Genomic DNA, 144179 nt, shown 5'->3' with positions numbered 1-144179 from the left:
TGTAATTATCCCAAATTTAAGTATGTAAGTGTAATTTTCTCGTTGCTATATCATACGACTCAGCCCAATATGTTTCTCCAAAAGTTGGGCCCATTTAAAATTTAAAAAGCCCAAAAACGAACTAAACCTAAAACCTTTGGCCCGGGAATTAGGCTTAGTAAAACCATTTCTGAGAAACGAAGCTTGAGGAAAAGCCCATATGTTACTATCGTCCTTGCGCAACTCCAGACGAGCTCTCACTCTCTTCTCTTTCGCATTGCGCCGTTACTCCTTCTCTTCCTCCTCTCTCCGTCTATTCGCCTCCTCCGCCGTTGCTCCTCCGTTACCGTCAACAACAACGGCCATGGCGGTGGCGAAGTTCAAGGACGAAGCGTATCTGGAGTCTGTTATTCCTAAGCGTATCAAGCTCTTTGAGTCCATCAAAGCTCAGCAACGTGCTAATCTTGAATCTCTTCCTTCCGATCCCATAAAGTGATCCCTAATTCATCTTCGGTGGAAGTTTTTACGTCTTTGTGGTTGTGATTGTGTGTATTTCTTACTGATTGACTTGTTTGTTTTGTGGTTTTAGGATTACATTGCCGGATGGGACAGTGAAGGATGGGAAGATGTGGGTGACTTCGCCATTTGATGTTGCCAAGGAGATTTCGAAGAGTTTGGCCAATAATGCTTTGATTTCTCAGGTCAATGGAGTTTTGTGGGACATGACCAGGCCTTTAGAAGGTGATTGTGAGCTCAAGCTTTTCACTTTCGATACCGATGAAGGTCGCGATACTTTCTGGCATTCTAGTGCTCACATTCTCGGCCAGGTTTGAATTTTGCGTCGTTTTGAGGTCAATTTTATTGTATGGTTTCGGGTTTTTATTGCCTAACTAACTATTTATTGATGTAGGCTCTTGAGACTGAGTACGGATGCAAGCTCTGCATTGGACCTTGCACCACCAGGGGCGAGGTATGTTCTTAGATTATGTCAGTTTTTGGGATTTATGTGTTGAAACATGTTGGTGTATGTATTCTTCTGCAATTTCATATGAAGTGCTTATTTGTTTGTTTTTCTTTCCCTCCAAAATTTTCGAAATGAAATTACAGGGTTTCTATTATGATGCATTTTATGGTGACTTGGGTTTGAATGAAGACCACTTCAAACAAATTGAATTCAGAGCAAGCAAGGCTGTTGGGGTATGCTCCTCATTTATGTTGCAAAAGATAAATTATTTGTTGTATTTAGTCATTTTTTTTTCTTTCAATTTTGCTGTATTTAGTTGAAACTAGCTTAGGTGCTAAGTGCGGTTGTAAACATTAGTTTTACCTAATCCTATTTCATAGTATTTGATTGCTTTTCTCAAGATGAAAGTTGATAGCTAATCTTTTGATACATGTAACAAAATATATTAAGTAGATGATACTAGTAAAGAGTGACGTTTTAATTTTTGTTTTCAATGGAAATTCTTGGTTTATTTTACACGTACAGAAATGATTTTTTTGTTACAGGAAAAGCAGCCTTTTGAGCGTATTGAAGTATCAAAGGATCAGGCGCTTGAAATGTTTTCTGACAATAATTTCAAGGTAACACTGTCAATCCATTTTTTTTTTTTCGGTGAATATCCATCAAGTGATTGTTAGCTGTATCTCTTATATGCATTTTAAAGCATTTCTTGTATTAATATTTTCAGATTGAGATCATCAATGATTTGCCGGCAGACAAAACTATCACAGTATATAGATGTGGTCCCTTAGTTGATTTGTGTCGTGGCCCTCATATACCTAACACATCCTTTGTGAAGGCATTGGCTTGTTTGAAGGTGATGCATCGTTTTGCGCTGTTAAGCAGGAGCTATATATTTTTACTTCTTTTGTTTCTTTGTTTCTTACATATATTGATGTGTGACATTTGAATGTGTTCATTTGTGAATTCACAACTACAGGCTTCTTCAGCCTACTGGAGGGGGAATAAAGATCGAGAAAGCTTGCAACGAGTTTATGGAATCTCATATCCTGATCAGAAACGTTTGAAGGTGATATATTAGGAGTCTATCAGTCCTTGTGAGTTTTTTTTCTTATCACAATATTCTTCTAACGATAATTTTTCCTACAGGAGTATATCCAACACTTGGAAGAAGCAAAAAAGTATGATCACAGACTGTTGGGTACAAAACAGGAACTTTTCTTCTGCCACCCACTTAGGTACATCTTATGAGTTAATAGCATTGTTTTATCTTATTAGATTATCCTTCATCTGTAGTAATATTTTATTTTATTTTTCAAATTTTTAGCCCAGGAAGTTGGTTCTTTCTTCCACTTGGAACTCGGGTCTACACTAAATTAATGGACTTTATACGAAATCAATACAGAGAGAGGGGATACTCTGAGGTTCACAAGTCACGATCAATGTTTGAGTTATAATGTCATGAGACTGATTTTATAAGTTGGCATGCTTAATTTGCTCGTCACTTGCAGGTTTTGTCGCCAAACATGTATAATATGCAACTATGGGAAACATCTGGCCATGCTGCAAATTACAAGGAGAACATGTTTGTATTTGAGGTGAAGTATTGTATATTGCATAACGCGAACATTTTATAATTCATATTCTGCTTTATGCACTAGTTTGTTGGCTTAAGTTATTTTTGTCTTGGAAGTTGCTCACCCTTTATATTCTGTTACCACTCTTCAAAGTTGTTGGTTTGAATTCATGATGTTACTTTATGTGAAACATTACTGATTGTTGTTATGTGTCATGTTCATATATTAATGCAAAATAATTAACACTCATTTGGGTTTCTTGTAGGCACAGCATGTATACTTAGAAAAAATATTTGACATCTGTCACATATGTCTTGAAATAGCGCACGGTAATATTTTTTTATGCACTTTGTCATATCTAACAAAATGATGTTATCTTCATGTTACAGATTGAAAAACAAGAATTTGGATTGAAACCTATGAATTGCCCTGGACATTGTTTAATGTTTCAACACAGAGTTCGTTCTTACAGAGGTAAATTGATAGTAGTTTATTGAGATAGCTTCTCAAACTAAATTTAGATATAAAATTTTAATAATATATATGTGTCTGATGAGTGTTTTGGCTCTGTAGAACTTCCGCTCCGATTGGCTGATTTTGGGGTATTGCATAGAAATGAGGCCAGCGGTGCTCTTACTGGTTTAACTCGTGTTCGGAGATTTCAACAGGTACTTATCCAGATTGAAGACCACTATTAGGAAGCATTATTCTACACATTTGCCTCTAATCTTGTTTTTCTTCCCTATGATGATATATGTATGAGTTTATATGTGCTTGTCAGATCCCATTAACACACTTCACTTAAAGACATCATATTATGTGTTTTCTGGCATGAATTGTGTTCTCTGTGTTCAAAAATATATGTATATATTTTATATTTATATGTTTTTTTATTTTCTTGTGATAAGTTCAAGTCTAAATGTTCTGCAGGATGATGCTCATATCTTTTGCAGAGAGTCCCAGGTGAGTTGAATTGAAATAGCGTATCAAGAATCATTTATAAGCTTTGTGGTGCTCATTTTTATTTTACTTGTTTGTTTCTCTTTTCAGATAAAGGAAGAAGTGAGGGGTGTTTTAGAATTTATCAAGTATTGTTACAATATTTTTGGCTTCACTTTCGATTTGAAGCTATCAACGGTATGTTATCTTATCCTTGAGTGAACTATGTGGACTTATTCATATATCCATTTTTACAGCAAATACTGGTTAGGAATGTGGTTTGCTCCCACAACAAGGTTTTAGGTTCGAGTCCCTCTTGGGTACCCACATAGCAATCGTTATAGTTTCTTAATCTCCAAAGATAAACCACTAATACCTTCCTCGTTGGCACGCAATGGGAAAACGCTCTAGCAAACATTGTAGGGTTATGCGGTAATCTTAAATTCATAAGAAAAAAAAAGAAAAAAAAATATAGTTTGTCATTTCCACTACCCTGCATCTTCCTCTTCTCTTTTTTTCACTATTAACTTTTTCCACCTTGGCCCGGGATTTGGTTGTCTTGGCTGGAATAAAATCAAAGTGCTAGAATCATTCTATATTCAATGTTCTTATATATGTTTTGATTTTAAAAAACCAGTATACACAATATCTGTATTGTTTTCTGCTATAGAGGCCAGAGAAATACCTGGGAGAATTGGCTACATGGGAGAAAGCCGAGGCTGCTCTTACAGAAGCACTTAATGAGTTTGGCAAGCCTTGGCAGGTTGTTCCTCTTTCTCTCTCTCTCTCTCTCTCTCTCTCTCTCTTTGGAGCTCAATGCATATTATTTTTAATGCTTTGCACAGATAGATGAAGGTGATGGAGCATTTTATGGACCAAAGATAGATATCAGTGTATCTGATGCCTTGAACAGGAAATTCCAATGTGCAACATTACAGGTTTGTGATTTTAAGTTTTTATTATTTTTATATAATACTCCCTGTTTTGACAAGTAATGTGGATGGAATCATAATTGATAATTTGTGTGGTTGCAGCTTGATTTCCAGCTACCTGCTCGTTTTGAGCTCTATTACTCTGCAGAGGATGAAGCAAAAAGGGAAGTACCAGTTATGATACACAGAGCCATTTTAGGTTCTGTTGAGCGGATGTTTGCTATACTGCTGGAGCACTACAAAGGAAAATGGCCATTTTGGCTTAGCCCACGTCAGGCAATTGTTTGTCCTGTGTCAGAAAAATCTCAGCCATATGCATTAAAGGTATTTTGGTTGTATGGCTTGTGGCCTCCATTGGCTGGATCCTCTGGTAGAAGAAATAAATTTTGACTTTCAAATTTTGAGTTTCTTAAGATGAAAACTTTTTGCTGTTAACACTGAACACCTACGTGGAAACAGAATTATTTAACTGACTAAGTTCATGATCTGAGCTGGGCCGAGTAGGTTGCTTGATTTAGCCTTGAGTATGAAGTTTCTTGTTAGTCAATTGTGAACCTAGCTAGGTGTCTTGATTTGGGTTGCTAACCTCTAACTGTGTTCTGTTGGACCTAAGTTATCTGTGAGTTAGAATCAATTCCTAGTTTAACGGTTGTCTAACTTTGAAGCTTTAGCTCTGAAAATTTCTTGCAATATGATCTTAAGCTTGAATAATTTGTTTCGTTGTACTTTCACAATAAATGTAATGTTGATTTTGTTCTTTTGCATAATTCTAGGTAAGAGATCAGATTCACGATGCTGGTTATTATGTCGATGTTGATACAACTGACAGAAAGATCCAGAAAAAGGTATAGATTTAAAACCCCATACCAATTTTCAACCAATTTTTCATTCTGCATTTATTATTTTTCTGTGATATGAACTGTAAGGAAAATATATTAATTACTTGGCTGTTACTTTAATGCCAAATTGTTGATTTACACTATTTTTGCTCATGGGAGTGGTGTGATGTGTCCTTGAGTGAACGTTATCAATTAAAATATTTTGAAACTAGCAATATTTACAACTGTCAAATGTAGGGATTGTGTTTACTACAATATTGTCCTTGCATTGTACATTGTTGCATAAATCAGGCCTTACCACCTATAAATGATTTGAGTTGAAGCTGAATGGTTGATGAGGAAGTGCTATATATTTGTATTGTTCTTTCATGAGTGTCTTTGAAAAATGAAAATGTGACACAATGTCCAGGAGTGGTGTCATTTGCTGCTTTCTCTGATTGGTTTAGTTTATTTACTGATGACATTGATTATCGCAGGTACGAGAAGCCCAATTGGCGCAGTACAACTATATATTGGTTGTCGGTGAGGAGGAAGCCAACACTGGACAGGTTTTCTTCTTCTCAAATTATCTGTTTATGTACCTTTTATTGCTGTTCTCATTAATTATTTAAATTATTTGTGGTACTTGCTTATACTTTTAACACAAACTGAGTTGAATTCTAGCTTTTTGTCCGTTTCGCTTTCTTCAAGCCCTTTATCGTAAAATCCACACATCCAGCATTGACACATGAGAGTATTGCTAACATTTGTTTAAGTTGTTTTGGTGCATATCTAGATAGAATTTGAACCAAGTTTCGGACCAAGTTTCTTGAAGGTTTTTCCATTTTTGTGTTTAAGAGGCTTGTAGTTCTAGATTAAAATTCTAATTCTAATTATGATTGTTAATTCTTCTTTCTCCTCATTTCCCTATCATCTTCTTCTGATATTTAGTCACTCAATCGGATCGATATTGTTTCAGGTGAGTGTACGAGTGAGGGATAAATCAGATCACTCTGTAAAAAGCATTGAAGGCTTACTCAAACACTTCAAGGAAGAAACTGATCTTTTCCACTAAGATTTTTATTCAAAAGAGGTATATGAATGAATTCAAATACACATCCAAAAGGTGAAACTAACGAGGTTGTTTCTCTTCAAATTTCTCTTCTTTCAGAACAGTGATTGTAAACTTTTTCTTATGTCTGTACTGTGTAATTGCTATTTAATTTCAAATATTTATTTCTGAGGTTGTCTAAATACTACTCTTCCCAATTAAAAATAGAGAGCAAGTTATCTTCTTTTTCTTCCATATAGCTTTCCCATTATAAAACCTCTCATTTATTTTTTCCATACCAATTTTATTTTTGTGATTGATAACTTTGTTTGTATTAGGTATGTACTAAGAAAACATCAAGCAAATCAAGGTTAATAAATTCAAATTTTCTCTTCTGGTAGAATATCGACTACTATAACAAACCAAATAATAATAATGGTCAAATATTTAATCAACTTTAGAATTTAAAATTATTTGCACAATGATATTTAAGTACTTTCTTTTGACGAAATCAATAAGTTTTTACAAATATCGAAAAACTTGTATTTTGAGATAATGCAGGTTCTTATCCCCAAGTGTATTTTCATAAGATTTTGAGAATTGTTTGACTATATTCTTACTAGTATAACTAACTACTTAACACACAAGTCCCGAAAAAGAGTAAAAGTAAAGTAATATATTTTCTTGAAATCAGTCTATGCCTGTGGACTAACTAAGTGTACTACACAGTATAAAGATCAATGTATATATACAATATATGTATCTATATCTAAGAATGTGGTAGCCAGGAGTGTTACCTAGTTTTCTTGGGTTTACCTAAAATTAACTTAAAAAAGACTTTTGTGTGATAAAGTAGCTGTTTGCTTGAAAATGAGGCCTATCAAATCTATCTCTATACATCATCTTTTGTTTATTGATAAATTATCTCTCTACTGCTATTTTATTTTATTAAAAGACTAAAAACAGATGTCTATATATACATTCACATTATTTTATATATAATCTATGATTTTTTGTCGAAAAAATTAATATAATTAAGCCAACAACAATTCTGTCCTTCTGCTATTCATGAGTTCGTTCGATCATTAGTTAGTTCATACTCCCAATTATTGCTCTTGGCTAGAAAATAATTCTTTTTCTTTAATTTCTTTCCACTATATTTCGATAGTATAAAATCAAGTGATTAATAGATAATTAAGGAATTAAACTAACGAAAAAGTTCACTAGAATTATTATAAACATTAATAGTGCAAGTGTGTATATATATATATATATATATGTCAAGTTCCATTGGATCTTTTCAACCCTGCATGCATGTATATATGTATATTTACATACATACAAAGATATAGTATGTAGTATATATGTGTCAGTTTTTATAGCAACTGAGCCTGAGATCCATTTATAAATAGTCAGGATAGCATAACAATAATAACAAGTACTAAGGAATAATAATAATAATAAGAAGAAGAAGACCCTTCTAACACAATATATATAATTGTATATATATAAATCTAAATTATATAATATAAAGAGATCTAGAGAAAAAAAACTAATTAATCTATATATATATAGTATTAGATAAGGAAATTAAGCTAATTAATTAATTTCCCAACAACGTTAGAAATAATCATCAAACTGCTAATAATAATTAATATAATTATTTAATTATTAATCACTACTTCTGACTATATAAATTGTTGTGATGATGGAAATGATATTGTTGTTGATCTTGGTCATTATTATTATTATTATTATTATTATCATCATCATGATCAACTTCATTCTTAGCAACAAACTCCAAATTAGTACTCCTTTGAAGAAGATCATTAGAGAAGCACCCGGCCGTGTGCGCCGCCATATGAGGTGGTGCCGGGGGCGGCACCACCGAGGGGAGCTTGGAGAGAAGTGCCTCAAGGCTGCTCATGGATGGAGTTATCATATTGTTGTTGTTCTTCATCAAAGGTAGTTGATTATAATAGGAGTGATGATGATGATGATCATAGTAGGATTGATGATGAGTACTTTGGGGTAGTAAATTATAATTATTATTATTATTATTAGGCCATGCATTGTTATTGTTATTATCAGGGGTAATTCCGTAATTATGATTATATGGTGAGGATGATGATGATGATGGTGATGATGGATGAGGAAGAAGTACTCCTGGAATGCTTTCAATGTAACTCAACTTCTTTCTTAGAAGAACTACATAGCTTAAGTCTTCAATAACCTATCAAAATTATAATTATATAATTAATTAATTTAAAAGAATTTTATAAAAGAATCAACAATTTTAAATTTTTTTTTACAGACAGTTGTTTACATGTTGCGAAAATATAATAAATAATGTTATATATTTTTCTCTAAAAATTCATAAATTTTGTAAAAATATTAAAAAAAAAAAAAGTATGATTTTAGGTAATTTGTGTAAAATTTCTTTTTATAAAAGTTAATAATAATAAGAGAAATGTTAAAAGGTACCAGTGGGGCCTAGCATCTTTTTATGTGTTAATATTACTAATATTGGTTCAACTAAGTATTAAATTTAATATAGTTTAATGTAATAACTTTTTAGACACTATCTCTAGTCAATCATAATACGACACATCTAGAAAGTGTTCGATAACACTGGTGTCGAATAACAATGCTTTATTAATAATTGTGTGGACAAAATAGTATATGGAAAAGCTATAAATGGCATACCTTATGGATAGATCCCAACTGAACAACTCCTTCTCTCACTGCTATCAGGGCAATGGTCTGAATATATTAAAAAATGATAAATTAATTAATATAATTGAATAATAATTAGTAATTATTTGTAGTGTAATTAAACTAATAGTAATTAATATAATTAATATTATACCTTTATGCCGGACTGAAACTGGGCTTCCCATGTTCTAGGGTACTGTATTAAAAATTTATGAAAATAATTAAAAAAAAGTATATATATTATATAATCTATAATAATGAATGAAATAATAATAATTAACATTAATTAATTATTACCGAGTCGGCGGAATTATGCCATGCTGATAAGAAGTTGATCTCTTGATCATTAGGCTCTTTATATATCCATTTATGACTATGATCAGCAGCCACTTTTCCTATCAAACTAATTAATAAAACCCCAATAAATTACTAATAATAATAATAATAACAACAATTTTTGTTTTTCTAGGGTTAATTAAAAAATAAAATTAATATTATAATTTTCGTTGGGTAACTAGTGAATTTCAACTTTTAACGAAAACCTAATTTTTTGGAGAATTTCTCGAAATATTATTATAATGAAAATTAGATAAAATTAATAATTACATACCCTTCACCATAGTTGTAGATCTCATGAGACATCTTGAAGAAAAGGTCTGGTTGAAGACCTTGGAATTGTTGAAAGTAGTGATGTTCTTGATTATTATTATTATTATTATTATTATGGTCATCACATGATGATGATGATGGTGATGATGATGAGTAGTTTCCGTACATCGATGTAGAGATTGAATTATTGTTATTATTATTATTATTATTATTATTAACTGACCCAACTGACTTTCCTCCTGTCTCTAAACCTGTTCTTGTTGTTGTTGTTGTTGTTGATGCACCAAAATTACAAAAACCATCTTCCCACACTAATATCCTGCACCCACATACATATATATATATATAAGACTATATATATTCATATAAATAATAAAAACTAATTATGTATATATATAATTTATTATATATATATATACCAGTTTCTTCTGTTTCCTCTTGACCTGTCATAAGCACCATGACCTTCCCATCTGTTTTTTTTTTTGGTAATTAATAATAATAAGATCACATATCATTAGTAAATAATAAATGATATCATAATAATTAATAATTAAGTTAGGTATATATATGTATAGACTTACTTGGGAGGTGGGTAATTTCTTGGAAGGATCCTCCAAAAGACAGCATAAACCCATTGAGAGTTTTCATGAATGCATAAGCTTCTTAAAGTGTGTTGTAGAAGATGAGTCACTGCTAATTGGCTAAGTTGTTCTCCTTGATCCATACTATAAATTATTAATAATAATAATAATAATAATTAATATGATTATTAGTTAATTAATATTTGATGAGTTTAGAGAAAGAGAAAAGGAAAAAAATAACATATATCCTTCTTATTATCACATGATATCTTCACATCATTCTTATATATATATATAGATAGATATACAAACCTTATTATACATATGGGCTTATTAAGCTAGGTAGGTTGAAACTAGCTAGGCCTACCAACATGGAAAACACTACATTTTCAATTAATTTAATATATTTTTTTTTTCTCTCTCTCAAATTAATATTGTGCAATAGTTAATTAAAAAAAAATTGTGCAATAGTGATGAGATAAATAGCTAAATAATAATAATAATAATTATTCTTTTTAGTTATTTTTTTTCATGACCAGCATGATTTTTTTTCCTCATTTCTTTATTTTAGGCCCCACACACACACTCTAGCTATTTAGGGTTTGTTTGCCTAGATTTTTTACTTCTCTTTTTTAACTTATCGGAAAGTTTTTAGAGATTATTTCACAAATACACAAAAACAACAAAAATATAATTTTACAGAATTTTAAATATTTTTATGATTTTTTAAATTTTATTTACAGAAAATACAATCTTTTTATTATACTTTTATTAATTTGTTGTTAATTTTTTATTATTTGTATGTTATTTTTTGTTATAATTGTTTTAATGTTATTTAGATGTTATTTTTATGTAACTTTTGTGTAATTTTCTTATTGTTTTCGTGTTATTTCTATAGAAAACCGTAAAAATGTAAAAAAAAAATAATCTTTAAACGTAAAAATATAACTTTTTAACAAAAAAACCGGTATCTTATGTAATTATCACAATAGTTTTTATCTATGAAGCTAATGAAGCTTACTTTTTGTAAAAGAATATTTTAGCTAGAGCTAAACTTAGAAATCCAAACAAGAGAATTGCTTAAGGGCATGTTTAGGAGATGTCGTATTGGTATTGATATAATTTAATATTGAGTCTCACTTATTTCACAGTAATATTGAATAATAGAAAACTGCTAATTATTTATAGGACGTGATCACCTCATGGTGTTTCTCCATGACTGTATTTTTTTTTTTCTTTTTTTCTTTTTAATTACCAACCACAATTTTTTTTTTCTATTTAAACATTTACATGTTACATTGTATAACTTGAGATTTGAACTCAAAAACTCCAACACGGCCACTTGAGTTATACCCTCAAGTAATTTTTTTTACCAATCACAATAGGATTTATTATTATTAATATAATTATCAAAACTTAATTATATATTATCATATATATATATAGAGGATGTATAGTACAAATATATCATTATTATTCATTAGTTACTATGGAGTGTTTTGTGTTCGTTTATTTGATGACCCGTATCTTTCTTTCTGACCCAATTATGTTTAGTACCTTTCCGGTATTATCGATCAGCTGAAAAAAACTACCACCACAGATCATCAGTAATAATACAAATATAATTCATAATTCATAATAATATTAATTATTATTATTATTATTATTACGATCTTTCTCAGTCTCTCTCCCATTTTAGTCCCAAAAACCAAGTTCAATTTTCTTGCTCTTTTCATTGTTTAAACAGTTTCAAACAAAGTGACATGCAGTGATATATAGTACACTATACCACTATTGCCATTATTATATTACATTTAATTTATTTGACCAAAAAATTGTAGTTACTATCATTTTTTCGTAAGGTAACCATCCATCAAATTAAGTTCGTTTTGTTTCTTTTATATATAATGATATATATATATATATATTATATATTAAACTAAATTAAACTTTCAAAATGGCTATATATATATGAAAGTAATTTTGAATCATTTAATTTATTATAACATACTAATAGTAATACTATATATATACATTAATCATCATTTTAATATGACAATGCCATTAATTACATATACCATAGATGCTGAAATTAGAAAGCTAGGCAAACATGAAGTACAATAATATTAATATTATCAATATATAGATCATATAGCTATATATTGGCTAATGCATGCTTATTAATTATGGATGAGTTAATAAATGAGTAATTATGTACATTAAATATAACCTACAGTAATGTAGTGTGGCATGTAGTGCTTTTCAAAACAATAAATTAATTTCAGTTTAAATAAATATTATTAGTTAAAGAAAATGTTATATATATGGCCTTCAAGCATTTATATATATATATAATATATAATATATATATATAAGCAAATATGTAAATGTATATTTAGAGAAAATAAAATTAGATTGGAATGAAAAAATAGATAAAAAAAATTGATGGAAAAAATGTTTTTTTTTTTATCTTGCAAAATAGTTTTTATTGATCCATTTCAAAATGAAATGCTTATAATATAGAAAATGATATTTCAATACTTTAAAATGGATGAAATTAATTCATTAATTTCCTACATTGCATTACCTTAAAAGATTTAGTTAGTTGTAGGGCATAGTATTGTGATGATCAATTATATATATAATATATTATATATATGGGATTATTTCAGAGATACCAACAAGATTTACGTTTTTACGGAATTTTAAGTTAATTATATTTTTACAGATTTTTTTTACAAATCTTTGTTTACATGTTGTTCTAAAAAATAGTTATTTAAATGCTGTGAAAAAATAATATAATATTATTGCGACAATATAAAAATAACGTTAAAACAATACAAAACCGTAAAAGAATAAATAAAAAAACTTTGTAAAAAAAGATTCATGTATGGTATAAATTTCCTTATATATATATTAAGAGAAGAAAATCAAAGAAATGATGATATACATATAAGAGTATAGTGTAGTTATGATGGTTTTATAGAGAAATCTGTAAATTTCTTCCCTGTAAAACAACATGATGATGATGACCAAAGGAGCTTTCAGTGCTTTCATTTCCCCACCCCTCCTGACAATTAACCATGAATTTTTTTTTATATTGACAGAGCATTATACTACTGTCTCTTTGACCATCTCTTTACAAACAAAATATATAAATATATATATATATATAAATATATGTCTCCCTCATTTAGTACTACTAGCTATGCCACACAGTAATAAATAAATTATTTTCATCATATTGTAAAAATTAATAACTATTACAATTTAAATAAGCCAAACACAACAGTTACTATCTTATTCATTTCTTGAAAGTGACACACTTTGTTATCTCTCCATAATTTCCTCTTTCTTATTTGGCTTCTTCTTATCAGAACAACACTACCCACATTGTGTCTTTATCCCAAGATAGAGATAGATAGGAAATAAAAAAAGATAAAATTAAAATTAATTAAATTTCTTGGAATATATTTATATATAAAAATAATATAATTTGTAAGTAAAATATATTAGAATGAGAAACTGCAGGGGCCTGTGGAAGATGAATTGGTGATGTAAGCCAAAAAAGGATTGTAATTTGTATGTTAGTGAAACATATTGAATGAGCTTTTGTATTTTACTAATCATCATAGTGGTGAGAGACACCATAATATTTTAATATATATATTTATATATTTGGTTTTAATTAATAATTTGATTCTTTCCTTTTCATAAATAATATATTGACTCTATATTATACTTGATTATATTTATGTTGAATTTCTTTTTCATATTTTTTGTGGTGGAAAAAAAAATTGAGAAGTTAGTATGGGAAGAAAAGAATGGCACAATGACAATATATATGTATTTATATGTATTTATATGTATATATATTTATATATATAATATATATATATAGTCTTGGTCAAGATAATTGATCATATTGAAACAATGCCCCATCCCTTTCTTTCATTAAGGAAGTGGAATCTCTGCTCTTCCCATATCCTTCTTCTCCTTGTCCCTTTTGATAATCTAAAAAAAAATCTCACAGAAAAAAGTAATAATAAAACAATTAATTAATTGAAGAATTTAACATTAAAAAAAATCAATAATTAATATGTGACTTTTGTTTAATAATATTTATATTAATAGATAATGGGACAATGAGACATAGTATCTAGTAATGCATAGCCTAAAAAGCAGGCAAAATCTTCATATATATATTTAAATATTCTATATTAATATATTTTATATATAATGTGTGGTGATAATCGATATAGAAAATTAAATATATGAAATTAATGCAGGGTATGGAAGCATAGAATGGAAGAAGAGTCTTTGTTTGATGATTTGATATATTATTTTGGAATGTTTGATTTTTACATTATACTATATTTTATATATCTATATATCAATATTATAAGTTTATATTAAAAATAAGATAAGGACGTAATAAGGGGTAGCTAGATTATTGGCTCTTTTGTCCTGATTTATTTTGAAAAATAAACTCATGAAAAAACACCATCTACTATACTATATAGTATATATATTATATATATATAATTGTTTTTTTGTAAGAAAGAGAGTTATGTTATGTTAGGTTAATTAATTATTGTGATGTCAAAGGATCTAAATTTCAGTGTTTTTTCTCGGAGTGATAAAATAATGTCTTATCCTCACATTACTTAAACAAATTAATGTTTTGTTTTCTCTCATTTATAATAATAATATTATATATACTCTGTATATATACATTTACACACGTAGATATATATGTATACATGTTCATTCATTCATTCATATATATAAATATATATATATATCCACATTTCCCAACGCCCTGTCTGAATAGTTGTTTTCTGTTGGGGTTGAGGATGAAGCAGAGGATTTGTTTTTTTTGTTTTTAATTAAGAGCACTCCAAATTGAATTCGTTATCTGCAAAATATACATATTGTAATGCATGCATTTGTATAAATATAGATATATAATATGTATATATGCTTATGCATGAACATTCATATGAAAGTATATATAGCATGCATGCGTAAAATCACGGATGCCCTTCATCGATCGATATGTATTTATTTATATATATATATATATATATATATAACTTAGCTAGTATATAGTTAAGTAAAATTGTCTTAAGTATAACTATATATATAACTTACAAAAAAAATAACAAGTGTTTGAATATGCATTTATGAATATGATGAGTCGGTTTTATTATCACAACACATCACTTAGCTAAAACTAGCTATATGTTTATAATAATTCTATATAAAATTCTATACCTTTGTGGACTATAATAAGTTTTAACCATAAATATTACTTACTATAAGTCTTGCCTTTTCCATAAATATATATACAATATATGTACGTATTTATAGTGTAAAATAAATATAATAGTAGAAAAATAGAAAGAAAAATGATAAGAAAATTTGGAGGAGGGAGAAAGAAATATAGGTCAAATGAAGGCACTAATTAAGGCCAGGGAGGCCTAAAAATGGGAAATTATGAAAAAGTGGGAAAGGAATTGCATATTTGCATATATAGCTTTAACAAATTAAGCAAAATTAAATTCTAACTTTCTCTTTATTACAAAGAAAAATTCCCCATATTGGTATCACGTGAAGCCATTGTCACAATTTAGGCCTTGAAAAAGTAATTCTTTGTGTTATCTTTACATATGAAACCCTTAATAATAAAGGAAAAAAGAAAAAGTTATTACAGATAAGTTGATAAATACCTCTTTTTTTATTCTTTAATTGAAAATACATTTATATTAAATTTCATTAAAATGTATCCGTGAGTTGTCTAATATACCATTACATTCCACTTAAGTCTAGCACATAATTTACATTAATTTAAGGGATATAATAAGGACATTATCTATAAAAGTGGATATATCTTAAAAAATATAAAAATAAATGTAAAGATTAAAATAAATAAAGTAAATTAAGTATACAATATTACTTCCTATACAAGCTTAGTGATGATATATGTCCACTCTGAAATTTTAATATTTGCATTTTTATTTATAATCTAGTCATCTTTTAACTTCTGTTTTTTACAATTATAAGTTTTGTAAATATTTTTATATTTAATTATACTCTATACTCTAATTAATTTCTTTTTCGTGCTGAACAAAATTTATGAGTATGCCCCTGTTATAATATATAGAGTAAAACTTCTATTTAATAATACATTGACATCACCAAACAAATTATATTCTAATTAAAAGGTTATTAAATAGAGTTGCACAAAAAAAAAAAAAATTAAAACACCAAAAAATATCAATGTAACAACGATAACAATAAACAATACTTTATGCTATATCATAATAAAATATTTTCGAGTAAATATAATATTTATACATTTATTACAATATTTGAAATAAATTATTAGTTTTACGTAATTAAATTTATAAACTATATATATTTTATTAAGATATAATTATTCTTACATTTGAAAAATGTATAACTAATTATAATTTATAAGTTATTTTTATTTATAATTGGTCCAAATTATGGCTTTATTTTTTTAGATCTTTTTCATTTTTATACTTTAAAATAATTTTTTTTGTATTTCTACGAAATTTTACATAAAAATTCCTATTGTAACTAACGAAGCAGCCTAAATCAGAACAAAAAATCGTATAGCAACCCACATAAAAACTATTAGAGAAACCACTTTAGAAACCTAAACCGTAAATTTAAAAAAAAAAAAATTTAAAAATAGTATATGGGGTAATTTTCCTATTTTTTTTTATAATAAATTAAAAGTTATTTTCAAATAGACTATTCTTAAATGAAAATTCTACTATATATTATATTAATATTTTCTTTATAAAATTTGTGTACATATATACACTTTCTCTAGCAGTACTGCACCCTGCTGTAAAAAAAACCTAGCTATATAGTTATAGTCTTTTATGCATTACTCAGCTTTTTATATTTGATCAATGTAGCAAAGATGCTTTTGTATATAATATATATATATATAAATATATATATATATATTTATATGCAACCATAGATATCTGGTAGCAGATGTTTTCACAATACGCACTAACATTTAGGTGCGGTTTAGTAGTATTTTTGTTTTCTAATTTTTTAATCACAAAATAAAAGTAAAATTTTTGTTTTTAAAAATTTTACTTTTGAAAAATAAAAATGTCTTCTGTAAGTACTTTTGTTTTCTAATTTTAAAAACAGAAAATAAAAGTGTGTTCTGTAAAGTTTATTTTTATTTTTATTTTTTAATTTTATTTAAGTCGGATAGATCTGGGGTCGGATTTGGGTTCGGGTCAGAGGGCATGTTCAGTGCCAAGATCGTGGGGGGAAATTTGGGTCTGGGTCTGGTCGGTATCTAAAATATTTTTTTTTAAAAAAAATGCGTTTATAAATAAAACTGAAGTTAGACCTCATGGTCATTACAAATGATATTAACAGGTATAGTAGATATCTCTACCATGCCCGTAACATTGTCGGTATCTAAAATATTGATTAAGAAAAAAAAATGTTTAAAAAATATTGAAAGTGATTTTTTTTTGTTTTTAAAATTTTGATTCTCAATTAAAAAATTGAAAAAAATGAAAACAGTTTTATAGAACATATTTTTAAAAAATATTTTCACTTTCTAATTTTAAAAATAAAAAACTGATTAAAAAAGTATTACCAAACGCTACTTTAATTAATTAATTTAACCATAACAAAACGTGATTGATACCCTTCCTTTATTAATTTATTAAGATAAATAAAGAAAAAAAATTCAGCCATACCTCCCTTATTTATTAATTAATTTACTTAAAAGTAATGATATATATTAGGAATAATAAGATAGCTATATAAGATATGATGTTATTGCTACAAAGTGCAAAAAAACCATTGGAATCAAATCTATGTACATGTTTGTGAAGAATCTAAAAATGTTTTTAATTAATTAATTAATTAATTAATATTGGGTTTGGAAAAGAGAGAAAAAAGTTTGTTTTGTGGTTAATTATTCTTACTACACAAGTCAGAAAAAGATACCTCTTTTTGGCAATGTGTTGGTCAAATAGACAGTGATTTATCAGAGTCTTAAGCTTCTTAGTCAATATCTATTGCCCACTAATATATATATATATATATATATATATATAAATTTATATATATATATATACCCACCAAAACCTTACAGCCTTTTACTGTTTAAATGTGATCATAATTAACTTTGTTATTCAAAAATATTAATAATGATAACAGTGTATATATAATTATGTAGGAAAATTGTGTGGCAGGGAACCATTTTTTTTCTATATTGGTAGGGATATGTTTTATCTTTAAATTTGAAGAAATTATAACTGCATTTTTTCTTATGCATAATTGTGTATAATATTGTAATTATAATATGCATTCTGTTATTTTTTTTAATTCTTTTAATACCCCAATAAAATTTAAAATTTATATATTTAGTTACATGCATACATGATTATTTTAAATTTTATTTTTATTTTTAATATTATAAATAATGTAGAATTTTTTAAAAATTGACGGATATAATATTACTATATTATGAGTCAAGGAGATTAAAGATTAATACTAATATTGTATTATCAATATTGTGGACATTGTCCCACGTGAAATAAATGGTAGAGAAGTGAGCTATATATAAGAACATGAACTACTCCACTCATTGCCAATTGATTTTGAGATGGAATCCCATGATTCTCAACATGTTATCAGAGCCATACACACCTATACAGACATGGACCAATTAGAAGATGAGGGCAAATTGATAAAATAACTTTTAGAATCGAGGGCTACATGTCAAAGTGTGATTTTAAAGATAAAACTGTTAATTTACACCGTCGAATAATTTTCTTAGAGGTTAAATGATATTAGTTTTAATTATTGCCCTAGAACAGTTAATGAGAGGTGGCTCATGCACTTGTTAAATATGCGAGTAAATGTAACTTTTAGTTAGGGGTGGCAAAACGGGTTTCGACACGGCACACGAACACGACACGAATTTTACGGGTTAGGGTCGGGAAAATTAGATGCGGGTCGACACGATTTGATACGAAATAAAAATCGGTCAAACACGACACGACACGCTTAACACGAATGTGACACGATTTTTTTAAATATAATAAAATAAAAAATTAATGATAATAATATAATTATATAAAAATATATATTTAGTGATTCAATGTTAAGTTAAAAAATTTTAAATTTAATTTTCTTTAACATGAAATTAAAAATATTTTAATTTTTTTAATTTTTATTATATATATAACAAACTATATATACATAAATCTATATAAGTTTTTTAATGGAGCTTAAATTTATTAATTTTCTCTACAATTTTAGTCTTAATAATAGCAAAACGGGTCACAGTAGGTCGATACGAACACGATACGATTTTTTATGGGTCGGGTTAGGGTTGAGATAATTAGACACGAGTCAAAAAACGGGTCGACATACTTGACACGAAATATAAAACGGGTCACATAAAATATAACACGAACACGACACGATAACACGTTTTGCCACCCCTATTTTTAGTACTGTTTGATAGCCGAAATATTATCCCATTTTTATACATAATCTTATTTTAACATATATTTCTACAATATAAAACTTAAATAGAGACAATTATACAAATAACTTTATGTGATTTATAAATAAAGATTTAGATTATATTTGTGGAAATGTTACTGTCTTTCACTTTCTATCATCATCTCTATTTCTCTCAACAACTTATAATAAAGTGAATTTGGACAACCAAAGCACAACTAATTGAGCTGGTCCACTTATGTGCTGTAATCATATCCTTAAAAACCAAACACTATATACTTCAATTGCTTCATCTTCCAATTATTGGTTCCAACCAACATATCCCAATATTATATATTTGTATATTAATGACTAGCTAGTTTTAATTAATTAATTAATATTTTATAACACTAGTTTAATTGGACATACATTACAAAACTTTTTTTTTGTTAAGTTCACAAAATGAGACTATATAGTACATGCCTTTATTTTTAAGAGAGCTAACTTTGGTCCCATATATATGTGACAAAAGCTAGTGTGTGTGTATATAATTATAATATATTTATATAGAGAGATTATCCATACTTGATGATGGGAAACAAGGCAGCAGAATCTAGAAAGTTCCATGATATATGTTAGTGTGTTGGATTAAGTGTTTGGAGAATAGAATTAATTAAGGGTAATGATTAGGTGTTTATTAGATCTTTTTAGGTGAAAGGGAGATGTATATATACAAATATATATATATATATATATATATTATATGAGTTGTAGCTGTTGAGTGGAGAGAAGACTTTTTTTTCATGATGTTATTGCAAAGTGAAGTATTGAGAAAGAGACTTACAATCATAGTGAGATGAAATGGGCATCTCCTCTAAAGCTTTGTGGTTGAAATTGAAGACTATATTACTAGGGATATTTGTGGTACAATGAGAAAAAGACTTTGTTTTCATCAAATCACACAAAAAGTCTCTCTATGCAGTCTAGGCATAAACAGGCTAAGTTCGTGTTTAAGGCTTACATTTTTTAAGGACTCAAAATAAAAAATAAAAAATATTATTACTTTTATTTAAGTAAAATTAAATGTATTGTAAATAATAAATATTCACAGTTTAATTGGTTGACTTGAAGTGTGTATGTATTGTACATTACACAATAGTGTGAGTTTGTGTCCCTCTTTTTAAATATATTTCTAAAAATAACTTTAAATCCATATATTTTTAAGATCAACCCTGCTTTTTATATATATAGTATTTACATTTTCATATACAATGTGTTTCATTATTATTCTTTCTAAACTCCAAAGTATTGTCCTCCTACCAACTATGTCATCATTCCAATAATAGAGAGCAATATAGAGCTATAGTACTTATTCCATATACTCCTATGTATTTGATTATTGTTATTATTATAAATTGGTATTGGGTTTTGAAAAAATAAAATCTTTACAGTTGGAATTGGCACCTATAGCATGGCCAAAGTACAAGTAAGATATGTGCTAACTTATTATTTATTTATTTATTTATTATTCTTAATTAATTAATTTCTCTCCACTTGCAAAAAAGAAAGATAAACAGGTTTATTATTATCTTAGTCAGAAAAAGGCCCATATAAAAAAAATGTACATTTATTTCATGTTGTTAAATTGTTCTTGCATTATTATACACATTTTTTTTATCATCATTTTTCCTTTTGGGATTGATTAGATTCTTGGCTATAATAAGAGATTGGAGTGGTGTATTATTTGGGTCCCACCCAAAAATTGGGTGTAATTTTTTTTGATGATTTATGTTGACTATTTTTCTATAAGATAAATAAACATGGTACTTTCTTCCGGTAGTCCTATCTATCTTCAGCTTGTGGTACGGCCTGCAGATGCTGATCCTATCAGGCCCTTAAACTAGTGGGCCATGGCCCAAATTATAATGGCCCACACATTCTAGAATGTGTCCATCTTATGGGGCCATCCAATGTGCATTAGGTAATAATTCTCTTCTTAATTACCAAACCATTTTTTATTATATACACAAAATTTTGTCTTTGGATCCCACTTTCTATATGTTTTGGGCCTTAAACAATGTAATATTTATCTTTAAGTAATTTTAGGCAAGTTTTATTAAATTACTATGTACTACTACTTCACCAAACTTCTGATAACATCTGAACTCTGAGCATAGTATAGCAGAAATTAATATAGGTATCATTAATAATATTTGTCCCTATTTGTATGAACAAGAATATAATTATGATATACACATGAGGAGGAGCATCACTATTTAAATTACTTATGATTTAATCCTGTGAGATTAAGTGAACATTTATGTTTATTCTTCTATAATCAAAATACTTTTTTTTTAAGAAATACTCAGAAATAATATTGACTCGTGGAATATGTAAATTAAACTACAAAACCGCATAAAAAAGTGTGTTTTACATATATTTATTAATTATAAGTATTAATTCTTGATTTACAAAACTTCATTTATTGTTGACGAAAATCTATGTTAAGAGTTGCTATATGTTATGAAACTTATAGTCTCCATTATTAGTCTAACACTGAGAGTATGAGGAGGGCTTTAAGACGACTTTATTTTCGTTCCCCTAAGAAAGGTATTGAACCATATATTGTTAAGGTTGACTTCCTCTTTAGGATAGGATAAATATTTTAGTGTTATACCACCCTAAGGTGACATTACTAAGTTAAGTCATGAAAATTAAAATAATGAGTTGCACTCAGAAAATAATGTCCCTATCTTTGACGCTAGGGGACATTATTAATCGTAATGACTCTTATACACTCATGGACTGACAACTGACCTTACAGACGAATACGAGTGTTTCCAGCATGCTTTGTCCTCACTCGCACGCTTCCTGGAAAAACTTGCCAGGAGGTCACCCATCCTGAAATTACTTCAGGTCAAGCACGCTTAACCATAGAGTTCTTTCGTGATGGGCGCTACTAAAAAACAAGATGCACTTTGTTGATACAGATAGTACCAATCAATCTATTTAAGCCCTCTTCAACTGTGTAGTTCCATACCTACACAGTCTCAGAATCATCCCATTTGACCTTTCCCAGGCGGTGTTGTAATATCCAGATTAAGAATAGTATTTAAAATTTATTGAAATGATAATCGTATAAAAATAATTGTCTTATTTGTTTTTTTTAAATAGTGTAAGCAAAGATAATTATTAAGTGTAGTGGCTATTTTTCTGAAAATAAGTATAAAGTTGCATTAGTTTCAAAAATAAAAGACTTTGGTATTCTTATGAGTTAAGAAAATTATTTAGTTAAGACCTGAAATATAACTTAAGGTCCATTAGCGGTGGAGTAAGTCGGAACTAGCCCGTTAGGCTGGAATTGAACCATTTAAATTGACTTGAGTTATATTTAAGAGTCAGTTTAATTAGGCTTAAATTGGTGATGTTGTTCTTAAGTATGTGTACGTTATGGTACATAGGCAAGGTTCTTGGAGCTTATAATGATCATGTGAGTGGAATAAAAAGACTAAGTTTGATTCTAAAGTGGTTGGAGAAAAATTAGGATGTCAACTTAAATATATATGTCAATACGAATTATATTCGGAAGTGTATCTCAAGTGTTGGGCGTATTATAAGATTTATGATTATAATTAGAATATATATTACCTTAATAATAAAGATAATACATAATTGTTAGTTAGAAGTGATTATAAGAGGGAATTAGATATATATATATACATAATTAGTTTCATAAGATTTTATTTATAATTTTTGTGGAGGAACACATGTAGATTAGTGCTAAGTCCTTATTGCTTTAGGTTTAGGTGTATTGACTAGTCAACATGTCAGTGATTTTAGTGGAGTTAGTTTAAGTATTTTCAAATTCAAATAAAAGATATGAAAAGATATTTATATATATATGTTGTGGGATAAGTATTCTCTTCTTATTTTAAGAATTGGTGTGGAGCGCCGAACGAGAGAGTACATACTATGACTTTATATAGTATGAGTAAAAGTGTGAGGTTTAGTTATTAAAATTATCTAATTGTGGAGTGTGTGTTCGGTGACTTACAGAAGGTAAGAGTGTGTGAGTAAAAGGTCTCTGCGACCATATAGAGACAAGCGTTGGACTATATCTTAGTGGAGGTTTATAGTGGTGATCGACTACCATATATTTAAGAGAGCTAAGTGTTGTTTCGGTTTAAGCATTCTAAAGGATTATAGTTGAAGTCATTCTAACTTTCAGATTCCAAGGTAAGGAAATTAGGTAGTTTTTCATATTGAACTGCATAATTTAAATTATTTGTGTATTAAAATATTATTTGTGATGTATTATTATGAGTGTGTATATGGTACTGAGAATGTGTGGTATGTTAGACATTTATATGTATAAACTGAAATATATATGTTTAAGTATAAAGTGCGGAATTAATCAAACATATATGCACTATAATTTAAGGATCGAAATACCTCCAGCCATTGATTCTTGAGCTTCAAACCCACATAAGCTTTGATCTGCAAAGGAAATTGACTACCATGGGTAATCGGGCTTCCTCGCTCTCTCAACTCTCTTTAGATGGAATTTGCTGTTATGAACAGAATGAGTGAGGAGCTCGGGGACCGAGACCCTATATTTATAGGTGAGATACTCCATCAGTATCTGCGCCACATTAATTGTCAGAATATTTTGACAATTAATTCAGGAAATCAAATACAGGTAATGAATATAAAAATCTGACCATATATAGAATATTACATAATTGATTTTGTCCAGATTTAATGAATATAAAATATTCATTTAACAGAAAATCAATTATTTATTTATTTCCTTAAATAGAAAATCATTTCCTTAATTAGAAAATAATTTCCATAAATAAAATATTCTAATATTCTCCCACTTGGTCAGCATTTAAACTAAAATATTCAAACCCAACGTTCCTCATTATATAATAAACATACGAATCATAGCGACATGTCCTCATTATGAATCGAGTATTATCTTCCATGTATTACAATACATTTACTATATAACAATGTACTTTATGTGGCAATGTACTTAAGTGAATAAACCCTAACCCTTATGTTTATTCAGGTCCTCTTACGATAATTTTCTCAGATGAAATTAAGGTGCACATAAATATTAGAAAATATCGAAATTAGAGTTTCATTAAATAATTTTTGGTTGTACAAATAAAAAAACTGCATATGGGTTAACTGAATCCCATATTTACTTTATGATCCTTGAATTTGTGTTGCGGCATGCCTTTAGTCAAGGATCTATGCGATCACCCAATTCAGTTTGCGTGATTAATGACCACTTATCACGCCTTTTTATGGCTAAATACTTAATGTCGATATGCTAGCTTCGACCAGTACTCTTAGAGTTATTAGCCATAAATATTGTAGCTGAATTTATCGCAAAATTTTCTTAATGGCCTAATGAAACTGTAATTCTGAACTCTAGGCCTACTATGAAACTCTATAATACATCATACGAGATGTATCCTCAAAACAATAAATGAATCTGACTTCTATAGTGAAATAACAATCAAGATTCTCTACAATATAACTTACTGGTAATCTTAAGGACGTAATAAAATATTGATTTACGTTAATAAATACAACCAGTGAAGTATGTTAGAATCTAATTGGTTAACTATATTTCCATATGGTCAATTCATCTTAAAATATGTATGAATATAATTTTTAGTATCTTAAAGATACCTCATCACTTTGTATGAAAAATAAAGTGGTCTTAACTTTAGTTATTCTGATACTACTTAACGATCCTGAAACAAATGTAATGCAAAGTCTTATTCAGACTCTTAGGCATACATTAGGCTTCTAAAATAGAAGCAAATGAATGTTCTTAATTTATTCTCACTCCAGATCATTTTTCAGATGCTGGTTCGAGTTGAATTTATCACACTTAAAGATAAAAGTTATATCAGATGAATAATACATAATTTTATTTAATCAGAGATGCTGTGGCTACTCTCTAATTAATTAAAAATATATATATTATTTATATTCCTTATCTCAAAATAATAATTTGAGATATGAATTGTTTCAACTTATATAGAAAACTTTTATCATCATTTGCAAGTAACATATTGTCTACGTATAAAACAAATATTACTCCCACTAACCTTCTGGTATATAATTATTTCCATAATTCTCTTTTCAAACCTAAAGGAAAAGATGATATAATACCAATTTGTGAGATGTTTGTTTTAATCTATAGGTAGACATCTTAAGCTTGCATATGTTCACCACTATTAGAGAAAAATCTTTATGGCAGCTGTATACCTTCTTCTCTAGTTCACTGTTTGGAATTGATTAATGAATTGAAACAAGCAACAAATGTCAAGGTCTATAATAGAATCTTTTATAAAAACAAGTGAGAATGTAAATCTCATTTGTTATTGATTCTTAGTTCAAAATGAATTTCTTAGCAATGAATTTCTTTTATATCTTTATGTTTCTCAATGTTGCCTAATGAATATTATTGGTGAAAAAACCTATGCTTAATTAATGTTCTCCACCCCATTAGACAACTTTACTAAAGATAAACTTTATTGCTATTTAAGATATTCATTTCTTCATTCATGGCATATTGTACTACAACTTCAATTCTTTATCATTCTATAATTTAATTTGTGTCTCAAATTAATATTGTAGTTGAACTCTTATTGTACAAAATGTAATCACTAGAAAACATTGATCTTATTGTTCTAATAAGTCATCTTAAGGATGGACCAACAAACTCTTAAAAGAGCAAATGGTTCAATAACATGTTATTTTAGAAATTGTAAGCAATTACTAAATAACATAACTTATTAGAATTTTACCAATGACTTGTATATTATTAATGATTAGTTATGAATTCTCAATAACCATTAATCTTAAGGGATGTTGTGAATCATAATTAATCTAACACTTGAGGTGGAAGTTTGAGAAAATATGAATGATCTTTCTCGGAAACTAGGTTCCTAGATTGATCACTCCCACTGATCAAGTCAATTCTTAATTCCACAATTCTAGTGTTGTGAGATAGATAATAAAATATGTAACCCTTAAACCTTATAGCTTTTCAAATGAAATATGCTCATTTATGGTTTAGGGCCCAGATCTTTTCTTTGACAATTGTACTCTAACTATATATGGGTATTTATAAAATGTGTACATGTCATCAAGTCGGTTTTCAACCTTATCACAACTCAAAATATGTTTGAGAAACAACTTTGGTTAGAACACGATTCGATATGTACACCCCATTGTTGAGTATCAATAGACAAAGATTTAGGAAAGATTGGAGTTTGCTATGTAGGCTCCACCCCATGTCCAAAAAATGCTTAGTTTCTTAAATCTGTTACACACTATAATTTGGGTGTACCAAGCATATGTATCGGGCAATGAACCCATGCTTTTAAAGAAACTTTACAAATACACTGGGAGTTTATCCATACTCACGAATTTTGATGTAGTATTCTCCATTTTATATTTGATCTCACTATCTTAATATGCAAAATGCACCATTTCTCTACTTAAGATTTAAATGTCTTTGAAACATATAAATCCATACTTTTGTAGAAAAATTATTTATGTGAGTAATCGTTAAAAAAGAGATGCAAAATTTGAGTCCATGTCTTCAAAATTAATTGACTTGTATGATTTCTAATATGATAGAATTCTAGTATGCACCGATTTTGACTTGTTGGAATACATATTCTTGATGAAATTCACACAAGTTCTAAATAAAGTTAGTAAAATCAAGTGTAATGAAGATCCCCACCATTTACTAACATTTATTCTATTTATGGAGATATGTTCCATAATTTTTGGTGCTATAATGTAGAAGAATTCTTATTAATAACACATTTCTTATTGTCAGATTGAACTTGCATATCTTTATGAGTGACATCATTTGTAGTAAAGACCTCTAAATGTGTCTAAATCAAGTTTCAATAGAATCTTGGAACATAAAGATCTTTGCCAATTTTAAAACAAAGTCACTACTATATTGCTTGTTCCTTAAACTTCTAAATGTGAGAAGTTATCTTGTCTGTGGATAAGATTTGCTCACAGTTACTGACTTTCTTAGGTTTATTTGTAAACCTTGCAAGAAATTATGAATGTGGAATAACAATCTAAAATAATCCACTATGTGTTAATAATCACATTAACTATATTAGAATGAATTCATACACAATAAATTAAAATTTATTGGTGATAATAAAGTGTGATTTATTTTTCTTAATTATACAGTAAAAACTGTATATGCTAGATGAAATTATCAGAATAAATTTTGAAAATTTCTACTGTTATGGAAGAAATTTTCTACTAGTATGGAAGAAATTTATGAATAGTGATGTAATAAAATTACATATATAGTTTTGAGGTTTAAATGAATCATGTTTTTACCAATGAATAAACATGCTTAAATATGAAATCTTATTAAACAAAAATTGCCTGTGGGCTAAATTTTTAATTTAATAAGATTAGATTTAGATGTAGATTATGATAGATTTACACAATTTATGAAAAACTTAAAGTTTAATATTTCTATCTTAATGAAAGGTATGAAACACTTAATTATTTATAAATGTTTCAAAATTTTATACTTTATGATAAAATTATTAAATTAAATCTACATAATTTCCTGTGGGATAAATTAAGAGAATTTAATTTAATATATTAATTATGTAAATATAATAAAATCCCTGTAGGGTAAGATTATTATGTTCACATAATTCATGTCCATTATGTGATCTTAATCCACTTAATGTATATAATTTTATATAATTAAGGATGCTGTGGCTACTCCCTAATTATTTAAAATTATGTGGTTCACTTGACACCAAAGTATAAACTGAAAATTAAAATTTTATTAAATCCAAAATTGCCTGTGGGCTAAATTTTAAATTTAATAAAAATTATATGAACTTTATGATAGATTTAATTAAACAATTAGTTTAGGAAAATGAAGTTTATTATCTATCTTTATTAAATTTGTGATAACACTATTAAATTAAATCCCCATAACTCCCTGTGGGGTAAATTAAGAGAACTTAATTTAACATATTATCCTAATTAATTATACAAATATAATAAAATCCCTGTGGGGTAAAATTATTATACCTATATAATTAATTACAAGTTATGTCCATTAAGGTGAATTTTAATTAATATATAATTTTATACAAATAAGGATGCTGTGGCTACTCCCTAATTATATAAAATTATATTTTCACTTTGACATTAGGTATTGGGCTCTACCTAAAAGTAATTTCGTTATTAACATAATAGACAATCACTGAGATTAGTGCTCCTAGTGTGGTCGTCCGAAGATCATTAAAAACCGTTCTAGATATGAGCATTTGTCCCAAATTCATGTTTTCTTATGTCAAACCACAAAATTACTTACATTTTATTCATTTTAGGAAGTTTTATGAATATTTTATGAATAATTTTATGAAGTTTTATGAAACTTAATGTGCTATATAAAATATTCAACCTATCTTAATGTTTGAATGTATCTAAATATATCTAGCACTATAAAAGGAATTTATGTATAGCATTTAAATCATACAAATCTAAATTAATTGCATTAAACATAAATTTGCCAAATAAATACAAATTAATACAATTATTGTATGATAATAAATTAAATGCTTAATTCCATAATATATAATTAATTATGCATTTATGACCATATAATATCTTAAATATTTATACTAATAATTAATTTGTATAAATAAGGTAATTATACAAATTAGTACAATTAATTATATGGAATGAATTAAATGCAAAATTAAAGACTATACTTAATGGCAGATTTTTCAAATTTTATTAATTTAAACAATAAATTACATAAATTTGGTAATAAATAATTAAATGCACAATTATACAAATTGCACAATTATTACATGCCTAAATATATCATGTAATTAATTACCATATTAAAACAAATTTCCATTTTCAGTTTATACTAAATAACATATTAATTCTAAATATATGTATTAAATTAAAAATGGAAATTAATGAATGTAATTTATTGACTAAATTAACAATAGGAGAATAATTTATATTTCCAAATAAATAAAAAAATATATAAAAAAAATCGAAATTTTTTTTTTCCCTTTTTTTTTTTTTTGAAAAATACACTGCCATAAGCGACATGATAAAATTTCCTTAAACTTCCAAAAATCATGAAATCAATTCCAAATGAATCTAAATGCAAAAATTAAGACATTCATATAGATTTTATGCATCGAAAATACATAAAACAAAGACTTTAAAAATCACCAAAATTTTCTGAAAAATAATTTTGAGATTTCTTTGTTTTTTCAAAGTGGATTTTCATGCTTAGAACAATCTATATTAATATATGAATGTATTAATACATATACAATATATATATAAATATATATACATATATACAGAAAAATAAAAATACTGTATGTATATATATAAACATGAAATGTATATATGTATATATTTGTATATAGCATTTAGATATATAAATAATATATATATATATATACAACATATATACGTAATGAAATGAAGAAAAAATATATATATATATATATATGTATATGAATATATATATGAACTGAATGAATAAACAAGTATATATGTATGAAAATATATATGTATATATAATTGGGATTGAATGAATATGAATATATAAATATATACACAAACGAAAATAAATATATATATCAACACTGAATTAAATATATATATATAAACACTGTATATACGAGTATATATATATATATATGAAACTCAAATACAATCAAGACAGAGATAAAACCGCTCTGATACCAACTGTTAGACATTTATATGTATAAACTGAAATATATATGTTTAAGTATAAAGTGCGGAATTAATCAAACATATATGCACTATAATTTAAGGATCGAAATACCTCCAGCCATTGATTCTTGAGCTTCAAACCCACATAAGCTTTGATCTGCAAAGGAAATTGACTACCATGGGTAATCGGGCTTCCTCGCTCTCTCAACTCTCTTTAGATGGAATTTGCTGTTATGAACAGAATGAGTGAGGAGCTCGGGGACCGAGACCCTATATTTATAGGTGAGATACTCCATCAGTATCTGCGCCACATTAATTGTCAGAATATTTTGACAATTAATTCAGGAAATCAAATACAGGTAATGAATATAGAAATCTGACCATATATAGAATATTACATAATTGATTTTGTCCAGATTTAATGAATATAAAATATTCATTTAACAGAAAATCAATTATTTATTTATTTCCTTAAATAGAAAATCATTTCCTTAATTAGAAAATAATTTCCATAAATAAAATATTCTAATATGGTATGGACACAATATGAGTTTGTGAATCAATGTACATTATGGTGTGTATTGTTGTATATTATGGTTGTCATGATTTGTATGTATGGTATGTTGTGTGCTAACGTCTCAAGTACAAATGAGGGGCCATGGTGGGGTATGATACGGGGTAAGGCCGTTGAATGTAGAGATACCCTACCCTGCATTTGTCTGATTCGTGTATGACATTGTTATAGTGAGGTGTGATACAACGATGTTGTTGTTGAATGTAGAGATACCTTTCTCTATAACAATGGTAGGGCTAAGTGTGCCCAGGTTATCGTAGGGCCAAGTTAGGCCCAGGTTATGTGTGTAATGGCTATGGCATGCCTATGTTATGGTACTGACATATTTTATAGTATTGATATGATTATGTGCTATGAGTATTATTGGAGTTATGAGTTCAATTTATGTATGTTATGAATGGTTAGCGTGGACATATATGATAAAGGTCTCATGTGTGCAATCACCTAGTAAGGTTATAAACTAAGGTATATGATATTGTTAAAACTTAATTATTATATTAATGATATATGTTATTGCGTGGTATTGTATGGTATTGGATGATAAGCATTTCCTTACTGGGCTTTTTAGCTCACCCCCTTTATTTTCCCCTACAGGCAATAGACAGGAAACATTGAATGTAAGTTTGATGAGCTCGGGCCGCTCACGGTATGTATACTGCGATGGGCTATGGACGAGCAGACGGTCTAGAACGCCGGTGGAGCCTTGGTTTTGTTTTTTTTTTATAGTAAAGTATTCAGAGCTCAGCGGGATGTTGTGAATTTATTTTAAAAGTGCATTCAACTACTTATTTTATTTTAATATGAATGATCATTCATCTTTTACATATTTATAGTAAAACCCGCTGTGTATTTCTAAACAGTTTTGAGTCTTTTCAATTTATGCATCAAAGTTAGTATTTTGTAAAATAAGGCAAAATATTGGGGCGTTACAGGTGTGGGATTGCACAACTTACCAAGTGTTTCCCCTTACGGATCACAGGACTGCTGACTGTCACAATTATTTTTTAGATTTTGGTAAATGGATAATCTATATAATCACACAAAACTCAAATAAATAAATCACACAGCCGAAAAAACAATTCATTACACCTAAACGAAAAATATACATTTATTGTGTATCAAATTTTTTTATGGCTAATTGTGTATCAAATTAATTTAGTACAACATTATATCTTTTATTAAATTTGACATAATTTTCATATGCCAAATTCAATAATTTTTTTAGCACACCATTAGAAAATTATTTTTATATAGAAGTACTAACATATGGTAATGCATCACAAATTTGACACTTTATTAGAAGCTTTTTTTTTTGAAAAGGAAAAAATATTTTAGTCAAGCTATCACCAAAACAAGATACAAGGCAAGGCCTCACAAATTAAAAATTGTGTATCATGAGAATTATATCTTTCTCTCTAGATGTGAACTTCGAAAAACAACTCATTCTACTTTTAGACTAAGCTTTAACGGCTACTCGAAGGTGACATGTGCTCGAATTTCTTCATGGCATCCACTATTGTGAGAAGGAGGAGAAACTACATTTAATGCATCAAGAATCCGGATGATAGTAATTGGATTTGGGATCAATCGGAAATCACTAAATGCTTCCTAAATCATTATAAAGACCTGTTCTCAAAGCAACAGATTTTGCATCCGTCTCGGCTGAATGAAGTGTTTCCCACCCAGGAGTTATCCGAATTTAAGGTCTCAAATCTTATAACCCCCACCTTGGATGAAATTACTGCAGCCATCAATGAGATGGGCAAAGATAAGGTCCGGGGCCCCGAAGGTCTTCCCCTGAGCTTTTATTCTCACCATTGGGAAATTATAAAAGTTGATGTATTGAGATGGTTGGTCATTTCTTCACCCACCTAGAGCTGCCTCACTTTATCAATGATACTTCTTTGGTCCTCATCCCAAAGAACGATGCTTCGATGTTTACCAAGGACTACCGCCCCATCGCACTTTGCAATGTATTCTACAAAATTATTTTTAAGATCATTGCCACAAGACTACGAGGGATAATCCAAAAAATTATCTCCCTGAACCAAGCGGCTTTTGTCAAAGACAGAAGTATTGTGGAGAATTTGATGATTGCTAGAGAAATAGTCCATTCCATGAAAAAAAGAAGAGGAAGCAGGGGATTCATGATGATCAAACTCGACTTGGAGAAAGCCTACGAAAAAATGGATTGGGACTTTATTCTTGCGGTGCTCACTCACATGGGGTTCACTAATCCGTTCCTAGGATGGATACGAGTCTGCATCTCAGTGCAAGAAATTAAGGTCCTGCTTAACGGTTCCATTGTGGGTAAAGTCAAGCCTGAACGGGGACTTCGACAAGGAGATCCGATATCCCCTTCTTTGTTCATTCTTGCTGTGGAGACGCTATCCCGTCTACTTATCGACAAGGAAAGGAAAGGTTTGATTAAAGGCTTCAAGATTGGGAGACATGGACCAGTTGTCCATCACCTTATGTTTGGCAATGATATAATGCTCTTTGGGCAAGCTTCTTTTAAAGAAGCTAAGGCTTTCCAAGACTGCATTGCCACCTATTGCGAATGGTCTGGTTAGTCAATCAACTCACAAAAATCATCGGTTTTCTTTTCATGTGGAGTGCCACGGGGGAGGATTCAAGCAATCACCCAACTCCTGGGAATGAAGAAAATGAATGCTAATGCCTCCTATTTGGGTCTGCCTCTATTCAAAACCCCAAGAAGAATGGGTGATTTCAATCACCTGGTGGACCGTGTGTTGACGCGTATTAAAGGTTGGAAGGCCAAGCTTCTATCTAGTGTGGGAAGGGCTTGCCTTATCAAGTCAGTGGGATCAACACTGTCCAATTACATTGCCTCTTTTGATGTCATTCCCACCTCTACGACGAACAAGATCGATAAAGCTTTTAGAGTCATTTGGTGGGGAGATACGGAAGAGAAAAGAGTGCTTCATTGTGTTGCGTGGGAGAAATTGTGCAAACCCAAGACCCATGGGGGCTTGGGTTTCAGAACGACTGAGGCAACTAATCAAGCTTTCCTTATGAAATGGGCCTGGAAATTTATGACTGGTGAAGCTAGTTTATGGAAGCATGTAATGGAGGCAAAATACCTCAAGAACCACAATTTCCTCGACCTGGAATCCCAGAAAATTGGACTCCATACTTTGGAAGGCGATTCTTAAGGCAAGGGCTCATTTACATAGTTTGGTTTGGATGCTTTTGGCACATTAAGACTTGTTCCTTCAATTTCACTAATTGGGATGAATGGATAATTTGGTTCAAACACAATGACCATAGGCTGAAAGAGGTGAGTTTCCATGCTTTTCTTGAGGAAGTTGCCATAATTTTTGAGAAGATATGGAGGGAGAGAAACAAGATTGTTCACAATGGTCATGGTACCCCAACAAAGATTCTCACTTAGTTGATCAACAACTGTCTTAAGGAAGCTCTCAACGCACAACTTTTAGACTCTTCCCCAATGCCACAATGGCTCCGTCCTCCAGCTGGCTGGACCATCTGCAATACTGATGTGGCAATTGGCCATCATCACTCGGCTAATGCAGCAATTTTCAGAAACGATAAAGGGGAAATCACTAGCATTCACACGACTCAAATTCACTATTGTGAGCCTTTGGCGGGGGAACTTGCTTCCTTGTCCTAGGGAGCCAAAAATGCTATTCGACTTGGCCATATAAACGTAATCCTTCAGTACGACTCAGTTGGAGCGACTGCTGCAATTCTGAAGGAAAACCAAGAAATCAAGGACTTGAACCACAACATTCAGGATATTGTCATCAAGTTCTACGGTTTAGTTGCTAAATTTGACCTCTGGGAGGTTAGCTGGATCCCCAGGATGCACAATGGTGTGGCTCAAAGGACACTTAAATCTCGACTGTTTGGGAGTTTTGATGCGTCTAATTTTTTCAGTTTCCCACCTGGTGTGAGGGTGGATGGCTGGCTTCTATGTTCTGTTTTTCTTGTTTGTTATTGTCTTTTCTTAGTTTTTTGTTAGTTTGTTGCGTACTGATTGTTGTTTGTAGCTTGGATTCTGGTTTAGTTTGTTGTTTGTTCTTGTTGTTGCTGTGTGACTGCTTTGAAGGCCTTTAATAAAAAAAAAGAACTAAGCTTTAACAATAAACTAATAATTCCTGCCAAATCACAAATTCCTTCAAAAATATATTTGTTTCTATTACACCACACAAAATAAGTAACAACAGCTACAACTGCTGAAATTAAGGCTTCAATAAACCCAAAATTGGTTTCTTCTCGTCTATTTAATCAGGTTTTAAGATTTAGAGGCCAATCCAAGAAACCCAACCATTTTGTATCCTCGATAATTACTTGTTTTTGTGAAAATGTAGCCGAAAAATAAGTGAGTGTCAGATTCATTATCCATACAACAAATCGAACAAAGAAGAGAGTCCACATGAAAGATTCTAGCCAATAAATCTCGGGTATGTTCCCATTTAGAGCTTGTCAGTAGATTATATTCGAGATACTCTTAGTATGTGTAACATTATATAGAAATGAGATTTGAAATATGGTTACCAACATGTTTAATTGTCTGTTAAACGTGTTGATTTTAGATTTGTGTCACATCTCAAGTTGATCAAATGTGTTATGGTGTCATGTTGGGTATCCTATTAAGAAATTAGGTTGTGTTTGAAGTATAGACACCTTCAATAATCATGTCAAATTCGTATTTACTATATGTTGATACAAACATAACATTGATAACATAAATTGTTGGTCTTAAAAAATATATATTGATAATATGTATTTTAAAGAAGATGACATTTTACATCAACTACCGTGAATGGTCTTAGTGGAACACTAATACTAGGTACCTTAACAATATTTAGTGATATTCTATAATAATAAGTAGTACCTTAACAATAATTTTATTTTAAAAGATCTATACGTTTATAAATAGAAAGTAAATTAGACCTCACCTCACGGTTCATATAATTATATTTTTTTTGACATTAAGATAACTTAAAAATATTAGTTATATATATTATGAGCAAAAACTCATCTAACCACATTATAAGCAACATAGTTACATAAATGAAAAATATTTAAAAAGTGACAATACGAAATAGACTTTGACACATAGCTACAATTTGAATTATCAAAAAAAAAAAAAAAACATAGCTACAATTTGAAACATAAGTAGATTTTTTTATTATAATTATTAAAATATATAAGACTTAATCATTAATTACACTAATAATATTATAACATATTGTGTATTATCTTACCACACTTCTAAATTACATAAAGCATTACTATTAGATATCAATAGTACTTAGTGCTACCTTGTCATTATAAATAGTTAATAATATTTCATAATAATTATTCAATTAAATTACATTAGACCAACTTAATACCACCACTAATGATTTTTAATATTTCTCAATTATACAGAAATGCTAAACTGTGCCTAACATCATTTTATGTATTAATATCGCCATTAGTCTAACTAAGTAGCATGTCTCATATAATTTAATATAATAATTTTTAGAGAGTATCACTAACCAATTGCAAAACGACATGTCTAGAGATGCTAGGCACTACTGGTACCTAATAACAATGCTCATATTATTAGGAAGAGAAATGCTAAAGAGCACCACTAGTGCCTAGTACCTTCCTATGTGTCAATATCGCTATTGGTTCAACTAACTATCATGTCTCATATAGTTTAATATAATAATTTTTAAAAAGTATTGCTAATCAGTCGCAAAACGAAATATCTAAAAGTGCTAACTACCGCTAAGACTCAAACCCAACAGCAATGCTCAATTGCTCATATTATTAGGAATTGGAATCCAGTAGTGCAGTGTGAAAGCACTATGAAAAAGTGAGAGAGTGATGAATAGAAGTTAAACAGTTTACTTTTGATTTGCTTTTAAGTAATTAGAAAGAATAAAAGAGAAAAAGAGAGAGAGGAGGGGACCCCTACCACATAGTACAGTGCTTGCTTTTTCCATCATAATCAGTAGTAATATATTGTAATAGTAACAAGAGTAGTGAGTTGTGAATTGGGGAGTGGAAGCAGCCAATTAATTGGTTAGAATGAGTGAGTAGTCTGTGTTAAATAGTCCTTAGCTAGGCTACTCCCTCTAATCTGAATCTGCTGCCACTACCCAAACAAAGCCCAACCCACCACAGTGGCTGCTACACACCTCAAAAGTGGGGTGTTGTAGCTACCACAACACAACTTATCATTATTATTGAGTTTTACAAATTTTAATTTAATAAATAATTTTTTTTTGATAATTTTTCTGTTTTATCTTTTAAAATATTTTATTAAATTTTTTTATTTTTTTTTTATTTTACAATATACTTTTATATTAAACTATACATTAATTTTTTTAAAATGTATCATCAAAATCTTAATTTTTTAAAATTTTATTATATTTCATTCATTTTAAATATATAATATTAATATATACATAGGGATATGATTTTGTCCCGTTATTGTACTTTCACGGATTGTAATCCGTGATGTACGGCAGCCGTCAGATGAGAGAGTTATTTCATCTGACGGCTGAGATTGATTTAAGGGTAATTAGAGTTAAAAAGTAGAAACGTACCCTAACACTCATTCAATGTACCCTGAGACCCATCTAATGTACCACGGAATACATTCCATGAAAGTACATCACGGGACAAAATCATATCCCTATATACATATATTCTTATACAAAAATAATTATTAAAACAAAAAATAATTAATAAAATATATTTAGAACAATGAATAATATTCTATAAATGTAGAGCATAGATAGTGTATTTTAAATAAACTTTAAAATGAAGGAGTTTAGAGCATCTGATGTAGCGTGTTTTTAGTACGGTTTTTTAAATTTTTTTAAAGCTTCTTTATTTTAGAAAAGCTGTTGTGAGTGCTCTAAGTACTTAAAATTTTATGTTTGTAAGCGATCTTAATATTTTTTTTAGCAGCATAAGTACTAAATATTAGTCAACATATAATTTTTCATTTAGTTTCGTTAGTACAGACTCTATAAGTGTTTTAAATTTAAATTTATCAATAAGATTAATTCGTTCATACCTAATGATTCAAAATTTAGGCTTTACATATATCATGTTTAAGATACTTATAACAAAATCTGTAGTAACGAAATTGGATGAAAGTTCATTTTTAAGTCACTAAAAAAATCACTGGGCCAATTATTACAAACTCGAAACTTTGGGTATTTATACTACAATTACTCTTTAAAGAAACACTAAAGGATAACTTAAGGTATCAAATACCACAAAAAATAATATATCACTATTAAAGCATTTCAATATCAAATTCAACATATTTTTACTTAATAAATAATATAAGAAACCGTTAACCAATTATAGAGTACTACATCACTATCGATACGATATTAGACACTTAAGATATTAAATAACAATACTCTAATAATTTTTATCGCTTCACAAAGCATTACCTTAATAGTGAGTACCACTAGTAGCTAATAACAGTACTTGTACATCAACTTGTACCTCTCCAAAGGACATATCACTCACTCACTACAAAGTCCACAACTATCATAATCCATCTCATAATTCCCACATCCTTGGCCATGTGACTTTGCACGTTTCTTCATTTCCCACCTCCCTCTCCTTTGGTTTATCTCTTCTTTTCTATTCTCTTCTCTCCATCATCCACCTTAGACACACCTTATTATATATAATAACTTTATCTATACTCTTTTACAAAATCTTTTCTTGGTACAATGCAATTGCAATAATGTTGGATTTGGATGTATATGGGGGCATATTTCTCAATAATGCTTCCTAAGAGGGTGTGTTTGGTTCATCCTTATAAAATTTGGACAAATTGTTGGATTAATTGATTTAACGATTGTTAATTAACAAAAATTAAAGTATATCAAACTAGGTTTAGTGTTTATTAAACCTTAATCAAATTATGCAAAAATTAATATATTAAATTATGCAATACATAATGAAATACATTCTTCATCAGTAAGAAATCTTCTTAATGTTAGTTGAGTACTATTATGTTTTCCAATATATATTGACTCGTAATAATACTTACAACTAAGAATAGACAATATCCAATTTAATCTAATTAAATCAAATCGATTAAATCCAATCTAATTACAACTTGATTAGATTGGATGTTAAAAGTTAGATTGTAATTAAACTGAATCTGTTATTAGATATCAATCTCAAAATTCAACTAAAAACATTCAATCCAAGTTATATATTAAAAAATTATTTATATTTAATAAAAATATTAAAAAAATATATAAAAAAATATATATTTTTAGTGGCTATTTAGTTTTTTGGTGTTGAATTTGTAACTTGGTTGTTTTGTGTATTTATTTTTATGTTGTTTTGTTCTATTTTAGTGTTGTTATTTTAGTTATTTCAAAATTTTAGTTGTATTAAATTTGTAAGGATGATATCTTTACGGGGCATTCAACTTAATAAATGGTGATATTTACTTTTTAGGTATTTCTCTTCATTTATTTAAGTTAGTATTAAAAATTAAGTGTGTTAGATATCTGTTGAGAATCATAGGGTTCCATCTCAAAACTAATTAGTAATGAGTGGAGTAGTCCATGTTTTATATATGGCTCAATATTTTTACATTTGATCAATGTGGGACAATATTGCCATTTGCTCACTTATTTTTGTTTGCAGTTGGGAGTACCATTTTGTTCGCTTGTGACTGGCTAACTCTTTGATAGGTGTGGATCAAAAATCCGCTAGGGATATGACCCTGATGCCATGTTGTGAATCATGGGGTTCCATCTCAAAACCAATTGGTAATGAGTGGAGTAGCTCATGTTCTTACATATGGCTTAATATTTTTACATTTGATCCATGTAGGACAATATTGTATAATAATATCCAATTAAAAACCGATCTAATCCAATTAATAATTAGATTTGATTTAATTTTAAGGTTTAATTGAATTGGATCGAATGATAATTTTTCAAATTCAATTACTAATTAGATTGGATCAGCTTAAAAAAAATATTGAATTAGATCTGTTGCCCCTGATTTTGTCCAAAATACGTGGACCAACCGGATTGAGACACGTAAGCCGAAGATGCAAGACTTTGGGATAATTCAACTAAGTCTTCTTAATCAAAGGGATCAGCATTTAACATGCCTCCCGGAGAAGGCATGTAAGTTCCATGTACTCCCGGAGAGCAAGACTACCATGAGGCATCTCCGGGAGGTATCAAATCATATCTGAATAGTCACCTCGCATTTAATGCCGCATGGGAGAAGGCGTATTGAAACTGCCATAAGTATTAAAGTCTGACGGCGTAACCCCCCTTCTGCAGCTACTACGCTATGATTAATGAGCCTAGTGACGACTACTTTATGAGAAATCACATCAGTCAAGAAAGGATAAAGGATTATGTCCATTAAACTCCTAAAAAGCCTAGGGATTAGATCATGCATTTCCTATGATGTGTCCATTGGGAATGTGTGCCTTTACTGAATATTACAGAAAGACATGTACCTCAAGTCTAGGGATCACCCCACAAAAAACACTATAAATACCCCCCAAACTCATTAAGGCAGGGGTCGAGAATTCTGGGTTCCATAAGAACTAGAGAGGGAAACTCACCAAGAACATTCTCTGTAATAAATACTCTCATAAATACACAGACTCGTGGACTAAGGCTCATTAATGCCCCAACCACGTAAAAATCTCTTGCATTGACTTCTTACAGCTTTCTTAAATATTATTATTATATTGGTTGCCGAAAACCTCGGTCAACAAGATCGAATGTCCAGACCCACCTACAACTTATCCTAATTTAACAGATTGCTACAACTAAAGAGGGTTTTGATTAATCTTTATTTTTATTTTTAATAAAAGAGATGTATAAAATTCATTGCCTATATTATGTTATATAAGATTAGTGGGTAGTTCTTGTCTTCATGAGTCATGACAGCTTTGTTGGGTTGGTGGTATATGCACCCACACATACATATATAGCACTTTCAATAGTTTTTGCATTTTATTATAAGCAAAATAAAATGAGAACTATCTAAATAATTAAGCGATAAGGGTACATAGACTAAGATCAATAGAACATGTGTGTGGAAAATTTAAATATGAACAATCTGTTTTACACTTTATATGTTTGAAATTTATTTGCATCCATTTTTGTATGAGACTTTTAGTAAAGGGGTTTTTATTAAGACATCTATAGGTAAGTGACAAGCTATTTCTTGTTCATTTTGACTATATGTATCTACTACTATGATGACTATTATTATAAGCCTATAATTATTGTTGACAAAATGAAATGTATGGTATTTACTGCACCAAAATCAATTCCATTTTCCATTGTTAGGTGCAACAAAATCTGTCACAGGGTAAATGTTATTCCATATTTGCTATGAGGAAAAAAAGATAAAAATAAATCATGGGAAAGAATAATGACACTAACATGTTAAAAAATTAAATAAATTCAAGATACAGCAAATTTGTATTTAATAATAATTAGATAATAATTAAGTGAGTATATTGACCCATAACAATTACCTTAATTAAATAATACAATACCATCAACTAATCTTCCTCTCTAAATCTCTAACTTAGGAGCATTTTTATTAATCTAATTATTAAAAATATACAATTATGATGAAATAATATATATTTATAAAGTTAGGGAGTAGACTTAGCAACATACATGCTCATTAAAAACTTTAGTTAATTAGATTTTACACACATATAGATGTTAAGCTCATTAACTGTTGATCACGAACAATATGGGTAAACACAGCAAAAAACTATCGAATCAACCCATATTTTATTAAAACCAATAAAAATTAATATAAGTTCAAATAAAAAATCTAACATAACACTGTTTCGCTAAACTTTTAATTCTGATTTTAGCTTCTTCCTGAGAAAACTACTAAATATGACTTTAGTTAAAAGAGTATTTTAGTGTTGGAAGCTGAAATTTATTAGTTACCCCAAAAATATTTTCGGAACTCAGAATCCTAAAAGCCTTTTTTTTTAATTTTTTTATTTAAGTGTTTATATATTACAATGCATAACTTGAGACTCGAACTCAAAACTTCCAACATACACCCACCGTGTCCTATGACCACATGAGCTAGCCTCAAGTAGTTCTAAACATAGCTTTTACTTGCTATAATAGGGAAATTTGAAATTCCATGCTTAAAATACCCTATAATTTTCCCTAAATGTATAGTCATTAAAATTGGTCATATATGACCACTTTACTAATTTTCCTAAACTACCCCTCACATTTCAAACCATCCCTCTCTCTTCCTCTCTCTCAGCCGAACCAAGAAATCCCAAATGCATTTCTCTCAGCCGACGCCACCCATTCTCAACCCAGCTCAACCGACGGCCGTCCACGGTGTACCCAGCTCTAGCGTCGACGCTCAACCCCGAACCACCCAAACGCTGCACCCCCTCTCAGCCCCACTCTCTCTTCCTCTCTCTGAAATCGAAAACGAAAAAAAAAATAGAAAAAACCCCCCAGGTCCGATGGTCGGACCATTGGGTCCGACCATCGAACCCCCGGCTCTCTCTTCGTCTCTCTCAAACCGAAAGAAAAAAAAAACCCACCAGGTCCGATGGTCGAACCATGGGTCCTATTGGTCGGACCCCATCGGACCCAATGGTCCGACCATCGGCCCCGGTGGGTTTTTTTTTTGTTTTCGATTTCAAAGAGAGGAAGAGAGAGTCGGGCTGAGAGGGGGTGCAGCGTTTGGGTGGTTCGGGGTTGAGCGTCGACGCCGGAGCTGGGTACACCGTGGACGACCGTCGGTTGAGCTGGGTTGAGAATGGGTGGCGTCGGCTGAGAGAAATGGGTTTGGGATTTCTTGGTTCGGCTGAGAGAGAGGAAGAGAGAGTGATGGTTTGAAATGTGAGGGGTAGTTTAGGAAAATTAGTAAAGTGGTCATATATGACCAATTTTAATGACTATACATTTAGGGGGAAAACTATAAGGTATTTTAAACATGGAATTTCAAATTTCCCCTATAATATTGTAAAAAATAAATAAATAAAATGTAAAGAAGCTAATAGGAAGAAAAAGGTGAAAAGTTTGTAACCCAAAATTACCAAAATAATATTTGAAAGCTAGCTGGCATATTTGATTTTAGACCTCTCATTGAATCTTTTCCATTCTCATGGCAGACAATGGCACTGTCAAAAGAACTACACATCTCAATATAGCAATTTCAATTCATTCCAACCATAGTTTCTTTGACAGGTATACATAAGCTACAGAACAAAAAAAATCATCCTTATAATTCATTGAAATATATAATACTAATAGGGAAATTTGAATTTATATGCTTAAATAATTAAAAAATTTTATTATTATACCAAAAATTTACACTATAAAAAAACTATACTTTTTTTTTTCAAAACCCCAAAAATACCCCCCTCACAAACATCATCTCTCTCTCTCTATCTCTCTCAGCCAACTCTCTCTCTCTCTCTCAACTCACAGTCGACGCCACCCGAACCCAAACCCCATCCCCATCGGACCCAAACGCCACCCACTCTCGGACCCAAACGCCACCCACGAAACCCACTCTTTCTTCCTCTCTCTCTCGGTATCGCGAAAAAAAAAAAAAAAAAAATTCGAAACTTTTTTTTTTCTTGCGATTTGAGAGAGGGAAGAAGACAAGGTCCGATGGTCGGACCTTGGGGGTCCGATGGTCGGACCCATCGGACCCCCAAGGTCCGACCATCGGACCTTTGATTTTTTTTTTTTTTTTTTTTTTTTCTGCGATTTTGGAGAGAGAGGAAGAAAGGGTCCGATGGTCGGGTCCGATGGGTCCGATGGTCGGGTCCGATGGGTCCGATGGTCGGGTCCGATGGGTCCGATGGTCGGGTCCGATGGGTCCGATGGGTCCGATGGTCGGGTCCGATGGGTCCGATGTCGGCTTTAATTTTTTTTTTTTTTTTTTTTTTTTTTTCCCGCGATTTGAGAGAGAGGAAGAGAGAGGTCCGATGGTCGGACCTTGGGGTCCGATGGGTCCGATTGGTCGGACCATCGGACCCCATGGTCCGACCATCGGACCTGGGGTGTGGGATTATTGGGACCGGCTAGATAGAGAGAGAAAGAGAGATAGTTTTAGTTTGGGGGTATTTTTGGGGTTTTGAAAAAAAAGGTATAGTTTTTTTAGGGTTTTAATTATTGGTTTATAAATCAAATTTTTTGATTTTCTAAGCATAGAAAATCAAATTTCCCTACTAATAAGTATTTCATGGACTTCAGTGCATGCAGTTTTTCTTTTCTTTTTTTCTAATTTTTCACTTATTGGGGTCAAAAAAATGATCATGTGTGGCTCTCCACTAAAGTAATATAATTATATAATATATATTGTAGCCCTAGTCCAATAATTTCATTTTACACACTTTGAGATGATCACTGCATCATCATCATCATAATATTATTATATAACCAAAATCATTGGACCCTCCACCAATTCTCTCATTGGTTTCTTTCAATAAATTTATATAGATTGTTGTTTGGAAAAGCAGCAAAATGATTGTAAGAGGTTCAACCAAAGCTGATTGGAAAAAAGCCTAACTTTGACCCTACCAGATCTAAGGATCATGCATTACAAGATAACTATGAATATATGTAATAATATTAATCATTTTTATTCATGTTATACATATATATACCCCTTTTCACCTTCAATTATATAGACCAATATTTTACAACTTTGTTCTATGGAAACCATGTCTTTAGCCTTCTTCTCGTTTAGTTATTACTTAAATTTTTCACAAGTATATATCTTCTCTTTAATTTTGTTACTTTATCTAAGGTCTTAGAGACCAACACGAGTGTTTTCAGCATATTTTGTCCTCACTCGCATGTTTTTTGAGAAAAATTCCAGGAGATCACCCATCTTATAAAATTAATCTAGGTCAAGCACGCTTAACTGTAGAGTTCTTTTGTGATTGACTACCAAAAAACAAGATGCACCTTGTTGATATAAGTAGTACCAATCAATCCATTTAAATCATTTTCAACTGTGTAGTCGCATACCTACACAGTCTTAAAATCATCACACTTGACCTTCCCCAGGCAATGTGAAATTACACAGCTTATACGATATTTTCTCTTACGGATCATAGAATTACTGACTATCACACTTTATAGTGGACCAATACTGTATTCATTGGATTATATAGGGTAATACTAGATACATACTCAAATTACACACACTAATTATACACAATGATGTGTATTAAATATTAGTCATTTTTATATTTTTAAGTAAGAACCACATCACTTTTAATTATATGGTTAAGATTAAATACACATTATTGTGTGTAATTAGTGTGTGCAATAAGTGTATTTCTAGCATTACTCTATTTTGTAAATACATAAAAAGATAAAACATTTACAAATTTTAAGGATTTACAATTTTTTTTTTTTGGAAATTATCCCATATACTATGTTTTTAACTTTTTTTTTTTTTTCAAATTTACGGTTTAGATTTCTAAAGTGGTTGCAGCGTTAGTTGCAATAGGAGTTTCTGTATGATTTTTTGTTGTAATTGAGATTGCAGCGCTAGTTACAATAGGGGTTTCTATGTAAAATGAAGATGAAGTCTCCAACATCTGAAAATGAAATGACATTATTTTCTTTATATTAAGATGATAAAAGCTTCAGCAAAAAGCAAATCAGAGTCAGTATCTGTATCTGTATCAGTACTATATTAATAAATGTTTTTTTTTTTTTTTTTTTTTAATTGAATTCAGAGCTATATACATTTATAGCTAATCTTATAGATATGCTGTAGTTGAAATGATGCAAGCTATGGGCCTAAGCCTAATTAAGGCCTATGGCTAGTTTTTGGGTCCGGCCCATGTGGTCCTGAAAGTCAATTCTAGGACCACCTTTAAATTTATTATGTTGGTCCAGATCCTAAGCCTTATTAAAAGCCCAGTACAGGTACCTTGTGTCAGTGGATCTGATCAATGGGCTCTTGCTTGTGTAGTTTTTCTTAGGAATTATTTCACAAATATACAAAAACAACAAAAAATAAATTACAAAAATACAATTGTACGGTTTAAATATTTTACGGGTTTTAAGATTTTATTTACAGAAAATACAGACTTTTGATGTATTTTAATGTTGTACTCTTGTTAACTTTTTATTAATTTTTTGTTATTTGTATGCTATTTATTTAAGATGTTATTTTCTTGATACTTTTAGTAATTTTCTTATTTTTTTCGTGTAATTTTTGTAGAACACTGTAAAAATATTATAAAAAATTTTGAATGTAAAAATATAAAATTTTTACGAATAATGCTTTATATAATTATTCATTTTTTTTTGATATCATGGGTTTTATTATGTAATTTGCATGGCCCAAATTTAATTCTTAGATAGGCTTGTTTCTTGAATTTCAATTCACAAATACTTAAATTGTGGACCTATTATATTATATAGAAAGCCCATGAATTAAGAGTAAATGTCTCTTTTTCTATTGCTCAATTGGATTTCATTTGATTTTTGCTCATTTTCTTTTATAAACTTACTAATTAGAGTTTAAGCAATTTCTTTTTTTTCTTTCGTTTATTATTTGGGGTGCATATTTATTTAAGCAATTGACTTATGATATGATTTTACAATCTTTATGCTTCCATCTAAAATTAATTGTGTTTGTGTTGAAATGACATTAATTTGTTATTATGAATAGGGAAAATAATAAGACTTGTATAGATTTTGTGTTTGTGTGTTTGAATAGGGAAAATAATAACACAATATTTTAAAAAAAAATTCTATGTATTTTTGTAAAAATTAACCCAAATTCTAGTATTTTTATAAGTTTCCCTTGTTTAAATAACTTTTATCGTCGCGAGTAAAATTGGAAAAATATCCAACTATCAAAGGCCAACCATGACAAACCTATACCAATTGTGAATGGGGATTTTACAAAATTATAACTTTTATACTATTAGTTTATAAAAATATGAGTTTTTCTCCTTTTTCAATAGTTTTTCTATTTAGAAGTTAATTTTTATGGGTTTTTCATTTCTTAAAAGATAATGTTCTTTTCAGCATCCAGTGGCAACATAAGTGGGGTCTAACAACATAACTTCTGGCATGGCCGCAGAAAAAATAGCTTGTGGACAGACCCCATGGTTTGCTTGTCCGTGCTCGCAGATACAGGGGTAGGAGTAGAATCAGTCGGGGAAACATTATCCTTTTAAATAACAATGCTAGAGGAAGTAGTGTTCTCTTTGCCACTTCCATTCTTCTTCTTGGGAACCTTGGGTTGCTTCTCAAAAGTATCTGCCTCGGAGGCACTTCGCTTTTTGCCTCGCTTAACTGAGACACCAAGGCCGCATAGGAGATTTTTCAAGTCATCCATGTCTACAAAGATAAAACAAAAAGAGGTTAAAATTTGTAAAGTAAGGATAAGCATAAAGTGGCGAGATCAGAACTCCCACCTAAGTAATTACCATAAGTGCTAGGCGAGGAGGAGTTGCTATTATAAGTACTAAACTCTGTAGAACTAGTGATCATAAAGAGATCAAGGGAATTAAATGGAGACATATCCCAATCCCAACTAGCAGCCCTATGAGTATTTGTACCATATTGGGGAACAATTTCATAATAAGAACTATTGTTAGTCAGCTTCATGGAACTTAGGGTACCAACTATCAAACTTATGGGCTATTAGGTCAACACAATTTCAGATAAAAAAGTTGTATTGACTATCTTCAAATTTCAATAAAGTTGTTGGCTTGGCCCTAAAGACGGTAGGAGACCATCTGTAAATGTAAGAAGTTTTACCTCGGAGAGCCCCCTCTTCAGTCTCAATGGTTTCCCGAGTGGTTACATTATTTAAGTTGTGAGTGCAGGCGACGTAGTCGCGGTCCTCTTCTTCCTCAGGCACTAGTATCTGCTGCCAAGTAGGATACTTATTGTCTTAACACCATAAGACCTTAGAAATGGACCAACGTAAGGGGCAATTGATCTAACTTTTGATTCAATCAATTCTGCATAGAAAGTAATGTCAAGTGTTGTAGCCAAAATGGTATACATATTACATTTATCAACTCGCAAGTGCACAAATCTTTATTGTAGTATAGGTTATAAAGAATGAGATTGAACTCATAGAAATTGCGTGAGATCGAAGAAAATACTTATTTAATGACAGTAATAAATATTTTCAGTGATATTTGGGTCGATTGGGCATTTACTTCTCGGGTTGTTTCAGCTTCAAAAAAACTATTTTTCATGTTTTGGGCCATCTTTTTACCATATATATTTTTTTTCTTTCTTTTACAAATGCTATTTTTCTCAATAAAACACAAACAAAATTAAATCTAAACAAAATATTTCCAACATAAACTATATCACGTTAATTTTAATAAAAATATTCATTTAAAATCTAATTAATTCGTAATTCTTTTAATAAAAATAAAGCATTTTCTTAACTTTTTATTTTTTTTTCTCCATATGCCATAAATACTAATTATTATTTATAAACAAAGATAAAATTAATTTTAAATAAAATATTTTCAATATAATAATATATTACATTAATTTCTTGAAAATATTATTTAAAATTTATTTCTTTTTATTTTTATACTATTAAATATGTAATATTTTGGCATTTAACATCAAGATATGGAGACATCTTGGACTTTCGAGCTTTAGGATCCATAATGTCAAATTCAAGATCATATGGTGGAAAAAAAAACAGTGGCTTAGGGTAAAAATAATGGTCTTGCTAAGGAAATTTGTACTAAATTGGGCAATTCAAGCCATGCCACTTCTCGCAGATTACGACCTCTACCCTCAATAATTTCATCTATATATCACATATAGCAAGTTGATGTTTCTTCTTGACTAGCCTTAAGGGAGTATTTCCTAAATTTTTTTGTCATTTATCTCAAGTATAGATTGAGGTTTAAAAATAATAACTTGGAATTGGGGATTATCGAATTTTACAAGGTCTGGGTATTCGTAATCTTGATCAAAATGAGACATTATCTTGATTAAAAGAAAAAAAATACCTCAAAACTCTGGAAATATAGAACATAAAAACTCAGGACTTGTGAATTATGTAACCCTAAAGTTATAGCCTTAAGTTGTTGAAAATCCATATAAAGACAATCCCATACAAGAAATTAACGAAAGATATATGAAAAACAATAAAAAAAAGAATGAATAATAAAAAGAACAATGGTGGAAATACACTTACTGGTTTGCTGGAAGAAAAAAAGTCTCGAAGAATTCCCCACTGAGAACTTCTAATGCCGAGGAATTGGTTCGTGACGATGCTGTGGCTGAAAGAAAAAACTGGCAAAAACTCGAAGGAAGTATGTGAGAGATAAAGAGGGAATAAAATTTCAGAGAAAATAAGGATTGGAATTTGAATTCTATGTAATGTAAAACGGTAATGGCAAAACATGGGGAAAATGCTAACCTTATATCCAACAATGGAAACCATTCGATCGTAGTGATGACTGAACGGATGATAACTATTAGGAAAAAAAGGGTCAGATCAATAAATGTTGAAATGCATAATATTTTTTCTCGAAGTACTGAACCACCAAAATGAAGCATGCATTTTCTTTTAAAAGAAAAAATACGATCATACCCTTTATTAATTAAAAAGTCCTATTTAAATCTTAAAAACTGCTTTTTTTTAAAACTTTTGAGGGGTTAATTGCTATACTCATATTTCGAGCAAATAATATAGTTGAGACACATGTAAAGAAGTTAGAAAATAAATCAACTCGTGTAATAAAGCAATAAATATCTATATGTTCAATAAACTCGCCTCGGACAATATGATTGGAAGGAGTATTTGAATTCATCCTTTTTTAAAGATAAGGACGAGCCATGAGTAATAACTACCGTTTCGTAAGACCAACGAGATGAATAATCAACGTAGAAGGTCTATCTCGGGATATACGGAGTACACAATAGAATAATAGTACGTTGAAAATGGTAGATGATGAGTTTTTTAAGAGCTTGCAACTCATTGACCCACATACTCGTGAATGTGTTGAAAGACTTAGGAAAATACACCTATAATAATTCACCTAGCTCGGAGTTGTCGAACCATGATATCGTTTCGCGTTCACCTCTCTCAACATTTACATAAGGACGCGAGAAACATGTCCCAAATTATACTTAGACGCATAAGTTATCTTCAGAATAAAGCATCCTAAGAGGATCATTTGTATATTGCGAGATGGAGAAGTGTAGTCAACATAACCATTTATAGATAAAGACAAGAGGAGTTACAATAGTTATTTATAATTATCTCTTGTGATGTAAATATGAAACGTGAGAATTGTCCACGTTTCATGAACGGTTACAAAAATAAGATTCCAACGGAATAACTATCATTCTAATACTTCTCTAAGTCGAGACATAATTTAAGAAACAAGGGACGACCAATTTTTTTTAAAAAAATAATATAATTCACAAATAATATCTTGTATTCTCTATTCACTATACACTTTCTAAAATTTCAAAAATAAAAGACTCGTAGAGTGTGAAAAATTAACTTCAAAATCACGTTAAAAAATCTTCTTACTATTTATATTTATTATTATTATTATTTATAAATATCCTAAAGTTTATTTATTACATAAAAATTTATTTATTGGTTAATAAAAATTTATATTAATTAAGTAAATATTAAAACCAAGTAATAGTGAGTGAGTCTCCGAGATGGGATCTCGGTTCCTTTTTTAACAAGAATTTAGTAGGGTCTGTTGACTATTCTTTGTTGGTCTTTTTTTAAGATAAAAACTTGTCCCACTCCTAAAATTTAATAAACTTCATTGATATTTTTAATTAAAAATACAAAATTAATGTAGTAAATGATCATTGGATTCAAAATTATGTAGTAATTTTTATGTTTTGTCAAAGTCAACTATTGTAAAAGATTTTTATTTTCTTTTTGAAGAAAAAAAGAATTATTTATTTTAAAAGTGATGACATAACTATGACAGTATATAATTTATATTTTTGTCATTTATAATAACTAATAATTAATTAAAAAATTAAAAAAAGCACCAATAATTCGCGGACATATATGATATATATACAAATGTATATATTAAATATGGTGCTTATTACCAAAATAGAGAAGAGTCCAATTTTTATCATTTTGACATAAAAAATAAAATAATTTTTTTATGATCGTTTACGTTATAATTATTTATAATATTTTATAAAATTTTGAGAAAATAAGATTAATTTACAATATAGAAAATGTTGTTCAAACAATTTATTTTACATGTGACACATGCAGCAAATTAACTATTTAAATATTATTTTCGGAGTTTTAATTTTTGCTGAATTTTTCAAAAATTCTCAATTTTTTTTTTATAAATAATTATAACATACACAATCATAAAAAAAATAGATTAAAAAATTTTCATGCCAAATTAGATAAAAATGCATTGTTGCACCCTTTTAGTAGATCCATAATATAATTTTCCTATAAAACATACATTGGTAGTTTTTTTTTTAATGTTCTTAAATTGTTTTGTCAAATAAATGATAGTAGTTATTAGCTTTAGAAGTGACTCATATCTTCTTTCTTTGTATAATTTTCTTTAAAACACTTAATACATTGACTTAGTATTTTCTTAAACTTGGTCAAGAGAGAGAGAGAGAGAGGTCATTTGTAGCATCATGACCACCATATATAACTTTAATCTATTAAGAATATATAATTTTTTTTTTCTTTTGAAAATAGTAAGAAGATATTTATTATAAATTATTTCTTTTATTTTTCTTTGTAATATAGATAGAGATTAGAGAGAGAGAGGGAGATGGAGAATAATAATTGGGTGGTGTTTGTGGGAATGGTTATGGCAATTGTAGCACAAGCAAGCAATATGGTGATAACAAAAATGGCCATGTCTAATGGAACTAACAAGTACATCATGCCTCTTTACTCTAATGCCATCTCTTCTTTTATTCTTCTTCCTTTTGCCTACTACTTCCTATTTTATTACCCAAGGTAACTAAATCATCAATTATTATCACTCTTTCTTCTCTCCTCTCCATCATAATTATTAATTAATTAATACTAATTAAGATTAATTTTAATTCACCAGATCTTCAGACCTCCCTCCCTTGACCTCTTCCATAGTCTGCAGATTCTTCTTTCTTGCCTTATTTGGGTGAGTATAGGAGTATACATTATTCCAATTAAAACAAAATTATATAAATATATATAAAGTTACCAATAAATATATATTATTAATTATGTAAATTCATATTCAGGTGTTCAGGACAGATATTTGGTTATGTGGGTATTGACTATAGCTCTCCCACACTTGGTACAGCCATGCTTAATCTCATCCCAGCTTTCACTTTCATTCTTGCCATCATATTCAGGTTCTCATCTCCTTTCATTTTCCTCTTCTTACAATTATCACTAATTAATAATAATAATAATAATAATAATAATAATAATAATAATAATAATAATAATAATAATAATAATAATAATAAAACAATAACAAAACATTTGTCCTTACATATATATATATATATAAATAATTTTATCATTTCTCCTCCTTCTTAATTATAAGTATACAGATTAATTTTTGTCTTAGATTATAATGAACACAGATGATATACAATTATGGAATGAGAAATGTTAAAATGTATGTCTAATACTAATAGTTGTTTACGTGTTAATATTATTATTTGTATAATTAAATATTGAGATTTATATAATTTAATATAATAATTTATAAAATATTAAAGTATTTTTAACTAATTAGAAAATGACAGTACCTTTAAAATTGCAATAGTAATGCTATTATGAAATGGTACTAGATTTTCTTGAAAGGGCTTTATTGTGTATACGATAAAATCTTCTTGGCATTGATATGTGTGGGTTCCCATGTCGACCTATATTGAACACAATTTTCGATCTCTATCATTAACGATATATGCATGCTTGCTTTTCATAAAATATCTACATTGTCTTTTCTTTTTCTCTTGAAAAGTAATTACCAACAAGATTTTCTTTTGCAAAATAATGAGGTTGATTCAACTTAATTATTATCATTATTTGCAAAGTAAGGTATACATGTATATATATAATATTAAGGAAGATGTTTCAATGGTTATATATTTATTGTAACTATCGTGGTTATATTTTTTTAAGCTATTGGATTAATATTCAATGGTTGTGATTAATTGAAAATTAAATAAAAATAAATAATAAATAACTTGTAACGTGAAAGTAACCTAATAATTTATTTCCTTATAAAACTTTAATTAAGATTAATTATATTTTAAAATTAAATAAATTATAATTATTAATAATTTTTTTGTAATTTATTACTATATAAGGATCTTTTAGCAATTTATTTTTTTGTACTTAAATTATTTAAAATTTTATAGCAAAACTTTTTATAATTTAGAATTATACACATATAATTTCATAATTTAAATTTTATTATACTTGCAATCTTAATTTTAAATTATTACACTTAATTATTTATTTATTTTTTAAATATTTAAAAAGTAAAAAGTGAAATAAATTGAAGAATTTTTTAGAAAAAAAAATGGCTACACTTGTTATCGATTGAGTATGAGGCCTCATACTTAGTTCATCTAATTGTAACAAAATAATTAAATACCATTTAAAAATAATTAATTATTTAAAATTTATTATAAGAAAAAAATTTTAATTTGTGTAAAAATAAGTTTAATTTTTGTAAAAAAATAAATTTTATTATAAATATTTTAACTAAATGGCTTAATTGTTAAAATAATTAAAGTAAGGATTTAAATATAAATAAAAAAAATTATTTATAAATATTAATTGCTAAAAGAGGTCTTGTTAAATATTTAATTAATTATTTTAAGAAAAAATAGTTAATTATAATTAATTAATTCTAAAAAAGGAATGTTTACCTACTAGTAACCTACTATTACAGGTCAAAGAAAAATGTAACCATGATGGTTACAATAAAAATGTAACCATTGAATAGTCACCCATAATATTAATATATTAATAGGGATATGATTTTGTCCCGTTATTGTACTTTCACGGGTTGTAATCCGTAATGTACGACAGCCGTCAGACAAGAGAGTTATTTGATTTGACGGCTGAGATTGATCTAGGGGTAATTAGGGTTAAATAGTAGAAACGTAGCCTGGCACTCATTTAATGTACCCTGAGACCAGGGTCGGCCCTGACTTTTAGTGGGCCATAGAAAAAAAAATTATTTTGGGCCCTTATTTAGAAAAAAATATGGTATTTTTCAAAATCAGTAAAAAAAATGGTATAATTTTAAAAGGTAAATATTTTTTTTTGGGCCCCTGGGGTAGGTTATTTTTGGGCCCCTGGGGTAGGTGGGCCCTAGGCACAGGCCTAGCCCGCCTATGCCCAGGGCCGGGCCTGCCCGAGACCCATCTAATGTACCACGGAATACATTCTGTAAAAATACATCACGAGACAAAATCATATCCCTATATTAATATTAGGTCTCTTATTTTTAGACCCAATTCTTTGACTTAAGACTATAGTTTTGTGCACTTATAAACATGGTTTTCTCTAAGATAATGGATTTTAGAAAAGAAATATAATTAGTTAGAAGAAAATATCTTGGTATGCACATGTCACTTTTTTTCTTTCTTGTCTATATCATCACTTTTATTTTAAATATTACAAAAGTAATACTATTTTTTTATTTATATTAATTCACACATATTCTTTGATAGGACATATTTTATATAAGTTATATTAATTAAAAATATATATCATGTTAATAATGAGAATAAAAAAATTAATATAAACTTAAGTGCATGTATGTATCATTTTATAAAAGCAAACAACTAAGATTGAAGATATATATATATATATATATTTATCACTTTTTTTAATTATTTTTTTTTGTAAAAATATTCATTATATATAGTTGTAATATTAAGTTTGTAAATTTTAAAAAATTATGAATAATTTATAATATTGACAACATAATTTTTAATATTGTACTTAATCATATGTTTAAAAAAATTTAGACTTGTTTTTGGTATTATATATTATTTAAATTTTTTTAAAAATTTATAAAAATAATATTGTAATTATAACAACTATTGTTATGAAAAAAGAATATTTTCATTTATATTTTTGAATACAAAAATTAATTAAAAAGTAATATGAAGTTGTAATTATCACTCTAATTTCTTAATATAGATATAACTTTGTAATAATGTTTTCTATTTTACCAAATAGATCATATTTTATATAAATATGAAATTTAAAATGGGTGATTATTCTAGGATGGAGAGTGTAAATTGGAGAAGCTCAAGTAGCCAAGCTAAATGCTTAGGGACAATAGTGTCCATATCAGGAGCATTTGTTGTGACACTCTACAAAGGCCCACCAATTATACAAGAATTTTCTCTAATACCCAATTTACCCCCACAACTTCTATCCTCATCACAATCAGAATGGGCCCTTGGAGGTCTTTTCCTTGCAACAGACTGTTTTGTCTCTTCTTTGTGGTACATTTTGCAGGTTGGTTTTATTTAAAATTAAAATCAATACACCACAATTATGTATGTGCTTAGTTTACAAATAAATTTAATAAAAATGAATAGAATTTTTATCTTGCTTTAAAAAAAAAAAAAAAATTATCTAAAAATTTGAATAAAATAAAATAAAATCAGATTATAATTGGCACTCTTCTTATTAAAAATGCTAAAAAGGAATAGGATTTATATTTTCCTATACTTGCATGGTTTTGCTCTATAAATAATTTTTCTGTGAAAAATTCATCCGAGTCTAAGTGAAATATAATTATATAGATAGTACTATAACAATAAAATCTATATTTATAATTTTGAATTTAATCTTTGAATATTTAAAGTTAGTTATAACTAGCTTATAAGTTAATTAAATATACACTTTACTGTAATTATAAGCATAGTTAATTATCACATCAATAAATTATCTCAAAAAATGAACCAAATGCAACTCAAAGAAAAAATTTGTAATTATTTCTAAAATTTAAGAAAAAAATTTCACTGAAGGGTTATGGTTTAGAAAGTAAAAATCTTATTTATTGATTAATTAATCTTAAAATTTCACTCTCTTCTTTGATACAATCATACAAATGTGTTTGTATTATTTGCAGGCATCAACTCAGAAAAGGTACCCAGCTGTGGTATTAGCAGTCTTATATCAAACCTCATTTTCAGCTCTAATGGATGCACTCTTTTCTCTCATTGTAGTCAAAGACACAAGTGCTTGGAAGCTAAAATTTGACATGGGTTTGGTTGCAATTTTGTACACAGTAAGTAAGCACGTGAAATTACTGATCATGTATATTATATATATATAATTAATGATAAGTTTATGATATATGGTGATGATATTATTGTTGCAGGCAATTGTGTCAACTGTGATACGTTATACACTAATTACATGGTGTGTGTCAAAAGCTGGGCCTCTATATTGCTCTATGTTCAAGCCTTTAGGGATTGTATTCACTGTTCTCATGGGTGCTATCTTCTTAGGAGAGTCCCTTTATCTTGGATGGTAAGTAACTACTTATATATATGATTAATTATTAGGTCATTTTATAGTGGGATAGGGATGGTAATGGTTAGGGTATAGTTAGTGTATGTTTATTCCCTCATTGAAAAAAGTTCTACCCATATCCACCTTATTAAGTTATTATTTTTTGCGGGTAGAGTCCAGGTATTACCCTGATGGATATAGGGTACCCACGGGTAGTCCTATCCTAATTAATTTTAAGAAGAATAAAAAAAAAATAGTAAAATTATGTTAAAAAATTACTTAATATATATATGTAATTATCTAACTAGTAAGTATTGACTTTACAATTTGTAAAATTAATTAAAAGGTGTAATTGCTAACAATTGAAGCAAATAAAGTATTGGAGATAATAAATAATTATAGAATATTTAAGAATTTTATATTTTTATTAATATAAAAGTATTTTTTTTTTTTTTGTATTTTTAAATATGAACTAAATAAATAATATTCAGATATACATATAACACCCTAAAAAAATATGCACATAACATAATTACATAAATATATATCTTTTCATACTCTTACCTTATCTTAAATCATAATTCAACGGATAATATCCTACTCATAGGTATCCACAAGTAAACTTATTTGTTTTCCTATAGCGAGAACACTATTTTTTTTTTATTGGTAAAAACATTTCCGTTTCTATTTTTTTTAAGAAAAACAGAATAACACTTCATTAATTAATCAAATCATTCATCAACACAAAAATGAACTTTGAGGGAGCATTGTTCACTCACAAAATACGATCAGAAAAAAAATCAGTAGATCTCGCTAAATAGTAAGCCACATTATTTGCAAACCCTTTAATAAACAAGCACTTGCACTCGGGTATAATTCTACCAAAATAAGAGAGCAAGGTAGATGAGCTTTGAATGACTTGGACAACAATAAGACAATCGATACCCACGAGTAAACTTATTTGTCTTCATAATTCAGGACATCAACCGTAGTGTCTTAACCAATTCAACAAGTTGTACCTTTTTTAATCAAAGATTGAGCCTCTAGCACATTTTTCCAAATAAAACTTAGATTGCTTCCCAATTAAAAAAACTCAATACTAACTGACTATGTCAAAAGATAAGATTATTTTTTATTGATCTCAATATTTCAATTTTGAATAATTCAAAAAATTTCAAATAATTTATTTTATTGAAAATATAGTTAAATTTATTATTATTATTATTATTATTATACCAATGAAGCTATCTTTTTTAAATCATGCTTCAATACTATAAATTATTCATTTTCTTAAAAAAAAAAAATTGGTAAAGTATCTATTCTAATTACAATGTATATATCGTCATATAAAAACATGGATTTATACCTTTTTCCACTAATAAATTATTATAATTTTTTCCTGTAATTAAGCTATACTTTTGGAATTGAATGGCACTAGTTACTATTACTAAAGCTAATGTGATGTGATAGTGTTGTTTTTGCAGTTTTATAGGAGCAATTATAATTGTGAGTGGATTTTATGGGGTGATGTGGGGAAAGGCCAAAGAAGAAAAGATGGAAAGAGAGAGTTGTGGTGAGGTAGATGAAGCAATGGCACATGGTTCTCAATCATTATTTGATCACAAGGCCCCTCTTCTCTCAAACAAATAATTACCATTATAGTACAATATCATCACATATGATCATTTCATATGAGACATAAGTGTACATGTATATATATGTTTCGACACATTAATGAAGTGTTTCTTATTACTTGTATATAGTTCATTGCTAAATTAGTGAATTACCATGTGGAAGTGGTACAGTATGCAAATCCATTGAATACTTTTTTTTTGGGTGAACTTGACCATTTGTTTTAGATATAATAAACAGGTTAACTGCCTAGATACCTGCACGAGTCTTAACTTCAAGAGCTGAAGTAACAGCAAACACCTCTGTTTTGATGTAGTTAGCCAACCCTGATCATAGAAAATAACAACGACCCCAACACCTAAACCAGAAACAAAAGATGCGTACAAAACTGGTCTGGTTTTATGCTCAGGAGAGGGGAGTTGGCCGCAACCAGCCCCGTTCAGCACAGGGGCATCTCGAAAAGAAGCCATCCGGCTAATTGACACCACTTCAAGAACCCTTTGAGAAATTTCTTTTAACAACCAAAAGAAATATGCAACACAATATTCTTATGGAATTTCTTGTTCATAGCCCACCAAATAAACTCACAAAAAATGGCAACGAAAGAGAGAAACTCTCTCTTTTCCTCACCATCCATTGAGGTAAGAAAATCAGTAGAGAAGAACCAATCAACCAAGTCACACTCGGAACTAATCGGAATTAAACAAGTCTGAATGCTCCAATTGCTTACAACATAAGGCTTTTGTTGTGGTGCACTTCCAGAACAAATGAAGGGGAGCATCCAAGAAATTATCACACAAACAACACTTGTAATTCATTCCAGAGAACAGACCAATTTTGTCGCCAATGGGGAAGCATTCAACTGCCATTTTCCAAAGAAATAACCTCAATCTTTCGAGTAATGGGGCAAGCCAAATGTTCCTCCACAAAGTAGTAGTGGATGTGAGATGTGATGTTAGACTTTTATTTGGGCTTACATTAAATTTTATTGGTTTTATTAAAACTTGGGTTGATTGGATAGTTCTTTGCTGTGTTAGCCCATGTTGTTGGTGATCAATTGTTAATGGGCTTAGCATCTGTGTGTAAAGTTTAGGTGAAGCAGAAGTGTGGGCTAGAACCCAACTAGGGTTTTGTAGCTAAGTCCCCTCCCTAACTCTATAAATACATATTGTCTTATCACAATTGTATACCTTTTGATAATCAGATAAATAAACTGCTTCTGATTTAGAGATCTAGGGAGGAAGACTTAGTTGATAGTATTGCACTATCAAATTGGAGTAACTGCTGTGGATCAAACAGAGATAATTGCTATGGATCAATCAGGTACGCATACCTAATTATTATATATTACTATTGTGTTCTATGTTATATACAAATAGATCTTGGGTATATTATTAATTAATCTAACATGTGGTATCAGATTGCCTATTGTATATGATTTAGAACCTATAATTAGTATAATTAATTTGTATATGTTAATTATCCATAATTACATATTAATTTCGTTCTTACTTTATGTTGAATTTTTTTGTTTTTAAATTTTAAAACTTTAGGGGTTTTGTTTATCATTAAATTCTTGTTCTATTGATATATTATATGCATAAAATCATGGAGTATATTAGGAGAATTTTAAGATTAAACTTTTAGGGTTTATATATATATTTTTTTTATGAAATTAATTTTGTGTTTTTCAATTCTATTAATTATAATCTAAAATTGATTGTGCATATCTCATCAATAATTAATTTAAGATGTTTCTACATCATTTAATTTCAATTCGGGTGAGACAAAAATCAAAATCGGGCTCTCTTGGTTGTTCTTAGTTTTCGGATTGAAAACAATCCAATGGACATCTTTTTCGTCATTTATACCCGAAATTAATATCATAGATCTCTTAGAAATTGTAAACCGATCAAAACCCCTCTTTTTTCAGTCCGTTTCGTCGCTTTTTTGGCCGGAATTCGTCCAGACCCGACTGCGCACGAACCGGGTCGCGCAACCCGCCTGGAGATCCGGCTGGAGCTTGAAGATGACTCCCAGCCGCAATGCCCACTCGCACAGCCCGCGCGTGGGGGCGTGTGCGACACTCTCGGGTGTCGTTTTTCGACGTTTTTTTTTCCAGCGTCCTTAAAATTTAATTTCTGATTTTTCTATGATTTTTAATTAGTTTTTTGACTCCGTTTAATAATTATTATTATTTTAATGATAATTATGTAGTTAAAAAATTATTAAAAATATTTTTTGATGATTTTTTGAAATCTGTCAATCATAGAAATTTTTTGGGTTTCTTCTCGTTCCATATGACATAGTCACTCTCTTATTTAATTTATTTTGACTATGTAGTCTCCACCAATTTTCTTATATTCAAATCTTTTGATTATTTGTTGTTCTAAAGTTATAAAACTTGGTTGTTTGATACAAAAATAATGTGTTATGGTGGACACTTTATTTTTTGATTATCAATATAATAAAAGCAATTATATATATCTTTTGGAAATTTGGTTGAAAATTATTAATTTTCAATGATTGTTTTATCACCAAATTTCACATGTTGAAGAAAATATTATATTTTTGGTTGACTATATGTGTAATTACTTGCCCAAAGGTAGTATTTACATATATTAGTTCACATTCCATGAAGTGAGTTAATATTAAATGTATATATTTTAATTATTTGCCCAAAGGTAATAATTTAAATATATAAATTTATTATTATTTTTTGCTTGAATTAATACATATTTTTAAGAAATTTATTTGCCCAAAGGTAATAAAATTCTTAAATGATATGTATTTTTTCTTTGTTGTTAACTTCATGAAGGTAGATCATGTGTGTGTTATATTCTCACCCCAAAGGGGAGTTTATAATGACCAGTTGACTCTACAATATTTTCTAATGCATTGCTCATATTGCTTATTCAAGTTTTAATTTCTTGGATTTTTTGGTCTCCTTTCTGCGAACAACAATAACGTTTTTATCTGAATTCTGAATGCTTCCAACTTTAAGATATGGAAACGAGATGTGAAAATTACTTTAGGCATAATAGATTTGGACTTATGCCTTCGAGAAGAAAAATCTGCTGATCTTATACTAATATCAGAATTGTTCCCCAAACATTCTTCATGCACAATGGAAAAATTCAAATCATCTTAGTCTCATTGCTATGAAACGTTTAATTCCTGAACATCTTTTGGTGGTTTGCCAAACACCACAAATGCTAATGAGTTTTTCAATGCTGTAGAAAAAATCATGTGTGTGTTATATTCTCACCCCAAAGGGGAGTTTATAATGACCAGTTGACTCTACAATATTTTCTAATGCATTGCTCATATTGCTTATTCAAGTTTTAATTTCTTGGATTTTTTGGTCTCCTTTCTGCGAACAACAATAACGTTTTTATCTGAATTCTGAATGCTTCCAACTTTAAGATATGGAAACGAGATGTGAAAATTACTTTAGGCATAATAGATTTGGACTTATGCCTTCGAGAAGAAAAATCTGCTGATCTTATACTAATATCAGAATTGTTCCCCAAACATTCTTCATGCACAATGGAAAAATTCAAATCATCTTAGTCTCATTGCTATGAAACGTTTAATTCCTGAACATCTTTTGGTGGTTTGCCAAACACCACAAATGCTAATGAGTTTTTCAATGCTGTAGAAAAATCATGTGTGTGTTATATTCTCACCCCAAAGGGGAGTTTATAATGACTAGTTGACTCTACAATATTTTCTAATGCATTGCTCATATTGCTTATTCAAGTTTTAATTTCTTGGATTTTTTGGTCTCCTTTCTGCGAACAACAATAACGTTTTTATCTGAATTCTGAATGCTTCCAACTTTAAGATATGGAAACGAGATGTGAAAATTACTTTAGGCATAATAGATTTGGACTTATGCCTTCGAGAAGAAAAATCTGCTGATCTTATACTAATATCAGAATTGTTCCCCAAACATTCTTCATGCACAATGGAAAAATTCAAATCATCTTAGTCTCATTGCTATGAAACGTTTAATTCCTGAACATCTTTTGGTGGTTTGCCAAACACCACAAATGCTAATGAGTTTTTCAATGCTGTAGAAAAACTATATGACATTGGTGAAAACGCTGAAGCTGGACATCTTATGGATAAAATGACAACCATTCAGTTTGATAAATCAAAGGAGTGCTAGATTTTATTTTGAAAATTATTATTCTTCAGTCCGAGTTGAAAGATCATAATATTTCTCATCCCGACTTTTACACTATTCTTCAAGTTCTTCATGAACTTCCTACCTTTTTTAGATTTATCAAGACAGCCTAAACACTTATAATAAAACATGGAGTTTTAGTGATCTAATTTCTCAGTGTGTAGCTGAAACAAGCAAGCTAACAAAATGAAAAGAATGAGTCTTCTCACTTTGTTTCTCAACTCAAGCCCAACAAAGGATAAGGAAAATATGAAGAGAAACAACCACAACCAGAGGCTAAGGGATTTCAAGAAGATAAGTGAGAAGGAGTCAAAGCTTAAAGTGGCACTTATGTTAGCGATGATGTTATCTATGTTGGCATATTTATTCTTGAATTACAGTTTAGTGTTCAGATTGTTTTGAACAGTACTTTCTTGATTCTTACTTTTAAAGTAATTCAGTTTCGCTTCCGCGTTTAGTTAAACAATAATTTTCTTTTCGTTTTACCAATTATAGTGTTAACATTATGTTTGACTCCGAATAATTGGAAACTGTTTTTACTCTGATATTCTTTTCCAATTATCATTGACTTCCTTAGCTTCCTTTTTCAATGCTGTGAATATTGTGGGTAAGAAATCTTATATTAAGATAACATCCTTATTATTATGGCACGATATATCGGGTCATATTTCTAAACAAAAATGATCGATTCCTTCTAGCTAACATTCTTCCTCCTGTTGATGTTTCTGGTTGGGATACTTGTGTTGATTGTACTCGTGGAAAATTGACTAAAACAAGAAAGAAGACTGCAAACCGCAGTCAATCTTTATTGGAAATTATCCACACTGACATCAGTGGTCCTTATTCCACCACGTTGTGCAGAAACAAGTATTTTATCACTTTTATCAATGATTTTTCTCGTTATGGATTCACCTATTTAATTAAAGAAAAATCTGACGCCCTTGATAAATTCAAAATTTTTCGAAATGAGGTTGAGAAACAATTAGGAAGAGTCATCAAAGTTGTTCATTCTGATCGTGGAGGAGAATATTATGGTCGTTATACAGAATCTGGACAACACATGGGGCCTTTTGCAGAGTACTTACAAGAAAATGGTATAGTTGTTCAATACACTATGCCTGATTCACCTGAGCGAAATGGCGTTGCTAAAAGGAAAAATCGCACTCTCATGGATATGGTGAGAAGCATGATGAGTAGAACAAATCTTCCAGAGTTTTTATGGGGTGAAGCACTTATGACTGCAACTTATATTTTAAATCATGTTCCCAGTAAATCTGTTCCCAAGATCCCTTTTGAGTTGTGGACTGGGCGGAAGCCGAGTCTGAATCATCTTCGTGTATGGGATTGTCCAGCTGAAGTACAAATTTATGATCCTAATTTGAAAAAGTTAGATCCGAGAACAAATCGCTGTTATTTCATTGGTTATCCAATGCGCTCAAAAGGTGTTAGGCTATTTTTAGCCTATGTTTTGGATCCAATTTATGTGCATTCTTAGCTGTGTTGGGACGGAATTACGCTTGTTTTCTATGTTTTCAGGTTCTTTGGAGTAAAAGAGGTCTCGGGTGCAGAAATCACTGAAAGACGTGCTGAGCCGAAGAAAAACTTCATTTTTTGAGTTTTTGCATATCTGGCCGCGGCGATGAAGAGTCTCGCCGCGGCGAGATACGAGAAACAGAAAGTGCCTAATTTTGGCACATTCTCGCCGCGGCGAGAGGAAGTGTGGCCGCGGCGAGATCCCGTACGGACCGGGGGTAATTTCGTCCATCGAACCCTAAATTTCAAGTATAAATAGAAAACTGCGATTGGAAGTCGGAGAGAGCGATTTGGAACCACTAAAACACAACCGAGAGCGGCAGGAAGAGCGTAGAGATTCAAGTGAAGATCCAGAATTCACCCTTAAACAGTTCTTTTCTTTATTCCTCTTTAATTTATTAATGTTGAATATTGCTATAGGAATGGTTATGGATTTGTTTCTGAACTAAATTTCCCATTTAGGGAGGATGATGATTGTTGTTTAATGTTTTCCTAGTTAATGTTTAATTACCATTCCTCAATTCTTGTGTGTGTGAAATTATCTTAATTTGTGTTTAATTTCATGTTTAAGATTGATCACCTTGTGCATGCTCTATGATCTCAATTCAAAATCTGAAAAGTGAGAATTGAGAATGCTAAAATTAAGATAATCGATGTTCTATGTGAAACGAAAGTATTTACATGACTTATGTGACGAGTAGATTATTGCTTAATGCTGATTTCATGTTAGTTTAATTAAGGAATTAATTAGATAACATGTGATTTAGAATCTAGAAGATCTGAAAGGAGCTAGGTTATTTTATAATCTGTCATTCACCCCAAGAATAGGATAGTAATTAATCATTAACAATTTGGGTAAACAACAACAGGATTCTCCTCCCTATTGTCTCATCTTGCTCAACTTTAAACTGTGTTATTAAGTTTTCTGAATTTCTTTCAAATTTTACTGTTTTTAAACCATAATTACTTTTGATTTACCGAATAGAATCATAAGTATAATTTAGTGGTACTTAATCCAATTCCCTGTGGGATCGACCTCACCTGTGTGAGATTTTACTACTTGATTGCGTATACTTGCGTAGCGTTTAAAAATATAGCAACAAGTTTTTGGCGCCGTTGCCGGGGAATTGTTTAAAGATTAATATTACATAAAATTATACTAACTTCTACTTTGGTATATTTTCTCTTGCTGATTTTTCTAACCTTTTTCTTGCAATATTTTCTTTATTTATCTCAGAATCCTAAGTGCATGCGCCGTCAAGGACAATCACTCATATTACCGCTGATCCCGAAATTGAGAAAACTTGCAGAAGAATCGAAAGAACAAGAGGCAAGAAAGAAGTTTCCAAAGAATCGCTGAAACACCAGAAATCATGGCTGCCAATGTGAACAATAATGTTGGGAACAATGGGCGTAATAATGGTAATAATGGAGGCGCTGTGGAAGATCAAGCTAATGGCCGAAGCTTGAGAGATTACATTCTCCCTACTCTGACGGGAGTGCAGTCATGTATTAGGCCACCGGCAGTGGATGCAAACAACTTCGAGATCAAACCTGCCATCCTTCAAATGGTGCAGTCTTCAGTTCAGTTTGGTGGTCTCCCTTCTGAAGATCCTAATTTGCATCTCTCTAACTTCATGGAACTTTGTGAAACTTTTAAAGTTAATGGAGTTAGCGACGATGCCATTAGATTGAGGTTGTTTCCATTCTCTCTCAGAGAACGAGCCAAGAGTTGGTTGAATTCTTTGCCACCGAATTCTATTGCTACATGGAATGATCTGGCAACAAAATTCTTGTCAAAGTTCTTTCCTCCAGCCGAAGTTCCGTAAAGCTGAGAGGAGAAATTAATAATTTCTGCCAACAAGATAATGAATCTCTCCATGAGGCTTGGGAGAGGTTTAAAGATCTGATCAGGAGGTGTCCCCATCATGGTATAGAGAAGTGGATGCTGGTTCACAACTTCTACAACGGGTTGGTTGGTAATACTAGAACTCTAATAGATGCAGCAGCTGGTGGAGCTTTTATGAGAAAGAGTGCTAATGAGGCATATGATCTATTGGAGGAGATGGCTCTAAACAACCAGCAGTGGCCAACTGAAAGGAGTCAATCCAAGAAAGTAGCTGGTGTGTTAGAAGTCGATGCCATCACAAAGTTAACAGCTCGGGTTGAGGCATTGACTAAAATCATTGCAGGGCAAGCTAAGCAAGCCCAAATTGTTTGTGAGTTATGTGGAGGAAGTCATCACTTTTCGGAGTGCCAAGCAGATGTGGATGATTTGCCAATGGATGAAGCTAAGGCCATTGGGAATTTTTCACAGAACAACAACAACAACAATTATGGGTTCAACCAGAATAACAACCGAAGAAATAGTGGGTTCTATCAACAAAGAAATCAGAACCAACAGTTTAATCAGCAACAATCCTCTGGTGGAAGTTCTAGTTTGCAGACAGATTTACTGCTCCAATTCATGACTGAAACTAGATCTTCAATTAAAGACCTGCAAACTCAGATGGGCCAGCTAGCAACTCAGGTAGCAACCCGCCCTCAAGGAAATTTGCCTAGCACCACTGAAGTTAATCCTAAAGAAAACTGCAAGGCAATTACCCTGAGGAGCGGTAAGAAGTATAATGGGCCTGAGTTACCACAACCAGTTGAGGTAGATGTAGAAATAAATGCTCAACCAGTGCCAACACCAACACCGACAGCAGAAAAGGCTACTGATAGCCCTGCACCACCACAACAGTCTCCACCAATCAGTATTGATCATCATGTGAAGATACCTTATCCTCAGAGACTCCGAAAGACCAATCTAGACAAGCAGTTCACCAAGTTTCTAGAAGTCTTCAAAAGACTTCACATTAACATTCCTTTTGCTGAAGCTCTAGAGCAGATGCCAAGTTATGTGAAGTTTATGAAGGAAATTTTGTCAAAGAAGAGGAAGATGGAAGACTATGAGACAGTGGCTCTTACTGAAGAGTGCAGTGCGGTCCTACAAAAGAAACTACCACCCAAGCTAAAAGATCCGGGTAGTTTCAACATCCCATGCTCAATAGGGGGTTCTATACAAACAAAAGCTTTATGTGATCTGGGAGCCAGTATCAACTTAATGCCCCTATCAATGTTCAAAAGATTAAAATTAGGGGAAGCCAAACCCACAACAGTTACTTTACAAATGGCAGATCGGTCTTTGACTCATCCTCGGGGTATAATTGAAGATGTCTTGGTAAAGGTTGGTAAGTTCATCTTCCCTGCTGATTTTTTAATACTGGACATGGAAGAAGATGAGAATATTCCTATCATCTTGGGAAGACCATTCCTAGCAACGGGAAGAGCATTAATTGATGTACAGAAGGGGGAGTTAAAGTTGCGTGTTCAAAAAGAAGAAGAGACTTTCAAAGTATTTGCTGCAACTGAAATTCCTACTTGTTGTCGACTGGAAGTTGTAAAGGATGGTCGAGAAGTCACTACCAACAAGACGAAAGGGAAGTCTAAAGAACGATTTCGAACTGTTCGACGACGTATGAAAAGACTGTTGTGTGGGAAATATGAAGGTGACTCTCAATCTAAGGAAAGCTTTAAAATTTGCAACATTGGAGGTCAGTTTTCTTCGTTTGGCACAAAGGCCCTCATGGATGCGAGAGGTGGATTCTACCCGCCACCACCTCCACCGCCGCCAAACCCCCTCTGATGGGGCTCAGGTAAGTTTCTCTCACCCTGGTTTATTTTCATACATTGGGGACAATGTGCATTTCAGTTTGGGGGGGGAGACTTAAATTTTTCAGTTTCAGTTTATTTGTTTTATTTTATTTGAGTTTGTTTTAGTTTTTCTTTTAGTCTTGTGTGATAGCTAAATTGAAAGATGGATTGAATTGTTGTTATTCACTTGTGCAATGGATTAAAACATAACTGTGTGCTTGACTTGCAACTGTTTGAATTAAATTGGATGTGTGCTAGGAAGTGATTCATGTAGGTTTAAAACATTTGCTATTCTCACATATCACTTGTGTTCTATTTGGATTGTGGAATGATTGATTGAACATGGAATAGAATTTGTTTGACATACTCTCTTGAAGCGAAATCCTTGATGATTTTTGTTTGGAAAATGATTTAGGCAAATTTTCTTTGGATCGATTGAGCCTTTCAAGCCTACCTGAAGAAAAAAATTTTCCTTAGTATACCCAAAGTTGAGCCTTAGCCTGTTTTAAAATTTTTCACCACTTCACGGAGTTGAATTCGTTATTCTAAACTCTTTTCACCCTGAACATATTTTGTTATGCCATGAGCCTTGAAGCAAGTTTGGGGGGAATAAGTGCTGTAAGTGAAAAAAAATTTAAAGTGTAGGAATGAGAGATTGAAAAAAAAAAGAATAAGAATATTGTGTGTTGTGCCTATGAAAAAAAAAAAATGTGTCTCCTTGAAAAAAAAAAAAAGTTAAGAAAATTATGAGGTGCACACACAAGAAAAAAAATTGCAATCTCTTATTTCTGTTTTTGGGATATATGGAAAGAAAGCAAAATAAATGTCTAGGCTTGCTTGGTTAATAGTGCTTATGGTATAGTATAGCCTAAATGACTTCTCATCTACCCATGTACCTAAGCCATGTGATTTTAACCGAAAAAGACCTATTGATTCCAGGTAGAAATTTGTCAACATTAGTGGAGAGAGGTATGTCATTCAAACTTATTGATCATGTGTTAGTGGGATGTTGGAAAGTTAGAACAGTTGTGATATTGATGGGAATTGCGATGCTTTATGTTTGTATGAATTACTTACTTGTAAACTGCACATTCAACTTAGTTCTTAGAGTTGGCAAGTTGAAATTCTGGTTATTGAGGGATTGAAGTTGTGCAGGTGGTGGTAACAATTTAATTGTTGGAAAGTTCAGCTATCATTTATAGTTTTTTTAGTTTAGTCTTAGTTTACTCGGGGACGAGTAAAGAGTCAGTTTGGGGGAGTTTGTTAGGCTATTTTTAGCCTATGTTTTGGATCCAATTTATGTGCATTCTTAGCTGTGTTGGGACGGAATTACGCTTGTTTTCTATGTTTTCAGGTTCTTTGGAGTAAAAGAGGTCTCGGGTGCAGAAATCACTGAAAGACGTGCTGAGCCGAAGAAAAACTTCATTTTTTGAGTTTTTGCATATCTGGCCGCGGCGATGAAGAGTCTCGCCGCGGCGAGATACGAGAAACAGAAACTGCCTAATTTTGGCACATTCTCGCCGCGGCGAGAGGAAGTGTGGCCGCGGCGAGATCCCGTACGGACCGGGGGTAATTTCGTCCATCGAACCCTAAATTTCAAGTATAAATAGAAAACTGCGATTGGAAGTCAGGGAGAGCGATTTGGAACCCTAAAACACAGCTGAGAGCGGCAGGAAGAGCGTAGAGATTCAAGTGAAGATCCAGAATTCACCCTTAAACAGTTCTTTTCTTTATTCCTCTTTAATTTATTAATGTTGAATATTGCTATAGGAATGGTTATGGATTTGTTTCTGAACTAAATTTCCCATTTAGGGAGGATGATGATTGTTGTTTAATGTTTTCCTAGTTAATGTTTAATTACCATTCCTCAATTCTTGTGTGTGTGAAATTATCTTAATTTGTGTTTAATTTCATGTTTAAGATTGATCACCTTGTGCATGCTCTATGATCTCAATTCAAAATCTGAAAAGTGAGAATTGAGAATGCTAAAATTAAGATAATCGATGTTCTATGTGAAACGAAAGTATTTACATGACTTATGTGACGAGTAGATTATTGCTTAATGCTGATTTCATGTTAGTTTAATTAAGGAATTAATTAGATAACATGTGATTTAGAATCTAGAAGATCTGAAAGGAGCTAGGTTATTTTATAATCTGTCATTCACCCCAAGAATAGGATAGTAATTAATCATTAACAATTTGGGTAAACAACAACAGGATTCTCCTCCCTATTGTCTCATCTTGCTCAACTTTAAACTGTGTTATTAAGTTTTCTGAATTTCTTTCAAATTTTACTGTTTTTAAACCATAATTACTTTTGATTTACCGAATAGAATCATAAGTATAATTTAGTGGTACTTAATCCAATTCCCTGTGGGATCGACCTCACCTGTGTGAGATTTTACTACTTGATTGCGTATCCTAATTTGAAAAAGTTAGATCCGAGAACAAATCGCTGTTATTTCATTGGTTATCCAATGCGCTCAAAAGGCTATCGCTTTTACTGTCCTACTCGTGGTACGCGAATTGTTGAATCTCAAACAGGCATCTCGCCAGTGGTACTTGAAGTTTGACAAGGTTGTGACATCGTTTGGTTTCGTAGAGAACAAGTTTGATCAGTGTATTTATATGAAAATCAGTGGGAGTCGTTATATTTTTCTTGTTCTTTATGTAGGTGACATTTTACTTGCCAGCAGTGATTTGTCACTACTAAATGAGACCAAAAATTTTCTGTCTTCCAATTTTGATATGAAAGATCTTGGAGAGGCATCCTATGTTTTGGGGATTGAGATCCATCGTGACAGGAATCGAAAAGTTCTTGGCTTATCTCAAGAAGCTTACATTAATCGTGTGCTCAAAAGGTTCAACATGGATTTGTGTAAAGCTGGTTCTGTTCCTATTCTGAAAGGGGACAAGTTCACTAAGCAGCAATGTCCTAAGAACAACTTGGAAAGAGGAGCAATGAAGAACATCCCTTATGCAAGTGTAGTAGGGAGTTTGATGTATGCTCAGGTTTGCACTCGACCTGACATAGCTCTCGTGGTAAATGTTCTTGGGAGATATTTATCTGATCCTGGCCATGATCATTGGGTTGCAGCCAAGAAAGTTTTGAGATATTTGCAAAGAACGAAGAGTTTTATGCTTGTGTATAAGCATGTTGACGATCTTCGAGTTGTTGGTTATTCAGATTCAGATTTTGGTGGTTGTGTAGATGATTTAAAGTCAATTTCTGGCTATATTTTTACTTTGGCAAGTGCTGCTATTTCTTGGAAGAGTGTTAAAAAGACTTTAATCGTATCATCTACTATGTATGTTAAATTTGTTGCATGTTATGGGACATCTTTGCAAGCTTTATGGTTAAAGAATTTGATTTTAGAGATACGACTAGTTGATCCTATTTCCTCTCCTATACTAATCTATTCTGATAATAGTATTGTTGTTTTCTTTTCAAAGAATAATGAGATTAGTAGTGCTTCTAAATATAAGGAAATAAAGTATCTCACTATTAAAGACTTGGTTAAGAAATGAGACATTGTGATAGAATATTGAAAGACCAAGTTGATGTTTGCAGATCCTCTAACCAAAGGATTAAGTGCCATATTGTTTGATAAACATGTTTTTGATATAGGCATTTTATAATCTTTTGCTCATTTGGATTAGTGGGAGTTTCTTGCTTTATCTTTTGAGATTACATTTATATGTAATTTACTTGTTGATGTTATGAACTACTTTGTGGGCCAATACTTTTTGATTATTGGATGTTTATGCTTTCAGTTAGGCTTTGTTATATTCTCGAGAATAATTGAATTGAAAACATGTAGTTCATATCTTGTTGTGATCATTGTCTTTTAAATTTATTTGCTTAATGACAATGATATGTTGTTGGCCTAATTCTTTAAGCATATTTAGTGACACTTACTTATTTTAAGTGGTGTATGTTTAATTTCACTGGCTTATTTATTAAGCATCACGGTATCAGTGAAATTGAGGACTGATAAGGATATTATGTTATTTTAAATTGATCACATGTTGAACATAATTCCTTACCACACTACTAGACTTATTGACCATGTCGATTTAATACTTTGGTATTTGTGATTATGAATGTCTTTTGTTGAGTTAAAAACAATATGATTGTCATAGTTCATTATCAAAGGTTAAATTGGACCTGTATGTTGAGATGCTATCAGAGAACTATCATTTTTAAAGTGGCCACAAATGTTTTCTTGTTGTTCAACCCATGAGTCGTTTTCAAACAAAATTATTTTGATATATAATATATATGTATTAAAATTAATGTAGCCCAAGTGGGAGAATGTTAGACTTTTATTTGGGCTTACATTAAATTTTATTGGTTTTATTAAAACTTGGGTTGATTGGATAGTTCTTTGCTGTGTTAGCCCATGTTGTTGGTGATCAATTGTTAATGGGCTTAGCATCTGTGTGTAAAGTCTAGGTGAAGCAGAAGTGTGGGCTTTTCTAGTTGACTGGAGCCTTTGATGAGCAGGCCCAGCCCAACTAGGGCTAACTCTATAAATACATATTGTCTCATCACAATTGTATACCTTTTGATAATCAGATAAATAAACTGCTTCTGATTTAGAGATCTAGGGAGGAAGACTTAGTTGATAGTATTGCACTATCAAATTGGAGTAACTGCTGTGGATCAAACAGAGATAATTGTTATGGATCAATCAGGTACGCATACCTAATTATTATATTACTATTGTGTTCTATGTTATATACAAATAGATCTTGGGTATATTATTAATTTATCTAACATGTGAATCTATGTTTATTTAAAGCCCAATAAGCATATTTAGTGTTGAAATATCCATTCATAGATCCTTTCCAAAACATATCCGTATATCGGGGAGGAATATTTTTACTCTCCACATCCTCAGGTCGAAACCAAGAGGAGAGTTTCTCCTGATCCCATAAACACTTATCGTTCAAGAGAAAAGAAACTTTGAGAGAAGGCTCAACATACTCCCATACTTCTAGTCGTAGTACGTTCTCATGCTTTTGGTCGTAGTACACTCCCATGCTTCTGGTTGAAATACACACTCTCATGCTTCTGATCGTAGTATATAATCTCATGCATCTAGTCATAGTACATACTCCTATGTATCTAGTTATAGTACATACTCTCAATGCATTAAGTTGTAGTAACTACTCTGCCATGCATCAATCATGAAAAACACAAACGAGCAACTCGTAATACACATGACTCAAAACATGCCCAACTCGTATGTTATAAAACAAATGCTTGGAAAGGTGCTAAAAAGAATGGGAAGGTAACATATAATAAGTCAGCTTTATGTAGACCATGAAAAACTGACTTAGGGGAAATTTTTTTCATTTTTGTACCATTTAATGAAAAAGTCGAATTGAATATCACGTGACATAAATACTAAATTCTCGCAACAAATGCATTGTGAGACAGGTTGAAAAAAACTCAAGACTCAACTTGTGAGGTGATCTCATCTAAATAAGGATCACAATCTTGATGAAGTGAGATTTCAACATTTTCGAAATATTATTTCGATAAATATTCAACATCTCGCAGCAAGTACCTTGTAGCTGCTCTTAATATTAGGACTTTGTAACTGTTCGTAAGATACGGATGATAGTCCTTTCAAAAGAAATAAATAAAATACAGTTTTTCTAACTTGAAATAAATAAAGCACTTAATGCAGTAGACCAAAATTACTGGTCAAAAGACCTTAAAGAATTATTTAACTAAATATAATTTCAAGGATAGATAAATAATTTACTCAATAACACTGACCATCCCAAATGGGAAATACCATACAAGAACATATAAAATCCCAATTATACCAGAATGGACCCCAAAACTTCGCCTGAGCCGAAACCGCTACTGCTTGACGAAATCCACCTGTACCGTATCCAACAATAATGCTACACAATAACAGTCCTAGTATATAAATAAAATCACAGTTATCATGATTATATCCTCAGCAGACCAAAACAACTAAAATACCCTTATTGACATAAGTGGGATTTAAACACAATTAAGCGCATATATTCACAAGAGTATTGGATTACAATAATCCCATTCATGCATGCATGTCAAGTAAGGTACTTACCTTATTAGTAGATGCGGGGATGCAAAAAATCTGCATCAGTGTTATTGCAAAGAAACTAGCTTTGGGTTGTCATGGCAATGCCATATTTTGGATTGTCCCAGCAAGACAAGGTGAAGCCATACCAGTCCTTTAAACCTGAAAATGGACTCCCAAAATTAGCACAAATACCAGCACATCAATGCCACTGGTCTCGTTCTCGGCATGAAGTTATCAAATCATTTTAATGTAATTATGAAAATTATTAACAATCGCTTTACTTGGAGAATGAAACTCTCATCTTAAAGGGGAGGAGCGCCCTCAAGTAGTAGGCCTTTTCATTGTTGATAAACCATGTCCAACTAGACCAACTCCCGGAAAGCCTTTATCTAACGATCCTCTTCATCATCATGAGCCCCGGCTATCCCAATGCATGAATACAAAGAATCCTCATCTACTTTCAGCTGATCATATGACAGGTATACATCTTCAATTTCAGCAGCTTCATATAACAATGTTAGATCTTTGATGCACGATATGTCCTGCACCAAAATTCAGATACACACAATGACATCACATATAACTATCGTAACACTTATTTCCAAGGGAGGTTAGTTAGGTTGATCTTGAGAGAGTTTCCATAATATTGTACCTTCCCTGGAACGGAAGAGGCTTGTAGGTGTGCTAAGAGTCCAAGCCAATACACATTCGACTTGATTTCAGCCTCATGCCTCATAAGAAGGGTTCTTTTCGCCTGTAGTTTGCAAAACAATGATCAAAATAACCTTAGTTCATGTGCTATCCATTTATAAAAATTGATATATAAAAAGGAAGGGAAAAAAAATGAAGAAACTAACTCTGTCCAACTCCCTTTGAGTAATCCTGTTGCTGTGCAAACCTCTGAGAACATTCTTACATGCATCAACAGCTTTGTGAACCTGAAGGATGTTACAGTCAAACTGAGTGAAGTGGTTCAAAGAGGCCCAAAATACAAATTACACAAGAGCAAATTCAGTCCTCACCTTTCCTGGCGTAGATGTTACGGAAATAATATACCATCCAAGATTTAGCCTATCGAATAACTTCAAGTCAAATGCTACATCATATGTCAATCCGAGAGAATCACGTACAGTTGTGAACAGCCTGAGCAAAATCACCAAAGAATATTATAGAGCTTACAAAGTTACAAATGGCAAAATGTATCTGATACATGCATTTGATACATGAAGTTGAGCCTTTTTCAGGTGCTTATTAAGTTTGATGTGCAGGAAAAACTACCTCGAGTTAATAATCTCAGCCAGAAGCCCCATAGTGATACCAAAGAAAAGTGGATGCCCACGAAGTTTTCTTCGCAAATTCTTTTCGAAACCCTCAGCCTCAGTAAGCGATTCTTCAGTGTTTGGTTGCACACCTGCATACACCCTATCCACATAAATATCTGTACATCACCCAAAGGATAGTTTTACATAAGATGCTGCAACAACTCACCATCACCAGCTGAAATGCTACTATCAACTGTTAAACCCCAACGATTTGGTGCAGGGCCTGCAATATAGGCACATGCTCTCTCATCGGTGTCCTTCAAGAATATCTGAAGAAATAAACATAGACAACTATGAATAATATGTAAACGGAAAGCAGGCTTTTAAACTTAAGTAGTTTATTAGTTTCTCGTCCCACCTGCTGAGACTGCAAATCAGATGGAGAAGGACGAAAAACAACCGGGGCATACTCATCATGGTTACTTCTGGGATTTCCAGTAGCTCTAACTGTACCGAGGTAATCAAGAATACAAGATTCTAAATCCTCCTCTGAAAAGTCACCGACTATACTTACCTTGAGAAAACAATTATTCATTAATTAATCAACCAGAAATGTTATATTTATACACAATTTCATAAAAAGAATACAAAGTAAGAATCACACACCTCCATGTTATTTCCTAAAAATTGGTTCATGACTGCATCCTTTACAGATTGCAAGGTCAAATTTTGTAATGATTTTGGAGTAGGCTCAACAAATCGTTCATCTCCATCCAACATTGCTATCATGAGTTTGTGGGCAGTTGACCTCTCCAAGCTTTTGGGAATAGACCGATAATATGACAAATATAATTGTCTTGCTCTGTCAAATGCATCATCCAGCCAGACACTATGCTGCATCAGCAAACCATAGAAATATATGTTAAAAATTAGCAACCAAGTAAACATTTCAAAGCATATAAAAGAAAACAAGTAGACACAGATCAATTGGGTTTACCTCTAATACCATATGGAGCAATTGGAAAGCTGCACGCATCCCATTATCTCTTAAAGTAAAACGAAATTCCATAGCAATAAACTCCTCAGTACATTCCAAGGAGCAATTGATTAGGTGATTTACACAGAATAGTTCAACCTGGAGAAGAGAATGTGTACATGCTATCAGAGGAAACATATCATGCAGTTAACTTTCAAAATTTTCATAATATCGGAACCCTGCGAGTACATAGTATAATTGGTTAGACTATTAGCTTTGCCAATGAATACAGGGTTACAAACCTGCTCCCTTGAAAAATTTCCAACACGACCTCCTTCACTGAGAGTTCGAACACCCACAACAACTGCTCCTCTTGATTCAGAACTTTCAACTGCTCGTCCACCCCCAACTATAAGCCGCATTACACCTCCACAGGCTTCACTTTTTGAAATCTGCATGTGAAGGAAATAACAATTTGGAGATGATGACATCATTTCTTTGAATAAGTTCATAATAAGTTAATTAAGGATATGAAATTAACTCCATGAGTTAATTAAGGATACTCGTAAATGTATTCATAATAAGTTCTTGCAATTGAATAAATCATGTCACCTTGTAGTTCACGGGAATCCCATTTGAGACACGACATTGAGTAATTCCTGTTTCCTTGTTGTGAATTTTTGAGACATTAGTTTCAGGACTTAAGGAAATAAAGGATGGGCTGCGCTCCAGCCATAATTCTTGTAGTTGTGATGAAGATAGTAGCTCCTTTGGCACCTCAAGCTACAAAAAACAAATCAAATTTATATCAAACCAAAAATCTGCCACTGAAAATTGTTGAAAAGCAATGCAATCAAACGGTTAAAGTTAATAGCATGGAATGAAACAACACCTCAGGTTCAGCCTCAAGAGGCTCCTTCAATCCTGCTTTTATAGCAGCTGTAATCTCATTAGGGGATATTGTGAATTCGGTTTCACCCTTTCCTTCAATATGCACTTTTCTTGGAACACATGCAACTATTGCAGCAGGAAGAGGTGCAGTAGGTTTTCCATAATCAGAAACGAATTCAAACACCTTAGCCCCAATAGAATTTACCTACAGAAGAAAACAATTTCAGTTCACACAACTGCTTAATATTTTGCTCACAGGCACAACACACCCAAAGATAAATAAAACTTCACCATAAAGCTATATAACCACATTACCATCAAGCTGAACACAGTACAGATTCCAATGACAGAACTAGCATTTTATAAAAATGTTATTACCTCCTCAAGTTTAATTGTTCCAGCAACAGTTGCCAAACTCTCATGTCCCTGCCTCTGGTCCATCACTGTATGGCCCAATGCATCACTCTCCATAATAAAATCCAAATTATCTACAGATGACACATTATCAATCATAGCTGCCAGATGTTCACTATCTTTCAAAAGTGCATCCATATGGAAGGTCAGTTCACCCTTGGTAACCCCAAACTCTTTAAGCCGACGAACCTGAAACAACTCAAACACAATTAGCACATTGTCGTCAATTAAACAAAAAGCTTCTTTGCTCATCAAGCAGGGAGTGGAAATGCATCAATCTGAGAACAGGAAGACCAAACTCGTGTGAATATTAGAAAATTACAAACCTCTTGAACAGCAACTTTTATTGCACTTTGCCAATGCTTCGGTTCAGCAGTTACAGTAAGGGTAGTAACAGTGCATCCTTCTCTTCCAGAGTCACTATGGTCCAATCCAATTGAGATAAATGGTGGATTTGAACTCTAAAAATTATAATGGGTTAGCAGCTAACTTAAGTTTGCTTAGTTTATTCAACAGCCAAAAAGAAAAAGACTTAAGCATATGCAAAACAGTTGAATTAAAACTTCTGAAAGCCTAAATACTGATGACTCAAGAATCAAATGACTCCATATTAAAGATTAACACATGTTCATAAAAGGGGAAGCCAATACTATGGAATATTATGTACTACAGTACTAGTGATAATAAACCAGTCAAGCAAGAATTTTGAATAGTATACTGTAGAAAATTTAATATGACATTATAAACACACCTTGTATCTTGTATTAATCCGAAAATGCAAAGCAGATAGATATATTCTCTTCATCAGAACATTCCGTAAGTCACCATATGTTTGAACCTTATTCACTGGAATCTGCAAGATTTTTCACAACATATAATTAAAAGAAAGGAGAAAGGCAATTTAAATTGTGTCCATAAACAAACATTCTAGTTGCATAGAGTCACAATGTTTTCAAGAAAATGGTATCATTCATGTAAGCATCTCAAAACATAAGTAACTTTTTCAGGAGTAGAAAACCAGTATTAACTTAGAACTCTATTCGAGTAAGCTGTTCTGCTTAAACCCCTGCCGTAGACTCAGGAAGAGATGGATAGCCTCAAAATCTTAGAAGTCAGTACCTTGCAAAACATATTGAAGGAAAAATTTTGAATCAGCTCATGCTGAAAAATTTGTGGAAGCTTCTCATCTGAGCTGCTTCCGGGGAGTGACCAATTATGCTTCACAGGAGGACGAACTGCATGCCTTTCTTTTTTGAAGATTTTAGATTGTTCTACAGAATTAAATGATCTTCCATTAGATAAACTTCCACCCAGCCCAACCAAGAGCTTAGGAGCAAGGAAATTAGCCATTGCACCATAAGCACTGGGACTTGATGGAAAGACAGCTTCAGATTCTGCGCCAGTTTGTCCAAAGACTGTCTGCAAATAAGCAATAAATCTATTAAACTGGAAATACATAAAAAGAATTCATAAATATATATATACTCGGGTGTGTGTAACCTACTTCTATCTGGAAAACTGTTTTTGAGATGTCATCAATATCCCCAACAATGTACAAGGTTGCATTTCCTGGGAAGTACCAACGCTCATGGAATTTTCTTATTTTGTCAACATCCCACTTCTTAATCTGGTCTTCTAATCCAATTGGAAACCTTTTGCTCAACTTGTTTTCAGAATGAAGATGTTGTAGCAACTGCACTTGAAAGGAAGAGAAGAAAAAAAAACACATTGATTGAGACAGTAATGAGCAATATGATATAAGCCAAAAACAAAGATATATATCCTCAGTTCATACCTGGCAGTCAAGACGATAATCAATTGTATTCATCATTTGTAATTCTGAAAGTATCGCACGCCTTTCTTTTTCAACTCGAGAAGAAAGGAACTTTGGATGGAAAGCTATCTATTATGACACAAAATAAATAATAATGTCACCTTAGAAGTACAAGCTTTCTTTCAAATTAAACTTGTATCAAACACATACATGAAAGAGAAGTTTAAAGAAAAAGTGTGAATGAAAGACAGAGAACAAGCCAATGCAATTAATGTAGCAAATCCAGAGAGGTCATACCTCTTTTAACGCATCCAATACATATGGAAGTAGATCTCCATCATAGTCCTGAAAGCACCAACTAAATGTTCAACTATAAATTCTTATGTAAAATAACTCCCAGTAGAAACAGTGAATACAAATAGACTAATTCAAAAAAGATTACCAAGAAAAGATTAAGACACAGTACTAGAGCGAAAGAGAGAGAGAGTAATGAACCTTAGAACTAGTTGGTGAATGAATATGAAACACTGTATGATGAAAATCGGTGTAAGCATTAGATTGTGCTCCTGTCCCAAGAAGTTTCTCACGTTTCTGACTTCCAAGGAAAGCTACATGTTCGATCATATGTGCAATTCCTTGCTCATCATCTTCCTCATCTATTGATCCTACATGAACTTCCATGTGGGCTTCAAACCTAGAATCCCAACAATTTTGAAGTTGGAAAATGCATATAAAATGATTTTTAATTCGTATTCAACAACATAATAACAAATACATAAAGCATTTGTAATGGAGATTATGTAAAAGAATATTTTTGCATAATATACTAAGAATATGAATTGGGACTAGACATTTTTGGAATCTTCTAACATTATTCTCAACCTTTTTCACATATTAATTTGTCCGAAGAGAAGAGTTTGATTGGAAGGTTTGGTTAACAATGTGAAATACTAAAATTTGTAAAATAATTTCACTTATTTCTAAGTGACCATGATGGTCCCACAGTATAATTCTATGGTCGTCTTCCAATCATAATAATATAAGTTTACTAATAAATTTTTTTGTAAAATTATTTTGCTAATAGAAAAGTTTCATAAGGCTGTTTTTACAAAACTCGAAGGTTTGGCACTTCAATGTCTGCTCTTCGTTTCAAGTGTTGGGTTGTTCGTCCATTAAAGTGGTACGTGAGATGTAAAGTTAAAATGAGAAATGAATTGAACAGTACCTGTTAGGAGGAACTTTATTGGGTAATATAAGATAAATCAGGCCATTGTTCAATTCCCCTCGATAGAGTTTTGGGTGAGAGGGAAGTTGACAAGGTAAGAACTCATCCAAGTCTCTGTCATTTACTTCTGGCAAGGCAGTCCTGGCTGCGTGTGGCTCATGCGAACCAACAGTTGCACATAAAACCTTTACAAAGGAAAGAAGACACATTACATTAACCCATATTTACAAAGTAAGAAGACTACTACTACTTGCCAGCTGGGTATCGCATTGTTTGGTATTGAATAAGCAAAAAGAAGATGGTATTGAATAGCCTCGACGTCGTCTCAGAGGATTAGCTTTGGGAAACAAGGCCGGATCGCCATAGATAGCTCGAATTCGATGCCTGTGGGATTGTGAAAAAGGAAAACAAAATGATCAATCAGTTATGAGAAACCCTAATGTAACGATAACAACATCAATGATAATATAGATATACCTTGAGATGGAGGAAGAGAGTAAGAAGGATAAAGGTGAATGAAGATTCAATGGCGGAAGAAGACGGGGACGGAGGCATTTGAGCTTGAGGCGATCATCGATGCTTAATCTGTGGGAAATGTACGGAGTGATTACAGTGGCGGCCATGGATCAACCAACGTATATGGCGTACCGTACACGACAAGCAAAAGAAAGCACAACTTTTTCTTTTTTCTTCACGATACAAAAATAACTTTTTTGTTTTAAAATTTTTTAAACAACAAAAATAAAAACACAATTTTTGTTTCTTATTTATTTACACGACGTTTGGTAACATTTTTATTTTTAAATTTTTTAATCACAAAAATAAAAATAAAACTTTTGTTTTTAAAACAAAAATGTATTCTATAACCACTTTTGTTTTTCAATTTTAAAAATAAAAAACAAAAGTGTGTTCTATAAATTTTATTTTTATTTTTATTTGTTAATTTTATTTAAGTCGGGTTTAGGGCCGAGTCCGAGGTCGGAATTGGGGGCGGGTCCAAGTGTGGGGTCGGGTCCTGGTTCGATCTCCAAGGTCTAAGTTGGGGTTAGATCAGTCTAAAATAATGAAAAATTGTTTAAATTTTTTTTAAAGTAATTGTTTTTGTTTTTAAAATTTAGATTTTTAATTAAGAAATTGAAAAATAAAAATAATTTTATAGAATATGATTTTAAAAAATATTTTAAAGACCCACATTAGCATATTCAAATATCTTAATATAACTAATATATAAAATTAATCTAATTGAAACAAAAATTAGTGATAAAGACAAATTGAATTTGTATAAGATTGAAGAATTGCCAGTACATTACACTATTGCGTTGATAAGAGTTATTTTTACCCACGTAAAAGTGCGTTAGGAAAAAATATCAAGGAATAGGCATTTGCACGAATTGCTATGACAGCGCAAATGTGAGGTTGGTAAAAATAGGTTTTGCTAGTGCAAATGTACGCTGCTAAAAAATTAAGCTTTTTACAAGTGTAGTTTACGAGATGTGTTGGTAAAAATAATTTTTACTAGTTGAATAATAAAATGCGCGGAGAAAAGTAACATTTTTTTAGAGATAATAACGATAAGAAAAACATCTTTCTCTAAGTGACTGAACAAGTCTTACTACAGTTGTTTTAACATGCAAGTCTTTCTTCTGCTTATCATCATCTTAATTACTTGTGATACCTTCATGTTCATGGTCAATGTTCATTTTTCTCACCCAAAAAAAAAACAAAAAGAGAAAGACCAGAAATATAAATGTAATATTTTTTTATATATATATATTTATTAAGTTTCTTAATGTTAAAAAAAATAGTCTCTTTAGCTATTAAATTTGTCACTTTGTAATGTTTTTTATGTTATGTTTATCTGTTTAATTATTTTAGCGATAAATTATATATTTATCTGTCTTATTTGTTTTTAAAAAATAGTAAAATTAATATTTTAATATATGTTATCGAAAGAAAATAAATAAAGTTGAAAGTGTAAATATTAGAGCTACGTAAGAACTTACAAGCAAAACTGCGAATATTTACCTAAATTAGCGATTACTCAAAATAAAAATAGCAATTAACAAGAATGTAAATATCGAGTATGTAAATGACACAAAAAAATTATAGTAGTTCCAGCCAACTTAATTTACTTAGTTCACTTTTGAAAGCTAGATTGTGATTAATATCTTATTCGTATCTATTAATCACTCACTTGTATAGAAAGTAAATGATCATTCAATTACATAACAGGTCAGATAAGACCGTTACAATATTAATTACATTTAATTGGAATGAAACATGCTTGTAAAATAAATAAAAGAACAATTTTGACCATTTTCTTATTTAATATTCGAACAGGCGCGACTATACCTTGATCGCACATCGACCGTTTGTATTCTTGGCAACATGTGAACTGATCACGAGTTCACTCAAGTTGCCCTGTATATTGGGTCTTGGACAATATGTGTTAATGCATCAACCTCTCGGGGTTTTTATGCTTGAGATTATACCAATCGTGTATTGAGCATTCATGTATAATTGATAATATAAGACTTGTGGGTCCATCATTGTCGCGTAAAATATATGGACTAATCGTTGTAAAGATGCGATCTTTACATAAGGTGCGGGGGAGAGACACCGGTTCATCGTATATAATCGATATATATTGCGGCTGTGCTAACTACTCTCTATGCCACACTTTTATCCATTTTACTATGGGACACATTGTGCAACTAGACCCTGTCTCGGTCGCACATTCTTGCATATTTTTATCATGCAAAGAAAAATTCTATTAGAGTTTATACTCTTGAGATGTCATTTTTTTCTTATTGGGAATTAAGTCTACATGTTAGATAAATATGAGACTGTAGAAAAATTCATCGTGATATTCATAAAATTAATTAAAAACAAAATTAAGTTTAATATATTAATTAATAAAAAGAAGAAACAAAACTACTTTTTTATTAACAGTTAGGGATATCACGTTTGCCTTCTACGCTAAGGATTTTTTTAGCATTTATCGAAATTATATTTTAACAATCTTACCTATTTTTCTTTAAAAAAAACATTATTATATAATTTATGAAGTGGAAAATAAAGATTTATAATAACTAAGACTACCAACAGAAATTAAGAAGTTTGAAGTGATTCTCTTCTGTCAAAAGTGTTATTGGTGGGCTATTAGGCAGTTTGGTCTTAATAGTGTATTATGTCACTCTTGGCTTCCAACTAATAACATAAGACTATATATCATGCTCTATGGGGCTTTTAAGGTAACCAAGAGGTGTGGAAGAAATGTGGGTTTTGGAATACATAAGACTTTGAGCTATTTGTTAAATTAGATCTCACTGTAATATTTATTATTACAGTGTTAGAAGATGAAGTGAAAAATACAAATAAAATACAACAGAAATCAGATCCTATGTGGCTTTGCCTCTAGTGGATCAAGAACTAGCTGTTAGTTACAACCGAAGTTGTAACTAACTCCTAATTCTGTGATCAACCCTAAACTACAATATAAAAGAGCACTAGAGTAATACAAGAAAGACAGAGTGAAGATATACCAGAAACCAGAGCCCTAGGTTACTAGATCTGAGAAGTTGTTCAGCTCCAAAAGATGTTTCAAGTTCATGCAAAAGAAACAGAAGAAAGTTAGTGAGAGAAATCAGAAAGCAAGAGAGAAATAAACACAGAAAAACAAAAGAGAGAAAAACATTAGAAATACCAGTCGATCTGTGACTTGGATTTCTCACCTGTTGTAATATTCATTCATCATAGTGCAAGATCTGAGGTCGATCTTCAAGGCGAGCTCATCAGAGGACGTACCCCTAATTTCTAGGGCGAACCTCTATATTTTTGGTGTTTGTATTTTCTCTCTAACTCTACTATTTGTTGCTTTAACTTTGTGTATGTGTTGTGTGGTGTTTCTGGGTGATTTTCTGGGTTAGATCGATCAAGAGATCGAGAAGGATCTCTGGTTCTAGGGTTTGAGAACCAGAGAGAAGGCAGAGAGAAAGAGAGAGAGTTCAGAGACTCTCGAAGGTTCGAAGAGAGGAAATGAGCTAGGGTTTGCTCTGATTCCTCTTGTTTTATTCAAAGAAGAACGACAGATCGTTTTGGATTAAACGATCTGTCGTGTAGGTGAGAACGACAAGTTCCATTGTCGTGTAGGTGAAAACGACTGAGTTTTCTTTGTCGTGTGAATTGATTGTTCTGATTGAATTTTCTAGGACAATTTTGTCCTTGTCGTTTCTAATTGTAAGCTTGAGTGGTGTAGGGCATTCTTGGAATTTCACCAAGAAAATTCCTACAGTGGTATCAGAGCTTTGGTTCAAGCTTAAATCAACTCAAGAAAGGATCAAGAAAGTGACAAAGACTGGGAGAAGAAGAAGAAACACAACAAGAAGTTGTGGACTGTGGAAAACCTGTGGAAATTCCACAAACTGAGAATAAATCAATCTTTCTAAACTCAACTCAATTTAATTTTGATTTTTCTAACATGAGTAATATCAAGGTTGACATTGATCGTTTTGATGGATCTGGTGATTACAGGATCTGGAGGAGAAAGATCAGATCCCTGTTGGCTCAACAGAAACTACTTAGGGTTCTTGAAGACCCTATTGAATGGCCAGACAACACATCAAAAATACAGCAAGAAGAACTGTTAGAAACAGCTACTGGAATCATAATTTTCAATCTATCTGATGCAATTATCAGATTGGTTGATAAAGAAGAGACTCCTGCCAAGATTTGGAAGAAACTTGAAGAACAGTTTCAACAGAAGTCTTTGACTAATAAGATTTACCTAAAGGAGAGAATTTTTGGGTTCAAGATGAGTCACACTAAAACCCTAGATCAGAATCTTGATGAGTTTCTCAGAATGCACATTGAATTGGCAAACTCAGGAGAGAATGAAGCTCTAAGTGATGAAAATCAGGCAATAATCATTTTGAATTCATTGCCTGATTCATACAGAGAAGTAAAGACAGCAATCAAGTATGGAAGAACTTCAATCACACTTGATGAAGTCATCTCAGCCCTAAAATCTAAAGACTTAGAGATGAAGAGTGAAAAATCCAACTCTGGACATGGTGAAATGAACCTAAGTAGAGGAAGACCATCTCACAAGAAACCTTACCAGAACAGAGGTAGAAGTAATAGTGCACATCATCATAGAAACTCTAACAGAGGGAAGAGTAGATCACCATCAAGAGATTCTGGTGATTCTACAGGTTGTTTTTATTGTGGAAAGACTGGACACTATAAGAAAGATTGCTACTTCTACAATAATAAATACAAGAACAAGAAAGGTGGAAGGTTTTCAGAAAGATCAGATCAAAACAAACAGCAAAATGACAAGCAGCAAGAAGCAAACTATTCAGATGGCTATGACAGTGATGAAGTCTATGTTGCATCTACATCTTTCAAAGATGACTGGATTTTGGATTCTGGGTGCACTTTTCACATGACAAATTCTAGGGAAATCCTAACTGATTACAGGAATTCTAATGGTGGCAAAGTAATTCTGGGAAATAACAACACATGCAATATAGAAGGTTCAGGTAATGTAAGTTTTAAAATGTTTGATGGAATTGTTAGAACCCTAACTGGTGTAAGGTATGTCCCTAATCTTGCTAGAAATTTAATTTCTATAAGTGTTCTAGATGACATGGGTATTGTTAGCAAAATTGAAGCAGGTTCAATGAAGCTAAGTAAGGGTGCTATGACAATAATTAAAGGCCACAAACATGAAGGGTTGTTGTAATACCCGGAATTAAGAAATGGATTAGCAAAACCCTAACTAGATAATTATGTATAATTGAGGAATTATATTATTATATAGTTCAATATATGTGATTTTATATGAATTTTAATATATTAAAGACCCCGTTGGTGAGCCAGGGGCATTTTGGTAATTATGACCCGAGAAGGGTAAAATGATGAAATTAATTTAATTACGTGCTTAATAGAACTATATTATTATATAGTATGCCTGTGTTGTCTTTTCAGGTGTGTTCTGACAGGTTAGCGCGGTATAGTCACAACCGGGAATTTCGGGCCGAACTGGGTTCGGGCCCGAAATGTAAATTGGATTGATTATTTGGCATTTTATTTAATGAATGATAATCTGAAATTTATTTGAAATTAATTGAGTATTGAATGACTATTTTACCCTTGTGAGGGTGTGTGTGGGTATTTAAGCCCTAAGGGCATTTTGGTCATTTGACCCTTAATTACTATGTTTGGAAAATGTGATTTTTGAGGAAATGAAATGTTAATTTCTGGTGGCTTTCCCCTCTCAACCGAACCCTCTCATCCTCTCTAACCCTCTTCTCCTTCAAACTTGATTTTTGAGAAGAAAGCTTGATTTTTAGCTTGGTTTGGAAGCTTGATTTGTGTTGGAAGCTTGGAGCTTGTTTGAGCAAGAGATTGAGGTAGTTTCTAGCTGAAATTATATGAGTTGTTTGTTGAATTCATGGCTGAAATATGGTGATAAAAGCATGCTTGAGATTGTTTGTTCTTGATGTTGCCATGAACATGCTTGAACTCTATGATTTTTTTATGCAATCTAAATTGAGGGATTAATTGCTGGATTTTAATGCTTGATAATGTGTTTTAAATCCTTAGTATTTGCTAGCTGTTGTAAGTGGATTAATTGTGATTTTGGTTGTGAAAAGCAAGCTTGAGTTCATGGCACTCAAGCTTGGTGCTTTAATGGCACTTTTTGATTTTTAGTGCAATTGTTGGGTTTAAGTTGTGGAATATGTTTATTATGACATATATTGATGCTCTGGAAAGTTTGGGAATGTTTGGGGATAATTTGAGTGAGTTTTGGGGGTTTAAAGATTGAGAAATTTCGTGTTCTCTGCCCAGACAACCGGAATTCCGGTTGGTTCATCCGGAATTCCGGTTGGAGTTCATCGGGAAATGCTGAATTTTGTTTCGACCATAACTTTTGACTCGGGACTCCGTTTGGGACGTCCTTTATACCGTTGGAAAGCTCTTTTTGAGCTCTATGTGATTATCTGTATTTGAAATGCCATGAATTTATTTTATGAATATGAAATCAGGGGTTAACCCTATTTGTGAAAATCCCGGATTGTGTGACTAGGATTACCGGCACCTGGTCAGGAGCACCCGGGGATTCTGAATCTCTGCCTTTGCGGGACAACAGGTAAGACAGTAGTTGCACGTAGAGATATGCACGGTGGTGCTTATATTGAATATTATATTGGTGATAATTAGAAACCGGGTTTAGGGTTATTACCCTAAAGTGAGCGGTTTAATGGCCTAGGGTTATTACCCTAGTAATTATTAATGTGTAAATGCTATGCCATGCTAAATATATTGTAATAAAGAATTATGCGCACAAGGCATAATTAAGTTAGACTCGGTAAATTAGTACCTTGAGTTTGATAGTAATGCGGTCTAGGGTTATTACCCTAGAAGTTATGTGAAGGTAAGAAAGTCATGATGTACAATAATATTGCTAATCAAGTGAAAGCATGAATTAGGGTTATTAATCTCTATAAGTGTTATTTTGAGCATGCAATGATATGTTATATGAGAGACTATTTGGTATGTAATTTAGGGTTATTACCCTAAGATTCTATATGTTTTGTTATCTATTGAATACATACATATATTTCAAGAGTTATGTGCATAAGACATAACTTGGTTAGACCTAGTATATTACTAGGATAAACCACTGAAAGAACGTAATGTATGGATTACGTAAATATATATGAATAGGGTTATGTGAGCAAGGCATAACCAGGTTAGACTCGGTAATTATAATCGAGATAAACCTTACTAAGGCCTTATTGTAAATAGACGTGTGAGCGTAACACGTAGGTCTATGCTACATAGACATATATAGACGTGTGGGAGCAACACGTAGGTCTATGCTACATAGACATATATAGGCGTGTGAGCGTAACACGCAGGTCTATAGCAAATAGACAAATAGTGCAGTGGCACCAATAATTATATGATAAATGTATATGTTGAGACTAAGGGTTATGCGCTCAAGGCATAACCAGGTTGGACTCGGTAACAAGAACCGAGATGAACTGATCTAAGGCCTTATTGTAAATAGACGTGTGAGAGCAACACGTGGGTCTACGCCACGTAGACATAAATAGACGTGTGAGCGCAACACGTAGGTCTACGCCACGTAGACATAAATAGGCATGTGAGCGTAACATGCAGGTCTGTGTCACACAGACAAATTTGAATAACATTGTTGTTTATATTGTATGATGAGCATATTATTGATATGTTTTATACTGTCTTGCTGGGCTTGGCTCACGGGTGCTCTACTGTGCAGGAAAGGGTAGGACTTATGCTGATCAGCCATGAGTGCAGGAGCTGGACGAAGAATGTACATGTCCGGGCCATATCAGACCAAGCGGGTTAAGGGTCTATCAGTGATGAACTTTTGAATTCTATTTTGCCGTTTAGGTCGGCTAGAAATAAATGACTTGTAATAGCGTTTGTAAATATTTTTGGGATCCCAACTATTTTAAAAGTTTAAATATATTACAAGTTTATTTTCATTCTGTTTAATATAAAAGTTTAAAATCTGCGCTATTTTGATTAGTAATCCCGTTTAGGGGATTAGGGTTTCATAAGTATTTTGGGTAGCTGCCTATTTATTCAGGGCGTTATAGTTGTACTACTTAGATGGAGAACCAGTGACTCACTGCAACAATGCAGTCACTAGCAATCCAGAAGACCTAAAAGCTGTTCTATGGCACAGAAGGCTGGGGCATATTAGTGAGAAAGGCCTACAGATCATGAGTGATCAAAGGCTACTGGGTAAGGACAGAGTAAGCAAAGTTGACTTCTGTGAATCTTGTGTTTTAGGTAAACATCATAGGTTAAAGTTTAAAACTGGCATTCATAAAACTAAGCATATATTGGAGTATGTTCACTCTGATCTTTGGGGACCAGAGAAAACTCCAACACATGGTGGAAATGTGTATTTTATGTCTATTGTTGATGACCATTCTAGAAAAGTTTGGGTATTTTTACTTAAACATAAAAATGAGACTTTATCTAAATTCATACAATGGAAAACCCTAATGGAAAACTTAACTAATCAAAGGGTTAAAACCCTAAGGACTGACAATGGCTTAGAGTTTTGCAGTGATGAATTCAATAGATATTGTGGCTCTGTTAGAATTCAAAGGCACAGAACTGTGAGAATCACTCCTCAACAGAATGGGGTAGCTGAGAGGATGAATAGGACCTTGATGAACAAGGTCAGATGCCTATTATTGCAATCTGGACTTACTAAAGGATTTTGGGGAGAAGCTGTGTTAACAGCAGCCTACCTGGTGAACAGAAGTCCATCCAGTGCCATTGAATTCAAGACACCAGAGGAGATCTGGTCAGGTAAGCCTCCTGATCTCTCAAATTTAAGAGTATTTGGATGTGCAGCCTATGCACATCAGAGTGTTGGTAAGTTAGAGCCTAGAGCTCTAAAATGTGTGTTCCTAGGCTATCCTGAGGGCACTAAAGGCTACAGATTATGGGTAAGAGAGAAACAAGGTTTTAAAGCTATAAACAGTAGGGATGTTGTTTTTAAGGAAGACTTATTTCCTTGTATTACTAATAATAATGCTATATCTAGTCCTACTTTAGACACTAACCCTGCAGGCACATCTGTGGACATGCAAACAAGGAACACTCAACCTAATACTGTTCAGGTGGAACCAGAACAGGTGGAAAATACTCAGGGAGATGAAAACTTGGAAGGAAATGACCAAGTTCAGGATGACAACATTCAGGTGGAACCTATTACTGAAGAAGGACAAGAAAATGAGGCAATACAAGATTACCAACTGACCAGAGACAGAACTAGAAGGGTTCCTAGACCTACACAGAGATTCAGCTTCACAGCTTGGGAAGAAGTGCTAGCCTATGCATTCTTTTGTGCTATGGGAGTGGAAATGACAGAACCTAAGACCTATGAGGAAGCTATGACTGATAAAGATGCCAAGAAATGGTCCAAGGCAATGGACACAGAGATGGAATCTCTGAGAAAGAACAGAACCTGGATACTAGTGAAGAAACCTAAGGGAAAGAGCATAGTTTCATGCAAGTGGCTTTTCAAACACAAGGAAGGACTTACTGAGACAGATCCTAAGAAGTTTAAGGCAAGACTAGTGGCTAAAGGGTTTACACAGAAAGAGGGAATTGATTTTAATGAGATATTCTCACCTGTGGCTAAGTATAAAACCATCAGAATTATACTTACCATAGCTACTCAATTTGACCTAGAAGTTGATCAAATGGATGTAACTACTGCATTTCTACATGGGGAACTTGAGGAAGAGATCTACATGCAACAACCTAAGGGATATGAGGAAAAAGGCAAGGAAGACTTGGTTTGCAAACTGATTAAGTCCCTGTATGGACTTAAACAGTCACCAAGACAATGGAATAAAAGGTTTGATGAGTTTATGATCAAGAAAGGGTTCTCTAGAAGCTATTATGATACCTGTCTATACTACAAAGGCACTAAAATTGATGAAGTCATCTACTTACTGCTGTATGTAGATGACATGCTCATTGTGAGCAAGGAAAGGACCAGGATTGACCTAATGAAAGGTTGGCTAAGGGAAGAATTTGAGATGAAGGACTTAGGCAAGGCTGCTAAGATCCTAGGCATTAACATCTCCAGGGACAGGGAGCATGGGACACTAAGGCTACATCAGAAAAACTACATAAAGAAAGTCATAGAAAATTTCTCTATGACTAATGCAAAGCAAACTAAGCAACCTATGACTAATCAGTACTATCTAAGCAAAGATCAATGTCCTAAAACCACACCTGAGAAATAATCTATGAGTGAAGTGCCTTATTCAAGTGCAGTGGGATCAGTGATGTATCTAATGGTTAGTACTAGACCAGATTTAGCCTATGCCATCAGTGTACTGAGTAAGTACATGGCTAACCCAGGTAAACAACACTGGGAGGCTATGAAGTGGCTGCTAAGATACCTATTGGGATCTACAGAAGTGGGATTAAACTACAAGAGAAGGGATAATAGTAGAATGATCACTGGGTACAGTGATGCAGACTATGCAGGTGACAGAGATAGTAGAAAATCTACCTCTGCCTATTTCTTTACACTATGGGGGAATTGTATCAGCTGGAAAGTACAACTGCAGCCTGTTGTAGCATTATCTACAACAGAATCTGAGTATGTAGCTGTTACAGAGGCTATTAAAGAGGCTATTTGGCTTAAAGGACTACTAGAAGAACTTAAACTACTAGATGAAGAACCTATAATCTACTCAGACAGCCAGAGTTGTATCCACTTGTGTAAGAATCCTGTCTTTCACGACAGAACCAAACATGTGGAAATCAAGTATCACTTTATACGAGATAAAGTGACACAGAAGGTTGTACAGATAGAGAAAGTTCCCACTGAAGAGAATCCTTCTGATATCGGTACTAAGGTGCTACCCTTAACCAAGTTCAAGCACTGCTTGGACTTGTTAGGGGTTGGTAATGGTGAATGACCATTACCACTATGAGCTAAGACCCTTGAAGACGAAGCACAATAATAATAAACATTACAGAAGAGACCTAAGGTGGAAATTGTTAAATTAGATCTCACTGTAATATTTATTATTACAGTGTTACAAGATGAAGTGAAAAATACAAATAAAATACAACAGAAATCAGATCCTATGTGGCTTTGCCTCTAGTGGATCAAGAACTAGCTGTTAGTTACAACCGAAGTTGTAACTAACTCCTAGTCCTGTGATCAACCCTAAACTACAACTATAAAAGAGCACTAGAGTAATACAAGAAGAAAGAGAGTGAAGATATACCAGAAACCTGAGCCCTAGGTTACCAGATCTGAGAAGTTGTTCAGCTCCAGATGATGTTTCAAGTTCATGCAAAAGAAACAGAAGAAAGTTAGTGAGAGAAATCAGAAAATAAGAGAGAAATAAACACAGAAAAACAAAAGAGAGAAAAACATTAGAAATACCAGTCGATCTGTGACTTGGATTTCTCACCTGTTGTAATATTCATTCATCATAGTGCAAGATCTGAGGTCGATCTTCAAGGCGAGCTCATCAGAGGATGTACCCCTAATTTCTAGGGCGAACCTCTATATTTCTGGTGTTTGTATTTTCTCTCTAACCCTACTATTTGTTGCTTTTACTTTGTGTATGTGTTGTGTGGTGTTTCTGGGTGATTTTCTGGGTTAGATCGATCAAGAGATCGAGAAGGATCTCTGGTTCTAGGGTTTGAGAACCAGAGAGAAGGCAGAGAGAAAGAGAGAGAGTTCAGAGACTCTCGAAGGTTCGAAGAGAGGAAATGAGCTAGGGTTTGCTCTGATTCCTCTTGTTTTATTCAAAGAAGAACGACAGATCGTTTTGGATTAAACGATCTGTCGTGTAGGTGAGAACGACAAGTTCCATTGTCGTGTAGGTGAAAACGACTGAGTTTTCTTTGTCGTGTGAATTGATTGTTCTGATTGAATTTTCTAGGACAATTTTGTCCTTGTCGTTTCTAATTGTAAGCTTGAGTGGTGTAGGGCATTCTTGGAATTTCACCAAGAAAATTCCTACACTATTTTTAATTGTTACATGGCATCTTTGGTTAATATGAAACTATACCAAACATGGAGGAAAGATGCCAAGGGCGGGGGATAGCGCGGACCGGTTTGGGCGCTGCAATCAGAGATGATCACAGGCAGTTGGTTTATGCTACTGCCACTTTGCTTTAGGTACAACTTCAACCATTGATGGTTGAAATGTATATTAGAGCAGATTTTCAAATGGGAATTCAAAGGGGGCTGTAGAGATTCTGTGTGGAAACTGACTATAGGAAAGTAATGTAATTGATTCAACACACTAGGGAGTCTCCTGGTGGGTGGGATGAACTTCGTATTTCATGAGGCCAATACTGTGGTGTACAATTTAGTTAATTATGCTATCTTTTAAAGTTAGTTCCATTTAAATTGGGATTATTCTCTCTTGTCTTACTCAAAAGTTATTGTGAATAAATGAAAATTAGAATTTTTAAGAGTCCCACATCGATAACATAATTAAATAGGACTTATAACTATTTTATAAAATCTCTGAAACTAAAACTAATTTGAAATTAATCTTATTTGAAATTAGAAAGTGAGTTTAAATAAATTTCTTTTAAGTCATGTTTCTACTAAGCAAATAATAATGATACCATTCATTTTAACTATTACTTATTAGTTCATAATATATATATATAGGAGAAATCTACTGTACCACTTCTTATTTCTTCGTCATAGATAGGTAGCTGATAGAAAAAGAATGAAGCAGTGAGAAGTACTTGCGCGTGGGCGAGTGAGACAGGACAAATCTGTTTCCATGGGACCCACACTGGCAGAGGAGCTTGGAGCTCGCCAGGTGGCAGTTAAAGAATTGTGGGCTGGTATTTTTTGGGTTATATTTGGAGAATTGCTAAAGGGTACTATTGGTGCCTAACACCCTCATTAGTGTCATATTGTTATTGGTGTAATTAAATAGCGGGTTCCATATAACTTAAGAAAATAAGTTTTAAGGAATATCGCTAACCAATCATAAGGTGACTTATGAAAAGTGTTGGGCACCACTGGTGTCCATTAGTAATGCTCTTATATATTGGGTTGAAAACTAGCAAATTTTCTTTACATAAACTGCTCACATTACATCATACTGCATAAAAAATATAGTTTGAAATTCTTTGCGATGCAGTTGTAGTTTGCATTTTACCAAATCACACGATGTAGTATAATTTGTGATTTGGAATTTAATATTTGCAGTTCAAACCGCACCGCACTATATATTACAAAGTTACCAACTTTTTAATATGATTTTTATTCATTTTTTCATAGAAGAACAAATATATATAATATATGTGTATATTACATTATTTTTTAAAGACAATCTAATAAAATGATTTGATAATTAGTATATATATTATAATGGTAAAATTTTAATAATTTGTTTTTTTGTGTTGTTAAAATTTTATTAGATTAATTTATAAATTTTTATTATAATGTTTGATAATTATGATAGTGTAAATCGCTTAAATCGCATTGCACCACACTGCATTTTCATAGTGTAGTTTTTGTGGTTTTAAGATCTTGCGGTGCGGTTGCGGTTTGAGAAATTACAAAAACCGCATATGCAGTTTGGTTTAAAAAAAAAAAAAAGGCTATAACCCGCACCACCCGCATCGCGAACACTCTTAGTTGACATTTTATTTTCCCATTTCATATTTTTTGCTTCAAATTTATTTTATTTTAAGAATGACAAAATACACTTTTGCAAGAAGACATAAAATTAAATCAAATAAAAAAATTGAACTAAAAAAATCTGATTAGAGCATTCTCATTAGTTTCTCTACTCTATTATTCAAAATATATTATCAACACTCTACTTTATCTATTTTACTTTAAACTTTTACATTACATACATAAAGTTCTTTAAAATACATCATCAAAATTTTACTTTTATCAAATGTTAATATATTTTATTTATTTCAAATATATAATATTAATATTTATACGTACATATCTCTGTATAAAAAGTAAAATTAAAACCCCAAAACAATTAATAAAATATATTTAGAGCAATGATTAATATTCTATAAATGTAGAATAGTGAATTTTTTTTTTAAAAAAAAAAACTTTAAAATTAAGAAAGAGTTTAGAGCATCTGATGGAGCGTACCAATAACAAATAAATATACTTTTATGTAAAATAAAAATAAATAAATAAATAAACATATATATTTTTTTATCCAAAAATTACTAAATATTACTATAAAAATATTTAACACACATGGCTAATAAAAGTCAAATATTAATTAGAGTAAGAAAAAATATAATTAATTATAAAAATAAATTTAGAAAATAATCGATACAATAAGATCCATAGCATTATTGTGCACCCAAGCATTTTCTAGCCATAAGATGTATGATTAAAGGCTCTAAAAGCTTCTTCACTCATAGGGTAATAATGGAGTCTCCTACCATAGTCATGGGGTAGTTTTTTTTTGGTCAATTATATTAAATTCAAATAGAAGTTACATGGTATGGTAGTGTGTGTGTATATAGGTGATTTTTTTTGTTGGTTAAAAAAAGCAACTGCTTTATAAAAGAAGTTTTTTTCAAAAAAAAAAAAAAAAGAAGAAATAATGTAGTGTGTATGTATACATGAATAGAGTTTTTTTTGTTGGGCTTTAAGTTAATGAGCTTTGTTATTTTAATTTTTTTTTTTGTTATTGAAAAAAAATTATGTTTAAAAAAACACATATATAATTTTTTTAAAAAAAATATATATTAGAATGTGTCATAAAATTTATATTATATTCATAAAAATGTGTTAGGATGTGTAATTTATGGCATTTGGTTAAACCAAAATTTATGTATAAATAAGAAAAAGTGTATGAATCCGAGTTGTATAGATAGTAGATTTAAAGAGAGCTTTAAAAATAAATTTAATCTTGTACAAGAAATGAAGTTGTCTAGCATGAATAAAATTGAGTTAAAATTGAGTTGTAAGTTTCTCTTTTGAAGAGGAATCCTCTTGTGGATGTAATTGGCTCACTTTGATTAATAGAAATTATCTTTATTGATAAAAAATTAATAAAGTAAATTAATTTAAAAAATAATTATGGTAGAATTATGTATCTAAATAAATTAGTGGCGAAAGTCTTAAGTAATTAATTATGTTATAGTTAACTATTAGTGTAAAAAAAAAATAGCATAGTGTGTAAGTAAAATTATTTTTTTTTTGAAAATAAACACTTATATAAAAACAATTTAAATTAATTTTTTTTTTAAAAAAATAATAATTCAAATTAAAAATTAATATAAACTTTAATTATTAATATTATTTTATTTTTTAAATAAATATATAATTAAATATTATTATAATATGTATAAAGTTTTAATTGTATACATGCAGTCCTATCGTAAGAGTATATACCTTACGTCTTAATAATCACATGATTTAAAATTAATGGTCAAAAAAGCTTTCCTACTGATAGGGAACATATGCTAAGTCCTACCATAGTCTTGTCCTATATATATATAGGGTAAATCTACCCTGGGTCCTCTTATTTTGTCCTCATGCTATGAGGAAAGAAAATAGACCAATTACAAGTTAAATAAATGTGTGTGTAGATGTATTTTGTTAGATCATAGTAGTTGATTATTCACATATTATAGCTAGTGGAAAGGGTATGTGCAATTAGCGCTCTACGTAAACTTTTTAATACTGTCGAATATAAATTATCTACCTAAACTAAATCAAGATAATTTGATTAAAAATACAAACTAAAAAATCCGATGAAAATATAACCCACCCAATTTTTATTTGGGCGGGTTGAAAATAATACCAACCAACCTAATCAATCCGAACTAACTCTACCTACCCGATTAAAAGAGTTTTTTTTTTATATATATATTTTTATATTTTTATGATATATATTTATATATCATATAATTTATATGACTACTTAAAAAATATCAAGTTGAAACTAATATGTTTATTTTCATGGTAGTTGATTTGAACTCTAAATTCAATTTATATATATATATATATCTCATTATTACAATTAACTAAAATATAACAACTGAATATAAAAATAAAAAAATTAACAAAAAATTTTAGTGGTCTGTTTAGACCGGTTAACTTGACTAAACCGACCAATTTCATTGGGCGGCTTACTATTTTTCTTTCTTAATTGGGCGGGTTGCACTTAGATTTTTGCAACCCGATCTTTACATTGGGTTAAATAAAATATAGCATAAACCGACCAACGTACAATCCTATTTAGCCATGCATTTCGTGCAAGCAGAGGAGCGCTGAGGGCTCGCCACCGTGCCACTCGGGCTGAATTTTGAGATTTTATTTGGGTTCCAATTGCAAACATACCTATTTTGTTTGGGGCTGAGATGCAATATAGCTCTAAATTTAAAAATTAAGTTAAAAGTTTTAGCAAAATTGCCAAATATAATAAATTAGCTAATAAAAATTATAAAAATACATTTAATACAAAAAAGGCGACCCCAAATAGTTATAGATTTAAGAACGAAAAACCCTAATTTTTTTTCCCACTTATTGCTTTGGTCAAAAATTGTTTTAATCATACAAAAAAAAAAAAAGTTTCAAGGACAATACAATCAAACTCCCTTAATGAAATAAATAAATAAATAAATAAAGGCTTTCAAAAAATAATCAAAGATAAATAAATTTTATCAATATATATATAAAATAAAAAAAAAATTAGCAAATTATCTAGTGCCCTAACATTCATAATACTAATATATACCCTAGCCCATTATGATCGTCAGATGCACAATCAAAGGTTCAAAAACCTTCCTTACTCATAGGGACATAATGGCATGTTGTAACATAGTCTCACCCTATATATATATATATATATATTGATATGTTGAACAATAAGCTATAAAAAAAGATGCATAAGCAATTTAATATATATGTCAATAATAATAATGATACCATTCATTTTAACTATTACTCATATTTTAAGAACTTACAAGATAATTATAATATTTATGGTTTTCTTAATAATTTTCGTTGAAGGGCTTTATAGTTTAGTTCTAAATATATATGGTGAACAATAAGCTATTAAAAAAGATGCATAAGCAATTTAATATTATTTGTCAAAATACAAAATTTATCCAGCATTCATTTTTTAATTATTCTCAAAACGAAATTTGCCAACTAGCACATCAAAAACATAGTGTAAAATATTATAAAAATGGGTGCACGATGGCGTGTAGGTGATGGGCCTAACATCTCTGTTAAAGGGCGAGTCATGGCTTCCTCTTGAAAATAATTCGTATGTAACCTCAATCCAACCTGCTCTTGATACAACTTTTGTGAGTAATTTGATGTTAACAGATGGTTTCGGATGGGATTTGGAGCTGTTATAGATGATCATTTTTAATGATAGAGATAAAATGGCTATCATTGGTATTCCACTTCTGCAAAATTCGGGTGCTGATTATTTTTACTGGTTTCATGATGTGAGTGGCTCTTATACTGTGAAGAGCTTATAACCTACTGTATAAATTAAAAGGTTCTTGGATTACCATAGCAGCTTCTGAATTCTTGAACGAGCTTTGGAGGTTGAAGATTCCACCGAAAGTGAAGAGCTTGATGTGGAGAGGGGGAAATAATTGTCTACCCACTATGGTCATGCTCATTACAAAAAAAGTGGTTGTCAATAGTCTATGTACAATTTGTGCTTTGCATGATGAAACAATATTACACATCTTGGTAACTTATTCTTTGGCGACACAATGTTGGGAAAGGGTAGGGATTACCACTTTGATAACTGCCAACATGTCTTTTTTGGACTGGTGTATTGCAACATTTCAAGCTGTTAATGACGAGAAATGCTGCATCATTGCAACTTTGTGCTGGGCAATATGGAGTGCAAGAAATGAAAAAGTATGGCAAAACAAGTCCACAAATGCTCTGTTTTTGTATGCATTGGCGGGAAGTTACCTTGCACAATGGAAGGCTACTCAATCTTCATATCAAGAAGAATTTTGGACTAATTTATTACCAGAAGAAGGTGCTGAGCGGTGGTGTGTGCCAAATGTGAATGAAGTCAAGGTGAATGTTGATGCTTCTATTTTTGGAGGAAACCAAGGCTTTGGTTTTGGTTTGGTGGCAAGAAATGAGCATGGTTTTATGTTGGAGGGTACCATTAGGCTTTGTAATGAAGTCGTTAGGCCGGAGCTAGCAGAAGTTATTGGCGTTAGAGAGGCGCTTAGTTGGATAAAGCAAAATCGGTGGTAGCATGTGATCCTCGAAACCGACTGCCTTGTGGTGGTTCCAGAAATACGAAACTCCTTTGAGATGAACTCTTTATTTGGTCAGGTTATTAAAGAGTGTAAAATTTTGCTTGTTGATTTAAAGTATGTTTCTATTTCTTTTGTCAAACTTTCACCAAACTTAGTGGCTCATTCGTTTGCAAGAGCTGTTAGTTTATATCCTGATCGTAAATTCAGTATGTGGCTCATTCGTTTCAATACCTTGTTTGGTAGCGGAGTTTAAAGGTTAATAAAGTTTGATTACCTTGTTTCAAAAAAAAAAAAGTGTAAAATGTATTTGACTTGTATTGAAAAGGTATCATGGCTGGTTCTATTGAGTATCTTGTACTTAGAATAGGTTTACTAGTATTGTAATAATGTGCATTTCTTTAACAGGTTTTTGTTCAAAATAAGCCATTGGAACCCTAAAAATAATGCAATTTAGTTGAATACAAACTTAGGTAAGGTACATTAGGATTTTCTTAAAAAAAAACATTTAAGATTTTGTTTTATTATCTCAAATGATGTTGATCTTCCTCTGCCTTGGCTTCTCCCTCTCCCTCTTCCTTTTCCTCTTTCTTTGCCTCGTGTTGATGATACTTATGGTTGATATGGTCCTTTACATAGTTGTGTTTGTTCTACATTTTTTCTGCCTTGACAAGTGGTGTTCTCTTTCTTCTTGTCTTTGCTTTTGCTCTTGTCTTTTGTTGGTTGTGCTTGTGGTTGAGATGGGCATGGTGTTGGTTTCTTACATGACTTGCCATTGTCGCCAAATTCATGGCAGTTGCTACACTTTTTCTAGTTGGTTGTTTCTTTGAAGTAGGTGGTAAAAGTCTCTCCTCTCCTGCAACTCTTCTTCTATGATGCTTTTTAGGTCTTCTTGGTGGTTTTTTCACAACTAGTGGTAGTAACTCTTCATCGTTAAATTGAGGCCACATCGATTCATTAGGAATTAGATGAATAACTTGCTCAAATGTTTCCTTCACATTTATGTAGTGAAGTATAGAGAGCAATAATTGGCTATGTAGCTATGTAAGCAATCACATGGATACATGGTATTCTTCTCACTTGCCACTAGCCACAAGCAAAAGAATTCATTCAGCCGAACATTAGACATTTTTTTTTTCATAATCCACTTGAAATTCTTCGTCACCAACTCTTGTCACCAATGCAAAACGTGTTTTTTTTTTATTATTATTTCCTGAACCTTAAGATGGACTTTTGGAGTGAGCTTATGCTCCCATTTGTCAGCTGTGAATTTTCTTTCATACATCATGGCTATTTATTGTATTCTTATACCTTCCAACAACTCAATTGGGGCCTTGTATCGATTATCTTCTATCCAATCGTTGAATGACTCAACAAAATTATTTGTGAGATGTTCTACCTTCACATTTGAGTCGAACTTGTTCATTGTCTATCGCTTGAAGTCAATATTCCATAGCTAGTCATGTGCCTTCTGATTGAATTCCTTAATTCGCTCTATTAATATCTTAAAATTCTCAAAATCAGTTGTCTCAATTGCTGCCCCAAAAGAGACCATATAGGTGTGATGTGCCAAACTTTTTTACCATGTTATTTTCCAAATAAAAATAATAGAAATGATGCCCTGCACTGAGAATATTTGTCACAAACTCAATTAAACCCTACAAATATTTAAAAATAATTATTTGATTAAGCATCCACTAAAAGCATTCATAACACAACAAAATAATACATAAAAGAAATTAAAATAATTAATTAACTGTTATCCCAATTTTTGTATAGGGTAACGTGACATCTATTTGGGTGAGACGTAGAGAATATTTCATAACCTAGGAAGACAGTTCATTCCATGATGTACTGTCCAGAGTGATTTATGTTGGAAATTATTTTACCAGGATCTTAGATCTACTCACAAGTATGTTTATTAACACCCTAAATATGAACTTTCTAAAACGATGAAATAAACACATATAAAGTTAAAGAAACCTTACATTGGGTGCAGCGGAATAATATGACTCCTTCCGTTAAGATATCTAGCCCTTGATTCCTTTCTGTAGCAGAGCATTATCAATATCTGAACCTGGATCTCTTTCTCTGAATCCTTGATGCTGAAACTCCTTTGTTGATGATCTTTCTTCACGATCTTCCTCACTATGATTGAGGTATCACTTGATGTGTGTGGGCACTACTCTAATCACTAAGGATTTCGAAATATTGAAGAAGAAGAGAGAGAGTGGTCAGCTAAAGATAGGGAGAGAGAGAGCTCAGTTTTTCTGAATCAGAAGAAGTCAGAAGAAAAGTGAATTTTCCTGAAGCCTTCACTATCTATTTATAGCATTCCACTAAGGTTAGATTTGAATTATATGGCATTAAAATAATGAAAAAATCAGTTTAAATTTCCTACAAAAGTGGCTGGCCCTATACTAGTGGATTTGGGCCTCACTTTTTGCAATTTTGCAGTTTTACCTTTTCTGCATCTGATTTTCTCAAAAACGCCAATTTTCTAATTCAACCATTTAAATGCCAATTCTAACTATTTAATAACTATAAATAATTATTAAATAATATTGTCATTTATCATATTTATTAATTGAACCATACAAAGTATCATAATTAACAAATATGCCCCTATAAACTCTTTCTTTACAATTTCGCCCTTACTTAGTGAAAAATTCACAAATAGACATAGTCTAATTTGAGAATTATAATTGATTAATCAAAACCAATTACATGAGTCTTACAAGCAATATTATCTCAACTAGTGGGGGGACCATGGGTCTATATAACCGAGCTTCCAATAAGTAGATCAAGAATTTAGCACTAAAATTCACTAACTTATTAATTCTTCGTTGAATCCACGCATAGAACTTAGAATTGCACTCTCAGTATATAGAATGCTCTATATGTTCCACCATATAGACACATCATTAGTTATCCATTGTTATAATCCTAATGTGATCAATGATCCTCTATATGAATGATCTACACTGTAAAGGGATTAAATTACCGTTACACCCTACAATGTATTTATTCCTTAAAACACTTGACCCCGTATAAATGATATTTCAGCTTATGTGAAATGAGTACTCCACCATTTATTTTTCGTTTGGTCAAGCTCGAAGGAGATCATCCTTTGCTTACTATTCGCCAGATAGAAGCTATAGATTCCATGTTTATGTTAGCGCTCCCACTCAATTGCACTACCGTGTTCCCAAAATGTACGTATCACCCTGACCTAAAAGTAGGCTTAACTAACAAATCAAAGAACACGAATAGCCTTTCAAGATTGAGCCTAATCATAACAGGATTAAGAACATTTGATCTAGGATCAACTAGGCGATATTGACTTGAATAGATATTACGGTAAGTTTAATAAATCTAAGTCAAAGTTCAATATCGGTCCCTTCCGATGCATACTCCATGCATCCAACCTGAGCTTTACTTTAACCAATGTTCTGGAAAGAACATAGTATTTCTCCAAATACAAGTAAACTCTTGTTGTAGATTATCATATCAGTAAAACCCTGTGTCTGATAAATCTAGGAAACTTTATTCACATAGTCATGTTTACTTTCCAATGTGTTGACGGCACAATAAACAGGATCAAGTATGTGAAAAGGGTTTCAGATGAATTTATACATTATGTACATATAATCATGAAATAAATCATGTGAACCATGCAACATTAAATGTTATTTCTGATCTATATTAATAAGTAAATCTGATTATATTGAAATGAGTTTTATTTAGGGCATAAAACCCAACAATTTATTACTTATAAGTAACTAATTTGAAGAAGAAGCTGGTATATTCGGACAGAGTATACTACACCATCCGATCAGCAGTCAACTCACGTATACCGACCAGAGTAAATACAGTTGGACTATCTTCATAGATATCTTCTATAAATCTTCAAGTATACAAATCATGATTATATCGCTAATTTTATGAGATAAATTCGCATTGACAAGAAATAAGAGGAAACCTACTTAGTTTTCCTTTTTACTGTATTTGTCTAAGGAAAGTACATACGTTTCATATTTTAATTCTTATTAGTTTTGGGAAACTTAACTAATGTACTTATTCCCTATAAATAGTGGTATTATTTTATTATTTAGGGATCTGAAATCATTCAATTTTGAGAGCACTTAAGCTGCTAAAACTATTGTAAGCTTTCGAAAAAAAAATTAAGAACTTCTTGTTTCTTTTCTCATAAGTCAGTACAAGAAAAAAGGAAGCATGCTATTATTACCATCACGTGTCGAACCTCTATAACAATCTTCTTTTTGTTTAAACTTAAAATATGATATTTCTATTTTTTCTACAAAAGTATGACATTAACTAGTTTGTAAGATCCAACCCAATCAGAATATAATTTTATAGGGGTTTTTAGAAAAATACTGAATTTTTGGTAAAAGTTTACAATTTTATCGTTACGATTTTTTTTACAAAAATACTGTTTTTTTATAAAATAACAGTAAAACAACAAAATAAAATAATTAAAAATAACAATGAAACAACTATAACACAACCGTAGAACAAAAGTAAAAACTAAACACTGAAAAATATAAATAAAAAATTTCATGTGGTTTAAAAAAACTTTTTTTATAATTAATTTTTGGCCACGGCACCTTTTTTGAGCTTCTCGAACGACGTCGTTTCCGGTGTTTAATATAGTCAGTTTAACGTTGTTATTGTCAAGCGATGTGGGATTATCTACGTTGACTGCGGTGGCTTGAGTGTTTGACAACAATTACTGTACTGGGGTTGTTAGTTACTCCGCCATAGCCATTGAAGAACTTAATTTGCAGCGATGTTTAAGGTTCCAGTGCTACCAACAGTGGGGATGTTAATGGCGGAGTGTGCCCAAGTTGGGTTAATGATGGTCAGTAAAGCCGCCATGTCTGACGGAATGAGCAATATTATTTTCATCTTCTACTCCAACGCTCTCGCCTCTCTCATACTCCTCCCTTCTTCTTTACTCTTTCATAGGTAATTAGTAATTACTCGAACCCCATCTTTTAATAAGAATATCACTACTCACTTTGCTTTTTCTTTTTGTTTTTGTTCCCATTTTCTTGGCAGATCACAGCGTCCTTCACTTACTTTCTCAATCATTGGTGGGTTCCTTTTGCTTGGTCTACTTGGGTATGTGGAAAAGAAAATTACTGTTGCATAGAAAATTAAAAATTTACATTTTGGTGTTTTTTTTTCAACATTTACTTTTCCCACAAAAATCCAACTTTTAAACATAGCCTTAAAGTTTGGTGCTTTTCTTTATTTGGTGATGAAAAAACTTGTTATTTTTGCAGTTTCTTTGCTCAGTTCTTTGGTTATGCTGGGATTAATTTGAGTTCTCCCACTCTTGGCACAGCATTACTCAATCTTATTCCTGGTTTCACTTACATACTTGCGGTTACCCTAAGGTTTATGCTCCTCTCTCTTACTCTCTCTCAATTATATTGTATGATTGGCTTTAATTGATTTGTGTCTTCAATTTCTTGGTGGAACCATTTTAGCTAACTTATGATAGTAAAACAATGCCAGTGATCTTAGTTTGAGAAAAAGAAAGGTTCATAGGCAATTGCATAGTGTTGTCTACTTGGGATAGGATAGTTACTCCTCCCCTATTCAAGTTAGAGCTTACATTCATATCAAATGTATTTGTTTTTATCCATCTTTCCCAATTTTTATAATAAGGAAAAGTGAATTGTGCTCCTTTCTTCTTCTCAATTGTTCTGTAAATGCGGATAAGTTTAAGTGTAATTTCACCAAAATCGCTATTTAGTCGAAATTTCACACAAACTCATAGCTATCAAATGTAATAGTGTAGTCTCCTTGGACTATTCGGGCAGGTTTTGTGGTAGGCTATGTTAATTTTTTTCTTGTTAACTTAGTTTTTCTCAATTGATTCATAGGAAAACAAGCATTGTGGTTGATCTTTCTCTTCCATTTTTCAAAATAGTCATCTCTTATACATTCCACCATGCTCCTTCCGATTCCTTGATTAGTTAAAAAGTGCAATGTTCTAGGTGTAAAGTCTGTGCAGGAGCTGAACTGAGTGTGTGAGAACTTAGTTGGTGTAAAGTTTTGTACATGAGTGTCTCGGGTTGAAGGGCTCTGTTGGCTTTTCTATGCCTCCATGAAGAAGTTTTCCAAGTAGCCAAATATGGTCATGCTGTTGTTAAAGTATTTGAACAAGCTCAGGTGGAGGATTGAAGAGCTTCAAGGTCATTAGGACTCTTAATGAACGAATTTTATTTCTATTTATTAAATTCCCTTATTTCAGTATCTGTAGGCTATATATCTTTTGCATTTTTGTACTTATTTACATTGAGTTATGAAATATATTTAATTTGAAGGTGAGGTAGAACTGACCATTAGCATATCTGATTTTCTTCTCTTTTCGAATATAGAACCAAAATTGTTACCTGATTCTTATTATACAACCGATCTTTCAGGATGGAATCATTAAATTGGAGAAGCTCCTCTAGTCAAGCTAAATCCGTAGGAACGATAATTTTGATTTTAGGGGCATTCATTGTCACTCTATACAAAGGGCCCTCACTTTCAATGGCATCATCATCATCGTCGTCGTCTAACTTATCTTATACAGAACTTCTCTTTCAACAGCCTAACTGGGTCCTGGGAGGATTGCTTCTCACAGCTGATTGTGTGGCAGCTTCTGCTTGGCTTATTGTACAGGTAAAATCATAAAGACCCTTGTGACATGGAAAATGGTAAGAAAAATAACACCAACTTCTTTGGTTTTTTCTTACAGGCATCAATCCTCAAGCAATACCCGGCAGAATTGATTATGGTTTTGTTCTACTGCTTCTTTGTAGCTATTCTATCTGCAGTATTTGGTTTGGTTTTGGAAAGAGATTTAAGTGCTTGGAGCTTGAAATCTAAATTGAGGTTTTCGGCTGTTGTATACTCGGTAATTGAATAATATAACTCAAGCATGCTGAACCTGCTAGAGTGATCTCTACTATTGCAGAAAAATTTCTAAAATAAACTTAATGTTACAGGGAGTTTTTGGCTCTGCATTCCAAGTCAGTGTATCTACATGGTGCATGCATAAAACGGGGCCTGTTTTTGTATCTATGTTCAAGCCTGTGGGAATTGTCATTGCATTTGCTGCAGGTGTTATCTTCTTTGGTGATACTTTCTTTTTCGGAAGGTTGGGCTTACATATTTGATATTCTTCGTATACATATTTATTGTGATTGATATTTGATCGATCATGCTGTTGAGCAGAAAGATTTACATTCACCTTAACACTTTGATGCAGATTGCTTGGATCAATCATAATTGTTGCTGGGTTTTACTCTGTAATGTGGGGAAAATCCAAGGAGTCACAGGTCGAATTGGATGATGAATCGAGTGCACCAAAGGCACCTCTCTTACAAAACAGCGTTGAAGAACATAGCAGCTCAACCTGATATTTCGGTATGAAGATCTCCATTCTTAAGCGAAAAAAAGGTGCTCTAGCAGTCTAAACTTTCTCTCTTTACAATTAAATAAACATACATCTTACGTGCATAAGCATACAAACACGCACATGTTTACACGCACAAAGACATACTATAACCGTTTGAGAAATTTCGTTGTATTTTAGTTTGGACAAATCATGAAGTGAGTTAGCATAGTATTAGTTAGAAAGGGCCCAGATTTTTTATGGATTATATAATAAATGGACATCAGCTCACACCAATCCAATAATAAGATACACTTTGTGTTGTTTGGCTTTCCCATAGAATTAAAATTGTTATTTTGTCTTGTGTTTTATGTGACATCTAAAGTTAGAAAAACCAACTTAAATAAAGACATAAGAGAAAGAGGCAGCCAATCACCAACCTCAGCTTTAAGCAAATTTATAGTTTTCTTCTATAGGATTATAATTGACATTCAAATGACAAATCAATGTCATTACTTTTTGTAGACCAATGTCTTTTAAAAGAGGTTTTAGCTGAAATTTCAGAACTTTTGAAAGTCAAGTTCATTCCTTTAATATCACTTTTGACTTCTAATATATTTTAGCCAAATGGAACTAGTCTGATCAGCATGTATGTTGAAATTGTTGGAAAAGTATTTGTTTATATATATTCAACCATTACATCTGCAACTCATTAATCACAGTTGAATCTGCCTGAATTGCTTCTGCTTTAAATTATTTAAAATCCCTTTCTTCATTTAGAAAAAATATGTTAAATGCATACACATGTTGACATAGAATGTCGGTGTAATTGAGTATTGTGATGCAAATGTTGTGCATGAATATACATATCCTGTACAAGCATGCTCAACTACCAAGCAAATTAAAGACTTTTCTTATTAATTATTTTTAAAAAAAAAGCCAATGTGATTATAAAGGACATCTTCTTCACATTATTTGGCGCCTCCGTATACGAGAAGACAGGTATAGAACTTGGCTGTTTTATATATTCTATTGAACTACTGAAGTGTAGTGTCTCATCACTATTGATTTTGTCAATTCATTGATAATTATTATATTAAGCTGATAATCTTCTTGTTTATCCATTAATGAGTCAGAGAAAAGCATAAAAATATAGTTTTTGACATTTTGTTCAACATGTGATTAATCTAATAGTTTCCATTTGCATCTACATGGCTTCTAGCTGGGGAAGAAGAGTCTACGAAAAGTCGTTTACAATGAAATAATAGTTTGTTTTCTGCATAATGTAGGGCCAAAAACATGTGAAGCATGATCAAACATATAAGCATGAGATGATGGAGCAATTTGCAGGGTCAAAACCACCCTTAATATCATAAAGAAAAAAAAAAGGTATGAATATGATAGTAATATAATTGAAATCACAAAAGTATTGATCAGAGTCTGTAATTATTTTCTTAATTGTATAATAAAAGGGTCATTAATATTCATCATTATTATTGTTAAAAGGCAAATCTTGAGTCTTAATTCAGTTAGTAAGCTGATAGTCAACTCTCCCAAGTATCATTTGGAATATGAGAAGAGGAAATATTGAAAGGGTCGAATTGTTTGTAATATTTATATATAATTATATGCACAGAAGAGAAACTAGTAGTCCCCCACTACGACTACTAAGATTAGTTGACATTTTCCATTGTCAAGATTTGATCTTTGTAAACAATGTTGTTGTGTTCTTGTCTCAATTCTTCTGTTCAATGATATGTCTAACTCTTATTAATGTTTCTCATGTTGTAACTTACAAGTATTAATGTTGTTTAAAACTCAGTTTATGTTGGTTTAGAAATTTGTTTTCTGAAAATAAAAAAAAAAAACAGATGCTACAAAAAAAATACATTGAAATTGTTAATAATACGAATCTAAACAGCTTTATTACATTAAAAACATAATGCCACTCTTCAAATTTTGACCACTTGCACACCATTTAAGAGCAACTTGAACAAGAGGAGTTAATAAGGATAGAAAATCAACATCACTATTGGTGGCTTTATATTTGTGTTCAATATGAGGAAAGTTATAACATTATTTTCTTTTGAGCATTATTATTGAACACCAGTAGTGTCTAGCACCACTTAGAGTGATGCACTATAATTGGCTATCTCTTAAGTTATATGAGATTCGATATTTAATCATACTAATATCGATATGATACTGAGGAGGGTATTAGGTACCACTAGTGCCTTTTTATATTTTTTTTTAATAACCATTTGTATTATAGTTATAGTAGAATTTCTCTTCAAAAAAATAGTTATAGTAGAATTTTTATCAATTTTTGAAAATTTTAAATAATTTATTATTTTGAAAATAAGTGTCAAAATATGTTTTTTTTTTTGTATAAGCATGTGAAATAATTTATTTATTTTTACAATAAACAAATTCATTGAAAGTAAAGAATTATAATGTAGGGCTACTTAAAACCAATTGAAACTAATTTTTGGTGTAATAAATTATTTAAAAAGAATTCAAAAATTAGTTGAAATTTTCTTATTATTATGTACCTACCCTACGAAAAAATTAAGATTATAACCTCTCCAATTACTAAAGAAAAAAAAAAACTCTATAAATTTATACACATTGTACAATAAGTAGGGCTACTCAAAACCAAATATTTATATAGTGGCAATCTAATATATTTTACCTAAAAAATAGTCCTTCTAGAATCTAAATTATAACCCAAATAATTAACATCATTTTTTAAAAATATAATAAAAATTTAATTCAATTATGATTTTCTTTCCATGTTAAAGACCTTTCAAAATGATCATTGGCCCACAGATTTTTATTTCAAATCAATAAAAGGTATTGAAGGGGTTCACAATTAAATATTTATTTACTTTTAGAAAATAAAAATAAAAAATAAAAATAGTGGGGTGAGTATGCATACACACCCCACATAAAAGGAAAAAATCAAGGAAAATTACAAACAAAAGCAGCTGAGGGAAATTATAAACATAAAAAATCAATTACATTATATATATAGTCAGAATCCATTATCACATACAAATAAAAAGAAAATAACATTATTAAATAATAAGCTATTTAGAGTTTTTGTCTCAAATGATCCTTAAACTATTTAGGTTATTGTTAATTGATCATTTTGTCAAGTTTTGTTACATGTAATAGACGAAATAATAATATAACTGCTTAACTAATTGTTACATAATTTAACATTAAAAAAAAGTTAGACATTTTTAAAAAATCACTGAACCAAAAACTAATTAATAATTAAGAAACTTACGTAAAATTAAATTAAAATAATTTTAAATTATTATTTTTTTTCAAATTAATTACAGACATGAAGTTGATATGATACGGGTATGGTAATTGACTAAGTAGCCATAATATCATTTTATTCGCTACGTGTCACACAATTTGACAAAATGACTAATTTACAATATAGTCAATAGTTCAGATACTATTTTTAACAAGCTAAAAAATTCATAAATATAACAATACAATATACATATATATTATAATTTAAGAGACAAAACTCCTAATATAAATAGCCTAAATAATAATACTTCAAGGATATTATTACTTAGTGGAAAATTATTAATTCACAACATTCCAATTTTACAAGTTCACTGAAAAATATCTCTTGGTCAATTCAATTGTGTTAATAGTCAAATTAATTAAACTAATAGTAATCTTAATTACCAAAGTTAATTATAATAATAACAACAATAATCTTGGAGATTAATTAGTCTAAAACTAGCCAGCTGTTTTAAATTAACAAGTATATATATGATTACATCAGCCACAACAGTTTCAAGATCCACAACCTCTTACGTAAGCCATCAACTAATTTTATTAATTAGTATAATTTATACTAATACTATACTACAAAATAAAAATAAAACTATTATTATTTATTTAAAATAAGATTAAACTAAGTTAATGCGTGGTTTAAGGTGAGAAGAGAATTTGATCCTAATATGGCCCACCAAGACTTTAAACAATAAAATGGACCCCATTTTATGAAGACTTGAGCTAAGAGAACCACACAATTAGAATCCAATAATTATATTTTTTGATTCAACACAAGGAATTGGTGGACCACAATGCTTCAACAATCATTTTTGGCTTAGGAAAATTAAATAAATGTATATTAGTAAAATCTTATTAATTATTAATAATTTGGTGAATCACTTTATATATTATATATTATTTATTATTTATTTTTTATAATTTAAGTTGTTTCGATAATTGCAATATAAATTTAGGTTATAATTTAAATTACTTTTTGTATTTTCGTATAAATGACTGCAATATTTTAGTAAATGACTGTGTGTTGCTTAGGAAAAAAGTCTAAAACAAAAGACAAGTTAATGACTGCAATATTTTTTATAATTTATATATATACACTAATTAAACCTAATTAGGCTTTAGTTTAATAAAATCACAATTATTATATAACAAAGAGACGAATGACATGAAAGCACGCGCACTTATTCATTATTTCTCATAAAAATACAAACTGCATTGCTATTTTTTTAATTCTTTTTTATTTATAGAATGAGAATTATTAAAAGACATTTTAAAGTGTCTAATACAACAAAAAGTATTTTATTATTATGAATGAAATTTAATATTAAGTTTCATATATGTTAATTGAACAATTGATAATTTGATATAAGAAGTCGCTAACTAATCGTTAAGTGATAATATTAGTGTATGGTACTTTTGAGCACCTTATAATGCTTAATAGAGAAATGCTAAAAGATTGATATCACAAGTGTCGATGTGTCATAATATTATAATTGATCTAATATATTTGACTTTAATAATTATTGTAGAATAAAATATTTGCGACATAAATACTTAAAAATTTGAGTTTGTAATTGCATAGACCCAATGAATTTTTTTGGCCGTCCAATTTTGTTAGTACGTACAAAATTTATTAACCTCTTAAACATGAAACATATTAAGTCTGAATTTTAAATTATGAATTTGGACGACTTTATCATCATCACTTTCATATTGTCGAAGTGTAGAAGGCAATGCAAGTATTGCTAGCAAAGATAAATACATGTGAGAAATGGAATACATACTCAAATGCCAAAAAATATGTCTAGAAAAGATAGAGAATGGATTTCGAAATTGTAAACTTAATTTGATTGGAAATTTCATACTTATTCGAAATTGTAAAAAATTACATACTTAGAACTTTGGAAAACTTATTCTACAAATATCTAACATTTAGAGTCCGTTTGACACGCATGATTATTGAACTAATCAGTTGTTTGTTGTTTGATGAACTCTCCTTTTGGATTAGTTGTTATTGACTGTAGACACTTGTTTGATTGTTAATTTGAGCGAAGTGACTTTGTTTTTTATTTATCGTTCAGCTAAACTCATAGTGTTGGTAAAGTTATTCTTGTTTTTTTCTAGATCAAATTTTCAGTAAGAAGTGTGTTCTTGCTGAGTTTATGTCTATTTTGTTAGAAGATTTGTCTTCTTAATAAAGTTATATTTTCATTTAAAAATGAGAAAACATAATAAAAAAACAAAAATAATGAAAAAAAAAGTATGCCTAGTAATATTTAACTTAATTATTTTATTAATTTGATAAAAATATTACTTCATTGAAATTTTGATCTAAATATTTATAGTAATTTAAAGAAATATATACAGTATAGTACTATATTATATTTATTAGAATGATTTTTTTTTTTTTTAAAAAATAGTATCATATTTTAAAAATTTATTAGCCTAATAAATCAATATTATACATTTTTTTTTATCAATTTTAATAGATAATATTCCGATAATAAATTTAGGAATAATACTAATTTGGATCCTGTATTTTGTAAAAATTAAATTACTGATTGGACTCTTTTGTTAAATAAAAAATTAAACTTAATAAAACTTGATAGTATACTGAATTGATTTTTTTTGTCAAAATAAAACTTAATAATAACTTGACCTAGAGGTGCTATGACAAAATTTATAGTTACGTTTTCTGTATTTGTTCGTGCTAGAAATTATTATTAATTTGGTTATATCTAAAACAAATATTGTCAAAATTTAAGCTCAGGGTCTTATTTCTACTATTTTTGAAAATACAAGGTCCATTGTATCACTTAACAAAATTAAAAGTCCAATCGGTAACTTTCACAAAACTACACAAAGCCCAAAATAATATTAACCCATAAATCTACAAATAAATTTTTCATTCTTCCGTTTAAATTATTTTTTAATATAAAATATATTTACAAAATTAAAAATAAAATAAAAAAGTGATCATGCTAGAATGGACTATTTATCCCACATTACTGGATGGGATAAATAATTTCACATATATGAGATTAATTAACTGGATTAGTTATCTGGTCCGACAGCATTGCAAAGCATTGAACTAGTGAAATTATCCTGTTTAATCTTATCAAATGCTGCACGAAACAGATGCTTATAGAAAACTATTGCTACTGTGACAGTCAGTAGTCTTGTGATCCGTAAGGAAAAGTACCGTTAATTGTGATAATTTTGAGACTGTGTAGGTATGGGATTACACAGTTTAAGAGGGCTTAAATAAATTGATCGGTACTAGCTACCTATATCCATCTTGTTTTTTGTTAACACTCACGTGTTGGTTTGTAAGATCAGTTGTCGCTCAATGAAAAAGCCAAAAAATGACATATCCTTGTATAAGAGTCATGATTCTCTGGAAAAACCCCAATAAAAATTTAAAAAAATTTAAAGGGGGACGTTAAAGCCACCTTATTATGGTGTTGGACCAAATAGCTAATAACAAATTCTCTTCACCTAATAACATATATAGCATAGAATTAAAAAAAAAATAGAAAAAAGAAAAAAAGAATATGATTAATAATTATTAAAAATGAAAACGTCATAGCTATATAGGGTTGTGCATAGTAATATATATATAATTGTTTTTAATGTTTTAATTTATAGAGGTTGAATAAATCCAAGTAGCCACATCCACTCAAATTTGAAAAATAGCTTCCCCATCTAACGAAGGGTTGCCCTTTTAAACCAACGTTTCGTAGCTTCACGTTCCTTTTATCATTTCTCTTCCTTCTTTTTCTCATAATTATATAAAAGGGAAAGTGACACATAAACTTTAACAACACACACACACACACAAAATAAATCCATAGAGAGAGAGAGAGAGAGAGAGAGGTTTGTAATCTAGATCATCAGAAACTGCACTTATTATAATTTGAACTGATTATATAATAAATTTAAAACTATTATTATTATTAATTAAAGATGGTGGTGTTGGAGAATATTAAGGGTGGTATTTTTCAAAAAATATTGGAATGTGTACCATTTGGAGCAATGGTAACAATGGAGGCTTGCACTATTATCTTAACCATTTGGGCTAAGACTGTCATCACTAATGGAATGAGTCCATTTGTTTTTGTGGTTTACACACATGCTCTTTCTTCTATTTTTCTCATACCATTTTCTTTCTTTTACCATCGAAACGACAGGTATACTTTTTATTATCTTTCTTTCTCTCTCTCTCTCTTATATATTTGTGTTATATATATATATATATTATTGTTTGTTTATATATAAATTTTGTGCAGAAATGATGAAGAGCCAGTAGTATTCAACTTAAACCTCTTTCTGAGACTCTTCCTTCTGGGATTAACAGGGTTAGCTCTCTAGATTTCATGCATGCACTATATATATAATTTATATCATGAACTGAAAATCAGTATAATAAGAGTTAATTAATTAAACGTAGGTAATAATAATTAATGTGATAGGATGAAAATAAATTAAGTGTGAGCTGTACAAAATTGACATTACATAAATTTTTTGATCAAGTTGAAAGAAGTATTAATTTTGTGCCATTATTTTCTTTGGTGGCCTGTTCATTGAATAGTGGCATAATTAATTAGATATAGAGTGATTATATTCCAGTAATATTAGTTAGTCTAGTGGATTTGGATTCCATTAAGATCTTAATTACTTGGTCTGAATATTCTGGTATATAATTATATATCAAGGGATCATGAATCCCTTTGGACCCACCATATATATATATGTATATGTATATGTATATGTATATACGTACCATATGTACACCACATACTCGATATAAAATAATTATTGTACTCTGGCTTTGGCAACTCCAGCCATTGATTTTTTTTTTTACAAAATAGCCACTTGTTATATCAATTTTTGTTTTATCCTTATTAACAAAATATTAGCAATTTATCTTAGTAAATCACCATCCATTTATATATTTTTTTTCTTTTATAAATGAGGACAAAACGTCAAAATGAAATATTATATTTGTGGCTCTAGATCTTGGTGTAAAAGTTAATAAATAGATATATTTTTCCTTTTATAATATGTAATATATATAGATATATATATTTTACTAACAACTGTAAACTCTGATCAGCTAATATTAATTATGTAGTTAGACGTGTTATTAGGATTTTCGTGATTGGCTTATTTTAATTGATTATGAGTGATGATAATAATAAATAATAATAATTTCATGTTCACATAGCACAAAGGTAAATCATTTATTTAAATAAGGCTTTCTTTTTTTTAAGAAGTTTTTGCAGCTAATTTTTTCTAATATTATTTTATTTACATTTAATTTTTTGAGTTAAATTAACGGTAAAAATTTTCAAAATTATTTGAACTCCTAAGAAATTTAAGATGTTAATGAATTATGTGTACTCTTTATATTAGAACATATAATATTTTATTAAAAATTTATTTTAAAATTAAATAAAATTATAAAAATAAACAAAAAAAATATTTAAAAATAATAAAAAAAAAATTATTCTAAAATTTGGAAATAATTTTTTTTTATAATTTTTAAATATAATATTAGGTGTGTACTAATATAAACCTGTTACTTATATATAAGAGTATACACATAAATATTTTAGTACACATTATTTATACCTATTTAACATATAATAAATTTGTTAACAAATAACTCTAAATTAAATTAGGAGAATTACCACATATATTATTTTTTTAATTAATAAGGGTTTCTATACGATTTTTTGCTGTAATTTATTGCAGCGCTAGTTGCAATAGGAGTTTCTAAGTAGAATTTTATAAAAATGCAAAAAAAAAAAAAAAAACAAAAAAACTGTTTAGAAATGTAAAAATGAAAAAATCCCATTAAATTAATACAGGTAAAATAAGTATAGATAATGTGTCCTAAAATAATTAGTGGGGACAGAGAAGACACACCAATTTAAGAATAATAGATTTTTTTTTTTTGGTGAAATTTAAGCTTAGAAGGTTGTGCAAATAGAATGATAATTGGGAGGATTTAGTAGCAAAAAGTCTATTTAAATTATTAGTTTTATTTTCTTCTTTTCTATTTGTCGTTTACGAGCTAATGATATTTTGTTGTTTTGCTGATTAATTTGCTTTTCTTTCATTTTTTCAACGTATATTACACACAACAAATCTTATTAGTTTGAACAAACAATACATAATTTAAAGTGATTATATTAATGTATTCCAAATATTCAATTTAATTAATTAATAACATGGTTTTTGTTTGTAGGATCACTATACCTCAAAACCTAGCATTTTTGGGCCTATCTTACAGTTCTCCAATTGTAGTTTGTGCCATGGGCCTTACCTTTCCATCTTTGTCCTTCTTACTTTCTATACTCCTCAGGTAATTATTTTCTTAATTATATATAACTCAAATTAAATAATTAAAGTTTGAATTTTAATTGTTGTGTTTAATTACAGAACAACAAAAGTAAATTGGAGAAGTAGGAGCTTCCAAACAAAAATATGTGGTACAATAGTATCATTGGTTGGAGCAACAATGGTGGAATTGTATATGGGCCCACTTATAAAACAATCTTCTTCATCTCTACATGTACCAATGCTTTTGGCAGCCAAGAAATTTTTGATATTTTCTTCAAATAATACACAGTATTGGGTTCTTGGTGGCCTTTTATTAGCAGCTGCTAACTTATGTGTTTGCTTTTGGAATACTCTTCAGGTAAACATTAAAATATGATATATATAATAAATCTTTTTATATAAGTGTGAATCTTGTCTTATTGATAAGATGACTGAAAATACACCTAATATAATAACATTGAGTATATGAATTTGGATATCGTTTGGAACGCCGTATTAGGTCGTATTGTATTGTACTGTATTATATTGAATTGAATTATGGGGATATTTTAGTTCAATATTGTTTTTTCATCCAGGTGTACTTTTTAGTTATTTAAGGATTTGTGTAAATTTTTAAAAGATTCTGAATAATTTACGATGTCAAAATTAAAGTTTAAATATTTTATGGTATATATATGGTGTTTTCTCTTATATACTTTCTGTAAATAATGATTTGAACTTAGATTTTGGAATTATAAATTATTTAATTTTCTTTTAAAAATTTATATAAGTGAGAAATATTAAAGGGCACCATAGTATTTAACACTATTTTTTAATATTGTTATTGGTGCAACTCAACATTAAGTTTTATTTATTTTATTTTAATAAATATTATAAATAATTGCTAACTCGTTATAGGGTAACAGGATCACGTGTCAACTTGTTGATTTACCCTATAAGAGCTCGTTTGAAACGCCGTATTAGGTCGTATTGTATTGTATTTTTATGTAAAATTATATGTGGTATTGACTTTTATAGACACCTAACTATATAATATTTTAGTATAAATTAAAGTTTAACATAGTATTATATAAAAATATGATATATAATCAAATTCAATATAATACAATACAATGCAATACGACCTAATACAACGTTCCAAACGAGCCCTAAATTTATGTAAATATATATTAGTGGTATATAATAATAATATATGAAAATGGTGATGATGATATGATGATCAGGCTGGAACTGTGAAACAATACCCACAAGTGATGAAAGTGGCATCGTTTTACAGCACCATTGGAACACTCCAATCTGCTTTACTTTCAGCCTTAATCTTCGAAAGAGATCTAAATGCTTGGAAACTAGATCTTAACACCACCCAACTCCTTCTTATTGTTTTAACAGTAAGTACTAATTAAGTACTAATTAAGTTCTCATTAATTTATTGATTATTAAACCACCAACAAATTATTATTATTATATATTATTGTTTGACGTTGACCAACCACATTTATATATAATTAATAAAAGAATATGCATTGACTTATTAATATTATATGAATATAGGCAAGTTTTATGGGTGTTATTCGAAGTTGTGTTCATCTATGGTGCATGAGGATGAAAGGTCCATTTTATGTTCCTATGTTCAAGCCATTTGGTGTTGTTTTTGCCACTATTTTTGGTACTAGCCTCCCTGCAAGTACTCTTCGTTACGGAAGGTACGTATATATATATATTGTTATTATTTTATATTATGATATGATCATTTCTAGAGCATTGTTATAATATTATACCAATATGACACGTTAATGGTGTCTTATATTATTTAATTAAATTAATATGGTGCATTGTGAGCAGATCCAGTCTTAAGTTGAAATAGGTCATAGGTAAAAAAAAAAAATTGGACCCTTACTATAAAATTCAATAGTATTTTAAAAAATTATTTAAAAAATATGTATTTTTTAAAGGTTGTATTTTTTTTATTTGGACCCTTAAAATAAGCCAGCCTTAGATACGGGGCTTAGCCCTCCTTAAGTAAGGGTCGGCCCTGATTGTGAGTGACTAACGATTTCTTATATTATTTATTAAATCAAAATGTGTGAGTTATGATACAGCAGTACTATGCCACCTCTTGTTTGGTACCTAAGTGTCTCTTAGCATTTCTCTGCTTTTTTTTATAGAGCATTGTTATTAAGTGCTAGTAGAGCTTAGTACTTTTTAGAAGTGGCACCTAATAACAATTGGTTAGCGATATTTCCTAATAAGAGTTATTATATTAAATTATATGATACTCAATACTTAGTTGTACTAATAGTCGACACATAACAACGAGAAGGAAGTGTTAATAACTACTAATGTTTTTTAGTATTTATTTATGTTTTTGATATGATAAGATTCTCATTTGCATACGTTATTAATATATATTATTAATATTATATTGTAGTGTGATTGGAACGGCTATAGTTGGAATGGGGTACTTTACAGTGATGTGGGGTCAACTAAACCATGAAGATGAAGTGAGTTCTAATAGTAATAATACTAAACAATATGATGTTGAGTCACCTCCACAAGAGTATATTAATGATGATGATGATGATGATGATGACAATAACATCAAAACTCCTCTCTTGAAACCTCAACAAAACTACGTCCAATAATAATAATAATATATCAAAGGCTAGCTTTGGCTCTTCATTATTATTGGGAAGATCGAAGCAACCTCATTTTGTACATATAATAATAATAATAATTAGTTTTTCTTTTCTTTTATTATTGATGATCAAGATGATGATCGAGTATTATGAGTCGATGATGATCGAGTATTATGAGTCGATGATCTCCGAGTTTGTTTGGTTTTGGTACGTACGTGTGTGTGCATATGTATATGATTGAATTATGAAGATCAAAAGCCAAATTTTGTAGGCTTTTTCTTTGTAAACTTTCATTTTCTTTTTCATTTTGAACAATGTATAGAGTCCATGATAAGAAATAATGCCAAGAATGTATTTAGTGCCCTCCAATCATATGTTTTATATATCTATTGTAAATTTATAACTACTACTATATATATATATATACAAGAATTAAGATTTTTGCCACCGCTAATTAATTTGTTGTGTCGGGTAAAATCTTCTGTTTGCAATATGGACTAAGCTTTAATTTACTTGTGCACTAAAGAGAAAAAGAAAGAGATCTGAGAATGAATGAATTGTAAAAAGAGCTCCAAGTATTAAGAGTTAGTCCCACATTGCTAATGTGTGGAAATAAATTGTGATACATAAGATGAATGAACTACTCTTCCCATTGCCAATTGATTTTGAGATACAACCTCATTCATCTTATCTCCAAATTTTAACACCAAGAGAGCAATAGCTAGCTATAATTTCCTTAATTAATTCTGTTAAGTTTTGTTATACACAGCAAATTAAATGATGACATGACTTCTTAGTCAATAAACCACATCACGTGTATAATTTAACATTAAAAAATAAAAATTATGCATTTTGAAAAAAAAAATCATTAATTAAAAAACAATATTTAATGATTAAGAAAATTACGTCAAACTAAATTTAAAAAATTTAAATTATTTTTTAAAATTAATTACACACGTAGCGTTGACATGATACTGATGTGATAACTAACAATTATGGGCTTGTTTGGCATGGCTTTGGAAGAGCTTTTGAAGTCTCAAAGCTACTTTTAGATATGTTTGGATAAAATATGAGAAGAGCTTTTTTGATTTAAAAGGGCTTTTTAAAGAAGCAATGACTCACCAGCTTTTTTAGGAAGGGCTTCTAAAAAAACACGGGAAGCTATTTTTTAGTTTAATGAATCTTTTATAATACTTAATTTACCCTTTTTTTTCTAAAAAAAATAATTAAATTACATTCTTGATTGTTATATTACACCAGATCATTTCATATTTTTCTCATAATAAAAACCTAATAGTCTTCAGCCAATAAAAAATAATACTGTAAAAAAACAATTAATTTTTTGAATTTTTTATTTTTTTCCTTTATTGTTACGTTAAAGTCTTGTTTTTTTTTTTTTTGAAAAACATTAAAATCTCATTGTATGTTAATTAATGTTACAAACACAGATTCTCTTGTAAAAATAATGGTGATGGCATCATTAACTTGGAGTTAATCCATGAAGACTCACCAAAATAATCTCCATTCTATTCTTCTTCACAAATCCATTGACACGTTTATATATTTTTATTTTATTTTTTAAGATTAATTTTTTTAAACAAGAAAAAGAATTATATTATTATTACTATTATTATTAAATTTGATATATATTATTTGTAAGAGCTTTTATATTTTACTACCAAACACTTATAAAAGCTCTTTAAATAGAGAAGTTCTTTTAAAATTAAAATCCAAACACTAAATGAAAAGCTCAAACTTTTACTTCTCTTCTTCTACTGTCTAAAAGTAAAAGTATAAGTTATGCCATATCATCATTTTGTTTGCTACATGTAATAAAACTTGACAAATAATGACCAATAAATAATAATACTACTGTAGGGATGTAAATGCGGCGGAGTGGGTGTGAGGATTGCTCCCCCACCCCATACCCGCTTCCTAAATTCACCACATACTTACCTCAATACCCGTTTAAATTAAAGTAGGGGCGGGACGGGGATTACCCGATAGTAGAAGGATCCCCATCGGGTACCCATTACATATATATTTTTGAAAAAAAAATAATGTCAAAGAGAATTAAAAAAAATAATCATAAAAACTTAGTAAAACAATAAACTTAAGTGGAATAGTGTGTATAGTAAAAAAAATAGAGTATCATCAATAAAAAGCCTAAAGCATGAATTTATGTTAATTATAGTAGTCATGATTTTAAAACTTAAATATATACATATATAATATCGGGGCGGGTTCGAGGTGAGTATCTATTCCCTCGCCCCCGCCCCATTTTCGATTCGGGTATGAATATTTAAACCCATACCCGCTCCCGCCTCTGAAAGTCAACCTCGTCCCTGCCCCATTAGGGGCACAACTCGCGGGTATAATTGGTGGGTATCCAAACCTGCGAGTATAATTACCATCCCTATACTACTGTAAATAATTTAGGGATCATTTATAACCGGTTGAAAGTTCAAGAATACAATAATACATATATCGCGGCAAAAATCTTAAATAGTTATTATTATTTAAAATAATTAAAAAAAAAATTAACCTATGTTTGTTGTGTCACAAATAATAATATGAAGATATAATTACTTAAGAAATATGTTCTTTTACTTATTTCTCTAATATATATAATTATAGTTTTGATATATATACCTCCTTTTCCCATAGTAGTATATTTTTCTAATTGATATATATGGGTGTAGGTTATTTATAAAAACATGATCTAAGTTAATATTAATTTTAGGGGAATTATTTCATATATTTTTTTTTAACTTTTTTTCAAATTTACGGTTTGGATTTTTAGAGTGGTTGCAACGCTAGTTGCAATAGGGTTTTTATACGATTTTTTTGTTGCAATTTAAGTTACAATGCTAGTTACAATAGTGATTTCTACATAAAATTTTGTAAAAATACAAAAAAAAAATATATATATATTTTAAAATATAAAAATGAAAAAAAAAAACCCTTAATTTTAAAACTTTTATATTTTGCCTAAATATTCTTCTTTACAGTTTAGAGAAAGGAAGAAAAGCAATATTGATAGAATACCTATGTCATCGATTACAAAAAATATATATATAATTATAATCTTTAATAGGAAGATTTCTTGAACCATTAGTAAGCTGTAACTATTATAATATATACTTACACGTGTAGCTGTGTTAATAATATATTGTTAAAATGTTTAAAGACCGTCAATTCGGTTGGATTTTTCTTTCTTTTTTTTTTTTATTTTATAATGAAAATTTTCCACCATATATCACTATACATATTCGACAAAAAAACATATATGTATAATTATGTTGCCTTTGTAGTTTGTAATATATAATAAATGCCGTATTGATATACTTATGTATATACATTTTTTTTTTGAAATATATGTATATACATTTTTAGTTAGAAGGTAGTATTCATTAAATCTCATAATAACAATAATAAATACATGCATATGCATACATATTATATATCCTTGATACATAATATGTAGTTAATTTCCTATTGGACATAATATTATGTTAAATTATATCGAATGAGACATTTGGATATAATTAATACTACATAAATTATATTAATTATATTGAATGAGACAAAAAAAAAAGGAGAATTAAGAAGGAAATAAATAAAATCTAAATAATCAGTCTAGCTAAGATGTGTCAATCAGGAGGAAATAGATTAAAAACGTGTGTCAATGGTGAAATAATAAAAAAATAACAAATCATTCATTCATACATGCAAAAGAACATAAGAAAATTATAAGTAGAAAGGAAATGAATTAAAAACTGAAAAAAAAAAAAAAAACAATTCAAAAAAATCTGTGACTAAATTTCTTGGCTAAAAAATATCTAAACTTTTTGGTAAAAACAGTATGTTCAATAAAATCATATATCATTTTTGGTGGAATCATTAGTTCTTATTTTCCTATACGCGAATGAATTTTGTGGGGAAGGAGTAGAGGTTGGAGCCTTAAATGGGTAATATGGCCAATCTATAATATTGTTATTGATTGAAGGTAGATAGGTTTTGAATAATGCTCTTCACATTATTCATCTCTCTTTTCTTATTTATTTATAAATAAGCCAATATCAAATCAAATAATTGAATAGGGCATTGATCGATATCTTTTATTAATTCTAATACTAATAGAATGGGCAACTTATGGTGACAAACACCACAATTGGTAGTTGGTATAAATTAATATTAGTTTTTAAATATTTTAATTTAATAAAAAATATAAAAAATTATTAACCACTCATATCGCACTTATCTATAAAATACATGCCTAATAGTAATGCTCTAATCAGTGACGGACCCAGAATTTTTACTTTGTGGCGGCTTATTTATCATTAAAAAATATTTATACCTATATTATAATCACTCTTACTAGATTTATTTAATTTTGTGGGGGCTTTTCTACTATTTTAGTCTACAATTATCAAATTAAAAAAATTACATTTCATTTTTTAAAAAGCAATATTTTTGTTATATAGCCCCCATATAAGCACTACTGGGTCTGTCCCTGGCTCTAATAGAATGTGTTAGTTAGAGCCTTTCATATTTATTACCTCATGTCTCGTCTATAAATTATAATTATAGATTATGAGAATTGCTAAAAAGCACTATTGGTGTCTAGCACATTCTTCGATGTCATATCACTATTATGACACGTTTCCTAAACTGTAATTAGAATCAGAATAATCAATAGAAGAAATGTGTAAAGACCGCATATGATTAATACCTTAAATTATTAAATAATTAGGGTTTATGTATGAGATTTTATTATTATTAATAAATAATACGTTTATGGGAATTTATTTAAGTTCATATATATTTATTATGTTATTTATGTAATTTCTTAATTTCTGTGACTGTGTTCGGAAGCTGTGGAAAGCGACGTTGGGCCTATAGAGAGTTGCATTTTATATAATTTAGAATATTATCGGGGTATTATTGTTTAATAGTAGAGGCGTTAGAATTTTCGGGGATTAGTATTTGACCAAATTGCCCTTAAGTTGTTTAGTTTTGATATTTTAATTGAAGGGTAAATGGGTCTTTTTACTTTTAGTGTCTTGGCTTTTAGTGGAAGTAGAAGCTTCCTTTAGTTAATTTATACATAGATAAATAATAATAATATTTTAAGGAAGAGGAATTAAGTGTGAATTGATAATCAAGCTTGGGAATTTTCCTTTCTCCCTCTCTCTTTCGTGCACCCTAGAAAACCCAGCAAGAAAAGGATTTGGATTGCTGTTTACTTAGTCTTCCTAATCTCTTGAAGGAGAATTTGTATAAGGTATGGTTTCCTAGTCTTCTTCTCTTTGTTTCTAGTTAGTATAAGGTTAGGTTTTGAGGTTTAAATTAGGATTTTTGGTTCTGTAGCTATAGTTGTTGTTTGAATTTGATTTCTGTTGTTTAGGTGAGTTTAATTGAGTTGTTTCATGCTGTCTTTGTTGGTTGTAGTAAGGTTTTGACAAGGTTTGAGTTTGAAAACTCAAACCTTGACCTCTAATGGTGTTTTTGAAGTTTGAATGAATTGTTGAGATTTGTTGCTTGGAGCTTGGTTTATTTTAGTGCATACGGGTGTTAGGAAAGTATTGGAAAGTTTGGGATTAATTTGAGTTGTGGGGGTCGGATTTTTGGTTCCCGAGACCGAGCCGGAATTCGGTTCTGGGAGCTGCGTCAACCGGTCGGCCGGTTGGTCCCGAGAACCGGACTTCGGTTGGGAGCCGGCACTTAGGTTGGGGTTTTCCCGAACCCTAGTTTTTCCCGTTTTTTAAGTAATTTAGGGTATTGGCATCCTATTTATCGATAGGGTTAAGTTTAGTTTCTATTTTAAATCCCCGATAAGTGTTTTAGCGAGTCTCTCATTGGATTTTAAACATTATGGTTTAGGGCCCTGTAAAACGCCGAGCTGCACTTCCACTCAGGCTGACCGGCACACTTGAGCAAGGAACGAGGTAAGATAGCGTAAGAATATATATATGAATGTATATGTTTATTTTGAATATTAATGTGGTTACGGTGTTACCAACACGAGTACCCAGGGTACGTCGTGTTCGTGGTATAACACTTAGTAATTCCTGGGAGTACAGTTAGGACTCTACCAACACAAGTACAGAGTTGGTACTTTAGTGCATTTGGTATAGTAGTCGTACTACCCTTAAGAACGTTCTTAACCATTTGGTGAGCTTCGTTGTTAAGCTCAGGGCAGCTTAATCATAAAGCTGTCAGCGTGTTATTTTTATATATTTCTTGCATATCTTAATGAGTATGTTGACTCATCAGTTTGCTACCTTGTGTAGGTAAAGGAAAGGCAAAGCTGGAGGAACAGTGAGGTGGAACTCGGCATGATTGTACATATCGCGGCAGTGCAACCTAGAGGGTTTCGATTTTTTTAGTATTTTGGAGTCTGTATTTTGAGTATGCTTGTCCGCAAAATTTAAAAAAAAAATATATAACATGTGTATGGTAGTAAAGTACTTTTAACTAGTATTTTGTTACTCGGGATCCCGATCCATGTGATTATTAATATATAAATTATTAAAAAATTTATTTTTCGAGTTTATTATTATTATTATAAAATACGGGCGTTACAGTTTGGTATCAGAGCCACTGGGTTGTCCACTGAAGACCGTCAAGATATGTACAATCAAGGCCAGTGTCGAGTTCAACTCACGGTTCCGTAAGCTTTATTTCTTTTTGCAAACTGTTTGTTTAAAGATATGTTGAGTTATATATATGAGTAATTGAGATGCTTTAAATCTTAATTGCGGTCTTGAAAGTATTTCGACCACTGTCTGACCTACGTGCCTTGTGGGTTCGCAGGCTAAGTCCTAAATAATGGACGACCAGCGAAATGTTAGAAGGCAGGGTGAATTGGTTGAGACCGGAGGTGGTCGGGGTGGTAGAAATCCCCAAAACCCCCGTGGGCGCGGTAGAGGCCGCGGTCGAGTCCCGAGAGGTGGACAGGAGAATCCACCTCAGGCCCCTGTTGACTGGGAACAAAGGTTTGCTGAGATGCAAACTAGAATTGAGCAACAAGAAGAAGAGATCCGACGACTCAGGCAACGGGATGCTCCTGTTGAGCCTCCCCCGCAACCGCCTGTTGCGGCTCCTGCAGCCCCTGCGGTGCCAGCTGAGCAACATGTTGCTGGTAACCGCATGGAGCCTTTATATGAGAGGTTCAGAAAGCAAGCGCCTCCAGTATTTCTGGGAGGCCCTGATGTGTTAAAGGCTGAGCAGTGGTTGACCGTTATTGAGAAAATATTGAATTTTATGGGAGTAGCTGGAAATGATAGGGTGGCATGTGCCACGTTCCAATTTCAAGAGGATGCCCTGATCTGGTGGGAAATGGTATCCCTCACCAGAGATGTAACTAGAATGACCTGGGAAGAGTTCCGAGAATTGTTTAATGCCAAGTATTACAACGAGGCGGTCCGCAGTGCAAAGCGGAAGGAATTTATTGAGTTGGTACAAGGTGAGAGTATGTCAGTGACCGTGTATACCACCAAGTTTGATCGCTTGGCTAAGCTAGCCTCCGGAATTGTACCAACAGACTTCAGTAAGAAAGAAAAGTATTTGGTAGTGAATGCCAAAATCAGACATGACCTGGTTATTACAACGAGTGATACAACGACTTATGCAGAAATGGTTGATAAGGCTCTTCGAGCAGAAGGGGCAGTGAAATTTTTACAAGAAACCCGAGAGTCTTCTGGTGTTGGTGGGATTACTACTCTCCCTATGTCGGGTCCTGAAAAAGAGAGTGGGGGTTCTACCCTTGAACAGAGGAAAAGAACTTTTCCATCTTCGGGAAGTTCAGGGCAAGGAAAAAGGTTTCGAGGAAACCAGAATAGAGGAGGACGTCAGACTTATTCTTATCCTGAGTGCCCGCGTTGCAAGAAGCATCATCCCGGGGTTTGTAACCGGAGAGCCTGTTTTCAGTGTGGTTCGGTGGGACATCTCAGGAAAGACTGTCCTCAGTTGAAGAAAGAGGAACCGAAGCCCGAGGTCAAACCTGTGTCTGCACCTGCTCGCGTCTTTGCTATCACTCAGGCAGATGCTGCTGCCAGTCCTTCTGTAGTTACAGGTCAGCTTCTAATCAATGGCTTTGCTTATACTGTTTTATTTAATTCGGGTGCTACTCGGTCTTATGTGTCATCAAGACTTCTTGATCAGTTTGATAGACCTAGTGATATTCTCGAGACGGGGTTTGGAACCCTGTTGCCTAATGGAGAATTAATTATTTCAAGAAAGTGGATTAGGTCAGTAATAATTAGAATTGAAGATAGAGAATTGAGTGCTGATCTCGTGGAGTTACCATTGGCCGAATTCGATATTATACTTGGTATGGACTTTTTGTCCAAATACTCTGCTAGTATTGATTGTAAACGGAAAATGGTGACTTTTGAACCGGAAAATGAGGAACCTTTTGTTTTTGTTGGTTCGGTCCAAGGTTCTCGTGTCCCAAGAATCTCAGCGTTGAAAGCTAGGGATTTATTACGAGATGGATGTGTTGGATTTCTGGCAGTGGTAGTGGATTCCAGTAAACCTGTGTTACTTGGACCAGAAGAAGTTAAAGTGGTTAAGGAATTCCTGGATGTATTTCCAGAGGAATTGCCGGGATTACCACCTCAGCGGGAGATAGATTTCATCATTGATTTAATTCCTGGAGCAGAACCTGTTTCAAAGGCACCCTACCGAATGGCACCTGCTGAATTAAAAGAACTAAAGATACAACTCCAAGGGATGTTGGATCTAGGGTTTACTCGGCCTAGTGTGTCACCTTGGGGAGCCCCTGTGCTGTTCGTGAAGAAGAAAGATGGAACTCTTCGTATGTGTATTGATTATCGGGAGCTGAATAAGTTAACCATTAAGAATAAATATCCTGCGCGAGAATTGACGATTTGTTTGACCAACTTCAGGGTAAGACTGTATTCTCTAAGATTGACTTGAGGTCTGGATATCATCAATTGAGAATTCGAGAAGAGGATATCCCGAAGACAGCTTTCCGAACCAGGTATGGGCATTATGAATTTCTGGTTATGTCTTTTGGGTTAACAAATGCACCGGCAGCTTTTATGGATCTCATGAATAGAGTATTCAAGGATTTCCTCGATAATTTTGTAATTGTATTTATCGATGATATTCTTGTGTACTCTCGGTCAGAAGCAGAACATGAGCAACATCTCCGAATGGTTCTGCAGCGACTTAGGGATCATAAACTCTATGCAAAGTTCAAAAAGTGTGAGTTACTTTGTCACAAGTGTCTTTTCTGGGGCATATTGTTGGAAAAGATGGAATTATGGTTGATCCAGGGAAGATTGAAGCGGTGAAGAATTGGCCTAGACCTAAAACAGTCACGGAAATTCGAAGTTTTCTCGGTTTAGCGGGTTATTATCGGCGTTTTGTGGAAGGATTTTCCAAAATTGCGATGCCGCTATCTGAGCTAACTAGGAAAAATCAGCGATTTATATGGTCAGATAAGTGTGAAAAGAGTTTTCAAGAGCTGAAGCAACGATTGATTACAGCTCCTGTTCTAGCCTTGCCATCTAATCAAGAAAAGTTTGTGGTGTATTGTGACGCTTCAAGGCAGGGTTTAGGCTGTGTGTTAATGCAAGCAGATAAAGTTATAGCTTATGCTTCCCGACAACTGAAAGATTATGAGCAGCGTTACCCAACTCACGACCTAGAACTTGCAGCAGTGGTGTTCGCCTTGAAAATTTGGCGACATTACTTGTATGGTGAAAGGTGTGAGATCTATACTGACCACAAGAGTCTCAAGTATTTCTTCACTCAGAAGGATTTGAATATGAGACAGAGAAGGTGGTTAGAATTGGTAAAAGACTATGACTGTGAAATCCTGTATCATCCTGGAAAGGCAAATGTTGTGGCTGATGCTTTAAGCAGAAAAGGACCTGATCAGATATCTAACATGGTTATGATTTCTTCTCAGCTAGCTTCGGAAATGACAAAAGCAAACATTGAGTTGGTAACTGAGGAATTATTTAATCTGACACTTCAGTCAGATTTGTTGGAAAGAATCAGAATGGCTCAGTTAGAAGATTCAGAATTGACTAAGATTCGAGAAGATGTCTTAGCAGGCAAAGCTAAGGACTTCTCCATTTCTGACAATGGAATGCTGTTGTTTAAAGCACGGGTGTGTGTCCCTGATTTCAATGAGCTTAAAAAGGAAATTTTAGAAGAAGCTCATACTACCCCTTACTCATTACATCCAGGAACCATCAAAATGTATCAAGATTTAAAGCCCTATTTCTGGTGGTATGGGATGAAGAGGGATGTAGTGGACTATGTCACTAAATGCCTAACCTGTCAGCAAATCAAAGCTGAGCATCAACGACCGGCGGGGTTACTTCAGCCATTAACACTTCCGGAATGGAAGTGGGAAGACATCGCGATGGACTTTGTGGTTGGCTTGCCTAGAACCACAGGAATGTACGACTCAGTTTGGGTTGTGGTGGATCGTTTTACAAAGTCAGCACATTTCTTACCTGTTAAGATAACCTATTCAGTGGATCAGTATGCTGATTTGTATGTGAAAGAAATTGTTCGTCTTCATGGAGTACCGAAGTCAATCGTTTCGGATAGGGATCCTAAATTTACCTCAAAGTTTTGGGTAAGTTTGCAAAAGGCTATGGGAACTAATTTGAAATTCAGTACAGCCTTTCATCCTCAAACAGATGGGCAATCTGAACGAACCATCCAGATACTTGAAGACTTGTTACGAGCTTGTGTCATGGATTTTGGAGGGTCATGGAGTAAGTATTTGCCTCTGATTGAATTCTCCTATAATAATAGCTATCAAAGTACCATAGGAATGGCTCCCTATGAGCTGCTCTATGGAAGAAAATGTCGTTCCCCAATTCATTGGGACGAAACAGGAGAACGGAAATACTTGGGCCCTGAATTAGTCCAGAAGACAAATGAAGCAATAGACAAGATCAAAGCTCGAATGCTTGCTTCGCAAAGCAGGCAGAAAAGTTATGCAGATCCCAAGCGACGGGATGTTACATTCCAACCTGGTGATCATGTCTTTTTACGCGTATCCCCGATGAAGGGAATCAGACGTTTTGGAAAGAAAGGTAAATTGAGCCCTAGGTTTATTGGACCTTTTGAAATTTTGGAGAAGGTTGGGCAAGTTGCTTACAGGTTAGCCTTACCTCCAACATTATCAGCAGTGCATAATGTATTTCATGTTTCCATGCTGAGGAAGTATGTGTCTGATCCAATGCATGTTTTGAGTTACGAAGCATTGGAATTGCAACCTGATTTATCATATGACGAACAACCGGTGCAAATTCTGGATAAAAAAGAAAAGGTTCTCCGAACCAAAACCATATCATTGGTCAAGGTACTTTGGAGAAACAGTAAAGTGGAGGAAGCCACTTGGAAATTGGAATCTGATATGAGGGCCCAGCATCCTGAGTTGTTCAGGTAGATTTCGGGGGCGAAATCCTTTTAACGGGGGGATAATTGTAAAGACCGCATATGATTAATACCTTAAATTATTAAATAATTAGGGTTTATGTATGAGATTTTATTATTATTAATAAATAATACGTTTATGGGAATTTATTTAAGTCATATATATTTATTATGTTATTTATGTAATTTCTTAATTTCTGTGACTGTGTTCGGAAGCTGTGGAAAGCGACGTTGGGCCTATAGAGAGTCGCATTTTATATAATTTAGAATATTATCGGGGTATTATTGTTTAATAGTAGAGGCGTTAGAATTTTCGGGGATTAGTATTTGACCAAATTGCCCTTAAGTTGTTTAGTTTTGATATTTTAATTGAAGGGTAAATGGGTCTTTTTACTTTTAGTGTCTTGGCTTTTAGTGGAAGTAGAAGCTTCCTTTAGTTAATTTATACATAGATAAATAATAATAATATTTTAAGGAAGAGGAATTAAGTGTGAATTGATAATCAAGCTTGGGAATTTTCCTTTCTCCCTCTCTCTTTCGTGCACCCTAGAAAACCCAGCAAGAAAAGGATTTGGATTGCTGTTTACTTAGTCTTCCTAATCTCTTGAAGGAGAATTTGTATAAGGTATGGTTTCCTAGTCTTCTTCTCTTTGTTTCTAGTTAGTATAAGGTTAGGTTTTGAGGTTTAAATTAGGATTTTTGGTTCTGTAGCTATAGTTGTTGTTTGAATTTGATTTCTGTTGTTTAGGTGAGTTTAATTGAGTTGTTTCATGCTGTCTTTGTTGGTTGTAGTAAGGTTTTGACAAGGTTTGAGTTTGAAAACTCAAACCTTGACCTCTAATGGTGTTTTTGAAGTTTGAATGAATTGTTGAGATTTGTTGCTTGGAACTGGTTTATTTTAGTGCATACAGGTGTTCTGGAAAGTATTGGAAAGTTTGGGATTAATTTGAGTTGTGGGGGTCGGATTTTTGGTTCCCAGACCAGAACCGGAATTCCGGTTCCTGGGAGCCTGCGTCAACCGGTCGACCGGTTGGTCCCAGGAACCGGACTTCCGGTTGGGAACCGGCCTGCCGGTTGGGGTTTTTTCCCGAACCCTAGTTTTTCCCGTTTTTTAAGTAATTTAGGGTATTGGCATCCTATTTATCGATAGGGTTAAGTTTAGTTTCTATTTTAAATCCCCGATAAGTGTTTTAGCGAGTCTCTCATTGGATTTTAAACATTATGGTTTAGGGCCCTGTAAAACGTCGAGCTGCACTTCCACTCAGGCTGACCGGCACACTTGAGCAAGGAACGAGGTAAGATAGCGTAAGAATATATATATGAATGTATATGTTTATTTTGAATATTAATGTGGTTACGGTGTTACCAACACGAGTACCCAGGGTACGTCGTGTTCGTGGTATAACACTTAGTAATTCCTGGGAGTACAGTTAGGACTCTACCAACACAAGTACAGATGTGGTACTTTAGTGCATTTGGTATAGTAGTCGTACTACCCTTAAGAACGTTCTTAACCATTTGGTGAGCTTCGTTGTTAAGCTCAGGGCAGCTTAATCATAAAGCTGGCAGCGTGTTATTTTTATATATTTCTTGCATATCTTACTGAGTCTGTTGACTCATCAGTTTGCTACCTTGTGTAGGTAAAGGAAAGGCAAAGCTGGAGGAACAGTGAGGTGGAACTCGGCATGATTGTACATATCGCGGCAGTGCAACCTAGAGGGTTTCGATTTTTTTAGTATTTTGGAGTCTGTATTTTGAGTATGCTTGTCCGCAAAATTTAAAAAAAATATATATATGTAACACCCCGATTTCCCGAGATGTCACATAGGATAGTCCGTATAAAACAATTTAATAAGATAAAGACAATCAAATACTGCTTTATTGAAAAATATCCAAGCATGAGATCTCATTGTTTAAAACAAAATACTTTTAGTACTGTAAACTTAAATAAGAACTAGTTAAGTCAAAATAATAGTTCCAAAATGTTTAGCAGTTAAAAAAACATTAAAAGCAAAATACTGTGCCAGCCCCCCTAACATGCGGTCCACGCCTCGAGCTCTTCATTCTCACTGCTTAGCCTTACCCTTACCTGCACACAGAGTACCCGTGAGCTAACGCCCAGTAAGAAGAGCTATGTAGGACATAACCCTCCTAACTAGTTACTTGACATAATTTGCTCTTTTATATTAATCAACAGTAATTCACATTCCATAAATATATCCACAACGCATGTTGTTCTCACATGCACGCATCAAGTCTCATACCGCACATTATACTCACATACGATAATCAACTATTCTCTCATGTTGATCAGACATGAGGTAACCTACCCTGCCTTGTGTTATTCTCACACTTGGCATCCAACAGGGCAATTAATTACCATAAGTTGTACTCACCCATGATAATGTTATAACCTGCAAGTGTTATGCTCACACAAACAGCAAGACCCTAATATTATTCTCGTGCTAATGATGCTCACAAAATATAAGGAAATCACAACACTATCAAATTAAATAACAAACCAACCCAAGTTGTATGCATAACATACACCACATTGTACAGATGTCCACTCTTCTTACCTCAGTTGCTAAGACCACACTTGCTACCTCGAGCACCTCAACGAATTTCCTTGTTGAGAACAAGATCCTAGACATTCATTAACACAGCAATACACTCAAAATACATTCAAGTATGAATCTCTAACTCATACAGAAACTTACGTAAAAATACGTAACACATAGGTCCATTTTACTTGCATGACACACCATACATAAGCATTTATTATTTTGATTCACACAAACATATTACATGGACTCAAACAAACATTCTTAACGTAAAACATGAATTCATACAACACATTTTTACGTAAAATTTACTAAAATACTATTTATTCTTATTAAAGTCCAAATAAATAGTTAATTAATCACCAATAATTATAATAAATACCTACAACAACCAATAAATAATAAAACATATTCCTTTTGATATCATAGACAGTAAATGGTATTTCAAAAATACATTTTACTATTTTAACAACACTTATCTATTTTTCATAATTAACTTAAGCATTAATTAAGTAAATTCATGAAAAATACCAAAATTAATTAAAAACCGAATCTAACTCTTCTAATACACTTTATAATCTGTATTAAGTCATAATTAATTTTCTTTGAATTTTCTAAGCAACCTAGGTATTTTTCATAATTAAAATAAGAAATAACATCGATAATTCATGAAAAATACATAATCGCCTGAAAATTCAATCTACCAATTTTATAACCGTTTATATATCATAGTCCATCATATAAAATAAATCTAGATTTTTCTGAGCACCCTAAGTATTTTTCATAATTAATTTAATAAATAACACAAATAATTCATGAAAAATACAAAATTAACCGAAATTCGAATCTACCAATTTTGCAATAGTTTATATCTCATAACCAATCATATAAAATATATTTAGATTTTTCTGAGTAATCTAAGTATTTTTCATAATTAATTTAACAAATAAACCAAATAATTCATAATAAATCAAATAATTGCAAGAAAATTATCAAACTTCATAGTAGGCCTAAGAACACCTAGCACAAGTCAAGAACTGAAAGAAAATCGAAAAATAACCTCCAGAAACCCCTGAACGGAGTGTCGTCGGAGTTCTCGTCGGTTTCGTCGCCGGTAAAGTGTAACTTTGTCTCCGATGGCTCTTGAAGCGTCCTTTCGATTGGGGAAGCTCTCCACAATGCTCAGGACCTCAAAACGATCAAGAAAAGTGGTCCGAGAGGGCAGATCGGGGTTGTCTTCTTCGTTGGCGGTGTACCGTCTTTAATGGAGTCCAAAATTTTGGATTTTCGTTTTGGACGTTAAAGCTTCGTTTTCTTACGTCAAAAACAATCCTTAGGGTCCCATGCACTCAAATATAACCTCCCTTGACCCAAGAACAAGCTTAAACACGTTCGAATTCGAGTCCGTAACTAAGCCGCACCTTTGAAGCTTCAAAAATGGCGAATCTCAAAACGACGACTTCCGCCCCTTATACCACGTTAAAAAGCTTCCTTAGGTCGTATAAAAGTGATCCCAAACCCCCACGTTCACCCAGGTTTCACTCCGCTTGAAGAAACGAAAGTTTTCGGTACCGTATACGCCGTATACGTGCTCTCTCTCTCTCTCTCGTTGGTTCTCTGTTTTGGGTGAACGAAAATAGAGTTTAAAACCTAATTTCTATCGTGTTTAAACCCAAGCAAAATATCGCATTGAACCGAAGTGGAGCGATTCCCATTCCACCAAAATAGGCGTTCGGTTTGTGTGTTCCGTTCATGCGTACGTGAGTTTGAATATTAGTTGTTAATAATAATAATAATAATAATAAACATAATAATAATAATGATAATAATAATAATAATGATAATAATAATAATAATAATAATAATAATAATAATAATAATAATAATAATAATAATAATAATAATAATAATACGTATAATAATAATAATAATAATAATATACCCATATAACAATATCCAGACATATGTATCTATTAGGCATTATACACATGCCAATAAAATCAAATATTATATCATCATAAAAATAATCCCATACATATTTAAATCCATAAATATGTAACATAAAAAAAAAACTCTCAGCTAAATAAAATTACAAAAATACCCTTTCGGGGTTAGCGGATATTACAATATATAACATGTGTATGGTAGTAAAGTACTTTTAACTAGTATTTTGTTACTCGGGATTCCGATCCATGTGATTATTAATATATAAATTATTAAAAAATTTATTTTTTCGAGTTTATTATTATTATTATAAAATACGGGCGTTACAAAATGAATCAGGTTGAAATATAAAATAATAGGAAACAATTTTTTATTTTTTTGTTTACTAAACTGACCGAAATGAAAATCAGAATCATATTATTTTGTTTACATAATTAGGAAAGGTAATTGGAATGACTTAATTTGACTAAATTACCATTGTTAGAACATGTAATTACTTTTTTTATATATATTTTTGAAGGGTATATTTGTCTTTTTTATTTTTAATTAATAAAAATATAATTAATATAAAGTAAGTTAAGGAAAGGGGAATGTATTCCTTATGAAAATAGAGGGAGAACCTTTCCCTTTGTTTTCTTCTCAATTTGTGTGGGCCCTACTAGTTTTTCCTATTCCAAAATTTAGTAAACAAATGAATGGGAATCATTCTCATACAATTGATTTCCATTCTCCTTTAGTAAACATGTCATTAGTGTAGTCAAGTATCGGGTCGTATATGACTTAAGAAAATAGCTTTTAGGAAATATCGTTAAGTACCAATCGTGGGGCGCCACCTATAAAAAAATATTAGATTATATATTGTCAGGCCTGGCCCTGGCATAGGTGGGGTAGGCTGGAGGAAATTACATTGTATACTCACTTTACTTTACTTATTTTAATTTTTACCTTTATTGTTATATTCTTTAAGATATACCCACTGTTATAGATGATGTCTCAATTATATCCCTTAGCTTGATGTAAATTATATGCTACACATAAGTAGAAAGTGAGAGTATATTAGGCAACTCACTCACAAAAGTGGGTATATTTTAATGAAATATAATATAAAAGTATTGTTGATTAATAAATACAAAAGTGAGATATTATTAAACTTATCCCTTAGGCCTGTGCCTAGGGCCCAAAAAATTCTCTTTTAAAAATACATAATTTTTTATTAATTTTGAAAAATATAATTTTTTTTTAAATAAGGGTTCAAAATATTTTTTTATGACCTACTAAATTTTAAGACCGATATTGCGACATCTAAATAATTTAGTTTTTACTTTAGCATTTATAAGATATTATTTTGCTAATTATAGTAAAAGTGTATGTACATAGTTGATCATGAAGTGTTATTTTAAAGGGTAATTTGAGGCATAACATTTTAAAGTGGATAGGTTTTTTAATTTTTAAAGAAAAAGAGAATTTTTTATTTTTTATTTTTTATTTTTATTTTTTTATTTTTTATTTTTTAAATATTTATTTACGTGAACTAATAAAATTGTGTCACGTGTACACTGTGTACACGTAGACATTCCACCATGACAGTTAACAACTAAAAATGGATGGAAAGGGTTAAGTGCTAACAGAACTTGAGTTTAGGAGGTTTTACTACTAAAATTTTAGAATTAAGGGTTAGTTGCAAAAATCTGACCACTTAAAGAAGTTATGCCGCAAATTACCCTATTTTAAATTAATGATGATTCGTTTTGAGGTATTATACAACAACAACGATAGATATGTGATGAGAGACCATGTCGAGATTTTGTGACAAAACATTTGAATTATATTAATTCAATAAACCTAATTATCAATATCCAGCTTTGTTGTGTTCAAAGGAAAAAAAAAAAATCCAGCTTTGCTTAATCTTCGATTAAATGTGGTGGTTCCATTGGACCATTTGGGTTGGTGAGTGGTAGCTACTAATTTAATTATTGAATTTTGTTAATAAAAATGCCACCGACCATGAATATATGAACAATGTTCATAACTTTATATACAGAGAAGAGTATATTATATGCTTTATGGAAATAATTTTGCTTAAAAATATGATGAAGATAATATGTTGGCATTTAAGATAAAATGGATGAGGTTTTATCTCAAAATTAATTGAAAATAAGAAGAAAAATGTATTTATTATATATATGATATTTTATTTTCACACATCATATACTAATTCTAATATTCTCATCACGTTTGAACTTAAAAAATGAGTATAACGAACGATTGTTAAGAGACCACACGACTGAACGTGACGTTTAAAAAACTCTCACAAGGCCAAATTGAGAAATTTATAGATATACACGTCGAGAAATTTGTGAATTTTTTAAATAAGTTAAAGACCCAATACTAAAAACGGTCACTTATTGGATTTTTATTTTTGAAACAAGTCTAATTAAGACCCCAATACTAGAAACTGACACTTATTGGCCGAAAAATCCCAAATAGAGATTAAATAGGAAACACTAGAAGTTTTTTTAGTTTGGCTCTACTATATTAGAATTTAAGATATATATAAGATGCATGAGGTTTCATCTGAAAATTAATTGACAATATAAAATGAGTAACTCTCTACATAACACACCGATCTCAAATCAAAATCAATTAACAATAAGATGCGCCACATAAATTTACCAGTCTTTATCTTTTATATACACACCAAACCCATAAATTCTTTTTTCAGAGCCAAGATCCCAAACATATCTTCCAATTCTCAATGTTTCTAAAGTATAGTGTTGATTCTTGTTGGATATTAGAGTGGGTATAGAGGGTATATTGAGAGTACTGTTTTAAAACTGTTTTCTTTTGTTATTTGTTCTTTGATTGAGAAGTAATAATATAAAAATCAAACGAGTAACTATAATAGAACTTTATATTAATTAATATATATAAAATAAAATATAGAACCTTACATGCATTATAATAACAGCTGAAACCATATATATATTAAATTATTTCTAGCACTCAAATTTATTCAAAAGCATACATACATACATATGGGGGATATATATAACTAAGCCATTTGTTATAACAAGGCATAATTATATATGATGATAGATTTTATATATGTATGTATACATAGTAGAAGTAAAAGTAGTAGTAGTATACATAAATTTATGCCTTGTTGTTGGCAATAATGTAGTCATCGAGCTCTTTAAAGTTCTTGATAGCAAAATCCTTGATGGCATCTGGATCAGGGGTCTCATCAGTAGCCTTTTCGAACTCACAACTCCATTTAAGGACACTTCCTTCTTCTTTAGGAACCACTTGAACATTGGCCTTGAAACTCTTGTAGTACTTTAACAGATCTCCTTCTATCACATTGTAACAAAATATCTTGTTTGGCACATCAACTACTTCGATCCTTTCTTTTGACACTTTCACAAGTGGAGAACCTTGTTTATATAATAACAAAACAAAATAATATTATTCTTAAATAAATTATACCATCATAGGAAAGGAAACCCTTTTGGTTGATCCAAAATGGGTTATTATTCATATTAAATAATTTTGAATAAATAAAATTTGTCCTCACTCAACTATATTACTTGGATTTTGTTTTTGTTGCAAATATAAAAATGATTACAAATATTCTCTTTTAATTATATATTTAAAGTAACATTAATTTGGTGTGCCCAAAATTAATTCAAAAGTCTTAGATATAAAATAAATTAAAATGCATTATAAAAAAGACTAATTAAGATTTTTTTTTTTCTTAAATTTTGACATGTACTAAATCATGTCCCCTGAATTTTTAAGTTTGTTCACAATGCTCCCTGAATTATTGAGATTATTGGATTTAATGATTTTTTTTTTAATTTTAATAAAAAAGTTTAACATGGATGAAAGTTTAGGGACATAATTTAGTACATGTCAAAGTTTAAGGAGCATAATTTAGTATACATCAAAGTATAAAGATCATAATTTAGTACATAAACAATCACTAAAATAGTATATCTATTGTAGTTTGGATTGAAAAAATCTTATTCATTAATATATATATATATATATGTATGTATATGTACCTTCTCCATATGTAATGAATCTGACAGATCCAGGCTTAATGCCATCACCTTCCAAAACCTCAACACTTTTGTAATCATGAGGAAATGCCTTTGGGTAAATGTAGATGAAATCCCTAAGGGATTCCCAAACCTTATCTGCATGAGATTTCACCTCAACTTCAACATGAAGCTTTCCAGTACAAGCCATGTTGTTTCTTTTCTTTTCTTAACAAAATATATAGTAATAATAGTAATATAAAACACACCACACTCAATTAGATCATATGATATTTTGTCACACTACTTATATATATATATATACAGTATTTATATATACGAGCTAGAACTAGAGCTAGAGCTGTTTTAATTTAGTGGATGGGAAGAGAGAGGCTTTAAATGGATTAGATAGAAGCTCAACTACCATGTTGAAATGATATCATGAGAATATTGGTAAAAGAGTAGTTACATATAAATCTTACATCTATTAAAAAAAATAGTAAAAAAGATATAACTAATTATAAATTATTATTCTTATGTTGTGACTAAAAAATTCGTGGTCAAAAGTATTCACTACTATAAAATTGGCTTTTCCCAACGGTTAATAAGAGGATCAATTATAAAAACCGTTAGAAAAATTATAATTTGTTGTGACTAATTAAATGTGTTTTTAGTTACAATAATACTTATTGTGACTAAAACTAAATCAGTGATGACTTGTAGTTAAATACTATATTTTAGTCACAAATAACATTTTGTTCTGATTAAAACTTACATTTCACAAAAAAAATTATATTGTGATTAAAAAGTTATGACTAAAAGTAGTTGTTTCTTTTAGTGGATCATATGACCCTATATATGAGAATTGCTAAAAAATATTATTGGGGTCTAGTACTCTCCTTACTTCTCGGTATCATGTTATTATCATATAATTAAATATCAAATTACATATAATTAAAGAATATAACTTTTAGAAAATATTGCTACGTTACCTAATTTATCGTGAGGCACCACCTATAAAAAATTTTGTACACTAATGTACTTTTTATATAATAACAATGTTCTAGCGAAATGAGTCGTTAAAAAATTTATGATATTTTACAATTAATAAAATACAACAACGGTGAGGCTAATAAAATTACTATTACTATATATATATAAGGGATAATTGCGGCAAAAGTCCCCAAAAACTTGAGGTTGATGCCGATTAGTCCTCAACCTCAAAAATTGGCGGTGAAAATACCTAAGGTCCCAATTTTTGTTTGTCCGTTGGTCCTTTTTCTAACAGATCCGTTAAACCCAAATAAAGTACCACGTGTCAATTTTTTATTGGTCCAAATAATAATTTTAATTAAAAAAATTTCAAATAAAATAAAAAACTAAAAAATATATTTTAAAATTATAAATTTATTTTATTTTATATTTTATTTTTCGTTTGATTGTCGTTCACAAATGATTTTTCCATTTTTGGGTCTTCGTCCGTTTTCCCCAGTTTCAATGTTTTGATACCCTTTTTTTCTGTTCTGAAAATTGTCTCTGCTGCCTGCTCGGTGGGTTTGGGTCCGTGGGTGTGTTTTCTTTTTGTTCTGTTTTGGCAAATGAGTTCAGATTTTTGTTTTTTCGAAGGTGGGCTTTGATTTTCAGTTGGGATTCTGTTTATGGCTGGAAATGGTATCTACACTGCCAGAATATACTGAATCACTTCGTGGGTTCAAATGTTTCACTTAGACAGTTCTGAAAAAATTTCTCCCTTTTACTCTTTTATAATTTCATCTATCTGGGTAGATGGGAAAAGTTCCATTACGGATATTTAAAGGAACTGAGAAGTGTAAGCAACTCTTCCTAGCTGTAGTTTAGAATACAAAAAGGAAAAATTCCTTTTAAAGGTTTGAGTTTGGATACTGGGAAAGTGACTGGAATGAAAAGCTAATGTTGAGCTTATTCCGTTTGGTGTATGAAAAGCTCGGAGAAAAAGTAGCTGATTCTTGAATTTTGGGTTGAGAGCTGAAGTTTCATCACCTGGATTTAGAAAAGTGAGTTGTGGGTGTCTCTCTCTCTCTCTCTCTCTCTCTCTCTCTCTCTCTCTCTCTCTCTCTCTCTCTCTCTCTCTCTCTCTCTCTCTCTCTCTCTCTCTCTCTCTCTCTCTCTCTCTCTCTCTCTCTCTCTCTCTCTCTCTCTCTCTCTCTCTCTCTCTCTCTCTCTCTCTCTCTCTCTCTCTCTCTTCCTCCTTAGCATCAAAGCCCTAATATATTTTTTCAGACTTTTTCATCTCTTTCTCGTCCTTGGAAGGAGCTTCGGATCTCGACGGCAGTGGGTAGTGGACGACTGGGAAGCAGCTTCGGATCTCGACGGCGGGCGGGCTGGAGCTATGGACAGTGGTCCATTCTCTCTTTCCCTACTCCTTTAAGTATATCTCTCTTTAGATCTAATTGGTTTCCTCCCTTGTTTATTCTCATCTGTGTATATATACGTATTAGTTTATATATGTTTGATTTTTCTTTTTTTGGTCAAAACAATGGTGGTGTTCTGGATATTTGTTCTCATTTCAAATCTGTCTCTCTCTGAAATTTGCACAAGGAAAAGAAAATAGTACTGAGATTAGGGTGTTATAATTTTTGTTTGCTTAATTAGATTTAAGTTTTCCCTAGCCCAAAAAAAAAAGAGATTTTAAGTTTTTGTTGACGATTTGGTTAGCAGATGCAATAGACGGGGTTCGGAGTGTGGCTGGAAGAAAAAGACGAGGTGAGGAGGGGGTCGGGCTAGAGGAAGAAGACGAAGAAGAATAAGAAGAAAAATGAAAAAAAGAAAAACAACAAATAAAATAAAATAAATTATAAATTTAAAATATTTTTTTAATTTTTATTTTAGTTTAATTTTTTTTAATTAAATTATTATTTGGACCAATAAAAAATTGACACGTGGCATTTTATTTGTGTTTAACGGATCAGTTAAGTTAGGGACCAACGGACAAACAAAAATTGGGACCTTAGGTATTTTCACCGCCAATTTTTGAGGTTGAGGACTAATCGGCATCAACCTCAAGTTTTTGGGGACTTTTGCCGCAATTATCCCTATATATAATATTTATATATGGATGGACGTGGTTCGTTGTGAGCTTCTTATTATATATATATATATATTTATATATTTATATATATATATATATATATTAGAATAATCACAAAGCTAAGGTAGAAAACGTTCAGAATCATTAATTAAGTGTTACATTTTGTTAGGTTTTGTCTTCTTTGTGAGCAACTTTAATATCATGATGAGCTTTACTTTACATCATTAATTAAGTGTTACATGATGGATTCTAAAGCTTAATTATAAATATGATCAGTCACCTAATTCACCTTTTGAACTCATTATTATTCTAATAAACTTAGCATTTTATTCCAATAGTATTATTTGCTCTAATATAACGCGCAAAAGATACGGGTGGAGTCGGCTCTGGAAGCTGAACTTCAGCGATAATTCTTGCTCTGAACAGGGCATGTGATGCAGGGTGGAAGAAAGTGTGTGTCATGTCGGATTCTAAAATTGTAGTTCAGGCTTTGTCAACCAATTCTCTTCCTGACTGGAAAGTAGCTAGTGTGTTTTATTTATCTTTAAACTTGGCTAAAAAGTTTCGGTTATGTTGTTTTTCTTTTATTAAGCGTAGTTGTAATGCTTTGGCTGATGGTGTAGTTAAGAATGTTAGAATTTCTAGTGATTTGGCAATTTTGTATCAAGGGGAGGACAATACCCCGGTAATTCCCATCAATTTTCTTAATTAATGAACTCATGGTTCTTTCAAAAAAAAAAAAATTAATTAATTAATTGGGCCAAGTTTCAATTGGCTTTTTTTGCAAAAATATTTTCAAAATTGAATCAGTGTGATCATGTTATTATGTTGGGTAATGAATGGTGTTCATATGGACCTCTTCTCTCAAGTGGGTCATATATTAGAATCATCACCAGTATGAATGGCTAACGGGACGGGTCTGCCCCGACCCGCTACGGACCCACCTTGACCCGACCCGACCAGCCTCTCATGTAGGCTAATAAATGACCTCTTTGATTTATGTACCTGCTTATTGGTATATCTACCGGATCTCATCATGGGCCATCACTGATCACTATAGCTAGCTAGTGTTGCTAATTAAGATGAAATTATACTCTATTATTTATTTTTTATTTTTTATTTTAATTTTAACTTTTATTTTATTACTGTTAAATTTATACTCATTTTTACAAGTTATATTATCATGCATTAAAAATTTTAATTTTGATAAGTTATGTGGAGTTATATTTAGTAATTTGATTATAAAAATAGGTATAAATCAATTAAAATTATTTTAGAGTTATATTTAGTTAATGTATAATTAAAAAAAAAAAAGTAATTTTCAACTTATCTGCTAATTAACTCTAGCAATGATTAATATGATAATTACATAAGGTATTATTTTTTTAAAAAAAAATTACATTTTTACGTTTAAAGAATTTTTTTTTTACATTTTTACCGTTTTTTATAGAAACAACACGAAAACAACAAAAAATACATACAAATAATATCTAAATAACATCAAAACAATAACGAAAAATAATATACAGATAACAAAAAATCAACCATAAATTAATAAGAATACAATATAAAAAAATCTTATTTTCTGTAAATAAAATCAAAAAAATTATAAAAACATTTAAAATAGCTTGTATTTTTTTGATAAATTATAGTGGCTTGTTTCATGTAGCATAAAGTATTGGGTGTTCTGTAAAGGTAGTACCTAGCCAGCTAACTCCACTCAATTTAAAAATAAAATCTTTCTGTCGGTTGTGAAAACGTTTTTCACATATTATGAACTTAGTAGTTAGTAGTAGTAGATGTGTCATTTATCATATATATATAAATATATATATATATATATATTTGTGGCTAAATATAATGCAGTACATGAAGTTAGTGCTGGCTTGATGTATGATATATCATCAGATAATATTATCTATCTATATATATATTCTGGGACACGATTTTGTCTTGTATTGTACTTTTACGGAATGTATTCCGTGATGTATGGCAGCTGTTATATGCAGGAGTTATTTGATTTGAGGGTTTGGGTTGATCTAGGGGTAATTAGAATTAAAAAATGGTAATGTACCATGAGACCCATTTAATGTACCACGGAATACATTCCGTGAAAGTACATCACGGGACAAAATCGTGTCCCTATATATTCTTTTTGGCTAATGTACAATCTAGTAATTACTGAATGAGTAGTAGTATTGCTATGGGACACCTATAGTAATTAGTATTAAGAGGGACCGATTTTTGAATTTGAATTATAGTGTTATTCTATGGATGGAACCAAATTTC

At 31.2% G+C, this 144179-nt stretch overlaps 8 protein-coding genes, 3 long non-coding RNA genes, 1 other non-coding gene and 1 pseudogene across 14 annotated transcripts; 8 read left to right on the top strand and 5 right to left on the bottom strand.

Annotated features, from left to right (window-relative positions):
* The first annotated feature begins 161 nt into the window (after positions 1 to 161).
* Positions 162 to 6515, top strand: LOC115712744 (threonine--tRNA ligase, mitochondrial 1). The gene is made up of 20 exons (XM_030641096.2): positions 162 to 471; positions 569 to 806; positions 890 to 949; positions 1087 to 1176; positions 1489 to 1563; positions 1671 to 1799; positions 1923 to 2012; positions 2093 to 2181; positions 2271 to 2367; positions 2455 to 2541; positions 2910 to 2994; positions 3094 to 3188; positions 3451 to 3483; positions 3571 to 3657; positions 4130 to 4222; positions 4305 to 4397; positions 4494 to 4715; positions 5165 to 5236; positions 5707 to 5778; positions 6189 to 6515. Exons 1-20 carry the CDS (start codon positions 200 to 202, stop codon positions 6282 to 6284), a joined length of 2175 nt encoding a protein of 724 aa, XP_030496956.2. The 5' UTR covers positions 162 to 199; the 3' UTR covers positions 6285 to 6515.
* Positions 6516 to 7633: 1118 nt separating this feature from the next.
* Positions 7634 to 10574, bottom strand: LOC115712059 (uncharacterized). The gene is made up of 8 exons (XM_030640276.2): positions 10478 to 10574; positions 10166 to 10309; positions 10004 to 10054; positions 9586 to 9903; positions 9273 to 9378; positions 9130 to 9171; positions 8967 to 9023; positions 7634 to 8493 (listed from the first exon to the last, which is right to left on the bottom strand). The coding sequence occupies exons 2-8, from the start codon at positions 10306 to 10308 to the stop codon at positions 7939 to 7941; spliced, it is 1272 nt and encodes a 423-aa protein (XP_030496136.2). The 5' UTR covers position 10309; positions 10478 to 10574; the 3' UTR covers positions 7634 to 7938.
* Positions 10575 to 51712: 41138 nt separating this feature from the next.
* On the top strand, positions 51713 to 58376 carry LOC115712130 (WAT1-related protein At3g28050). Of its 3 annotated transcripts, none has more exons than XM_030640368.2 (7): positions 51713 to 52088; positions 52186 to 52251; positions 52355 to 52468; positions 55376 to 55613; positions 56233 to 56391; positions 56485 to 56636; positions 58089 to 58220. In XM_030640368.2, the coding sequence occupies exons 1-7, from the start codon at positions 51898 to 51900 to the stop codon at positions 58108 to 58110; spliced, it is 942 nt and encodes a 313-aa protein (XP_030496228.2). In that variant the 5' UTR covers positions 51713 to 51897; the 3' UTR covers positions 58111 to 58220. The 3 variants fall into 3 exon arrangements, with proteins under 3 accessions (XP_030496228.2, XP_060970783.1, XP_030496226.2); XM_061114800.1 differs by lacking the exon at positions 55376 to 55613 and having other exon boundaries at positions 51719 to 52088; positions 56233 to 56249; positions 56330 to 56391; positions 58103 to 58376; XM_030640366.2 differs by having other exon boundaries at positions 51725 to 52088; positions 58103 to 58376.
* Positions 58377 to 65803: 7427 nt separating this feature from the next.
* LOC115708377 (small nucleolar RNA R71) lies at positions 65804 to 65910 on the bottom strand. Its single transcript, XR_004009877.2, has one exon. It is a non-coding gene; the product is annotated as a small nucleolar RNA R71 (small nucleolar RNA).
* Positions 65911 to 74043: 8133 nt separating this feature from the next.
* LOC115712293 (stromal processing peptidase, chloroplastic-like) lies at positions 74044 to 80967 on the bottom strand (annotated as a pseudogene).
* Positions 80968 to 86521: 5554 nt separating this feature from the next.
* Positions 86522 to 88937, top strand: LOC133036435 (uncharacterized). The gene is made up of 3 exons (XR_009687083.1): positions 86522 to 86717; positions 87395 to 87457; positions 88613 to 88937. It is a non-coding gene; the product is annotated as an uncharacterized LOC133036435 (long non-coding RNA).
* Positions 88938 to 91136: 2199 nt separating this feature from the next.
* On the top strand, positions 91137 to 91817 carry LOC133036590 (secreted RxLR effector protein 161-like). Its single transcript, XM_061113101.1, has one exon. The coding sequence runs from the start codon at positions 91137 to 91139 to the stop codon at positions 91815 to 91817; it is 681 nt and encodes a 226-aa protein (XP_060969084.1).
* A 6451-nt stretch (positions 91818 to 98268) lies between these two features.
* Positions 98269 to 99115, top strand: LOC133036589 (uncharacterized). Its single transcript, XM_061113100.1, has 2 exons — positions 98269 to 98281; positions 98388 to 99115. The coding sequence occupies exons 1-2, from the start codon at positions 98269 to 98271 to the stop codon at positions 99113 to 99115; spliced, it is 741 nt and encodes a 246-aa protein (XP_060969083.1).
* Positions 99116 to 103721: 4606 nt separating this feature from the next.
* On the top strand, positions 103722 to 108311 carry LOC115715114 (WAT1-related protein At3g28050). Its single transcript, XM_030643924.2, has 8 exons — positions 103722 to 104106; positions 104200 to 104262; positions 104427 to 104540; positions 105576 to 105819; positions 105896 to 106054; positions 106146 to 106297; positions 106409 to 106599; positions 107824 to 108311. Exons 1-7 carry the CDS (start codon positions 103928 to 103930, stop codon positions 106557 to 106559), a joined length of 1062 nt encoding a protein of 353 aa, XP_030499784.2. The 5' UTR covers positions 103722 to 103927; the 3' UTR covers positions 106560 to 106599; positions 107824 to 108311.
* A 5338-nt stretch (positions 108312 to 113649) lies between these two features.
* Positions 113650 to 119208, top strand: LOC115714912 (WAT1-related protein At1g70260). Its single transcript, XM_030643670.2, has 7 exons — positions 113650 to 114045; positions 114145 to 114213; positions 116109 to 116225; positions 116303 to 116561; positions 117427 to 117591; positions 117755 to 117906; positions 118632 to 119208. The coding sequence occupies exons 1-7, from the start codon at positions 113822 to 113824 to the stop codon at positions 118843 to 118845; spliced, it is 1200 nt and encodes a 399-aa protein (XP_030499530.2). The 5' UTR covers positions 113650 to 113821; the 3' UTR covers positions 118846 to 119208.
* Positions 119209 to 132070: 12862 nt separating this feature from the next.
* Positions 132071 to 134616, bottom strand: LOC133036620 (uncharacterized). The gene is made up of 3 exons (XR_009687202.1): positions 133900 to 134616; positions 132855 to 132921; positions 132071 to 132364 (listed from the first exon to the last, which is right to left on the bottom strand). It is a non-coding gene; the product is annotated as an uncharacterized LOC133036620 (long non-coding RNA).
* Positions 134617 to 137764: 3148 nt separating this feature from the next.
* Positions 137765 to 139191, bottom strand: LOC115712860 (MLP-like protein 423). Its single transcript, XM_030641263.2, has 2 exons — positions 138848 to 139191; positions 137765 to 138217 (listed from the first exon to the last, which is right to left on the bottom strand). Exons 1-2 carry the CDS (start codon positions 139032 to 139034, stop codon positions 137937 to 137939), a joined length of 468 nt encoding a protein of 155 aa, XP_030497123.1. The 5' UTR covers positions 139035 to 139191; the 3' UTR covers positions 137765 to 137936.
* Positions 139192 to 140255: 1064 nt separating this feature from the next.
* LOC133037443 (uncharacterized) lies at positions 140256 to 141670 on the top strand. Its single transcript, XR_009687567.1, has 2 exons — positions 140256 to 140856; positions 141083 to 141670. It is a non-coding gene; the product is annotated as an uncharacterized LOC133037443 (long non-coding RNA).
* The last annotated feature ends 2509 nt before the right edge of the window (positions 141671 to 144179 follow it).

Source organism: Cannabis sativa, chromosome 4 (genome assembly GCF_029168945.1).
Source record: "Cannabis sativa cultivar Pink pepper isolate KNU-18-1 chromosome 4, ASM2916894v1, whole genome shotgun sequence".
NCBI lineage: Eukaryota > Viridiplantae > Streptophyta > Magnoliopsida > Rosales > Cannabaceae > Cannabis > Cannabis sativa.
The sequence above is the reverse complement of the archived record's forward strand: the minus strand, read 5'-3'. Positions and strand labels throughout refer to the sequence as shown.

Bases quoted from the DNA above. Each gene is read 5' to 3' on its own strand.
- LOC115712744 (XM_030641096.2), top strand. From the start codon at position 200: ATGTTACTATCGTCCTTGCGCAACTCCAGACGAGCTCTCACTCTCTTC. The intron at 3,484-3,570 runs GTGAGTTGAATT...TTCTCTTTTCAG, and splicing joins TCTTTTGCAGAGAGTCCCAG to ATAAAGGAAGAAGTGAGGGG. The intron at 3,658-4,129 runs GTATGTTATCTT...TTTCTGCTATAG, and splicing joins TCGATTTGAAGCTATCAACG to AGGCCAGAGAAATACCTGGG.
- LOC115712059 (XM_030640276.2), bottom strand. From the start codon at position 10,308: ATGGATCAAGGAGAACAACTTAGCCAATTAGCAGTGACTCATCTTCTA. The intron at 10,055-10,165 runs GTAAGTCTATAC...AAAAAAAAACAG, and splicing joins AGAAATTACCCACCTCCCAA to ATGGGAAGGTCATGGTGCTT. The intron at 9,172-9,272 runs GTAATAATTAAT...TTTTTAATACAG, and splicing joins GGCATAATTCCGCCGACTCG to TACCCTAGAACATGGGAAGC.
- LOC115712130 (XM_030640366.2), top strand. From the start codon at position 51,898: ATGGAGAATAATAATTGGGTGGTGTTTGTGGGAATGGTTATGGCAATT. The intron at 52,469-55,375 runs GTTCTCATCTCC...TGATTATTCTAG, and splicing joins ATTCTTGCCATCATATTCAG to GATGGAGAGTGTAAATTGGA. The intron at 56,392-56,484 runs GTAAGTAAGCAC...TTATTGTTGCAG, and splicing joins TGGTTGCAATTTTGTACACA to GCAATTGTGTCAACTGTGAT.
- LOC133036590 (XM_061113101.1), top strand. From the start codon at position 91,137: ATGAGTGAAGTGCCTTATTCAAGTGCAGTGGGATCAGTGATGTATCTA.
- LOC115715114 (XM_030643924.2), top strand. From the start codon at position 103,928: ATGTTTAAGGTTCCAGTGCTACCAACAGTGGGGATGTTAATGGCGGAG. The intron at 104,107-104,199 runs GTAATTAGTAAT...TTTTCTTGGCAG, and splicing joins TCTTCTTTACTCTTTCATAG to ATCACAGCGTCCTTCACTTA. The intron at 106,298-106,408 runs GTTGGGCTTACA...ACTTTGATGCAG, and splicing joins GATACTTTCTTTTTCGGAAG to ATTGCTTGGATCAATCATAA.
- LOC115714912 (XM_030643670.2), top strand. From the start codon at position 113,822: ATGGTGGTGTTGGAGAATATTAAGGGTGGTATTTTTCAAAAAATATTG. The intron at 114,046-114,144 runs GTATACTTTTTA...AATTTTGTGCAG, and splicing joins TTTTACCATCGAAACGACAG to AAATGATGAAGAGCCAGTAG. The intron at 116,226-116,302 runs GTAATTATTTTC...GTTTAATTACAG, and splicing joins TTACTTTCTATACTCCTCAG to AACAACAAAAGTAAATTGGA.
- LOC115712860 (XM_030641263.2), bottom strand. From the start codon at position 139,034: ATGGCTTGTACTGGAAAGCTTCATGTTGAAGTTGAGGTGAAATCTCAT. The intron at 138,218-138,847 runs GTACATATACAT...TATATAAACAAG, and splicing joins ATTCATTACATATGGAGAAG to GTTCTCCACTTGTGAAAGTG.